We start from the raw sequence: 144,179 nt of genomic DNA on the forward strand, positions 1-144,179 counted from the left end.
ATGTATGTATGTATGTATGTATGTATGTATGTATGTATGTATGTATGTATGTATGTATGTATGTATGTATGTAGTATGTATGTATGTATGTATGTATATGTATGTATGTATGTATGTATGTATGTATGTATGTATGTAGTATGTATGTATGTATGTATGTATGTATGTATGTATGTATGTATGTTATGTATGTATGTATGTATGTATGTATGTATGTATGATGTATGTATGTTATGTATGTATGTATGTATGTATGTATGTATGTATGTATGTATGTATATGTATGTATGTATGTATGTATGTATGTATGTGTGTGTGTATGTATGTATATGTATGTATGTATGTATGTATGTATGTATGTATGTATGTATGTATGTATGTATGTATGTCTCTCAATAAATTTTATCTTTGAAACTAATTATTCTTTTCCTCCCTTTTTTATTTCGCAGAGCCCCTTTCAGGTGTAAATATTGCAGTGCTGGTCAGTGTGATTGTTGTAATTATTGTCATATTTATGGTTTTTGCTCTCGTAACCTACTATCGGAAAGAGCAGAGAAGAGGCGCTTATGAAGGTAAATATTAGTGTCAGTAAAAAGAAAAACCACAGGTACAAACTAGAGAACGAGCGAGTATTGCATCAGCTACATTTCATTAGGTATTTGTATTAGGACTGCGATAACACTGCATCAATCTATTGACCTGCTTATCAATGAATTAATTTACCATCACTTTTTAAATCGCACGATTCCTATATAAACCGTGATATATAGCTTTTATGATAGTTTATCGTGTTTTGTTTATTGTTTATTTATTTAATACTTTATGATTGTTCTTTTTCTTTTCTTGCATAACGGAAGTTGAATGGCGTAAGTTAAAAGTAATGTACATGGTGTTGTATTTTAATATTTTTATTTGGTAACATTTGGGAATAGTTTCATTGCTTGTCATACAAGGTGTTAACTACTTTTTTTCTGGTTTCCACTTGGAAACATTCACGGTGATATATCTCAGACAGAGTTATAGGAGATTTCAACCAGAGTCCACATTAGATCAACATTATAACTGCATTACTTCTAACAATTTCGTTTCTTTAAAATTATTATTTCGGAACAAAATCGAAAGGTTTTACAGAATCTTGCGCTCACTTCTTGATGTGTACGTGCAATACCTGGACAAAGAAAGGCCATAATTCGAAATAACTTGACTTAGATTTTTTTATAATGAAATTGATAAAATATCAGCACTCCTTTTTCTGTACATTAACATTAACATTAAAATTTCTACGAATGCAATTTTTATTGTGTATAAATCACAGTCATCCGAGTTCAGTTAATATATTTATCTAAATTCATTCATTAAAGTATTCCTGTCTTTGATGTGCAAATAATTGTATGGGTTAAAATGTTAACAGTGAAAATCAAAGCGAGGCAGCCATCTCAGTTGTTAGATTGGACAAACGCCATATTTCAATTTCATCGACACGCATCAAATGACATGATAGGTTTTGTAAGGTACAAAATCTACGACATTTATGATGAAAATAGTGATGATTGTTAATGTTCGTTTTGCATAATATTCATTCTTTTCGTCCATCATGGTCCTTTCAAAATATGCAAATGAAGCACAGATGTAGGGACAGTTGCATGTGTTATATAAGCGGATAGGTAGACGTCTGATCACGAGGTAAAAATAACACTCTCAAAACACTTGACTGAGTTAAGTGTTCATCTTACTGTGTCAGCTTCTTCGATTTCGTGTATGATAGAATTAGACAAGCAAACCATATAAATAACCTAAGACGTTATTATTAAAATCAATGTTCCGTTTTAATTGGTGCACTTGAGGGCGCTGTTTCCCGAGTAACACCCGCTGCATTTCGACTCCTGAAAAACGGTGATTTTTGCGATTTTACCGACAAACTTTCGTCATTTCGTAGCTGACACGTGAAGGTTAAGGATATTGCAAACACCTAGTGGACAAAGTATACACTATGGCATCGTCAATAAGTGGTGAGAAAACAGGAAAACGTCCACGACACACGTTAGGTAAAACCGACAACGTGGAGGCTGGAAACAATGAGATGATGACAATATTACGTAAGTTGGAAGCTGGTCAGAAAGGTCTGGAGGGAAAAGTAGATAAACTCCGAAATGAAATTATGAAATCGGTTAATACTCAAATAGATAAGTTGAGAGAGGAGTTTGTGTTAGATATTGCAAGAATAGATTAAAAATTGACGGGTCTGGAAGCAATGGTAACGAGACAACAAGAGCTGAGGAACAACGGAGGTGCGGCCGAGGTAAACCCGCTGAATAACAATGACCTCTGCATTATTGCATCGAATATTCCGGAAGAAACGGATGAAAATTTAATGCACGTAGTTGATGATATATTGAGTAAGTTGAGTGATCTACCACAGGTTCAAGTTGTAAAAGTAGCCCGTCTGCGTTCCCGACGCCCAGGCTCCCCTGGGCTTGTTAAATTTGCTATGGAAACGCTTGAACAGAAAATTGAGATTCTGAGGCGTAAGCAGGAATTAAAGAAAATTGCCAAGTATCAAAAAGTGTTCCTGCGGGCAAGCAAGTCACATACAGAGCGTTTATTGGAACTAAATTCGCGTACCCTACTCAATGAACTGCCAAACGGTTCGGACTTTCGTATAACTGGCTGTGGTCGCATTGTCAAAAACAGCGTGATTGGACAGCTTAAGGAGATCGTCGACAAATAACGGAAAACGAAGATAATGATGACTAGGTAGAACACCGAGCCCAACGAAACACTGATCCTTAGCTTAAAATAGCACATTTGAATGTTTGTGGCTGGACCGAAGCCAATAACGATTTGAGAACAGAAATCGTGAAAGCACATAAAGCCGATATTATCAGTGTTAATTAAACCCATCTTTCAGCAAACGCTTCTATTTCTGTTGATGGTTACCAATGGTTTGGTAACAATAGACGGCAGTCTCATGTCAATGCTACTAGATCATTTGGTGGGGTTGGTATTTTGGTGAATAATAATCTTCATGAAGAATTTATAGTGTCTGTTGAGAGTTGTAATTATGATGGTATTCTTGGTCTAAAATTTGTTAATAGATTCACTGACTTTGCTTTCGTTGTTTTTACTTGCTATCTTCCACCCGAAAATTCCCCTTGGGAAGAGATTCGTCTAACTTTTCTGGATTCTTATTGAGTGAATTGTATATTTTAGATGATGTTGACACGATAATCATCTGTGGTGATTTAAACGCGCGTATTGGCGCGTTACCAGATACAATAGCTGGTGTTGATGATGGCATTCCATCTCGACAGGTGATTGATACACTATGTTAATCAACATGGTCGTTCTTTTGCGGAATTTTTGATCGATGCTAGAATGTACATTATGAATGGGCGTTATGATAATGAATGTAATGACTTTACATCTGTTTCAACACGTGGAAAAGCCGTTGTTGACTACTTTGCCATTCCATACGAGTCAACTAGTTCTTGTAAGAATTTTACCGTGCAGAGAATGTCAACTTTTATTGAACAACATAATCTGTTACAGTATTTAAATGACAGATCCAGAATTCCGGATCATTCACTGCTCACTTTTGAGCTATTGGCTAGACCAACCACAGACTTAAATGCAACAGTGTCAAATAACACAATGGATGGTACTTCAGATAAATCAGCTGTACAAAGGAAATATCGACTAGACTGTATCCCGCAGAATTTTATGCAGTCAGAGACAACGAGACGTGCCCTTCTGTTACTGATTGAACGTATTGAGAGTAATATTGAAACACAAATTAACCTGGACTTGGTTTACTCATCGCTATGTGACTGCATAATTACTTGCATGAATGAGTCTATCCCGTATTTCGATTGTACTAAAGAAAACTCGAAAACGTCATAAGTCTCACAAACCTTACTGGAATGAAGAGTTAAAAGTATTGTGGAAAAATATGCGAGACAAAGAAAAGGATTTTCTTAAATGTAAGAAGCATGAGGTTGGGAATGCACAGTATTCTTACCTTAGAACACAATTTAAGATTGCCCGAAATACATTTGATAAACGGTTGCGATCTCATGAACGTAAATTTAAACTTGGTCTTCAAATGGAAATTGAGGAAATTTGTACTGCGAATCCTACACGCTTTTGGGAGTATGTTGAGCGTTTGGGACCCAGTAAAACTGTTAAGAATTCTATACTAATGGAAGTTTATAATGATGACCATAATGTTATTACTGACTCGAATTTTGTATTAGGTTCTTGGAAGAGAGATTTTTCTGCTTTATATTCACAAACCAGTGACGCTAGGGATCAGTTTGATGAGCATTTTTATAGTGATGTGAAACATCATAAGTCTGTGTTAGAGAATAATTTATCTGATCCGTTATATGAACAAAATCAACATTTGAATAAAAATTTCCCTTTTTTTGAAGTTAAATGTGCCGTATTGAAAGGTAAAAATAGAAAAGCAAGTGGTATTGATAAATTCCATATGAAATGCGTAAAAATGGCAATATTATTGAAGTTTTAGTTCATCTTTTTCAAATGTGTTTTGATTCTGGAAGGATTACCAGTAGTTGGCGTAAAATTTTTATTTCTCCTATTCCTAAGTGTCGAACCAATCATATGAGAGTTACACTCAATTATAGAGGAATACGTTTGTTTTCTGTCATTTTGAAAGTATATAGTTCAATTCTAAATAAAAGACTTACTGTATTTTAGATAATAATAATATTTTAGTTGACGAGCAGAATGGTTTTCTTAAAAACAGGTCTTGTCAAGATCATATTTTTGTTCTTACATCCATTATTAGAAATAGAATGAACAACAGTCTTCCTACTTTTGTAACTTTTATTGATTTACAGAAAGCATTTGATTTTGTAGACAGAAATATCCTTTTGTATAAACTTTCACTTAATAACATTGATGGGAAAATGTACAATTCAATAGCATCATTATATTCAATACGTCAGCTTGTGTCAAAGTTAATGACAATTATACTGACTGGTTCAATACATTGCATGGTGTAAGGCAGGGTGATAATCTTTCACCAACTTTATTTTCTATATTTATCAATGACTTGGTTGTAGATTTAAAAGAGTTAAATTGTGGCATTCAAATAGGCGATGATAATGTATCAGCTCTGTTACATGCATGCTGTAATTTCGCACAACGAAGAGAACATGCAAAAGATGTTAGCCTACATTACTTCATGGTGTAGAAAATGGCGTCTTTTGATAAATAAAAGTAAATCACATGTTGTTCATTTCAGACGTAGAGGTAAAGAGAGAAGTAACTTCACGTTTCGATTAGCAGGTGCTGAATTAGAGTATGTTACAAATGTAAATATCTTGGGGTTGTGTAGAAGAATCTTTACATTTCAAATATATGTCTGAGATGCTTGCAGAATCTGCAAGCAGAGCTCTTGGTAAAATTTGTTCAAAGTTTAAACTTTAAAAATATGGGTTTTTGTACATTCACAAAATTGTATGACAACTGTGTAGTACCTATTATGGACTATTGTTCTGCTATCTGGGGATTTGCATCTCATGTAAAGTGTGACAATATCAAATAGAGCTCTTCGATTTTTTCTAGGAGTTCATAAATTTGCTCCCACTTCAGCCATTGAAGGTGATACTTGTTGGATTTCATCAAAAACTAGACACTGGACCAACATGGTCAGATACTGGAATAGACTGGTGAATATGGATCATAACCGATTGTGTAAACGAATATTCTTGTGGGACAACTCTTTATGTATTAATAATTTTAGTTATGAATTGCATGAAATTTTTGACTATTTAGATATAGATGTTTTGGAAAATGGAGGTTGTTGTGATCTGGTAAAAGTTAAAGAAAAGTTGAAGCAGACAGAGTAATTCACTGGTCTGACAAAGTAAACAACCAACCCAAACTACGTACCTATAAGATTTTTAAAAGGGCCTATCAAAGGGAAAACTATTTATTATATAATTTAGAGAGAAGTACCCGCTCACTTTATGCTCAGTTTAGATTTGGGATATTACCACTTCGTGTGGAAACTGGTAGATATAGAGGAGAAATTGTACAAGATAGAAAATGTATTTATTGTAACGATAACGCCCTTGAGGATGAAATGCATTTTTTTATTACATTGTTCTTTGTACAATGATTACCGGACAACTTTATTTGATGCTGTTTATAATATTTGTAGAAACTTTGAAGATTACTCAGATGTTCAGAAATTCGATTTTTAATTAATAACGCCAGTGGGCGTACAATCAAATTCATTTGTAAAGCTTACAAAAGACGACAATCGCTAACATATATAACGCGTTAATTTTCAGCCGTTGATCTTGGTTTTCAAATGACTTACCTGATTTGTACTGTGAAAATGTAATTTTTTGTATTTAGATTTTCTAGGAACAGCTTTCCTCACATGTATTTAACTTTATTTTAAAGTGACTAATAAGCCCGTTGTGGCTTGGTGTTTATCACTAGTCACTATAATAAATTACTACTACTACTTAACTCATGGATATGTCACGTTAATAATCTAAATATCTGTCAACTATAGTTAATTTTTCGTGTTACTTTTCGTGGTCATTTATTTCTTTTTTGCTTTGTTTAAAGCCAATCAGGGACGCAGAGGTAAGAATGCCCTTTTTATTTCTGTGTTGTATTTAAACTAATGTTTTTGTCTCAAATTTATGTTGATGTATTTATCTGATTGTATCTATGTGCCGTTCGTTTTCATGGCGTATCTATTTAGATGTCTTGCCATTTCTTAATGAGTAAAGTAATCAAACCCAAAAAATCTGTATAGATTTACTTATTTCAGTCAGTTTTTGACGATGCTTTTAATTTTTTTTAATTTAATAATAGCTTTTTACAGTAACACAAACGAAGTAGAAATGGATAGGAGAGCGACTGATGGCAACGTTAATGAAGAAACCCGATGGTGCAACAAAATTAGTTCCATTCTCTGATTATCAAGCGTATTCCTATTCAAACACGTATTTTTAATCAACGACACCAAGCTTTTATATTTTTTAAGGCTCCGTTCCCTCTCTCTCAGTATAGGTAAAGTATAGGCGTCCAGGATGTATGTTGAGCGACCGTTGAGAGATGTAGCTATATACTAAAATTAAACAAAAATACAAAGACACTACAATTCATTATTGTGTAACATTTGTCCTTTCTATCAGAATCTGAGGGATTGGCGACTTTCACGGGAAAGACCAGCAATCATGAGGCGAGAATTTTAAAAGTTGTTCAATATATACATTTTAAACATATAATTTGTTTCCCATATAAACATGCAGTTTGCTGGTAAATAGTCGTTCGAACGAAACTTGAAGGACACTGTATAAATCTACGTACATTATTTATTAGAACGTTTCATGATAAGAATCCTATACGAGACGCTGTCGAATCACGCATACAGACATTGCTGACTCCCAGTTGTATATTTTGTAAAAGAGGGCAGGTTTCTACCTAAACAATGAGAGTAGAAATAGTCGTGGCACTTAAACATGTTAAATTTTGAATATGACTGCCTTGATGTAATTTTAAAAGACGATTCAAGCAAAGTTCGGTCGTATGATACATTACGTCATCATCGTTATCATCATCGAACTAGGCTCCAGTATTCATTGAACGTTATTTTTCAGGATATTAACGGGCTTGGTCGGGCAATAATTGGATGGATGTCACCTTCACAGGACAGGAGTCAACACCAAACGGCGAAACTGATCATTCAACTGTCAATGTCGATGTTAATTGAAAAATGTTAATTTCAGCTGCATTTTTTACATATAATACAGACGTTTCGAGCTATTTTTCAAAACCTTTTCTTTGCTACTTAAAAGGGTTTTGAACAGAGTTTCTACTCGACACATACCATTTTATAGCGTAATGGAATGCTATTATCGCCAAATGAAGATGAACACGGATTTGGATTGACGTAACTGAAACATTCCATGTTTCACACAAGGCTTTGGATTTGCAATATCTATATTTTCGATTTAAAAATAATTTAGGAGAAAGTAGAAAAGGATAGAACACGGAAAAATCGGAAGATTTGAGAATCTAATTTGAATGAAATAGCTATACTTGTACAAGTCGACCCTGTACAAAAGACAATCGGAAATTTTCCTTGTCCATGGAGAAATTTTATTTGTCTGTTATAAATTGATTATTGCATTTGTTCCAATAGCCATGGAAGGAAATCACTTGATACCAAATATTTAAATTCACAGCAGATCCGTTTGAAAGTGTTTCTCATTCACGTCACCATCTTTGAAATACATTAATTGAAGTATGCTCTGCAGCGAAATAAGTTCTTTATGCTTCCATCGTTTCAGTTACAGTTTATATGAATGCAAATTGCAGTTAGTAATATTTTATTGCTCTGCTATTGATTTACACAACGATAAAGCTTTTTGATATTTCTCAAAAATATGTTTGCCTACATGTGAAACAGATGCAACAACTATGTTGGTTTATAAAAAAGAGAATACAACTAAAGTTGTATGAAGGTCAGATGAGGCTTTATTAAGTCGATAATTGTGTAGACGTTTCTTTACGTAAAGCAAGTAACCCAGGATCAATAGCAGTACCGCCTTTACAGAGAGTATGAATTCGGAGGCCTACATTCAGTCAATTCAACCACAACGTGTTAAGTACAGCACTTATACTGTTCACTTTAATTTTAATAATTGTAACCTCAGTGACTCTCGTACTCAGTGTGCCGTGAATGGAAACACCCAAATGCATAAATCATTGCAGTAGCTGCTTTTTGATAGTTATCGTGTGATTTAAACCCTTCGCAAATATGAATAATCGAAATACATTTTTTAAAATAAGATGTCATGTATGTGTGTGTATGCAGAGAGAGAGAGACAGACAGACAGACGACAGACAAACAAACGACAGCAGGCAGAGAACGCTGTAGTAGAAGGAGGCAAGTTATTGATGTGTTTTTGTTTTTCCTTTTGTAATAAACAGCGCAAGAATCCCACCAGAAAGTATTAGTACCCCATCAAAGGGAAATATTGGGATTTTGAACTAAATGATATCTTTATAAAAGCTTACATGAAACAAGGTTTATAAAGTCTACGCCATAAAGGTGGTCAGAGTTCAGTTTCTATGTCAGTAATGGTCTACCTTTCAGATGTGTGTGTGTGTGACACTTAACGTCTGATGTGTTATCAATTTGATATGTCCATTTTCGTATTCTCGGTACCAGTTATTTTTAAACTATCACATAACAATAATCACACTCGCGTATCCATCTGTCGACACATCCCAGAAAAAAAGACGTTTCTCAGATAAATCAACTCTCGGTCGAGGTAATATTGTGGAAGTGAAAAGGAATTTATGCTACGACGGCAGACAAAATTGTCGTCCATTTTACTGGGTGATACACAACAGCCCCAGCCATTTTGTCTTTAATTGTCACTATCAAGCAATGTGGACAAAACGCTTTATCTTACATGCGGCTTTCCTCATCAAGACCATTTTTTTTAGAGTTTGCTAACATTTTAAAACCAATGAATATTTGAAACATTTGAGGATAAAATGTATAAATCACGGTATTAGTCTTACTATGCGAGATAATATCACAAAATCGCAAACAGTTTCAAAGGTTGGTAAAATAGATTACGCCAACTTATTTACTTACAGTAACCTCTGAAACCTAGCAACGGACTGAGTATTGCATCTCAGTTTAATCAAGTGCAGGCTAATGTTGAGGACAATACATCATTTTGCTTATGCTAACACTTTAGAAACAGCCTACAATTGAGTATGACACCTTACAGGTTTTCACGAATCGGACATGTCATGTGTACTGGCCCTGAATTTATATTTTGTAATTGATTCATTTTCCCACCATGATATCGATCAACGGGTAATTCACTCCTGCCCTGCACACTATGATAATGCACTCTTCATGGCATGTATCATGTGTCAAACTGCAGCCACGCCCGTCGATGCAAACACAATATGTGTAAATTATTGGTCGTTTCACATAAAAACATATCCAACCAACGACCTGTATAGCATAATATTTGAAATATTCCCCCTCGAAAAACCGAGTGGTTGTATTAAAATTCTTGGTTCCCTAACATATTACGATAATCTATGTGTTAATATCAGTCAAAGGTTAGGTAGAAAGACTGTGACAAATCAAGGCATAGTGGTTTATGTTGAATATTAAGCTACACAAGACAGGAAGTAGACAAAATGAAGCACAAGAACATAAACGTTTCATTTTCTGTTGTGCACATTGGGAATATTTAAACGTAATCAAGACGGTTTGGGTTAAAATTTGAATACTAACGTAGGGGAGACTTTGCATTAATCTCGGAAAATGTTTATCGTAATATACGTACGTAACGGTTTTATCTTGAACTTGCTTAGCGATAGGAACTTGACTCAGGCTTCTAATTTTCGATCATATATTGTTTTTGTCGGCTTGAAGACAAACTCCACGAAGTCATCTTCAAATCTAACTTATCATGGGATGATGATGGTGGAAGGGGAAAAAGTCACTGACCTTTTTCTTCTTTCTCGCATGGCGAGTGATCGGGTATACAAAAGTGAGCTAGTCCGGCTAGTAGCAAAGCAGGAATATACAAGCCTATGATATAACACAAAACTCGTACCACACAAAGGTTTGCTAGCTTGTGGCAATTAGAACTTACAGGTCATGTGAGGTTGGTACGTGTTATTGACATTATGGGTAATTTGGGTGGTGCTTATGAACACAATTCAAATTAGTCACTCGAATCTAGATCTGTTTTCCATTATACACCCACTGACCGCTCTCTATCAGGGAGGTGTATTGAACCAGGAAGTCACTTTTAAAAGAAAACACTATAAAACCATATTATACTTGAAAAGCATCGAGTTACTATTACATAAGCAAGCGCGATGTGATGTCTGTATATCGGGAAAGCTACACATTATCAATGTTGACAAATTTATGTTGTTAAGAAACGCTCAAGTAGGTTTCCACATTTCGCAACCAAAAACAAATATTAAAGCTCCGCAAGCTGTATCTTTTGGCTATTTTTCAGATTTTTTTGTGGTTTCCCTACATTTTCTGCATAGAATCCGTAAAGTGAAATTTAATGCCAAGTATTTAGCATATAAACACAACATATATGAGTATAATCTCCATTGTTATTGTTAAAGATTGTATTCATGTCCGGACTAGAATTCATTTGTAAACAATAAACAATGATCATTACACACATACAATCTGTGTTGACAAAAAGAAATACTCGAAATTTCAGCATGACAAAATGGATTATGATCAGAACACGCTAATTGATATACAAAAGCACAATACGGAAAAACTTGCCACATGTTACATTTTAGGTCCCTTTAATATCAAATACATCCTTATCCCCGAATGTCGGGAAAGAAGTGATTCCATCATCACAACAAATGGCGAAAGCCAAAACCATTTCACTGTTAGGGAGAACGTTAACATTCACCATATTAAACGTTAACATTCACCATATTTTTCGAATAGATAATTAGGTAGAATGACGTGATGTCTCTGAAATGTATCAATTTTCCATTGACATCAAATCTCTTCCGGATCCTATTGTTTTCAACCCTAGAAAGAACATTTCTTTACGATTTAGTAGCACCTTTTTTGATGCTTAATAACAATATTATTGATAGATAAAACTTGTTTTCCGAATTTTCTGCTATTTAAAAAACATAATCTGTTTAATGAACAATTACAGTAATGATTACACTGGTAATATTTAGGGTAGTGTGCGCCTAAAGAGTGAAAGACTTTGGGGAGACCGTCGATTTGTTTCGTGTTACACACATTTCTCGGTGGTTTTAAGGTCTTTTTTTTGCAGAGATGTAAAAATTGCAATTATAAAATCATCTCACATAGACGTAGGTCAGCTAGACCAAATGACAAGCTGCACGTTGTTAGAATAAAACGCATAAAATATATCATTATATCTCCAAGTGACATATTCTCATGATTATTTATCATAAGGTATGGCATGTTCTGTTAATATTAGTTTGGTTCGCGGCAATGGTTTATAATCCTGAATTGAATTATGCCTAGCCACATGATGCTACATTTAAAGTCTTTTAAAACTTTCTGGTAAATGTAGATGTGTGTTTTTTGTTGTCCATAATGTGGACTGCTTTCAATCTGCTAAATGTTTTTAAAGTGATTAGGTATATCATTGACATTCAAACAAGGCTTTTCAATTGATAAATACACATGAAAAAGAACTCCATGAATTTGATGCCATTTAAGGTAGGATGGCGATAGATGGTATCATTATAAACGGAATGTTAATTTAGCGGGATGTATGCACTGCCCTCAGCTTTAAAATGTGCGTTTCGATGTTATTTTCTATCCGGTCGGCGAACCATGACTCCATCATAATTGTTGCTCGACCTCGCCTACGCTGACCGTCTGACAAGCGTATTAGATTATTGCTGTGGCGTGAAAAAATGGATGGTATATTTTTTCGAGGACATTTCAGCGTATCAGTGTTTCTTTGCACAATCGCCAAAACATCATAAGAGTTATGCAAACGAAAATAGGGCAGGTTCAGCTCGTTTTAGTCGTTTGGAGAGGCCGGGCATGATATATGTGATTTTACTTCATTGCAAATGTAATGTGGCAGATCTATAAGAGACAGAAACAGTCCACAATCGGTATTTCAACTCTGCGAAAGATTAAAACTTTAAACTAAATCTTAATGCTTTCTGTAAATATGTCAAGGTGTCAAATATATCTTCCTTGATTTAAAATGCCTTGTTTAATCATTTAATATATAGAACACTCATACAGCGGTATCTAGCGTATACCATGCACAGCCTTGTACATAATACTGCATTAGTAAACAAAGAAAAACAACAAAGAAGCACTGATTCGCGAAAGCCAATTAAACTTATTTAATATGACCGTATTTGTTGGTCATCATTACGCCCTTTTAACATTACGTTTCGTCTTCCAACACGGGTAGTCGACTATGTAAATTTGACGGCGCCAACACTTTTCTGTAATAGCTGTGTAATTTGATAAAAAGTACCACTTAAATAGTGTTAAATTCAAAGAAGAGCATAGAGAAATAAATTGAACGCTTAAGCTATTACAGCACGTGATTTTGAAGGCATTGATATTTTCATTAAGAAAATTTTGCCTTTCGTAGCGTGAATATTTTCATGAAGGAATATTGTGTTGTGACGACACCGTGACCAAGTCTCGGGGTAATATATTAAAATTATCAATAAAATGGAACTGCGGCAAAATGCAAAAACGACAAAAACAAAGCTAAAGCTACAAATCAGCAACATGCACATTAAGTAACTGGTAATCAATACAATTAATGTTCTCAATAAACGAAGGGCTATAGACTTACTAAAAACACCACCAGAGGACTGTTTTAATTTGTTGAATTGTTACAACATGCATATATCTCTAAAATTAAGTAACTATTGGTAAACGAAGTAATATTGAAATAAGTGAAAATGCTCATTTACATTTTGCGCTGAATTAAGCAGGCTGAATGTATGCAAAGTTGACTCATTGGGCTTGATACAATTAAAATGTTTTATCACAAGTCAAAAATTGCAACTTAATAGCAGCATACTATTAAACTAAAAACAAACAAATGAAAACATACTTGGCAGTAAGGCAAGTCACATCTCATTTTCTTATTTTTTATTATCGTTTGTATGAATACAAAATATGGAATAATCAAATTTATATTAATTGCACATTACCTATGGGTTTTTATTATTTAATTTCATCTATTTTAATGAAAAATGCTACCCATACAATGAATAAAATTGTCTATTTTAATTTCAATATACTCGGTTCCATCAATATTTAAACAGAACTAGTGTACCATATACGATAAGCGGCGGCGATAAAATAATAAGAATATGGTGTCAATTTATGAATTTTTTGAAGATTTGGGAATAAGTTCAGCCTCATAAGCATTATTATTCTTTAGGCAATACCTGGGAAGTACCAGGGTGAAGGTTTGAATTTCATTGACGAAATGGTCAGAAATAATTTGTCAAATTAATGTTGCTCATTTGGTAATTGTGAGAGTCACATTTCGTGCCATTATTAAAAAGAACCTTTCGGCGAAATTCAATAATAATATGACTATTTTTTCCCGGTCTGAGATCGATGCAAAACTACATAACCATTTGCATGCATATTATGATTTGATGAATTGCATTTGAAAACCAACTGTACGGACCTGTAACCAAAAATCAAAACAGATTTTGACATAAATAGATAACATAGGAATAAAGTATATCAAATTTGTAGGTATTACCAGTTTCCTAAAAATATTGACAGCCATTCTACCAAAGGTAAAACAGGGTCATTTTCTTGCCATCATATACGTATAAATTTTTCTATATAAAGCACAATCACAAGGGTTGAATGTTGATTGTACTGAAATAATCTCGGTTGAAATCTCCATGGATTCTGCAGCGTAAAGTGTGGCTTTTTGTTATCACAATACACGTATTGTGTAAGCTTTTCACAGAAGACTTGTTTATCATAAGACTTCTTAAAAACAAAATGATTGCATCTTACCTCCTATAGGGCTACGTTAGGTTTTCTTGTGATAGACCGTTGTTCTCCTGAATTTTGGGTAGTTTAATTTGCTCTCCATTGACCTCTCTGCTGGAAAATATGAGTTGAACTACACAGTAAGGCCTCAATTTGGGAAAAAGTCGTGTCGATGAAAGGTGATCGAAATCCTTACACGTAAAATATTCCATTATTTTACAGTTTTTATATATTCTACATGCAGACAAAACTAGTAACTTCATATCAAATCAAATTGGATATGCCACAAGTGGTTTATACTAACCGAAAGTATATTCCTCTAGATCTGTCCCAATGTAATCATCTCTTTAAAACAGTTCTAAATTGCAATATACTAAAGTTTGAAAACGTTTTACTTTACATTTGAATAAGGAACACATAGAGCTATGCTACAAAATTGCAATTTCACATGAACTATTTTGACATGGCTTACCCCGCATTTGCATCATCTGAAAAAAATAACCAAAACAGGAAGAATGATCTCATTCCAGAAAATAAATTTACAAGAGATGCCGATTCTTCACATGTTAATATATTCACTTCGAACAAATTCAAAAAAATCAAAGTTTCTCATTAGTGACAAATTTCATCGCACAAATATTATCATATCACTAGGCTGATAAGGGCATGCAATATGTAGATATAACCCCCCGCATTCCGAACGAGAGTGTGGCCACGTCTCGAACAAGAATTCCTCATGTAGAAGCGTAACTCCGAGCCGTAAGCGAGGGGGATAAGGCCGTTGCTTGTGAAATTATGGGTCCACGACGAAGCCACACGAGTGAAGAATACGGAGTGGACTATATATTGATCACATGCATAGACAAAGTTTTCGGCGAATAAATGTTTCAGGCGTAATATTTCACACTAACGCTAGGATAAAATGATATGGACTATTTGAAAAGATTCATAGTGTGTGTTATTTTGGTCATGGTAGCTGACAATCCATGCTCAGCTGTTCATGGCAGTGTCGAGGTTAACGTCAAGCATTGCTCTTACAGATAACATTATTGATCGCTCGATTTTTTCTGAAAGAATGAAGCGGCAATACGAATACTAGTGAATTTTTTACGCAAGGTATTTATTTGGTATGTACTATAACCACCACTATGAGAGAATATTCATTCATCAAAATAACACATGGCTGGACATGCAAGTAGGACGCAGACACAGACTACGCTGTTAGGTAACGTTGTAACCAAGAACGGGTTTATTTTTTTGTCAATATTGAATTCAAAGATCATCGAAAGAACTCTGCTTTCAGATTGTAAACTTTATATGAAATTTCAAATTAGAAAGTTAACACGACTAAGTTTTTACAAAATTATCAATTGTATTTTTAATATTTTACTTATAAAAAGAGCATATACTGAAGAACGGTGTTGCGGAACGAATTCAAAAATCGGTACGAGTGTCTCGATAGCGAGAGTACGGGAGCTCAAAAAGGTGCAATGCAGGAGATGTGATGCGAAGTATGCATGGGCAATGTGAAAGCTTAACCTTCAAATGTGCTGAAAAATCATGTGAACTATCGTCGCTATTGAATAATAAAACGGCATTGCTTTTGATACGCTCAATTCCGAAGAAGTATCGTCGCTGCTGTTAGAAACAACGAATGTTCGTCGCTGAGCTTGACTCGCTGACTGCTATTGCATGACCCGGAAGGGTTGATCGTGATGATCAACTTGCAACCTGTAAATGCTCGTTCAGAAACATTTCAAAGTTGTTACGTTGCAGCGGTCCACGCTCCTCTGTATTATTGTTTGTGGACATGGAGGGAGGCTATTTTGACGTTCAGGTGGTTCGACACAGTATGCCGGCAAAAAAAGCAGAGTCACGTTATGGCATTCTGAGAAATTGAACGATTCATTGCCCATAGATGCAAAAAATACAAAATTCATACAAATTGTAGTATCCGTGGCTTCATTGATGTTGGATACCAAGTTTGACGAAAAGTCGTAATGATAACAGGATCCATATATCAGATAATGCTCTTTGTTCAAACAATCTTAACTTGCAATAGCATTTCCAAGTATCCATATGCCAATTTGAAAAGGGTTATTTGATCACAATCATTGTATTATTGCATATCGATCAGCAAGATTTCTCATTTTATTAGTTGCCACGTTTTTAACGCCTCTATTAATAACATTGAAAGCACGATGTTTGCTATTTTTTAACTCTTAATTGCTCGTTTTTTTAAGTACAGAAAAACAAGATTTGAACTAAATGTGCTCACGTGGTTTACAACAGGTTCATTATATAATATAGTATGCTTGGTTAATATGCAACACAAACTAAATTCTAATCAGTTCTTGCAAGTAGCATATGTTACCTGTATATCAAATCTGACTTGAATCTGTTGAGCCTTTTGAGTTATCGTGCAAACAGGCCGACAGACGCACACACTAACACACAAACACACACACAAGGAGAGACAGACAGATATCGCTACGACATTAGGTAAAAACGAAGTTCTTCGTCAGACATCACAGGCATCGCAAAAAGTAATCGATCAACCCACCTGGCTTGTATTTTTTCTTGTTTTTTCGACTTCTGCAGTAATAGATAACTCTAATAACTATAATAACGATGGCAATAATAACAATAGAGGTGACGGCTATGGCGATAATTATTGAATTTGAACCTGTGATACATTGAAACAACCAAGGGGATAGTTTAGGAAAGAAAACGTACATATGCACAGTCGATAACTGAATAATACAGAAACTTTTGGATATACTATACAAGTTCCAGCTTTGACACATAAGACATACTGTTTTTAACAACATAATGAAATGCATTTGATTTGGCAGTCCCTATTCTTGTTCCTTCATTATAAATAAAACAAATATATACTCTTCATACGCGCAATGGAAACTATGACAATCCTTATAGCTCTTTAAGTTGTTGACGAGAGCAGAGAATGGAATAAAACTCTTTGTCAATAGTATGGCTGTTGAAAGTTGCACGTCCTTAATTCAGAATTTGGCGTAATATTTATCATAGCTTGCAAGCCCCTAGCTAAATCGTGGAATATGTACGGTAAAGCTTAATTCCGAATCTGTAAAAGGCCAGGGAAGTTATAATTACTTGCTATTGTAATTATACTTATTTAAGATACCATGCACGTAAATGTTACAATCAAATCAGAGCACAACAGTGGTCAGTCATAGAAAAGTTTAACCTACTTCCCGAATCATGCGGGTTTTAACGTATTTCCATCGTGTTCGTTCATCATCAGGTTCTATCCTGTTCGTCGCATTACATGTGTATCTCCCATAATACGACTTATCAACAACGGTGACAGTCAGAGTGCTGGTGAACATGTTCTCGCCCTTCGTTGTTTCCTCCGTGATATTCTTGTTTTCTTCGTACCCTAGGATGAGGGAGTCATTGTCGTCGAACCAAGATACTGAGGGTGTTGGAAATCCATGTACCTTGCAAGGCATAGGCACAGTGTCACCTATGTTTGCCTCGAATGTAGTCTCCTTGGAGACTATTGTAGGTGAGACTGGAAGGGAAAAATACTTTAAATCCTTACGGAGGAGCAAATATAAATAAACTTCTATGTTAGTCGTAAACACCTGTTGAGAACCATGCTCTTGTACTAATTGATTTCTTTGGTTTACCAATACTACAAGTTACAGGAGTCAGTTTCCTTACTTGACGAGAAAAAAAGCAACATGATCTCTACGTGACATCAGTATACATATGATTCACAGAAGCGCTCAAAAAAACTCCTGTAACGACTACGAATTCTAAATGCAATAAAATGAAAATAGATATATATATATTCATATCAAGTCATGGATATATGAAATAGCAGAAAGACGTCAGAATCCAACTTAGAGGAGGTGTATTAATCAATATTGTGTCGGAAACGCCAGGCAGACAGCCTCTTTCGGTACCGGTGTGCAAACAAACCCGAGCAGAGCCTCTCACACTATCTCTCCTCTACCGTCCGGCGGTAGAAGTGCACCCGAAGGCAAGCGCTTCCAGAAAAATTTCAACCACTGTCTGTTCACTGAGGTAAACGCACTTAGATTTTGCGATCAGTGGCCCTTGAATTGGCTATACAGTAGTTAGAAGGCAAGGAAGTCAAACAAAATCACAGAGCACCCAGATGGCCGTCCCAAGAACATGTAGAGGTAACGGTAAGACTCTTTCGAAAGCACGTTTTCTCCTGGCTAATCACGTGACCAAGAATGCACTTTTGACATCACCCTGCAAAAGTCATGGCTGAAAGTTCCGCATCTAGAACCTTTGAAGATAGGCACGTCATTCACAAGCACCATAGAAACACCATTACGTGAGTAAGCCATAGAAAAGTTGTAACCAATGGGAGGGTACATTATTTTGGATTTTTCTAACGCAAAGTTATCCATTAAGTCGTCTTATCATGAAATTATCTGCAGTTTCGGTTAACTATATCAGTCAATTTACTGATTATCAGATAGGAACCTTCATAAGACATGTGAAGCTAGGCAAGTAACCCGTTCGCAGCCTTCTTTATTCTCTTAACCATACGAAGTTCCATGCATCAAACCCATGCTTTACCGCAAACAATCATATCGCACCTTCTATCGACGAGCCGTAGTCTGTTGGCGTGATCTGGCATTTTCATTCATCTTAAATCAGCTTTCACTCCAATTCGGTACATAATCAGATCCTACACACCAGTCGCTCTCCTTTCCCTTAGAGTAAACATACGTTTGCAAGGGTGCAGGCTTCTTGTCCCTCTGTCATTTAGTATAGGCAAACAAGTCACTCGCCCTACACATGAGTCGCCACTTCAGCAGACATGTCAAACAGGAATCCTTCAACCTTGTTTTTCACACAGTAGCGGCCTGTAACCCACTATGTCATCCATATAAAGTCGTCATGGAGAGGTCAGTTAGTACTAACTCTACAAATCAACAGCAACACCTAACCGCCACCTGAATGTTACACATCTGTGATTCCAATGACCTGTACATAATGTCATCATGAACACGTAAAATTCTAATACATATAAACCAATATGCATAAACTCAACGTAATGCAGGCGAACGAAACTAAAGACTGTTATGTCCTGTCTTTACCCGACTCGACATTGCCTCTTCCATTTGGGTTCAATGTTTTATGCACAAACCTTTACAGTCAGGATGTAGGGGTGACAACATACCAACTGTCATTGCAGACAGAAATAATCATACAGGAAGAGCGATCGGGAGAAGTTCATATATGTCACAATGAGTGCAGGTGTGATTTGCGTTTGTTCAAAAAATAATGGAAATGAAAGCATTCAAAGCTTTATATAAGGCCACCATATCAATTTTACTTACACTGCACGATGATATTTTGCTTTTCTTCAGAAAAGTCTTCACTCCCGTCGTAAAAGCGCGTGGTCGCCCTGCATCTGTACACGCCGCTATGTGACCTGTTTATCCCTCTGATGTCATACTGGAGTTCGCTACCTTCTTCTTCAGCCAAGACTTCGTCAGTGTCACGAATCAAGCTAATTTTGTCAGCGTCAGGGTTACCGTCGGTTGCAAGGCAGTGTATACGAATGTCTTGACCCTCGTTAACTTGCGCTGACGGTGATACAACCATATCGATAGTCGATAGATCTGTAAATCGACAAAATGAAAGAAAATGTTTTCATGTCTTGTCGCTTGAGTTCGTTTGCCTTTAAATTTTTGAAAGTACACGTAGGCTTAGAGAATTTCGATGACTGCAAAACGCTATTGTATTGCTAATTTTGATGTTAAGAATTATTCCATTATAGTTCTAAGATTACATATTTATCGCGGGAAGATTAGTTTACTACATTAAATGCTAAACGCTTATAGCGTCAGATATCATGCCATACAAGCAAAATCGATAAAAGTCACTTTATAGCCCTAGGACTAATCACACAAACTGCAAGTTGTTTCAGTTCTGTTACTACTTTATGCAGGAAAATGTCAGATTTCAGGAGAAGATATTAGTAAGGTTTAATTTTTAATGCGTGAAAAATGGGAGGATGCCTCTTTCTCAGTATTACCTTGGAATGGTTGGGAAAATATGACTGCCAAATGAGAATAGTCTTTTATAAGTATTAATATACATTCTGAGATTTAGTGATTTTGTTGTTGCTTTAATGGCGATGAAGTAAATCAAAAGCTCATTTACTAGGTTGATGAAGATGACGAGTCTTTCGGATTGCTGGCTTCTTTGAACTCGCTGTATACAGTTCTCAAAGGATGTGATGAAAAGAATACGATGGATTAAATAGCGTTAAAGAAACAAAAGAAGTGACGAGTGAAACAGCCATGCTCATATGGTATGTTAATTTAACAACGAAATACGCATATTTTAATACTCAAAACACTATTACATTACAACTTCCCCGATGCTAACTTGACACCTATTAACGCCTGTTAATCAGATGCGAAAAGCGCCACCTGTATGCATTTCGCGGCGAAGTGTAAATGAAGTTAGTTTGCTCACAGTATTAGTTAATGAGGGGATTATTGACGATGAATTTTCTGGCCAGCATTATGGCAATGCGGACCTTGATATGCTCACCCTCAAGTCCTCAACACGATACGGACTATGGCTGACCCTTACCTCCATGGGTTGACCCATGGAGCTAGAAAAGGACGTCTCTTGCTTGGAGGAGGGACTGTCACGCGTTGATAAATCGATACCGGTTTTGGCCGTGCAATGCAGAGTAGATTGGCACCTGATATGCGTACCTAGACGTGTATAAATCATTATTGGTTTATACAGCGGTACAACGTATCGGTGTAAGCATGGAGCCAGATCCGTTTCTAGCTCCATGGTGTAAGACTACGACTTTATTTTTGACTGACTGCACCAGCGATGATCCGCATCAAACAGTACTACAGAAGAAAATTTACACCGCAAATTTCCATGGACTTTTTTCCATTTTTTTGAAATCACATTATACCTGCACTTATCGTGAAGGCTCACTTCTCAGCCGTAAAACATTAGTTAAAGCTAGGTTTTCATATCAGTGACGTGTGCATGTGCGCAATTTTACTGTTGCTAAAGAGTGTCGATCGACCTTCTGTGAATGCTAAAACACGTCTCCGAGAATAGACCCTCGAGGGTCTATGTCTGAGCATAGCATCAATAACTTGCAATGTAGTAAGTAACATCCCCGGAAGATTTTATTTTCTGACATTTTGATCTGCTTGTTGACAAGCAATGAAGCTAACGAGCGTCCTACTGTTCACCATATCCTTGCCCCGAAAACGACTACGAGGCAGATTATTTCAATTTTTCAAATTTCCATGGGAGAGAGTGGATGTAATCAGATAATTTTCTGGAACTACCAGGCTATGATCACCTAATCCAATCATTACCCGTTTTCCGAACGATCTCTTGATATTAATTTAGTGTGTCATGATCAAACTTTCACTTTATTACAATGCTGAACTTCTTTCGAGAAACTTAGAAATAAAGATCGATTATTTTTACCATGTGTACACGCCAACGAGATGCTATTGTTTAGCAGGAGCGGAGATTAAACCCAGTGGGTCATGGATGCCTTCTGATCTGAATAAAACGTTGGGTATCTTTAGAGCGGCAGTGTTTCACCATGAAGGCGCGACTTTGCACAATTTTTAAATATCGGATATTTACTATCTAGTATCGAAGTTTGACGATTTCGGGACAAGTATCGATACTAGACGATACTAGAATGAACTGCGGTTGTTCCATGGGAAGCCGCGTCTGTGAAATCGACGATATTTAGGATACCCGATATTTTTTTCGGCGATTTGGGGACTCTAATATCGATACTGGAAGATACTAGAATTACTTGCCCTGTGCCTCGGCACGCCGGATCTGTGAAATCTCCGATATTTACCCGATATTTATCGGCGATTTGGGGACTCTAATATCGATACTAGACGATACTAGAATGACTTGCCCTGTGCCTCGGCACGCTGGATCTGTGAAATCTCCGATATTTACCCGATATTTTTCGGCGATTTTGGGACTCTAATATCGATACTAGACGATACTAGAATGACTTGCCCTGTGCCTCGGCACACCGGATCTGTGAAATCTCCGATATTTACCCGATATTTCTCGGCGATTTGGGGACTCTAACATCGATACCAGACGATACTAGAATGACTTGCCTCGTGCCTCGGCACGCCGGATCTGTGAAATCTCCGATATTTACCCAATATTTATCGGCGATTTGGGGACTCTAATATCGATACTAGACGATACTAGAATGACTTGCCCTGTGCCTCGGCACGCCGGATCTGTGAAATCTCCGATATTTATCCGATATTTTTCGGCGATTTGGGGACTCTAATATCGATACTAGACGATACTAGAATGACTTGCCCTGTGCCTCGGCACACCGGATCTGTGAAATCTCCGATATTTACCCGATATTTCTCTGCGATTTGGGGACTCTAACATCGATACCAGACGATACTAGAATGACTTGCCTCGTGCCTCGGCACGCCGGATCTGTGAAATCTCTGATATGTACCCGATATTTATCGGCGATTTGGTGACTCTAATATCGATACTAGACGATACTAGAACTACTTGCCTTGTGTCTCAGCACGCCGGATCTGTGAAATCTCCGATATTTACACGATATTTATCGGCGATTTCGGGACTCTAATATCGATACTAGACGATACTAGATTCAGTCAAATCGCGCGTAAATATCCGATATATATCGGAGATTTCACCACCTCACAGTTCTGGCCAAACCCGACATCCAAGGACTGACTCTAGCTTCGATACTAGACGATACTAGATTCAGTCAAATCGCAAGTAAATATCCGATATATATCGGAGATTTCACCACCTTACAGTTCTGGTCAAACCCGACTTCCAAGGACTGACTCTAGCTTCGATACTAGACGATACTAGATTCAGTAAAATGGCGCGTAAATATCCGATATATATCGGAGATTTCACCGCCTCACAGTTCTGGCCAAACCCGACTTCAAGGACTGACTCTAGCTTCGATACTAGACGATCAAGATTCAGTAAAATGGCGCGTAAATATCCGATATATATCGGAGATTTCAGCCCTTTATAGATCTGGCTAAGCCAATCTAATTTCGATATTGTATAGTCTAGTAGCCGTAAATATCGGATATCATATAAAAGTGAAATGTCGCCTTGTCCTCTGTTTCACACAAACGAGATCGTCTTTGTCCGACAACGGAAGTTGACCGGGCAATTCATTTCGCAATCCAGTTTCTTCCAGTGATTGTCATTCGAAGTGTTTTTTTCACAAAGGAACAAGCTATAAAACTTCTCGACCAGTATTTTCCATTAGCATAAATAAAAAAACAGACAGACAAATAGCTAGATAGATAGATCATGTGGTAGATAGATAGATTCTCTTTGTGACAGCGACTGTGTATGAGGATAAGACAGAGAAGATACATGTAGATGGACAAACAGACGAAGAGAAACAGGGAGCAAGGAAGCAATCATTGTTCGCCGTGTTCTGTGCAGTGAAATTTAAAATCGACGGAGGCTACGCTACACAAACAGGACTAAAATACAACATTTATGTGGAAATGGAAATTAAATTTCATGGTCACTGTTTTGGCCATTAAATGATAAGATTTTAAAGTGATATATATATATCCCTTTATAAAAAAAATCAGCGATGGCCACAAAACTGTTTCAGCTGAGTCATTTTGAAGGCATGTCTGCAGTAACATAGAATGGGATTACGATATTGGCGTTGGTTGCCTTTCAACGACAACTCGCGGTGAGAGATATCCTTGTTTTCGTGAAAATTGTCTTCCTTCAGTGACTGTCACTCTCACTGTATTTTTATCTTAGGGGACTTTTCAAACATAATGTGTACCACCGGTAAATTGCAGTTTGTAAGCTCTGTTCAAAAAGGAACGCAGTCCTCGCTTCTAGCGTTTATGGGCTTATGCTGGCATAATTATGTTTATCTAATTTGAATAGAAAAGGCTAACAACGTAAAAGCGAGTTTGCTAAAAAGCATGCAATCACTACCACAGAATAATTTCGACACCTTTTCATGCTCCATGAATCCATCATGAATGTCCATCAATGTTGTTTCAACAAATTTTGCAATGTTTTGATGCATTATTTGACAAAACATGATCTAACCTTTCGCCAAGGGCATTTGGCGAGAGATAAGCAGCATGGACCACGTGATCCACTGCCGTCCGCAGATAGGATTCAAAATTATGGTGAAGTCACCGTGGTTTAATGACCAGCTCGTAAATACCGTAGTCATGAGCGTTCATCTTACACTTTACACCCTTTGATGCAGCAAATACTGAGTCCGAATCACCAAAAATTCAAGTAAATCAAAGTCCGAACCGAAAACCTTTATCTACGACTGAAACTTAACATCATTCCGTTCGAGGCCCGCGGCATAAAAAAATCGGCGTCATCAAGGGACTCTCAATTTTGTATTTTTATATTTTTTGATTCGGATGTAGCTTTACCTACACTTGGCTATTTAAAAATTGAATTCGTTCTCCACTGCTTGATGTAAATGTTCTGCTGGGAGTGTTTGAAGACTGTGAGACAATCACAATTATCGCCTGTGTTGTTTGCTGAATTAGCAACCTCAAGAATGGTACAAATTTTCATTACGATTTTCTTCTGACGGAAGTCCTTGTCTGATTCAAAACGTTTGATAAAACGATTGTGACTGGCGAGGCTACATCAGGATGCAATGCACTCGAGTCGAATACATAGACAATGTCTCTGTTTTTCTTGTGAGGTGGGATGAGGTAAGGTATACAACTGCTGCTATGTCGTCATAAGTACGGACCGAAAGAAAGTAGGAGTTATACTTGTAAATATGAACTTTAGTAGCAGTCAAGTCTACAAGCTATAGAAGTCGAGCGAAGTCTGCACGCCGCGGTCATTCCACTCGCTTTTGTGGAGTGACCGTGCTTACGCCGTTCGACCATTTTCAGCTTTTGTGCTAGATGTTGGTACAATGAAGCGTCTTTTCAGTCTTTTGTACCGATGTCGCATCGCAATTGCCATGTGGTGTCAGAATTCGAAAATACCACAAAACCATAGTCCCTTGTAGAGGGACTGTGACGAAAATAATATTCAATCAAACTTTACAGGATAAATAGTCGCGGTTTCCACACACCTTGCATGCAAATGCTGTTCGATGTCGTTTGATTGTGGTATTATCGATGTGTACGTGATTCACATCTTCCGACCGGCTTAGCATATTAACTAACCCCGAAATTTCGGGGTTGCATACATGGCGAGCTGGCATCGGCGAAGTTGTAATGGGTTGTGTTATAAGTTTACTCAACACTCGTTACGTATGTCATCATGTTATTTCGTTGGGTCTTTGATAGTAGAGCAGGGAATGCAATAAACGCTTGTTTTATTTTTTTATATAAACACAAAGTGCGTGGGAAACAGAATGTGCCCGAAATGCGTGACCTTACATTGCACCTCTAGTTTGATCACGGCGTGACCTTTGCCCTCTATACGATCGTAAAATTGATTGATGGCTGTGCATATATAATCGCCAGCATGGTCACGATGAGTTGCCTTAATGGTGTAGTTCTGTTGGTCGGACAGGCCTGCACCGTCTTTCGTCCAGTTGTATGTGTGAGCTTCAGGGTTGGCGTCGACATCGCAATTTAACGTGATGTAATCGCCTTCCTTGCATAACACCTCGTCGCCTTCAACGTCAGGTGAATCTAAACGGTAATTGAAGGGGGAAAAGCTCGTAAGCAACAAGAAATACGGACGTGAAATGATCCATCAGCTACGCAGGTATAGTTGAAATGTAATGAGTGTCACACAATAAAGAAACCGAAAAAATGCATCTGCTTACAGAGAAGAGACTACAAGCAGAAAGTACAGTAAACTTTCTATCGGATTCGAACTCACACCGTTTTGCTTTCAGTCACCTAGCGATCGCCAGTCTAAATCACCCAGCCAAATCGTCACCCTGGTCATAAAAGAGTGGTTAATTATCTGTGCTCATACAATTCTTCTGATTGCGACCCCTCCACACGCTGTAGGGTTCTATAAGTACTCACGCTCGTACACTCACGATGAAATATCGCATACAAGTTTTATCAGAGCGAAACACAGCCTGGAGGTCTTTTATGATGTTAAACGGTTCGAACGTGAGACCAGATCCGACCTCTGTTCAAAAATAAAGGACGATAAAAAACCAATTGCAACCAAAGTAATTGTGCATAGCTTATAGCATCATATCATATCATATCATATCATATCATATCATATCATATCATATTTAGAGGTTAGAAGTCGAGTAACCGATTTATCATATATCCATACCAAAATTATACAAATGATAATGAAAACCTTAAATTTTGAGGCACACTTTGTTTTGCCATGCAAATAAACATGGGACAATTTGTGAGAACTGGTTCCCTTAATAAACTATACGCATAAGCAAACAGCACGGGCGACAAATCATCCATATCTCATGAACATCGTAAGAAAAGATGCACGGACACAAAAATAGTCGCATGGGGAAGAACTATTTTATGTTGCAATGTGTTATTACAATCGTTTACTGGTTTAAATCTCTCCGTATTTCGATCTCGCTCCGTCGTCCGAGCGGAGAGAGGCGGCCATTTGGCTTTGTTACACTGAAAGTTGCCATGTTCTAACAATGGGAAACCCGAGGCAATGTTGACACTCCTGAAATTGGGCTACGGCCTTTAGGTTCATGGCATAGTTTGTCGTGAAGACAATAGACCGTATATTGCGACAAGGGAAGAGCATTGACAAAAAATGACTTGATGAAACAATTCTAGAAGTGGCTATGCTGTAAATGATTACCATACCATCGTCACGAACTCGAACTCATAAGATATATTATTAATGTTTGATTCAACATGACACAGTATTTGGAATTTCCGATAGTGATGGAATCCGACTAATTCTCGAAAATTCCCTGCTTATCACGATTACCATAACTGTACATCTTTTTCATCCTTTGTCATTTTTTGTATCTGTTACTCATTTCGAAATTAATAACGGAAGATTCAACTCACATTGGACAAAAAGTCGTGTTGTCCCCTGCCCGGAACCCGTTGTTCCATCGTGGAATCTGGTCGTTGCCGTACAAACATATTCTCCGTAGTCGGCACGACTGACATCTTCGATACTGAACGTCATTTCATCGGACACCCGGGCTTCGTCTTTACTCCACGAGTACGTACTTGGGTCAGGGTTGGCGTCAACCACACATACAAGGGTGGCGGTATCTCCTTCTTTACGCGTTAATTCGCTATCCTCAATTTCCGGGAAATCTTGTCATTTGAAAATGTTCAATAAAACCATACTATAATTAACTATCAAAGAACATAGACTACAAATAAAAAAAAAGTTTTTTTAAGAAGTTTCCGACGGAACAAGCACATTTACAGGAGGCATATTACAGACATTTTACATTACAAATGAGCTGAATTACCATAAATTACCCAAAGCACCCTAAATACAAATCTGTAACAGGATGTTTATATTAGAAAGATGTATAAGGAATTCTGAAGATCACGATATTGTGTTTTCATTTTCTGCTCATTTCATTAACAACTTTGTAAATATACCATTTTTGCCAAAGACTCGACTAATTTGCAACTTTCTGACGCAATTGTGTCTGAATGTTAACATTTCATCGTTAAGATGTCAAGTCAAGGCTAAGACAGATCGCATTGCAAACAAAGGCGCCCGCGCCTATGAAAGTAGAGTTTCTTCAGGTATCAAGGGGTGAACTGACAAGAAGATACAAAAGAAACGAAATGTTCATTAATCGGCTAAGAGGCCAGCCTTACATTGTATGTCTAGGTGCGTTACGCCACTATCGTGTCCCCGTGTTCCATCGTAGAAGGTGTTCGTTGCGTTGCAGATTTGGCTCCCGTGTAAAGACCTCCCGACGTTAGAGAGTTCGACCACCCCCGTGTTATACTCAGTACCGTCGACTAGAGTCCAGGTCAAACTGACGTCCGCGGGGTTTGCATCGATGACGTCACATGTTAGTATTATGCGTTCTTTTTCAATGAGTATTAGTGAATGCTGTACTTCAACGGAAGGTGCGTCTGGAAGGCAAAACAATATTATCAAGCTATTGACAGATAAATTAAAATTGTGAAGCATAAATAGAAGAGAGAATACTAGTTGCATAGATTAATATTTCATGCTCCTGTGCCTCTTCATGATTTTATAGCAAAATTCAGCGTCCTGTATAAACGATACTTGCGCTTCAACCTTGAAAGACGAAAGATTTTTAAAAATTGTAAAAGAGTATTGAAACCATATCCTTTAAAATCATGATAAATAATGAGTAACTATTCAAATTTTTTACTACTGAAAAAAAGTTCCGAGATTTAATATTATCCACTTCTGAATTAAATATCGCCGCCGTGCTTATGTCAACTATACGGGCAGAACCATTATTTTCCATCTCCACAAAAATAAACCGGTGAAAACTTAAGTTACTTCATACGCTATAAATTGAGTCCCCGGACGTTAAGGACCAATGTTATAAAGGTTGATAGTCCAAATATTTTTCCCAAAGGCATATTTTATATTACATGGACAAAAAGACAAAAGTCCTTGTCAGTGACGATAACTGTATGCAATAAAGGGACAAGAAAAAATATAAGCAATATAACTTGTGCCCTTTAAAATATAACTCACATTGTACGTCTACAAATACAGACGTCTTTCTCAGGTCATCTGATCCATCCCAGAATTCCGTGCTTGCTTCGCATGTGTAGTTACCGGTGTCATTTCGCTTTGCTTGTGAGATTTTCAGCTGGTCAGATTCATGCACTTCCATCCCTGGAGTCACCCAAATGATTGTAGCGGTAGGATTTGCATTGACTGAGCAATTTGCAAGATATGTGTGTCCTTCTATTACCTTTCCGTTGCTTTCGTCTTCGATTAAGACATCAGACATATCTGAAAGGACATGTGAGAAACACGATTTTAGTCAGCCTTTTTTTCTCTGGTTTTAAAAAATTGACTTATTTATTTACGTACTTATTGATGTAGTATTTATTTGCTTTTTCATTGCTGTTGCTAATCTGTTTGTTTGTTAACGTGTATGTTCTATAGCCCAGAGAACGCGGGAAGCAAAACTCAAGAATTCACTTTCACAGTTCTACCAGTCAATCTATATCTTTGTTACTGTCAGTTTGTCAACATATGTATGTATATTTGTAGGTCTAGGTCAGTAAGTAGGTAGCTAGGTGTAATTGTGCTATGTAAAATTCTATATCTTACACTGTACATCAAGGAATACTTCGGACTCCCTCTGGTCGACACTGCCATCCCAGTAGGTAACGTTGGCTTTGCAAGTGTAGTGACCACGGTCATATCTCTCTGCCTCACGAATTATTAACTGTCCACCGTGTTGTGTTTGGCCGCCAGCTGTCCACCAGGAGATCGCGGCTGTAGGTTGGCATCGGCTGAACAGTTTGCATAAAATGGATATCCCTCTATAACGTTTCCAGTTCCATTCATGTAAACGACGATATCACTTAAATCTGTGTAATAGGAGAGGAAAACATACAGATGGTGGATTAAAAAAAAAAAAAGATAGCTCTATATATTTTCAAAATAACCCGACGTTAGTGACAATAATCATCACAACGCACCATATCATCATCACCAACAACAACATCATCACCGTTATCGCCATTATCATCACTATCATCTATTATACTATATCGCCATCTTCATCAATCATTTTTAATAGGATCCTGTACTAGATTAATAAGGCAAACAGTCAAAACTTCTCTGTAATATTCCTTTGGTTCGATGCCTTGCTTAATACGGTCAAGTCAACATTTACAAACTTTAAAATATTTAATATGGATTATACATTTGCTACATTAACGAAAAATTATAGTACAATAATTCATGTTGCCAAATTTCTGTACAGTAGTCTTTACTAGATAAGACTGAATTACCTTTAGCCTCACTGCTTTTCTCTCCATTGCCATTTTCTGCTGTGTTTTTTTTTTATTAATGTTATTTATATCGCATAACCATTTTCGATTCGTCCGAATATTATTGTGAGTTAAACAAAGTTTTACATAATATTTTCGCTGACTTTGACCAGAGGAGAAAGGAATAATAAATTTGAATTGACTTGTGATTTTGAAAACGATCAAACGAAATTTGGATCAATAAATGAAATAGGTGAGATTGTGTTAATTTATCTTGATCATTTTGTGAAAAAATAAAATAAGATGGCTGCACGTGTATGATAATCTGTAGGTATGACGTCCGTTTCCAAGCTTCTCGGATGTACCTTGCGTCATGATTAGTCATTTTTTTTATTATCGGAGATTCAAAATAGCCAACTAAATATTTGAAGGTCTTGTGTCATCAATTGCGTTACAATCTACACTGTACTGCTTATGCACACAGGGTAATGGAAACAAAGTGCGTGCATCCTTAGGCATGTGTGTTTCTGCCCTCGACGTTGGTCATGTTTTGCCTGTCTTGCCTCGGCGTTCGATTATCTGCGCTTTGCAAGTTAGCGAACATAAACAGCTTTACTCACATTGCACGTCCATGTGCACGGTGGACACCTGGCTAGCGACAGACCCATCCCAGAAGGTCACGTTTGCCCTACATTTGTAATCGCCACCGTCGCTTCGGTCGGTGTTTTCAAACCAAAGTTCCGGGTCAAATAGCGTGTCTCCGTCTGGCATCATCCAGGAAATGATAGCTGTAGGGTTGGTGTCTGCTGAACAGTTTGCGTAGTAGGGATGACCTTGAATTACCTTGCCACTGCTTTCGTCGTAAATTTCAGCTGCAGATAAGTCTTATTGGGAATAAAAGCAAAAGATGTGATTGGTCAATTATCAAAGTGCTACCTGCTTTTCACATTTATGGCAAATAGAATGGTTGTAACCCGACCTACTCTAACAAAAAACCCGCCGACCGATATTAAAGTCCTAATGAGACTTTATATAAAGGAAATACACTGTATTACCTCGTTCTAACGGCATAGTTTCTCTTGCGTGAGGAAATGTTTTTCGAGTTCAAAATAATATTTCTCTTGAGCACGAGAATATATCTCGTGTTCAAGACGTATTTTATATTATATACAAAATGTTCCCGACGGGCTGTCATGCATTTGTTTTGCATTTTCAAAAAAAGGAGTAATTTTCTTTAAACATTACCATATGTTATTGGTCTCAGTCGACCAAAAGAAAAAATAAAATTAAGTTTTCGGCTAATCTATCACAATGTTCGGAGACGTGTTAACGAAAACACACATTTTATTGCCTTATATATGCGTGTTAGGCATTTTTGAATCAAGGAGGAGATAATTTTTGAGGAGCATGTTTGGCTTTTACGAATCAACTTGAAGAGTACGGAGGTCATCGAAATTGATGTCCCATCATTAGCATAAAATCGAGACCTGCAACTTTTCACGAGTGGCCGAAGGTATCGGGATTTTTACCCGGTTCTCCGCCATTTAGTATCATTGACACTTATCTTCCGTCGGGGAACTACCATGCGAGAGGACGTCTGGATACAAAAACAGCATAGAGACTCGAAATCTTCAAAGACAACACCTTTTAATTCATATATAGGGATGTTACATATTGCTAGACAGTCCCTACTCTCTTGATGTTGTCTTATCTCGTGTCTATATGCTCTCCTCTACCTTCTTGGCTTGTGTTCGTAAAGACACTTTCTAGATACAATGTAATCTGTACAATCGTTATTTACATACAAATGAAATGCAAAATCGTCACATCATCCACTGTACATGTTGATATCATGCACGATCAGACCATCTTACACCGTCACGTCAATTTCATTTCAATTTTATCGCCTTTTCATGGTATTATTTAGTGAATTCTAGATTTATCGGCCACTCGCGAAATTTATGCTACTGGGACATCAAGGTGGTCGATCTACGTAACCGTTTTCAGGTACGAAATTGGAAACACACTTATTCATATGGCCTGACTTAAACATATATAATTTTTCTCCTGTTGAGGATTGATTTCGCATTCGCGATATATAATGCAACAGAAATATTCTACTTTAGCGACGATAAACTAAAAGGACGATATAGTAAGTGTGCACCGTCGGTTTTCTTGGCCTAATAATGGCTGGATTATAAACTCACATTGCACATTTAGATGCATCGTTGAATTCCTACTGTCTCCGGTATCGTCCCAGTACACAGTGTCAGCGATGCATGCGTAGTCACCACTGTGGCTTCGATCACTCCGTTCGAGGACTAACTCTTCGTGCGGGCGTCTCTCTCCGTTGGGCGAAAGCCACGAGATAGAGGCGGCGGGGTTGGCATTGCTCGAGCAGTTCGCCCAATACCGATGACCTTCGACAACATTGCCACCGCTGTGGTCGGAAATTTCAGCGTCTGAGATATCTATTATAGACGAAAATCGACTAATTAGGTGCACTCTCAAATTACGAGAGAATGGTAAACAATTTACCGCTTACTTCATGCTTTGATTTTAACTTCTTTGCACCAACGGTCGGCCATTTTACTCTGAATCACATGTCTGATGTGTTAAAACAAAAATTGCAGCAACGTTAATTAATACTTGTTTGATATTTTTATTTGCTTTTTCGATGCTAGTTTTGCTTTTTATAGCAATTGCAAGAGTTTTCCTACTCTTAAAATTGTTGAAACGTCAACTGGTAACATTGTAAAAACAGAGTCAATAATCGCAAGCACTGTTTACAATTAAATTCTAGTCTGGACCAGAATGTATTTGTTAACAATACCAATGCCGTCTTCAGATGTACAGGATGAATTTACAATCTCAAAACTGTTTACCCCAACATGCTTAACAAAGGAGAAAAACAAATTTTAGGTAAGTGAACGACAGAGAGTGCATGATAAATCATCGACATTTCGTGCCAGAATCGAAGGAAAAGCCAAAATAAGGACTATAGCAAAAATGAATAGATTACTTACACTGTACGTCTACAAGTAATGTAGACTGCCTGTAGTCACTCGTACCATCCCAGTAGGTGATATTAGCTCCACAAATGTAGTCACCGCTATCAGAGCGTTCCACAGACGCAAACTCCAGGAGCCCGTTTTCGATAATTTCTCCCGTTGGTGTCGACCAAGTGATATCGGAGACAGGGTTACTATCGGCAGAGCAATTCGCAGTATATTGATAACCTTGAATGACCTTGCCATAGCTATCCTCATCGATTTCCACGTCTTTTATATCTGGATATGCAAAAACGTGCTCGGTCCAAATTTACTCCAACAACACAATACAGCACCACCATTTACAGATTTCGAGCCATTCGAAATCTCAAGTTTTAACTCAGTTAGATTTACGACTCACTTGGCCTCATTTTGACGACTGCCGAAAAAAAACTAAGCTTTTCTAGTAAGTATCGTATCGTCTTTAAAAATCAAAAACTGAACAAGAGATTTCAAATTGCCGGCTGCGGCGAGTGTCATTGTGAGTTTCATATATCCTTTAATTGTTCTCCAATATAATCTCTGTCCCTGTCTCTCTGTCTCTCTGTCTCTGTCTGTGTCTGTCTGTCTGTCTGTCTCTCTCTCTCTCTCTCTCTCTCTCACTACAAGACGGCATTTTATAATCTTTTTGAATGAGTACTCACACTGCACATCTAGCAGAAGAGTGGAGTTCCTGTGGTCGACCGTTCCGTCCCAGTACGTTGTGTTTGCTGAACAAACGTACTCGCCGCTGTCCGCTCGGACTGCCTGATCAATGTTCAACTCTTCACCGGGCATCTTGTCACCTCTAGGCGTCAACCAGGTGAACATTGCCTTCGGGTTTGCCTCCGACGAACAATTTACATAGTACCTATGACCTTCAATGACCTTGCCATTACTTTTATCGTAAATAAGGACATCAGATATATCTGTTGAGGGACAATCAGCAAAGCCATGCATTAAAGAAAATATTCATGAATGGTTTTATTGTGGGCGGGCAGATTTTTGTCCTGCACCAGTAAACAATTCATGAAAATGATAACTATGAAGTAACAAATAGATTCGCAACAGTTATGGTTCCATTCTTGTCTTGATATGCTGCTCGGTTGGCAAAAGTTGTGATAGACAGAAGGTTGAGAGGCGATGAGAAGAGGACAAGGCAAGAAGGGTAAGGAGTAAGGGATTGGGAGACAAGAACATACGTGAGGAAAGAGTAGATGTTTTAAGTCGCAGCCAAAGATTTCTTGCGAATACCTTTCGATCCCAGTTTAAATTTTCACTTATAGTTTTCAGTGCACTAAATAGAAAATGCATGTCAAGAAACACCTTTTATCATAGTTTATCGAAATTTACTGGTTGGTTGGTTGTCCTTGAAAGTAAGTGTTACAAGCATGATGTCACTGAAACTTTCCATTCAGCTGATACGGTTTATAACCCGCTATTTATACTAGTAGGCGACACGATATGGTCTTGATAACCTTATGTAACAGCAAATTGACCCTATAGCAAACAAACGGCCGTCTGTACCAAGTATCCATATCTCACTTCAAATCCTTTATAAATATTTGGCACGCCTACTTCTAACAGGTCGCATTTAACGACATGAAACAAAGTGTCAGCGATGCATGCATAGTGTCACTTCGATCACTCCGTTCGATGACTAAATCTTCGTGATGGCGTTTCTCTCCGTTGGGGGAAAGCCACGAGACGGATGCAGCGGGGTTGGCATTGCTCGAGCAATTCGCCCGATACTTATGACCTTCGACGACCTTGCCACCACTGTGGTCGTAAATGTCGACGTGTGATATATCTATTGACGAAAATCGCTTCATCAGGTGAAATTTCCGAAGTTTACGAGTGAGAGGTAAAACAATTTACCGCCTTCCCCATGCTTTGATTTTTATTACCTTGCAGGAACGGTCCACAATTTTACATTTTATCACATGTCAAATGTAGTAAAACGAAAATATCTGTAACTCTTTTAGATATTTTTATGACTCATTCCAACGCTATTTTTGCATTGTATCGCAATTGCAAGACTTTTTAGACTCCAAACAACATGCTGAAACGCCACCCAGTTACACTGTCAACACAGCGTCCATAATGGTAAATACTGTTTACAATTAAATTCTTGTCTGGACCAAAATTTATTTGTCAATAATAACAATGCCGTCTTCACATATACAGGATGAGTTTACAATCTCAAAACTGTTTACCCAAACATGCTAAATAAAGTAGAAAAACAAGTTTTCGTGACGTGAACAAAAGACAGTGTGTGATAAATCATCACAAAGTCATGCCTGACAGTTATGAATCGACGGAAAAGCCAAAATAAGGACTATAGCAAAAATGAATACATAGATGACTTACATTGTACGTCTAAGTGTAATGTAGAATGCCTGTAGTCACTGGTACCATCCCAATAGGTGATATTAGCTCCACAGATGTAGTGACCGCTATCAGAGCGTTGCGCAGGCGAAAACTCCAGGAGCCCGTTTTCGATAATTTCTCCCGTTGGTGTCGACCACGTGAAAACGGAGACAGGGTTACTATCGGCTGAGCAATTCGCAGTATATGGATAACCTTGAATGACCTTGCCATCGCTATCATCATTAATTTCCACGTCTGATATATCTGGATATGCAAAAACGTGCTTGGTCTAAATTTATTCCAACAACACAATACAGCACCACCATTGACAGATTTCGAGCCATTCGAAATCTCAAGTGTTTGCTCAGTTAGATTTACAACTCACTTGGACTCATTTTGACGACTGCAGAGAAAACTAAGCTTTTCTAATAAGTATCGTATATTCTGTAAAAACCCAAAACTGAACAAGTGATTTCAGAATTGCGGTTGCGGTGAGTGTCATTGTGAGTGACATACACCCGTAATTTGTTCTCCAACTCTCTCTCTCTCTCTCTCTGTCTCTCTCTGTCTCTCTGTCTCTCTCTGTATCTCTCTCTGTCTCTCTCTCTCACACACACACACACACACACACACACACACACACACAAAAAAAAGCTGCGTTTCCTAAATTTATTGCATTAGTACTCACACTGCACATCTAGCAGAAGAGTAGAGTTTCTGTGGTCGACCGTTCCGTCCCAGTACGTTGTGTTGGCTGAACACACGTACTCGCCGCTGTCCGCTCGGACTGCCTGATCGATGTTCAACTCTTCACCGGGCATCTTGTCACCACCAGGCGTCAACCAGGTGAACACTGCCTTCGGGTTTGCCTCCGAAGAACAATTTCCATAATACATATGACCTTCAATGACCTTGCCATTACTTTTATCGTAAATTAGAACATCAGATATATCTGTAGTACAAAATAATAAATGCCAGAGAAGATCAGCAAAGCCATTCATGAAAGAAATATTCATTAAACCAAACTTTCCAACAGCTCACATTTAACAACCTGAATGTAATTAAAGGTCAACACGAAGTATAGAAAGGAAAACACTCCTGCCATTCTTACATTGTACATCAATGATAACGGTTTTCTCATCGGATTCTTCCGTCCCGTCCCAGAATGTGACGGTCGCCATACATCTGTATTCACCGCTGTCAATCCGTGATACCTGTTTGATCAGCAACTCCCGGCCATGTGTATGTCTTCCGTCCGGGGTCAACCAAGAGATCTCGGCAAAAGGGTTTGAATCAGCCGAACAATTAGCATAATAGGTTTTACTTTCGACTACTTGCCCATCATTGTCGTTAAATATAGAAATTTCATGAAGATCTGAAAGAAGATAGCAAATAGTAAAAACAAGCTAGAGAGACCTAGATCAACATCGTATGATAGTTTATAACATGAACGTATTACATACATGTATACATGCATACATACATGCATACATACATACATGCATGCATGCATGCATGCATGCATGCATGCATACATACATACATACATACATACATACATACATACATACATACATACATACATACATACATACATACATACATACATACATACATACATACATACATACATACATACATACATACATACATACATACATACATACATACATACATACATACATACATACATACATACATACATACATACATACATACATACATACATACATACATACATACATACATACATACATACATACATACATACATACATACATACATACATACATACATACATACATACATACATACATACATACCTACATACATACATACATACATACATACATACATGTTTCACATACAACAGAAAATAAGTCACTCACATTGTACATCTACGAACACATCGGATTCACTCCGGTCACTGCTCCCGTCCCAGTATGTCGTGCTCGCAATACAAACATAACTACCGCCGTCTTTTCGCTCAGCTTGTCCGATCACGAGCTCGTCGCCATCGATGGATCCACCTGTCGGCGTCCGCCATGCTATTACGGCGGCCGGGTTTGCGTCTGACGAACAATTTGCATAGAATCCCAGACCTTCAATGACCTTACCTTCGTTTTCCTCGTATATATGGACATCAGATATATCTAGTTTTTAATAAAACACATAAAGTTAAGGGCTTGTGTAACAACTCATTTTCTGAGACGATACATAATTTGGACTGCGTGCAGTATGTTTTCTGTTGTGAGTTGGTGGCCAGTTGACGCCGTTCAAGTTTGTTTCAAAAACGTCATTACTCAACAATCCTCTGGTGTGCTTCTGTAACTGAAGATCTTACGAACAAAACGACGCCCTGCCAGCAACACGCTAAAATACAAGTGTATTTTTATGTATACAAGAGCATGAACTAGAATCGGGAACCCTCCTTATTATTTGGTTTCCTCGATGACACATAGATACTGGTGGTGATTTTGCGCTCCCTCTCATGTGGACATTATTTACTGTTTTCAATTTTTTCACGCGAATTGTAAAATATATGATGGTGAAGATGATGATGACAACGACGATGACGATGATGAAGATGATAAAGACGATGATGATGATTGACTCTATTGCTTTTGTAAATTACTTACATTGTACATCTAAATAGAATGATGACTCCGACTGTCCTTCGGTTCCATCCCAGAATGCCGTTTTCGCTATGCAAGTGTAATTGCCATCGTCAGTTTTATCAGCATCATCAATCTCTACGTACTCACTCTGGATCGTCTCTCCGTCAGGTTTCCGCCACGAGATCTCGGCAGCGGGGTTCGCATCACTTGAGCAATTTGCATAATACGCCTGACCTTTTATGACCCTACCACCGCTTTCATAGTTGATAACCGCATCTGATATATCTGAGGTAGCATATAGATAGATCGTTAAATATAGGTCAAGAAAGCAAGCAGAAAGACACAAATATAGTTGTTTGAATGACAACATACTATCATAAACAATGAATCGCAACATACCATGTAGCATCTCAACCCAGTTTTATGAACAAGTGTTAGTGAATACTTACACTGAACGTCTACGAAAATTGTTGAATTTCCACTTCCGACCGAGCCGTCCCACAAAGTGTTGTTTGCGAGACAGGTGTATACGCCACCATCGTCTTGACGAGTGTTATCGATAACGATGGAGGTATCAACGCTGACGACAAGTCCATGCGGGTCCTGCCATACTGTGTCGGGGTCAGGGTTCGCATCGGCAGTACACTCTGCACTGAAATGCTCTCCCTCTAGCACTTTGCCTCCGCTTGCTTGTTCAATGTAAACATTTGGCGAATCTGACGAAGGAAATCGAGACAATGACGCTATGAAAATTCCTCACCAGTGTATGCCAGGTTGATTATGAATGTTTAAGAACAAGCAACATTATGCATACTTTACACGGCTTTCCATTTCAAATGTCCATCTTTTTTCAATGTTAAGTGTCGATATCAGTTATCATTGACTCCAAACGATTGTATGTATGTATGTATGTATGTATGTATGTATGTATGTGTATGTATGTATGTATGTATGTATGTATGTATGTATGTATGTATGTATGTGTATGTATGTATGTATGTATGTATGTATGTATGTATGTATGTATGTATGTATGTATGTATGTATGTATGTATGTATGTATGTATGTATGTATGTATGTATGTATGTATGTATGTATGTATGTATGTATGTATGTATGTATGTATGTATGTATGTATGTACGTACGTACGTACGTACGTACGCACTCATGCATGTATGTATGCATGCATGCATAGTATACCAGGTATATTAAAACAGTCAAATGATTAACTTGCGTCAAGATCGATGTTTAGTGGACACGCTTACGAACTCTACTTACATTGCACGTCCAAGAGAATAGTTAGGCTGCTTTCTCCGACAGTACCGTTCCAGAACGTAACGCTGCCGACACAGGTGTAGTTACCGCTCTCAGTACGACTAGTCTTGTTGATTTTCAAAACATCACCAAAGACGACATCCTGAAAGGTGGTTACCCATGACATCTGAGCGACAGGGTTGGCTTCGACTGAACAGTTGGCATAGAACGGCCTTCCCTCGATGACCATGCCGTCATTTTCAGAGAAAACGACAACATCAGATATATCTACAAGTCAAGATTATAGACTTACTGTTAACTGATAATGGTGACACATCAATTGTTCGGGGTAAAGGAGAAAACAAGCAAACAAAGGAAAAGAGAAAAGGTAACTGTTTCTTTTAATTTTTTGACCAACTATAATTTCAAATGATATACTTCATTTTAACGTTACTCCGCCCACAACAGCATAATAATAAAGCACGCTCATGTCGTTTTATTTCACTACACAATTTTTTGAAAATAGCACAATATGCCAGCATGTTACTAATACCATGATCAAATAACATGTACTTACATTGTACGTCGATGAAAATTGTTGCGTTATCGGTAGCTGTCGACCCATCCCAGAGTGTAGTGCTGGCTTGACAGGTGTATGTACCTGAATTATTGACGCGTATGGCGTCGAAGGTCAGGTGAGGAGAGGAGGCGACAACATTGTCGTCGTGGTCTAACCAGACGACTTCGGAATCTGGGTTCGATTCAACCTGGCATACGGCGTCGTATCGGTCACCCTCGATTGACTTACCGTCACTTTGGTCGAAGATTGTTACTTCGGGTTGATCTGTAGGACAATGTTAAATATTTTATAGAAGCTTCGATCGCACTACCTGCGACACGGCTGTCTCCTTGAACGAGCAATTTAAATAATTTAGTAGAAATTAAGATGCAGGCATAGTTACCCAAATACTTTTCACTTTCATCGTGTCCGAAGTTCAATTGGCGAGGTTTTAAGGAAGACAGCGCCCAAATGTTATTTGTTTTTGGACACTGACACTTTTAAAATAAAAATTTCCTTTATTGTGTTGACACTTTGTGACGCCGATATTAAAATCAAGTTTTCGTTATCTTGTGTTTGTATGAAAGTAAATGTAATATTTCCCCTTTGGAGAATACGACACAGGGATATAGATGCTATTTCGAATAGCCAGCGTGCAGCAAGCTTGGTGAGCTGAGACCGACTAATTCGAATAAAAACGTGCTGCAGAGTACACGCGGGTGACCGGGGCGGTGCCCTTTACACATATGGCCGCCAGCGTGCTGCATCCAGCACACGCACAGCTGATGATATCGATTGATATGATGTGTTTTCTCCTAACCTTTAATTGGATTCTTCTTGATTTATATTCATTTTTAAGTAAATTTCGTAGTTGAACAAGTTAACTGCTTGAAAATCTTTCCCAAAATAAAAATTATTGCATACTGAAGCAGGGCCGTGACGTACAATGACGCAATGCCAAGAATAAAAGGATTGCAATGGCAGCGACAATGCCGTCAGTAAGTTAAAGGTTGTCGTCATGTGCCTGTATGTATGTATGTATGTATGTATGTATGTATGTATGTATGTATGTATGTATGTATGTATGTATGTATGTATGTATGTATGTATGTATGTATGTATGTATGTATGTATGTATGTATGTATGTATGTATGTATGTATGTATGTATGTATGTATGTATGTATGTATGTAGTATGTATGTATGTATGTATGTATGTATGTATGTATGTATGTATGTATGTATGTATGTATGTATGTATGTATGTATGTATGTATGTATGTATGTATGTATGTATGTATGTATGTATGTATGTATGTTGTATGTATGTATGTATGTATGTATGTATGTATGTATGTATGTATGTATGTATGTATGTATGTATGTATGTATGTATGTATGTATGTATGTATGTATGTATGTATGTATGTATGTATGTATGTATGTATGTATGTATGTATGTATGTATGTATGTATGTATGTATGTATGTATGTATGTATGTATGTATGTATGTATGTATGTATGTATGTATGTATGTATGTATGTATGTATGTATGTATGTATGTATGTATGTATGTATGTAAGTATGTATGTATGTATGTACGTACTACTCGGTATATTAAAATAGTGAAATGATTAACTTTGGGTCAAGCTTGATGTTCTTTGGTTACATGTCCTTACATTGAACGTCTAAAAGAATCGTTGAGGTACTTTCTCTAATGGTACCGTTCCAGAACGTAACGCTGCCAACACAGGTGTAGTTACCGCTATCAGTACGACTGGTCATGTTGATATGCAAAACATCACCAAAGACGACATCCTTGAAAGGCGTTACCCATGAAATCTCAGCGACAGGGTTGGCTTCGACTGAACAGTTCGCATGGAACGGCCTTCCCTCGATTGCCATACCGTCATTTTCAGAGACAACGACCGCAGCAGTTATATCTTCAAATAAAGATATAGACTTTATGTTAACTGCTAACGATTGTATCTCAATTTTCGAGGTAAAGCAAGAAAAAATCAACCAACAGAGAATAAAGATAAAAAGGGTAACAGCTTCTACTAATTTTTGACAATCGAATGTTTAAAATTATATACCTTAATTTAAAGTTCCTTTGTTCCTACCGCAGCATTTAATAAACTATACTGATATGTCGTTTGATTTTAATACAGAACATTATTAAAAACATTTCAATGTAACAACATGTTACTAATTAACAACATGTTACTAAAACCGTGATTAAATAACATGTACTTACATTGTACGTCGATGAAAATTGTTGCGTTATCGGTAGCTGTCGTCCCATCCCAGAGTGTATTGCTGGCTTGACAGGTGTATTTGCCTGAATTCTCGACGAGTATGGTCTCGAAGGTCAGGTGAGGAGAGGAGGCGACAACATTGTCGTCGTGGTCTAACCAGACGACATCGGAATCTGGGTTCGATTCAACCTGGCATACGGCGTTGTATCGGTTACCCTCGATTGACTTTCCGTTACTTTGGTCGAATATTGTCACTTTAGGCTGATCTGTAGGACAGTGTTAATTTTTATAGAAGGTTCCAACACACTCTTTGCAATGTGGCTATCTCTTGGAACAATTCAATTCACAAATGTCACAGAATGCATGCATGTATGTATGTATGTATGTATGTATGTATGTATGTATGTATGTATGTATGTATGTATGTATGTATGTATGTATGTATGTATGTATGTATGTATGTATGTATGTATGTATGTATGTATGTATGTATGTATGTATGTATGTATGTATGTATGTATGTATGTATGTATGTATGTATGTATGTATGTATGTATGTATGTATGTATGTATGTATGTATGTATGTATGTATGTATGTATGTATGTATGTATGTATGTATGTATGTATGTATGTATGTATGTATGTATGTATGTATGTATGTATGTATGTATGTATGTATGTATGTATGTATGTATGTATGTATGTATGTATGTATGTATTATGTATGTATGTATGTATGTATGTATGTATGTATGTATGTATGTATGTATGCATGCATGCATGCATGCATGCATGCATGTATGTATGTATGTATGTATGTATGTATGTATGTATGTATGTATGTATGAACGCATGTTTGTGTTTATAAACGTATGCATGTACGCAAAGTATGTAGGTATATTAAAATAGTCAAATGATTAACTTCGTCGTAAGATCGATGTTCTGTGGCCACGCGTATGGACTCTACTTACATTGCACGTCTAGGAGAATCTTTAAGCTGCTTTCTTCGACAGTACCGTTCCAGAACGTAACGCTGCCGACACAGGTGTAGTTACCGCTCTCAGTACGACTGGTCATGTTGATATGCAAAATATCACCGAAGACGACATCCTGAAAAGGGGTTACCCATGACATCTGAGCGACAGGGTTGGCTTCGACTGAACAGTTCGCAAAGAACGGCCTTCCCTCGATGACCATGCCGTCATTTTCAGAGAAAACGACCGCATCAGTTATATCTTCAAATCGAGATTTAGACAAAATGTTAACTGAGATCGGTGGTATCTCAATTATCGAGGTAAAAGAAGAAAAAAACCCAGTCAACAGATAGTATACTAATTTGTTTAATCGAAAGTTTAAAATTATATTATGTACATTATTTGAAAGTTACATAAGCACATAATAAACTATGCTGATAATATAGACCATTATTCAAAACATTGCAATGTATCAACATGTAACTAATCCCATGATCAAATAACATGTACTTACATTGTACGTCGATGAAAATTGTTGCGTTATCGGTAGCTGTCGTCCCATCCCAGAGTGTATTGCTGGCTTGACAGGTGTATTTGCCTGAATTATTGACGTGTATGGTCTCGAAGGTCAGGTGAGGAGAGGAGGCGACAACATTGTCGTCGGGGCCTATCCAGATGATGTCGGAATCTGGGTTCGATTCAGCCTGGCATATGGCGTCGTATCGGTCACCCTCGATTGACTTTCCGTTACTTTGGTCAAAGATTGTTACTTCAGGTTGATCTGTTGGTCAGTGTTTAATTTATTTAGAAAGCTTCGATTGTACCATTTGCGATGCGGCCGTCTCTTGGAACAAGGAGATTATACAATTTCATGGAAATTAAGTCATAGACATTGTTACCAATATAGTTATCGATTCCATCGAGTTCGAAAGTCCAGTTGGCAAGGTATTAAGGGAGACAACGCTTATATGGTATCGAGTTTTGGACACTGACATTTTTATAGAATTTTTCCGTTTTAATGATTATTATAAAATTTTTGACTCCTAACAAAAAATAAAGGTTCAATATGTCGTCTTTGTTTGAAATTAAAAATCATATTTTCCCGTGGGAGTATACTACACAGGGGTATAGAGGCTATCTGAATAGCGAGAGTACACCAAGCTCGCTCAGCTGAGAACGAGTATATCGACTACTTGGCGCTGCAGCGCACATGGGGCTTGCCGGGGCGGTGACCCTTTGCACGAGACGGTTGTCACTTGCGGCTTGCAGCTCGAGCCCAGTATCTACGTATATTAAAACAAAAAACAACATGTCGAGTTCGATGTCGATGGCAACGCATAAGATCTCTACTTACATTGCACGTCCAAAAGAATAGTTAAGCTGCTTTCTCCGACAGAACCGTTCCAGAACGTTACGCTGCCAACACAGGTGTAGTTACCGCTCTCAGTACGACTAGTCTGGTTGATATGCAAAACATCACCAAAGACGATATCCTGGAAAGGCGTTACCCATGACATCTGAGCGACAGGGTTGGCTTTGACTGAACAGTTCGCAAGGAACGGCCTTCCCTCGATGACAATACCGTCATTTTCAGAGAAAACGACCGCGTCGGATATATCTTAAAATCAAGATATAGACTATATGTTAAATGACTGCGATTGTATCTCTATTTTTTGGGGTAAAGGAAGAAAAACAAGCAACAGATAGTATAGATAAAAAGTGTAACAACTTCTACTAATTTTTGACAATCGAAAGTTTAAAATAAATTACATACTTGATTTTTTAAGTGCCTTCCGTTCCCACACCAACGCATAATAAACCATGCTGATATGTCATTGGATTTTAATACAGACCATTATTGAAAATATTGCAATGTAACAACCCGTAACTAATACCATGATAAATAACATGTACTTACATTGTACGTCGATGAAAATTGTTGCGTTATCGGTAGCTGTCGACCCATCCCAGAGTGTATTGCTGGCTTGACAGGTGTATGTGCCTGAATTATTGACGTGTATGGTCTCGAAGGTCAGGTGAGGAGAGGAGGCGACAACATTGTCGTCGTGGTCTAACCAGACGACGTTGGAATCTGGGTTCGATTCAACCTGGCATACGGCGTCGTATCGGTCACCCTCGATTGACTTGCCGTCACTTTGGTCGAAGATTGTTACTTCTGGTTGATCTGTAAGACAATATTAAATTTTTAGTGAAGCTTCGACCACAGTATTTGCTATATGGCGATTTATGGGAACAACAAATGAATGAATTTCGTGGAAATTATGATAATAGATATAGTTACCAAAAAAGCTATCAATTTCATCATTTTGGAAAGACCAGTTGGCAAGACATTGAGGGAGACAGTGCCTTTTTTTCGACACTGACAATTTTATAAATTTTTCCGTGATTATGATTGTGTAGAAACTTTTTTGACGTCTAAGATAAAACTAAAATTTTCAATATCTTGTCTTTTGGGATAGTACAAATAATATTTTTCCGCTGGAGTATATTACGCAAGGGTAAAGAGTCTATTTTGATTAGTAAACATACATAAAATTGGAGGCGACGTTGGCTGCTTAATCAAAACGATGCTGTTGAGTTTTGCTATTGATTACGAGAGAAAACAGTAAAAATTCCATGATGAATCAAAATCAAAATCAAAATCAAAATCATTTTTTGAGTCTATAACAAAGATTTATACCGGAAATTCTTTTTGTTAGCTTTGTTTGTATTTTCAATATTTAGAATCTCACTGAGAAATCAGTGCATTTTCCATTTATTGTCACTTTAGGAATATAAAACAAATCTGTCTTCCAGAAATATGTCAATGGAAAAATGAAGTGAATTCTACCTAGCGGCTAAAATCAGTTGACAACAAGTAATAATGAGTAGTTCTACATTATTTTTTTTAGGATTAGAGCTAAACACTGTATATTCACAAACAAAACAAAAGCACTTGAAATTCCAATGTTACAAGCAACGGGTCTTTAATATGTTCTTGTTGAACTACCTACATTGGACATCGAGGTAGAAACCTGACTGCGTTACTTCGACGGTCCCGTCCCAGTAGGTTACATTTGCTGTGCAAGTGAAGTTGCCGCTGTCTGCCCTCTCAGCATCGTCTTTTGCCAATTCTACAACGAACGTGACGTCACCATCGGGAGTGGTCCATGAGATAACGGCGGTTGGGTTTGTGTCGGCGGTGCAGTTTGCGTAGTATATGTGACCCTCAATGACCTTACCGTCACTCTCATCGTGTATGACAACATCAGATATATCTAAACAATTTGATATTAAACCGAATTATCGAAAATTGACCATTCTTTCAGAAATTCTATTCAAAGTGATATACTTTAATAAGTGATAAGTAGACAATTATATTCAAAATAAAATTTAAACATTTGAACTTGCTATATTCTGCATAAATTATATTATGAAATAATATTTTATCTCCTGTTATCGTTTAAAAATAACAATTTACCTTGTTTAACTTTATCTGAATTTTGCATCCATCATATGACATGAATGAAGTCATCGCTGTAGAAACAACATGGCTTTGTAGTCAATACTATAATTTCACAAATTACAGATTTTAATTAAGTTTTACTGAGAACGGTTCTGAAAATACATTTTGTTGACGTCTGCAATTTTACACGTTTGGAGCAATCATGTGCAGCGTCATTTCTGCGAATTTGTTTACTTACACTGGACGTCGAGCACGAATGAGTCATTGGACGTCTTTGTTATATGATCCCAGAACACCACATTGCCTGTGCACACGTACAGACCGGCGTCGGATAGTTTTGCGTCGTCAAACATCAGCGTGGACCCGTTCACCAGAGTCTTGCCGTCAGCATCGAGCCATGCGATGTCGGCCATCGGGTTCGCCTCTACTGAGCAGTTCGCCGTGTACGTATCGCCCTTTTTCACTTTACCGTCACTATCTTCTTGAATAGTTATCTCATAGAAATCTGGTGTATATAATAATAAAAACAACAAAAATTAACACAAAAATATAAGAACACATGAGAACGTGAGCGCATATTACAACGCAAAATAAGATAATTTCAAGCGCGTTTTCGTTATTCCATGTGGTTAGCCCGTATGAAAACGTAGACATGCAGCCAGGTCGCAAGGTACAGTTTGTAGGTCATATAGTTCATTCGCCTCTTTTGGCAAGCCTTCTCTTTTTCACCAGCATTTACATGGCTCTCACTTTAGTGGATAAATGATGTCAATCGGTATGAACATAGCAATGGAATGTGTCTTAAGCATCAGAAACGCAAAATTGTGCAGAAGTAACTTTATCTGAACGATGAAAATGTGCAAATCTGTTACAAGGGGTTACTTATTGCAATGAAAAGAAAGTCTTTGCCGATAATTCATCGCCTGTAAAGAGTTATGACTATTTCAGATATTTCAACCAGTATGGATCTGTGAAAAACGTTCCTAATACTTACACTGAACGTCGACGGTGATAGAGCTTTCACCCTTTCCGACTCGTCCATTAAAAAAGGTATTTGTGGCCGTACAGGTATAGTTGCCGGCTTCGCTTTTGTCAACCTTGTCAAACATCAGCCACTCGTCAGCACCGACTCTGTTCATCTCATCATCGAACCATTGGATATCGTCGTTATGGTCAGGGTTGGCGTCGAGGACCAAGCACTCGACGGCGAACGAGTCTCCCTCGATCGCCTCCCCGCCGTGACTGGCGTCTCCGGTGACAGTGAGATCCATTATTGGTGAGACTAAACGGCACAAATTAGAAGACATTGACATCGAATGAGTAAAACAAAAGAAAATCAGACGAAAATAATGTTAAAAGAATGGAAATGCATGCATTAGTGAGCATCGCAGCTTTCTCTATCCTTGATCTGATGAGAACTTACATGTAAACGTACAGTTTTCTTATGTCCGCAACTGATTCAAACAAACGTTCATTACAATTATTCCTATATTATTCCTATCTATCTATTATCTATCTATCTATCTATCTATCTATCTATCTATCTATCTATCTATCTATCTATCTATCTATCTATCTATCTATCTATCTATCTATCTATCTACTATCTTATCTATCTATCTATCTATCTATCTATCTATATATATATATATATATATATATACATATATATATTATATATGCGAGTGTATGTGTGTGTGCAAAAATAACATAAATTACTTCAACTACAGAGTAATAATATCTTTGGTTGAGTTTCATGAACCTGCGGTTTGCGTAGTATGAGTGACCCTCAATAACCTTACCGTCACTCTCATCGTGTATGACAACATCAGATATATCTAAACAATGCGATATTAAACCGAATTATCGAAAATTAACAATTATTTCAGAAATTATTTTCAAGGTTATTTACTTTTATAACCGATGACGAGGCTAATATATTCAAAATGAAAATTTATGTTAGGTTCAGATTATAAATATACAATTGTGCCTCCTGCAGTCGAGTGAAATTAACAATTTACTATGTTTAACTTTATTTGGAGAAGTCTGAAATGTGATTTCTGCTCCAATCATATGACATTAATGAAGTCATCGCAGCGGAAACAACATGGCTTTGCAGTCAATACTATAATTTCATAAATTACAGATATTAATTAAATTTTAGAGAACAGTTCACAAAATACATTTTGTTGACGTTTGCTCTTTTACACGTTTTGAACTTTCATGCGCATCATGATTTTTGCGAATATTTTGACTTACACTGGACGTCGAGCAGGAACGAGTCATTGGACGTCTTCGTTGTATGATCCCAGAACACCACATCGCCTGTGCACACGTACAGACCGGCGTCGGACAGTTTTGCGTCGTCAAACATCAGCGGGGACCCGTTCACTACAGTCTTGCCGTCAGCATCGAGCCATGCGATGTCGGCCACTGGGTTTGCCTCCGCGGAGCAGTTCGCCGTGTACGTATCGCCCTTTATCACTTTACCGACGCTGTCTTCTTGAATAGTTACATCATAAAAATCTTGTGCATGTAATTAAAAAAAACAACAACAAAAATTAAAAATATTGGAACACAAGCGAATGTGTGGTCACATAACAATGCTAAGTAAGGTTTATTTCAAGCACGTTTTAGTTATTTCATCTGGTTAGTCCGTATGCAGATGTAGACATGTAGCCAGGGTTGCAAGGTACAGTTTGTAGGTCATAAAGTTTTTTTCGCCCCTTTACGATGGCCTTCTAGTTTTCACCAGCATTTACGTGGCTCTGACTTTTGCGGATAAATGATTTCAATCGGTATAAACATGGCAATGAAATTTTTCTTCGGCGTCGGAAATGCAAAATTGTACAGAAGTCACTTTAACTGTAAAGATGTAACTCAGCCAGTCTTTATTTTAAAATGATAGATCTCATGCCGAAAAGAGCCCAGTGACAGGGCTTACTTATTGCAGTAAAAAGGGAGTCTTTGCCGATAATTCATCGTCTGCTAAGAGTTAAGATTATTTCAAAAATTTCAACGAGTATGGATCTGTGAGGAACGTTCGCAATACTCACACTGAACGTCGATGGTGATAGAGCTTTCCCCCTTTCCGACTCGACCATTGAAAAAGGTATTTGTAGCTGTGCAGGTATAGCTGCCGGCTCTGCTCTTGTTGACCCCGTCAAATATCAACCACTCGTCAGCACCGACTCTGTTCATGTCATCATCAAACCATTGGATATCGTCGTTGTGGTCAGGGTTGGCGTCGAGGACCAAACACTCGACGGCGAACGAGTCTCCCTCGATCACCTTCCCGCCGTGACTGGCGTCTCCGGTGACATTGTGGCCCATTACCGGCGAGACTGAGCGGCATACGTGAAAAGACAGTGGCATCGAATGCGTGATAAAAAAATTCAGACGAAATTAATGGTAAAATAATAGAAATATAAGCATTTGTGAGCATCGCAGCTTTATATATCCTGTATCTAATGAGAACTCATGTCGAAAGAAACGCGTCAACTTACAGTTTTCTTATGTCCACAACTGATTCAAACAAAACGATTATTGCAATTTTTCCGTATGAATATGCATTAACCTAACACTTACACTGGAAGTTTAGTTCAAATGACGCGTTTTCCATTCTGAACGACCCATTCCAGAATGTGACGTTCGCATAACACGTGTACATTCCCTTGTCACCGTGTTTGACGTCTCGCAGTGTTAGCAAATGCCCATGACCAACCTCCATTTCGTCCGGACCAACCCATATGAACACTGGATCTGGGTTTGCATCAGCCGTACAGGTTGCTTGGATCGTGTCACCCTCCACAAAAGTAACGTTGTCGTCGTATTGCACGCTGACGTCAGACAGGTCTGTTTGGGTGTGTAAGGTATTTAGTAGAATAAAGATCAGGATAGGGTGAGAACTTTGGCAGCTTGGCATATAAATTTACTTTGTATTAGAAAAAAGCCCATTTTCCTTTATACTGTTTTATTGTTACACACACAACTACACACACACAAAACAAACAAACAACCGTTCGTACCTTATGAATCAATGCGCTATTTTGCTGCGTCCCCTCTGACACTCTCGAGAAACAAACTCTAATTTAAAGGTTAGCTATTGATTTTTCCCCGTCATTAAAACGTTTTATGCTGATTATAGCGATCACTTGACATATTTTGAATACATATCTTATCGTAACTTGACTGTTGATATGACTACAGCATTTTCACTGCTTGTCTTTAAAAGTGCAGAGAAAACGAGTGCGATGGTTGTCACACGAATAATGTTGACCGTCCACTTTGTACGTGCGGAACGTAAAGAAGCCGGTTCTACAACAATAGCGCAAACAAGAACGCCTTCTAACGGAGGAGAGTAAGATTACATTGTAAAAGGAGGAAGCGACATTTTAGAAGTTGCCTAGCCCTATAGATAAATCGAAGGCGTTTTTGTGTTTATCTATTGAAATGAGATTAAAGGTTATATTCTAAAGGGGCGATGGAGCATTTTGGGGTAAAAGTTAGGGATAACGCCTTGGAAACTTTTTGGGAATGGTTAAAGAGAAGTCCAAACTTATACTTCATTGCTTTATATTTTGTCATCCTAACCCTATCCATGTCTTCTTCAGCCATTCTGACACCTGTATCGAAGGAAGAGATCAGTGTAGGCCTACACAGAGAGAACGTGTTATTCACTATGCTTATATGTTTTCATAATAAAAATACCCCGCCCTGACTCAAACCCTACACCTTCGGTATGTGACGCACGACCTTTAACCTGTTGTCTACGAGAACAAGTTCCACGAAGTGAGTGCAACGCTGAATATAAATGTTAGGATTGTTATGCTACGCAGGGACTGACTGGTTTATAATGTTAACCCGTGATGATTTTAAATTATTTTGCGTATTTTATATTCAATTTTTGGATTTGCACTCATTGTTTTTTAAATTATTGTCTTTATTTTTTGCATGGTCATGTTTGTTTTGCAGGTTTATCACTGTTAAATAACTCAGATTTTCTGTTGTTTTTGCTCAGTTACTTAAGAACTGTGGCTGTTGAGGATGTTATAATTTTATTGTTATACTTCATGCTCGATATTTACAGTTGAATTTTGCCATGTTTTTCGCTTCTTTTCTACACAAAGGGTATGTGTTGACTTTTGTCATAATGCAGTTTATATACAAATTGTTCATCACTCAACATGTATGAAATGCATTACTTTATTGCTATTGTGGATGAAAATATGAACATCAATCACTAAAGATGACCCAAACATGATATTAAAAAGTTCCAACTATTGTCCATGTACACAGTACAGCAATGCACAAAATCGGCTGTCCATGTCCTGTGTAGGTAACATTGTTCCGGTGATGAGTCGGAATTATTGCCGTGATGATATGAATTAACTAACCCTGACTCCAAAATACATGTAGTGGTCTTAATTAATTTTCTTGATTTTGTGCAGAGTGAGCTTGCACTGCGGGAGCCAGGCAAAGGGCTTAACTGCACTAAACTCAGCTTGAAGTTTGCTCGCATGCACTCCTTTCGTTCCGTCTATTCAGTCACCTGGCCCCAACTGTAAATCTAAGCAGTCGAAAATTGTGAAAGTGATTCTGAAAAAGGGTGATATATGTTTTATTTCATCATTATTAATTGGCGATTTATGCAATTGCTATACATCTGTGTTTTGAGTGTGTGGGGGGGGGATTTTGACATCATCACTTATCGGCTAAATCACTTTTAAATAGTTGCAAAACATTCAAGTGATAATAATTTTGAGTGTAAGCTTCCATTATCATTTGCTAGGTTCTAAAATGAGGCAGTCAAAAGGGAACTTAACAAAATTAAATTCTTCTTTGTTTGTTTGTTTTTTCGATTTATGTTTCTTACCTTTAATCAATAAGTGCGTCGATAGTTCAGTATATCAACATCAACAAATTAATTTATTTACTTGAAAACATCAACAGTCGCCTTGATGAATTGATCAAATGTCAGTTGTTGTTTATTGTGCGTGCCTGTGTTTTCCGCGCAGTGTCAGATACCTCACACAACATGATACCACATAACCGTGCTGCTTACCCATTAACATTCTTACAATGTATCCATGATCAAATACATTTCATACGTCCTTGGCGGCATTCAAGCAAGGTTTCGAGAGGACTATAATTAACAAGACCCCCGTCTCTGTTATAAGTGTGTGAACCATAAGATTAAGCAATCGTAAAAATACCGGTCGGACCTCCATAAAGTTCATGCAATAAGGAAGGGATAAATTTAGTAGACAAGCATACTTGACTTGAGTTACACTAATATAGTTGGCATGTACGTTACTCATTTAATTAAACAAACTATTGATAGTCTGGTACATGATGATATTTTTCATGTGTAAGAACTTCGTTTTTGCTGTGAACCAATTTTTTTTAAAAAACACGAAACATGCACACGGTCACCAGACACTCAAAGTGTGCAATAAATCATCCAATGCGGACAAACAGTTGTAACCTTTGGTCAGGTTTACATAAAATTTGTTTTACAAAATCTTGACCTGAATCAGGCAACTTTTTTCCCTACAGCATAATAAATTACGAATACTTAGGTAAGAAAGCATAGCTTAGTGTGTGCAATTTGCAGTGTTGTTGCTGACAAAGTTATTCTAGCCCCTAGTTAGTATTCAGTTGCCAACAATAATAACATTTAATCCAATGCATTTATAGCGTCTGTATTAACAAATGATTAATATGGTATTTTTATTGTTAAGGAAGTTTAAAGGGAAATGCTTTTTACTTCGAGAATCAAAACACAAGATAATGAAATAAAAAAATGTAGTTAATCTTACGTAAAATTAATATAGATTATAACATTAAATTTACAGTAGCCGTAACTTGTGATTATTTTATTCTCAATGTTTTTGTTTTGAACGTTAATTGCAAGTTCTTATTCTACTCCCCAAAGCATGCTAAAACACCTATCTGATTTTCAACAAAGCTTCTAGACAATCCATATAACATCCACTAGTAATGTTGATATAAATAATCTTGTCTACAAAAGCAAGGCAGTCAACACATGTTCGTGTTGTATTGACAGGTTAAATAATGTTTACCACAACATGCTTTAGAATGAAGAGCAATATACTGTAATAATATCAAAAACAAAAATAATTAAACAAATTATCACAAAACAGACATGAGGTTCACTCACACTGCACAGTTATAGTAAACACTGTCGAACCATTCCCCTGGCTTCCGTCATAGAACGAGACACTGCTCATGCACGTATAGGCGTCATCTGTCTGGTTTCTGTGCACGGTGTTGAACTCCAGCCGTTCGCCTGCTCCGACCACGCCGCCGTCGGTATCAAACCACCTGATGTTCTCGGCCTCTGGATTTGAGTCGACGACCGCACACTCCGCGAGGAATGAATCGCCTTCGATAACTTGACCGCTCTGACTGCCGTCCCCCGTGACAACGACGCCCATTTCAGGGGTATCTGCATATAATGTTTATTGAGAAACCAAATATAGCTGACACATGTATTACATTTTTGTAGGCAATGACTTTATCCATTTGAGGTAAAGTTAGACCACCACTATCATTCTACAAACGCTCATCGGAAAATGTTATCTGTACTCCAAAACAACAGTTGATGTTTAACATTTGCGTACATCAACTTTGGAATGCATTGCTGAAAAGTGCAGTGTTTTGCATTTGCCATCCACTTTTGAAAATCAATGACCTGTTTTGGTGTTTTTTCTCGAAAATTTATGACCAGCTATGGCTATACCGCACGTTGACTCTAAATAACAATAAAAGCCTGGATATGGATTACCTTCTCAAAACGCGTTCTTATGTTTAAAGGACCTTATCATTTAAAGACGCGAAAGGTTCAATTTCTAACGGGAAAAAGAAGATGTTATATGAAGACTTTCATTTTCGAGTTCAGTTTTATATCACCGCGCTTTGCAGATAGGTATGCGGCGGTTGCCAAACACGTTGTGCAAAACAAAATATCCACCACTTATTACGGTTCCTGAACTTCTACTACGCACATGCTATACATAGTGTGATTGATGACTGAAGGGAGGTTCAAAGTTATCTAAAAATCGAAAAGACTGCACAACAATGTGATGATCTCAAATCTAAAGAGAAGGATCGTACTTTACGCTAAATGCAATCGATTACATATCATTCAATTGCAGTAACTTTAGCTCTCAAGATATGCACATTTTCTTCCGTTCCGTATCGAAATTATAACCTTGCATGACGTTGTGATCACCCTGCAGCCATTTCTTGCAAATATAATTTTCAGTGACATTACTATCATTCATGTGATATCTACAATAAAATACTTACATTGTACATTCATTACAATGGTGTCTTCACAGGCAAATGGTTCGGTAAGCGTGATATATTCCAGCCCACATACCATAGTGGAATTATTCTGTGTCCGATCAAATGAGGTCACCCAAGAATACGTTGTGGAATTTCCCCCTCTAGAGACAATTTCACCGTCCATCCGCCACCTCAACTCCCCCGGTGGCACTGCCTTGTGGACGGAGCAGTTGAAAGTTGTACTGTCCCCGGCCTTGACTGTGTCTCCCGGATACACATCACATGTTGGATGCCTATCTGTACATAGAGAGAGAGAGAGAGTGAATGCAACTCAACACTTGTAAATTGGTTAGCGAATATGCCGTATGTCTGTTGCTCTGTCTTTCTGTCTCTGTCTCTGTCTCTCTGTCTCTCTGTCTCTCTCTGTCTCTCTGTCTCTCTGTCTCTGTCTCTGTCTCTCGTTTCTGTCCCCCAACGTTTTAGTGACGTTGAAACTGTAAAACTCGAAATTCTACATCTATAAAATAGTCAGAGGATATAATAAAACCAAAGAATATCTGTCTCTGTCTGTCCGTCTGTTTGTCTGCCAGTTTTCTGTCTTTGTCATTCTCTTTCTAGATCTCTGTCTCTCTCATATATTGTATACAAAGTTGAAACTGTGTTCCCGATGACAAAATGTATATAACTGTGACAGAAGCTAACAGATACAATGCATCTTAGATTAATAACAAAAAAATCACAGAGTTCAAAGTGCACATATGTTTGTTTAAGGTAGCCTTTCGTAATTACAGGGGGGTGGCCGGGAGAATTCCGTGCGCACCTGTACTGTAAAATGTAACCCTCCCCCTGTCTTCTTGTCTTAAATGTGACCCTCCCCCTTGTCCTACATTCTATAACTTGATCTTCCCCAATCACAGCAGTATTTTCCCCAAGAACAGTTATAACTGAACCAGTACCAGCTAATTTATATAACAATTTGTTTTTATGTAAGTTACGGACAGTAATTACAGGGGGTGGCGTTTTGGGAGAGAAGGTTGCAATTTATCAAGCGGACAATTTCTAAGGGTCATGCATTTGCGGGAGGGTCACAATATTTTTAGCTAAGATGAGGCGGCAAGATGTGGCTGATATAGTGCTTCACCCGGAAGTATCAAGTCATAATACATTGGAGTCTATCATACAAACAATTGACAATTTCTCCCTCAAAACAAGCTTTATCTGTACATTTATATATGTTTGATAATATATGTAAAAGTACTTTGCTTGAGGTTGGAAGTTAAACGTACATTTGAGTACAAGATATTGGATTTTTGGATTTCATTGAAAGTGTTGATTTACTATACATGATAGTCTATGAGGAAACTATGAATAATTTTCTTCAAATACAAAACTAGGTAAATCTGTGTATTGATATATGCTTGATTATTAATATCAAATGTATTTGATCGGACTAGGATGGTTGCAAGTGGATATGTTTGCAAGAAATGGGATTTTTGAATTTACCGAAATGCAGATTCACTACAAAGGGTAGCCTATAAGGGGACTATGAATATTTTTTTCAAATAAAAAAAAAACTCGGTAAAACTGTATCTATGTAATCTTTATTATTCATATTAATGTACTTGCTTAGACTACGCTTGTTGCAAATGGAGTTGAGCGCAAGATTGGATTTTGTACTTTCATCGATGATATCAGCAATATGCAGCCAAAAACGATACTAAGTAAAGTTTAATGTAGCAATCACGAGTAGCCGTCTGTCATTACTAGTAGTGGGAGCAGATTTAGATGAACTGCAAAGAAGCTATCCCAGGGTATGATGACGTTGTCGTTAGTTAAGTTCTCGGTACAATAGACATCAGATCAGGTCTAATAATCGTTATCATTCAATGTAACTAAGAAATTTACCAGGTCCAAGGAACATATTGAAAATGACAAAGGCAATGGGGTTATCTTAAACCACGAAATATTGGTGATACCAGGTGTCCGGAATGGGTAAGCGTACCCTGCCAGCTAGCCGCATCCGTCAAGATTGGCCCAAAGCGAAAAATCCATTGTTATTTGGTGAATTCACCAAATTACTTTTTTGAGTCAAAATTAGGTATGCTGTCACTCATCATTTGAGTAACAGACAGGTCATTTTTTGATACAACATCTCCGTTTCTACCGTAGAACTTCTTAAATGATTTCACTAATCTACTTTCTGAGAATCCTTGCCTCACTAACTTTTGAGCTAATAGGCAGTGTCTAACTCGAAAGTCTTCATATGAATTGCATGATATGAAATGAAACATATGAAATGATATTTTCCTTCTCCAAACATTAGGCTCAAAGATGCCATACATTATGTGCAGTGCTGGTAGTTAATTCAATTATCCATAAACTCACTGAAAATCAAGACTGACATTCTGCCTGATAATATACACAATTGTCATATGTTGTCCAGAAAAATCTCGCCCTATTAAACCAGGCCTGATTTTAGCAGAATGAAACGTTCTATAGAGACATCAAAAGTATCTGAAATTTGACGAGAAGGCACCCTTTACTACGCTGAAATGCGTCCCTGTTGCAACATCCTAACTGACTTAAAAAGTTTGAATACAAATTTGGCAAGGCATAATTTTATCATAACATAATGTATTTGGCGGAAGTTAACCTACCCATCAGAATAAGCTCGGCGGTTGAATTCAAGTTTTCAATTTCAGCTTCGCACATGTATTCACCCTCGTGTGTCACATCTGTATTCACAATCCTCAAGCTGTATGCACCCGTTCCGAATTCACCCACAAGGTGGTGTCCATCCCGAAAAACTTTACTGTTAGTAGATATTTCATATTCCTCCGGTTTTAGCTTCCGCCAGCTTAAACTTTCAGAAAGCCGGTCAAAGTCATTGAATGTACAGTTGAGCTGCACTTCGTTGCCAAGGATTCCTATAGTATCCATCGGCTTCTCAGAAAAAGTTATCGACCCTAGCAGTGGTGATTGTAATGAAACACATTGTTTAATTCACTCTTTTGACGATGTATATATATATATAAATAAATACATGAATATATATATATATTATATATATATATTATATATATATATATATATATATATTATATATATATATATATATATATATATATATATATATATATATATATCCCCCGGTAAAAACAGTTTACATTTCCGGTATAAATTTGTTTCTTAAAGTCAGCAAAGTTTCGCTACACTCGTCGGGGGGTTTTTATTTTATGCAACTTACCGACGAGTGTAGCCGGCCTTTGCTGACTATGAAATATATATAGTTCATTTTTGTAATAAGCGTATATGGAATACAAAAGCAACACATTTAAAGAGGGCATAGTATACATACATAAGCAATGTGCAAATCTAAAGGCGATCTATTTTCCATATTACCATAAAAGATTTCCATTAATAGAACTTGAAACCATGCAAGATAGTTCCAAAATTTTAATATCATTTTGCAAAGGTGTTGTACTCTCAAACATGTATGTACGTCTTCCTATATATGATTGTTTTTATGGAAGTTGAGTTCTCTACCACATTGTCGGATGATCTCCCCTAATTTGTATTAGAAACTTTGATCGATGTCGCCGAATGTTGACTGGTAAAGAAAATTGAACCTTGTTTCATGCAATAGTGTCAGGAAATAATATTTGGAGTAAAGTTCGTTACAACTTGGAAAGAACAAATATATCGTGTCACAGTGACGACAGGGTGACAAAAAGAGAATAATAATTTACATACCTGATATTGATATTTGTACCATGAATATGACATTTACAAAGATCCACATTCTGGGATATTCTCTGCATATACAGCAAATAAAAGGAGAAGGAACAATGATGACGATTGTCTTAGCGACCTACACAGGACATTGGGTCTTTTTCTAGTTGACCAATCAAGTCGACGCTAGCGTCCTTCTCGAAATATCTTTCGAATCAAGTTGCATTTATAATTGGTAAACAGCCAAGTGACTCAATATTTACGACTGTCTCGCTCCTACAACGGGAGGAGCTCTCAAAGGACAAAATACTACAACAAACAGTTGGGTTCATGGTGCTCTTCTTGGCCGAATAAAGTAGAATTGAGCAAGCGTGTAAGAGCACAATAGGTATTATAAGAGTAATTATATGGTTAGTAAACTATACATACCTACAGTGCTCATAGCAGTAAACTTTAAACGCTGGCTTCACTTGCATACAGCGAAACGTAATCACAATGTTGCATACATAGGTAAAGTTAATGTTGCCGTTGAAGACCAACTGCTACCCCAGGTGGTATCACGTGAGAGTGACTGCCCAATGAAAAAGCAATTTGATCACACCACCGTCAAACGTTACAACAGTAAAACTGCCCTGCAAATCGCGTTACTTACGTTTTATTGCACGAGAGTATGTTCGATTACAGGCGACTATGTAGTAGATGTATAGCCAAGAAGTGATGACGTCAAAATCGCCCGCCGTACGCAAAACACAGACTTATTGTGTTTGCGATAAACACTAACTAATAACGTTAAAATATAATTTCCACTTTCTTTCAAGCACTTTAACAATTTCCGAATACTTATTTTTTTGTGCCGGGTGAAGCACAGTTGGGACCAGGAATGTGGGTAAACTGACGAAATAGTCGGAACGGAGAAGCGTAGTGTATTCTTTAGAACGGAATTTGGGTTGTGTCACAATTTTAGCAACCAAAAGATCCCGTAGTTACAGCAATAAATCAGTCTCCATGACAGATCTAGGCTATAACTGAGGTGTTTGTGATGTCTCCTGCACTTGGCAAAGTGGCAATAACATACAAGACATGTTGTCAATTTTGCATAGCTTTTGACATATGAATTTGACAGGAAAATATTAGACTTGGTTCAAGTGGGTGAATTTAAAAAAAAAAAAAACTTTTGTAGTAGTTTCTCTTGTGTCGCTCCTATTTAATATAAACCTATTTGGAATTTAGTAGCCCAGGATTCAGGCCAGGTTTTCCTTGCGAGTCATTGAACACGTTACCTTTAAATCTGCGTAGTAGTGAGTTAGTTTCTGCTTGATTCACCGACTTGGACTTCTTGCACATACTGGCGGCGAGATGGACTGTGTACACATTGACGTAAAGCAAATACAAAATGATTGACAAGCCCTCCCCGGTTATTCTGGCCGCTAGAACGCATCAGCTTCACATCGAGGACTACACTCTTAGAAATATGGCATAAAGTTCGCACATCGACCGCGTTTTTAAACTGATCGATTGACCATCGCAAATCATACGAGATTACAAGAGAAAAGTTATAGTCAGGGAAATTACGTGTTCGTTTGCACACTAACTGGCAGCGCTAATCACCGACGTACGAAGTCTACCCACATTGTTCTGATTTTCATCGCTTCGGACACATATGCAAATGGCCTAGGCTAAACTGTTCTTATTGAAATTTCCTCTACATAATCAAGGAGCAAGCCCAGGAGTTGAGAGAAAGAGGACTAAACAGAACAGACTAAAAGTTGTGTAGGCTACATCTGCGACCAAAAAGTTGATATGACTTGCCTAGTGAAAGGCTGGTTCGATTATTTTTTGGTGATAAACAGAAGCAGTGATGATTTTGGAGGGAGTGATTGCACTCAACATTTCTTCAATAACGCCATGTGAATTTTATGCACGTCTCTTTGGGGATCGAGAGGTAACTCCTCCCAACATGCAAAATACGATGATGTCATCTTATGAATTATAATAGGTAGAAACAAACGTAATCTCACCAATAATTTATAGCAATGCAGATCGTGCAAGAAAGACAAGTTTTTGATTCGGAGAGAAACTCCCCTGTTTAGCGTTCACCCCACTCATTACGTTCACCACACTCACGCGTCCCACAGGACAACATATACACAAATCATCACCTTCACTCAACTCAAATATCTTGGTCTGGAACTTTCTGTTTCTGGCTGAAATTTTTACGTTTAACGTTTCACAGGACGGACTAATGCACGTTTTTAAAGCCTCGGAGATTACCGTAAGGTCTTAATTGACAAGGGATTAAGCTAAGAGGCAGCGTTACAACATTGTCGCCTGCACTTGGACACATCCGCTAACCCAGTTGACAGCTACGGTCCACTTCCTACTTCAAGATCATCGTGTGTGCGTAGCGATCAGGTACAGAAAGGTGGATTGTGCTGTTTTCTCAAAGGGGTGGCTGCCACAAAAAATGGCACGTTATAAACATTAGCGACACAATGACGCCAGACTTGTAAAAGTTTTGACGGTCCGATTTCAGGTTGGTGCAGAACACAAAAAGCAGCATATGTCAACTTTTACAATATACAGCATAAGTAACCGCAGGGCGTGTAGTTATTTTTCAATAAAAAGTGATAGACGATAATTGTAAAGTTTGCTTTCCTGAGATCACCCATGAGTTTTGTTTATTGCAATGATCCTCTGGGCAGACAGTAGTTTTGATCAAAATCCAAAGGCTACCTTTTGAAGCATAATACGAGTCAGGCAGGTCGTGTCGGCGAGCCGTGTATTTGCAGTTGCTTTTGCCACATACCGAATGTTTTATTTGAGAATCTTTTGCGCGTTTGAGAAAAGCACCCGGAGCAGTGGTTCCGTAATGTTCAACATCTTTGCGAGAGGCCGTCCCGTATACATAAATAGTACGTTCCACGGTCCTCGTGATAGCACAGAGTAACATAGAGACAGAGTGGCAACGCTTGCATGCCGTGTGTTCCATGGTCGCGTCGGTAGACTATTGGCTTTTCATATTAAAATGCGATTCAAAGGTGTTAAACTTTTTGGAGGCTTTGTTTGTGGTTGATAATTACACGAGATTATGCGAAACATACGACGAGATGGTATCGTACTGCCAGTCGCGTAGCAACCATAGTTACTTTGTGAGCTCTCAGACCAGAAAACACGGCTTCACGCCAATCAAAACATAACACGCCAGCAGTTTCATAAACATGTCCTTTCTTGACGCACGTGTAAAAGACGGTATGACTGACCGTAAACCATTGAGTAAAACCAGACAGTATCGATAAAAGACTTTCAAATTTGGTTCAAACACACTCATTATATATTCAAAAAATATGAGAGGAATTTTTAAAACGGTTAAAACCCACTTTCCTGAAGCTCAAAACACTCCCGTTTTTGCCAGCACATCAATTCCGATCAGCAGCACACGACAACAACAACACAAACTTTGTCGCACATACTTTCGCTTAACAATTGGTGAAAATCCGAAAATTACCGAAGGGTGCATGGTCGGCACTCTTCGGAAAAGAGAGCCAAGAGCTTCGTGAGGCAAGGCAAACATGGATTGCTTACGTAACCACTTCACGCCTTAAAAATAGCCGTTGCCACTCTGTTAGCGAATACCTGAATACCGCGACATACCTGTACATGTTCAGCATCCAAGGCAGAGACGAAAACAACATCATGAGAGAAAGAAAACGAAATTGGGTCCTGAGAAGTTCATAACAACCACACCAATGCCACCAACGGTAAAAGGCAGCCTGCAATTGTCGGACACAGGATCAGACTACAACGAAGACTAAACGCCGGTGCTCGGTGATTCGTCGTCCGAGGAGAGCATTTTGAAACGATACCGATGACGAACAATTTCTTGCGACGATAGCTGCTCAGACCATGACGTTCTTGTCTTTATTTTCAAATTTTCTCACATTAACTCCTCTGATTTTCTTGCTGCTGACTGCCAATTGGTTTATGTAAACGAAAATGACTCCAAAAATGGTCTTCCCCGAATAAATAATTAAAGAGCGACGGCAGACTGTTGTTTGAGAAACGCTCATAGTTGAGTGTGGTCATTGAATAACAGCATGGAAGTCTTTTTTTTACCCTCATGATCACAGACACTGCCAATCTATACCTACATACAAATGCAGGTATTTTCTTGTGTTTCGATCAATATTCTATTCGCCATGTAACTCATTATCAGGATCGCTTGATGCTATCCTCCTGCGGATAGCGGCTATGAACCCTTTCCGAGATCGAATGCTGACATAAAATTACATGGTTTACGCTGTTATAGACAGCATCGAGTGGTAGCAGTCCTGACAGATAGGTCGGACAGTTAATACTCTATTAAAATCTTAGAGCGAAGCCATAAACATACATGTATCGTGCAAGTTTGTTCAGTCATTGGCCACCGTGTACATTGTGCTCTGAAATGGAACATCGTTCAATACTTTTTATCCTTATTTCAACGTTTGAAACCATTTTCATTGAGTAAATATACTGTTTAGTTTGAATAGTGGATTTCACTGTCTTTGTTGTTGTTCTCTGTTGAGTTAATTATTTCTGGTAATTCAAAAAGAAAATAAACAAACAAATTTATAATTACTATTTCGTCTCTTTTGTAAGTTCGGTATTTGCCACATTGCAACATGCTAATAAAGAGTTTAACTTTAGAACGCTTGAACTGAATTTCACCAGATTTTCGCGCATGTTTGTCAAAAAGGTTGTCTCTGAAATCGTGTCTGTGTTTTTTATTTGTGACCTGATGATCTTTAGAGGCAAGTAATTGCTGCTTAATTAAACGGCATTGTGAGACTAATCAGTTGATATTGTTTGATTCAACACTGTTTAAAATATACGGCCTTTTCCAAAAATCTTAGACAACGGTTTTGTAGCAGTATAAAGTGCAATTACTCGTTGACACGTGGTGAATAGCCCCTTTCCGCTATGACTTAATTATTTTACGTCAGTTTACTCAGTTTCTTAAACACTGTCACGAAAATATCCGTAAAAAATCCTCGTCCATTAATTTTCTTGATCAAACAATAAATTTAGCCCCGGTAAAATACAAAAATTGACTGAAAATTAACAGTTGAAAAAAATCGCAAAGGTTGAAAAGCCACATAAAGAAATTATAATCGAAATAGTTTGCGACACACTGTGTTTCTATACAGACAATTGGCAGATGCAGTTCAAAGAGAGCGTATTCCAAATAATACACCATTAGCTTAGTTAGTTATTTCGATGTATTTGTACACGAATAACCTGTTATTTATATTTTTCTCTTTCATGGACGGAACGGTCTCTACTTTTGGGAACGATACATAATGTGAATGTGATACGAACTACACAAACCACACGCTACTGTAGCACGTTAACCACCGTTCAATTTGCTAAATAGCCCACACTGTAAGAAGGGAGGTACGTTGACTAAATGCAAAGATAGGTTGTCCATTGAATTGAATCGGGACAACCATAAATTTAAAGCCTGAATTACCGTGTGTAAGTACAATGCACCCGGTCAACGTACCGGTTCTCCCAGTAGCCTGACCGGATCATAGATCAATATGGTAGGCGTGTGTATTGTTAACAAACAACACACAACCCGGAGGGTAGAGGGGCCGGGTTTTGGGTTATAATGCATTGCCGTAAATTAGCTCCAGGCTTCGGAAGTTCCACATTTCATTTGCATACCTACGAGTTCGAGCATACGATGGCATAGAACGGCTTAAGAGTACATCAATGAAATGTTTCCTCCAGTCCGTGTTATCCGAAACTTTCGCAATACACACCAAGTTTCAACTGCAAAACAACAAGGTTTATTCGGTCAATTTGAGCATTGATGTGACAGCATTGCATGGGCAAATCACTCACAAGGTTGGAAACTGGAAAAGACTAAAGCTTAGATTTCAAAAATAAATTCACCACGCAAAACGAAGTAAATATCATAGTAAATGTAAAAACTACGATCGCAAGGAAAACCGAAGCGAAAATCATAACGAAAATTATTTTAGTTTCGAAAGTCAACTTCAAGATGACAATGGAAATTAAAACAACACTGTAAATAAAAACCAAATGAAAAATGAAAACGAAAGATGAATTAAAAGTAAAAACAAAACGACAATGAATTTTCATTATGAAATAGAAACGAATATCATAACGCAAATTAAAAATAAATCAAAACGAAAATGATTAAAAACAAAAATGTAAAATTGAAATCAAACTCCGTAACGAAATTGAAAATTTAAATAAAAGTCACAACATAATTCAAAATGAAAAATAGTGCAGAGAGTAAAACCAAATGAAACCCAGATTAAAATCTCAATCAAAATAATTGTAAATACAATTCATGGCAAAAATCAAAATCAATATACAATCGAACATAAAAATCAGAACAGAAATCCACACTAACATAACAACCTTACAAATAAATGAATTTAGGTTCTAAAACAAAAATCTAAACGGAAAAGAACCTGAAGTCAGAATCGCAATAATAATTGAACTTATTTTCAAAATGACAAATAAATTTACAATAGAAATGCAAGTTAGATGGTTTAAATGTAAGGTAAATGTAAACTAAAAGTCAAAATCATCATTGAAATTGGAGTGAATTAAACATAAAGTCACAAAACATTAAAACAGGGACACGGTAATCAATGTGAATTTGATTTTAAAGTCAACAAAATCAAACGCAAAAGAAAGTTAAAATCTAAGTAAGCAAGAGTAAATTTAGTTTTTGAAACAATAGTAAAAGTGAAATCAGAACATAGATCATAATGAAAACAAGAGCAAGGATCAAAATAAAAATCAAAAACGGAAATGACAGTCACTTTACTTGGTAAACTAAAATCAAAATGCAGATTGGAATAAAACTTAAAATGAGAATGACTTTACCCTCACAATCAGTGCAAAATCAAAGTGAAATAGAAAACGGAGATGAATTTCATTTTGCAAATGTATATTGCAAATCAAAATCAAACTGAAAATAAAGCGATCTTCATTTTAACTTCCAGAAAAAAATCAAAAATTGAAATTTACCCCCGAGTAAAAAATAAAATTGGAACATAGATCGAAATAGAAAATTGAGCAAAGATCAAAATGAAAGTGAAAAATGGGATCTGACTATGATTTCCCAACTGAAAATCAAAATGCAAATCGGAACGAAAATTAACGCAAAATCAAAGCGAAAATAGAAACAAAAATGAATGTCATTTTGCAATTGTACATAACAAATCAAAATCAAACATATGTATATATGTTGATTTTTGATATATGTTCGATTAACTTTATGTATGTATGTATGTTACTCAGCTTGACAGAAGCACTAATTTTTTTCTTTTTTTGCTTGCAAGGAGTCAGGTATACAAAAGAGAGCTAGTCCGGCTAGTAGCAAAGACGGAATATAGGAGCTATGGTATCATCCAAACCGGTACCACACAAAGGTTGCTAGCTTACTGCAATTGGAACTTACTGGTCATGTAAGGTTGGTGAAACTGACATGATGGGTAGTTTTGATTCATGCGTATCATACATAATTAGAATTACTCAGTCCAATCGAAATATTTTTCAGTTTACGCCCTTTACCTCTCACTATCAGGGAGGTGCATTGAACCAGGAAGTAACTTAGGAGAATTCGAAGAAAACACTAAAATACCATATTATACTTGAAAAAACATCGAGTTACTCTTACATAAGCAAGCGATGTAATGTCTGTATATAGGGAAAGCTACACATTATCAATGCTGACAAATCTACGCTGTTAAGCAAACGCTGTGAGTTTGTTCAAAATGTCGCCACCAAACAAATATTGTTTATCAACACATCCCTATCCCGGAATGTTGGGAAAGGAAGTGTGATGCCATCATAAACACAAAATGGCGAAGGCCAAAATCATTGCTTTGTGAGGGACTCGGAGAACTGTAACATTCGCCATATTTCAAATAAATAATTAGGTAGAATGGCGTGATGTCTTTGAGATGTATCTATTTACCATTTATCTAATCACTCCGGAATCCTACGTGTTTTTCTAATTCAGGAAAGAACAGTCATTTACGTTTTAATAAGACTCTTCATGATACTGAATAATCAATAATATTGCTGGATAAAAATTGTCTACCAAATTGTCCGCTTTTTAAACATCAACAGTAATAATAAAACCGCGCATCTGTTGATGAACGATTACAGTAATGATCACACTGGCAATATTTAGAGTAGTGTTCGCCTCAAGAGGAAAAGACGTCGGGGGGGAACCAGTCGAATTTTATCGACGTATGCACATTTCTAAGTAGTTTAAAGATCTTTCTGCAGAGTTTAAACCATTGCAATATTAAATCATCTCATATGGACGAAGACCAGCTATACCAGATGACAAGCTGCACTTTGTTAGCATACAAGCGCATCAAATATCTCATTATCTCATCAAGTGAGTTAATCTTATGATTATTTATCATAAGATGTAGCGCGTTCGGAGAATATTGATTGGTGTACGGCAATGCATCAAATCCAATAATCAATACATGGCCATGTGATGTACATGCAATGCCATTTACAACTTTCCGATTTATATGAATGTGTGTTTTTTGTAGTTCAAATGTGCATTACTTACAATTCTCAACATACTTTCAAGGTGATCAAAAATTTGTTATCATCCAACAAGGCTTTGATTAACATACACATGAAAGACAAACTGCAATGAATTCGATGCTAAATGGCATGAAGTTTGAAATTAGAGGAAAGGCATGCGATAGATATGACGTACTGAACAATTATGGTATACAAATTTAGTGAGATTATGCACTGCCCTCAGCGTCAAAGTGTACGTTTCGTTGCAGTTTTTTATTCGATCGACAAAGCATAACCCCATCATAAGTGTTGCCTGACCTCATCCACGTTGACCGTCTGGCAAGAGTTTAGATTATCGCTGTAGCGTGAAAAAGTGCATGGTATATATTTTAAAGGACATTTCAGCGTATCAGTTTTCTCTTCACAACAGCCGCGACATTATTAAGGGCAACTTGTACAAAACAAAACGGACATGTTTAGAATTGCCTCTTGTTAGTCGTTGTTGAGGCTGGACATGATATATGTGATTTTATTTGATTGCAGAATTTAATGTGGCAGATCTGCAAAGAGACTGAAAAAGTCACATCGGCATTTAAACTCTGTGAAAATATTAGGTCCTTAAACTAAATCTTAATGCTTTCTATAAACCTCTCTTGAGCATTGATTTTAATAATTTAATATGTAAGACAATCATGGAGCTGTGTATAGCGTATACAATGCACAGGCCCCCTCGCCAATACATAAATTAGTAAACAAATAAAAACAAAAAGAAGCTATCATTCGCGAAAGCTAATTAGGCATTTTTAGTATGGCCGTGTAGGTGGGTTATTACGCCCTTTAACATTGCTTTTTTATCTCTTACCACGGGTGGTATATTATGTAAATTTGACGGCGTCAAAAGTTTTCAAGAGCAGTTTTATCCTGCAATGTATGTCTAATTTAATTAAAAAGGTACGACTTGAACATTATTAACTATAAAAAAATACACTGGACAAAATATGCGCTTAGCATATTTACGTATATTGACGTATATGGAACACAATATTAATTGCATACGCAACGTATATCTTTGTATATGGAACATTCCAATACGTTGATATGCGTAGCGTATATCTATGCAAATCATGAGTATACGTAATGCAGATCTTTGCACACCAAGTGTACACTGTATTTTTGCATTTTATTAGTATACGTACGTGTATACTAACGTATTTGACACATGTACAGAATCAGTATATGTGTATATATTGTTGTATATCAAGCATTTACCAAGTGAGAGTAAAAAGAAATAAATGAGACACTTTTGCAGCTTTTACAAAGATATTATGAAAGCATTCGGTTTTTTCATTAAGAAATATATTGCGTTTAATGACGTTAAATAAGAAGGAATACTGCATTTGAAAAAAACACTTCTCTGGGTAATATATCAAATAATGAGCAATATAATGGAACTTTGGTAAAATGAAAAAAAAACAACAACAACAAAACAAACAAACAAACAAACAAACAAACAAAAATCAAAATCCTGCAACATGTAAGTAGCTTCGTATTCGTACCAACACTTTTCGAAATGAACAAAGTGCAACTGACTATCTAGAAAAACTCAAAAACAGGATTGTTTCCGTTATTAAACCCTAACGAAACTGTATAGACCTCTTAAATCAAGCAATTATCGGTAAGGAAGTATTAAAATAAGTGAAAACAGTATTTTATTTTACACTTTGTGCTGAATTACGCGGACTTGGCAACATTGTGTGCTGTAAATTTAATGACGTCAGTATTCTCTATGGCGCCTAAGGCACCACATTATTGATTATCAGAGAGTTAGAGTAATTATTTTATAGCCCTTGTGCTTGTTTGTTTGTTTCAGGTCAACAGACGCAGTTTTATCCTGGCCTGTAAATTATGAGTTTGTTATACTCTACCGCGGTGAACGTATGCTTCCGAGAGAATGCTTAGTGCATCAACAGTGGAAGCAATAGTTTTGATACATTGAAGCATTTTCATAGGAGTCGAATTAATGGCAGCATATTAATTAAACTACAAGAAAAAATAGAAAACAAACTGGGCGCTTGAGCAGGTAATATACATCACATTTTCTGCATGTTTTTGTTATTGTTTTTATAAATACAAAATTTTGAATTTTAATTTGCATATTTGCACATTATTTAATATTCCTTTATTATTTAAACCCTATATTAGATTTATGACTACTGTCCCTACAAGGAATATAACTCTCCGTTTTAATTTAACATATCCGGTTACATTAAATTTTATATTTCACCAGGAGAAACACTACACTTCCTGTACGATAAATGACGATAAAATAAGATTACTTGCTCATATTTTAGCAAGAAGGGTGTCAACGAAGCATCTACGTAGACCTATTTTGATCAAATGCAATTCATGACGACATGAGAGCAAGTTAAGCGTCATATGCATTATTATTTAGGTAACACCTTTGAACATACTGGGGGCGAAGGTTTGGATTTAAAAACAACATGGCTAGAAATTAAATGCCATTTTTGCGTGTATGCACACATTGTGATTCAAGAGAAATATTGCTAGTTTGTCCTTGTTTGAGATCGATGAAAAACAACTTAAGCATTTTGCACCAACATTATGATATGATCCTATGCATTTGAAATTTATTTAAAAGCAAAATTTGACATGACATCAATAAAAGCAAAGACAATTGTAGGAATGTCCAGTTTACCTTATTTATATGAAGTGACATTCATTCTATCTAAGTTAAACAGCGCCACTTTCTATGCAAAGCACAATAAACCGTAAGACTTAGTATTTAATATTGCTTGTCTTTGAATATTGTAAACGCATTTTTAGGGGTATGTCATGTATAGTTGTTGACGTAAACCAATGTATAAAAGCAGAATATTTAAGATATGTAAAGTTTTCTACATCACATTACTGCTTTGCAAGGAATTGAAAGGTGACGAAACTTGTGCAAAACAGCCACTTCTCTTTGAAAATATTACCAGAATGTGTAACCGACTGTTCTGTGTATTAATATATCTTTTGCTCACATTGGTGTTACGAGTTATCCGGACAGTAAACTTGCCACTTACCAACCAAATTCACTGATGATGTTGAGAATTTGTTCGATAATTGCCAAGGCACTAGTGTAATTTATCTAAAACTTCATATCTGAACTGGCTGCATGAGCGCTTCATGGGGTACAATTTTAAAACGAAGTAACTGATATGTATCATAGTGCCATAAACTAATTGTTTGTGGCAGAGGTTGGTCGACATGACGGCATTCCTCAGTAAAACCAGATAATACAACTATTACCTGGTCATGAGGGCTATAGCGCCCGTTTGTTACCCCGAAGGACCGTGCGTTACCAGAAACACATCGTTATTTCCGAGGCCGTGGGCCGAGGGGTACAGCCATGATTCTGGTGGCACACGGCTACGAGGGGTAATAAACAGACGATATCGATATAGCCCGAAATAAAGACCGGGTTATAAGTGTTTTATAACACACCACGCGATCATGTTGTATTACACAATGTTAGGCCCTATAATTGTTAATGCGTTTTGACAGTTTGCACCGCAACAATTCATTATGACAAGTTTACTAGGCCATATTTCCACAGCGGTCACAGTAGTACATGGTACCACTTTCTTCAAAAAAATATTCTAAGCATACCTAGCAACATTCTTGGTTGCACTTGAATCTTTTTCATGGATGAGCTCTTAAAGTTCCTACGCTGTTGGAATGGGAAATCTATCTGCTTAAGAGAGAGGCTTGTCACTCATCCGGTATATCCGGGCGCACATCACGTTGTTAACCAACATTTTGTGGATTTTTTGGCAGTCACTGCATACGCTGGAGCTCAGCTGCGTGTCAGTGTCAGTGTTTACACTTTTCCACCAGGGGAGTTACTGCATCCAGGTACGATATCAAGTTTTAGGTGAATTACACAAGTGCCTTAGTAAGTACCGATCAGAGTCTCAATATCATCGATGAACGTAATGGGTAATTCGCGAGTTTACTGTGCGGATAGCAATCACAGAATCACGTACGTAAAGATTGTTCTGTTCTATACAACTATTAATTATAAATGATTATAAACATTCGACCATGCTCACTGAGCCATAAACGACTACATTCAGTTCGACAATTTCAAGAAGACTATAGCTAAGTTACAATTTCATTAAAACATATTTTACTATAATGTATGTCTTCTCAAAATTACAGCATTACTTATTTTATTATGAATTCGTTGAATAATAACTTCGATATACATCTAAAAAACCTAAAACTAATGCGATGAAAACTTTCTGATCAAAAGACTGACAGGCAATAGTGTAACTGGGCAAATTCAAAACTGATGATTTTGCAATCAAAAGAAAACATCACACGGGTTTGAAATCAATTATGTGATTCAACAAAGCATCTGAGGAGGATAACCAATCGAACAACAAATAATGAGATCAGATACCACATGGTATTACAAGTACAAAAGAGACCTTTAAAGTCAACCGACAAATACATAGTCCAGCCGCTTCTCAGCACTTTACACAATCCATCTGCACTCACACTACATTATTGTATTCAATGACAACTAAGTTCTATAGCCACTGCCAGGGTACCAAACCAAAAGCGTGATCGCGGAAGCTGTTTGTATTATTTTTCTTATGGATTCGGCAATGCGGGCATTATCGATGCGTACTCACTCTTCTCTGTCTCATGAGGCTTGTCCAGTCTCTGCTGCTCAGGCCAACCTGTCCCAGAGAAATCCAAATCCCCATACGATACATCTTCGTCAGGGGTCAAACATCTCCTTAACAAGTAAACAGACAAACACAGTCGTACTTTTGTTTGGCGTTACGAAATAGACGAGAAACGCGTTTGACATTACGTCATAAGAAATTAATATTTCGTAATGATGTATATGTGGAATATATACATGGTCTGCTCGGCATTTGTGATATTCTATTTTAGGAAAGCATTCATCGTAAATTGGGTGAAAAAAGTTTATGCATAAACTTCGAGCATACAATAATTACTTATTATCTAAGTACATTTCATTTTGTTTTTGTTTAATTTAGATAATTTCTGCACTGCCGTTATTTGGTAATGCGGCTATAGATTCATTGTCTGAATATACTTCAGCAGCAATAATCATTATCATCATCATCATCATCATCATCATCATCATCCATTATCATCGTCGTCGTCGTCGTCGTCGTGTCGTCGTCATCATCATCATCATCATCATCATCATCATCATCATGTTTGTTATCGCGGATAACTCACTTCATAACTAGTAATATACGTGTGTGGCGCCGCATAATATGCACTAAGATTCTCATAAAGGCCTACCGCTTTCTCGTCTCCTTGGTTACCATCGTGACTCACGAAAGACGGGTTTCTATTGGATGACCAATTTATTCCTTGGGTCATAAATATATTTGACATCTCTATGGATTCTGCGATGTAAACGATGTGGATATTTGTTATCACATTAACTCTTTTTATGTAAGCTTTCGACAGCAGCTTGTTGCACTCTATTGAAATATTATTTTAAGGCTTCCTAAAAAAAGAAATAATTGCATCTTACCAGTATACCCGTTAGGTTCAGAGTCTAGTGAGCTACCATCTGGTTCCTCTCTGCTGGGAAATATCAGGTTGAACACAACGATTACGCAACTATTTTGGGAAAACGACTTGTCTATTGTAGGTGATCGAAATCAATACTTGTTTAATATTCCACTGCTATATTGTTTTATCTATTCCTACATGCAAATTAAACTAGTAACTTGATGTCGAATAACACTGCATGAGTCAGAAGTGGTTTATACTAACTGAAAGATTATTTCTCTGTTTCCATGCAATCATCTTAACACAGTACTAAGTGCTGCAATGCAATACAGCTTGAAAACGGTTTTTTTTACATTCGAATAAAGAACAAGTAAGGCGGTATTGCATTTTCACTATGAAATATGTTGGCATGGCTTACCCTGCATTTGTTTTCTCTGAAAAAGATAAAACAGGAAAAACTGATCTCATCAACAACATGAATTTACAAGATGTTCCGTTTCTTGACATGCAAATATACCCAATTACAATAAAAACAACAAAAGTCAAGACAATCATAGTCTCTCTTTAGTGACAAAATCTCATTGCACGATATATTATCATATAACTAAAAAGGGCACACATACTTACTCTCTCTCTCTCTCTCTCTCTCTCTCTCTCTCTCTCTCCTCTCTCTCTCTCTCTCTCTCTCTCTCTCTATATATATATATATATATATATATATATAAGAATCTAGGAACTTGTAGTTGTCACTCTACAGGCTGTTTCATGCGCTAAGCAATCATCAGGAGTGAGGATATGGCGGGAATGGATTGTTTATATGTATTGCAGGTGGGTATGCATATTCAAATAAGCGGATGCGGCCAATGGCAGGTCATTATTAATGAGGAGGAATAGGCTGCGGTGTCTGCATTTTGAGAGGAATTCTGATCGATTGTTGAGGGTTGATTTGCTGTCTGAATAAATTATATGAAGTTTTTCTGTTATGCAAAGGTTGCATCGTTTGGTTTTATTTGAATAGGGGGGAGCTCTGTCGATAACTACCATTTGATATTGTTGTTTCTGTTGTTGTCTTTGAGTTTCCATATGAATTTTGAGAGTTCTGTGCTATTCTGTGCTTGGATGTTTGAATGTATACTTGTGATACGTGTATCTTTGTTTGAAGGTTGAGTCCGTGAGTCCGATGTAGTGTTTCTGATTGTTGTTTGTGGTGACAGTGGCTTTGTATATTACTGAAGAGGTGAGGCAGTTTCCTGAAAGTGGACAATCGTCTTTTTTGCGGCAGTTGCACCACTTCTCTTGCTCCCTGTCTTTATGTAGTATTTGGTTGTTGTGGGCTTGATTATGATGCCCATATTTCTGGAGCAACTGTAGCTTACTTTTACGTTGCTTTTGTTGAAGAGCTGATGTAGACGGTGGCCTTCTGAAAAGTGGGTCTTAATCAAGTTCAGGAATGTTCTGCTGATGTTGGTTTTCACTACCTTGTTGAACGGGGGGTTGTACCAAATGATTCGTCCGCTTTTTTGTCTTTTGTTTTCGTTGCTTGGTGACGGGGGCTCGTACTTCATTTTGTATGTGTGTCCACTTTGTTTCAGCGCTTTTTCGAAGTCGGGGGCTGCTTTCTTGAATGTTGCTTCACAATCTGAGATGCTTGATATTCTGCTGTTGACTGAGGTGAGTATTTGTTCAAGGATTGGCGGGGGGTGGTTAGATCGCCTGTCGACGTAGAGAAGCTGGTTGCTTGGTTTGCTGTAAGGCTGGTAAGAGGCATTTTCCAGGTTGAATGTTACGTCAAGACGTAAAATTGACGTAACATTCAACCATTCAAACCGCTACACGGAGAATCAAAGGAGTCGAAAATATAGGGAATGTATTTTATCACATACATAGGCCAACTTTTCAGTGAATAAACATTTCAGGTATATCTCATGCTAACCCTGGGAAAGATCGACAATGAATATTTGAAAATAATTCATGCGCTCGGGCTGTGCAATCATTGCTGTGTCCTGGCTGACATGACCACGTCTCCCTCTTTATGGCAGTAATGAGTGTGTTGAATTGACCCTTCATGACCATTACTAGATTTTCTGAAGATCGCCCTCTATCTTTCTGAAGGCCCTCTGACACAAGGGTCAAGAAACTTCTTGGTAAAACAATTAAAAGGTTAAATATTAAATTACACCATGCAGACACGTTTTCCTCCACTGTCTTAAAGCAAGTAGACATGCCACGTGGATCTCACTAACACTCCAGCCAAAAGTAGGACTGTAGGCGCAACGATGTAAGTTGATTTCCTTTTATGACTTTCCAATTATTTAGAGGACCATTTTGAATGCAGTGCTTAGATATTTTAGTAGAATTTAGTTCTTTTATTCCGTTTACTTTGAACTTGATTTACCTCGACTCTTCGATGTAGACAATGAATGACCTTGTATTTTAATCTCTTTATTTACCCAGTTTTCACTGCTTCTTGAATAAACCTATTCTAAACTAAAGCAACTGAGGGTGGTTATTTCTTGGAGTGGTTGGCACTTAGCGGATACAAAAGTAACTGGACTCCGCCACAGTGAAAAATCGTCGCAAGTGAAAAATCGTTGGAAGTGAAAACCAGTGAACCATTGGACAAGACACTGGCTCGAGTGCACAGCGGACACTGGCATATAGGCTATGCAAGGTAGGCCAACTGTATACACATATACAGCCAACTACAACTGACTCAAAGAAACTATAATGGAAGAAAATAAAGTCGAAGGAGCTGAACAACCAGCTCACACAGAATCTCAAAATGAAGATCAAGAAGATATTTCTAAGGCAGAAAATACCATAGAACAAACAAAGGAAGGGGCGGTTCCCAGTGGGACTGCTGAAGGTGGATCTGCTGCCCGAACCGAAGGGCGCCCTCTACAGGACAGTAGTAAAAACGAAAGAGGACTGCTCTATGCTATCTTGAACACAGAAAAGGCCCTGTCAAGCATTTGGAACCAAACAAGGGGAGTTCTCATTGACCTCAGGGGGATGCAGGACCCAACAGAAAGCAAAATTGATACAGCAGAGACACTCTCCAAGGAATACGAACAAACTTGGAACAAACTTCAGAGACTTTATCAACAAGACAAGACTCCAGAAGGTAAGGAGCATGCAGAATTAACGGAAATAAGCTTCAATAGGAACATTGAACAAGCAAATGAATACATTAACAATGCAAAGACAAGGAGAGCTGAAAACAGCGTCCTCATCTTCAAATCACCATCCGAACGAGGATCTACACAAGGCAGCTTACGTAGTTCACACAGAACCAGATCATCAACATCATCCAGAACAAACGCATTAAAGGCACAAGCAAGGCACGCTCTGCAGCAAGAGAGGCAGCGTATATGAAGACAATTGCTCACCATCAAGCAAAACTTAAAGTTATCGAAGCTGAAATGAAAGCAGAAAAGGCAAGGATATATGCAGAAACCCTCCAAAAAGTAGCCGAAGAAAGTTCATTACCAGTACAGACACTTAAAACACCAGACCAGTCATCAAACGACCATGTATCACGTTACATTGCAATGAAAAGAGAAATGGAGCAAGATCCATTACCTGCACTGAACTTTACCGAGTTCGTACCCAAAGCACAAAACAAAGGCTTAGAATCATCCCCTTTACTGACACAACCAAAACACAGAAAACACAAACAGAATCAGGTGAGACAGTCACACCCACTTCAAATCGACAGCATCTACAACAAGCCAGAACAACAATAACATGCAACCTCTGACGGAGATAGCCCAAATGATGGCCCGTCAACGTTTACCACTACAACAACCAATAACATTTGGAGGCGACCAAACCATGTACATGTCATGGAAAAGATCATTCGAGGCCACTGTAACAACGGCCTGCATACAGACATCTGAGAAACTGGATTTCCTGCATAAATACACGCAGGGAGATCCACAGAAAATCGTCGAAGACCATCTACAACGATATGTAGACGACCCAGACGAGTCATATAGAGAGGCTTGGATAGAACTAGAAGACAGATTCGGCAACCCTGCAGTCATCACGCAGTAATCCTGGAAAGACTGAAGTCCTTCCCGAAAGTTAAACCAGACGAAAGCAAAAAGCTACTCGAACTATCAGACTTATGTTCTAACACAGAGGCACACATGAGAAAACTTCCTGACCTGTCGTCCCTCAATACACCACAGGGACTCAAGCCCGTCATGGAGAAGTTACCAAGATTCGTCCTCAACAAGTGGATAGATAACATGGCATTATACAAACGACGCCACAAAAACATTTCCTCCATTCAAGTTCTTCAAAGACTTCCTGAAAGACACAGCGAAAGCAGCATGCGATCCTGATATTCCAAGACCAGATGACACACACCCTGGAACAAGTAAGTCAAAATCCAGCCAACATACGAAGACCAGAGCGCGTGTACACGCAACGAAATCATCAAATGAAGAAAAACAATGTCTCTTTCACGAGGCTACAGGACATGACCTGAAAGATTGCAAAGCATTTGCAAAGCAACCAGTTGCTGACAGAATTGAACTGTGTAAGAAGAAAGGCTTGTGCTTTAAATGCACTGAGAAACATCTCGCCAAGGACTGCACATCGACCATCGAATGCGCTATATGCAAGAGCAAGAAACACATAACCTGCCTCCACGCTACACCCGGTGACAGGTCTAAGCAGAAAACAACCGAAGCTCAACCAGAAGATAAAGAAAAGGAAACCCAAGAAGCTACAACAAAATGCACCAGACTCACGAAATGCCCAGCCGGACGTTCGTGTGGGAAGATAGTCCTCGCAAAGGTGTACACACAAGACCGACCAGCAGACTACATAGAAACTTACGTAGTCCTAGACGACCAGTCCAACGCCTGTATGGGTGACAGCCACCTCTTCGACGCACTGAAGATACACGGCCCAGACCTTGAATATGAACTGTCAACATGCAGTGGCAAAGGAGAACTAAGAAAGGGACGACGTAGCAACCGCGTCATCGTAGAATCACGTGACGGAAAGAAAAAATTCTCTCTTCCCGTCCTGCTAGAAAACGACAACATACCGAGCGACAAGAACGAAATACCCACACCAGACATTTGCAAGGCCTTCAAACATCTGAAGCCCATCATCGATTACATTCCAGAACCAAAAAAGACGTTGGAATTCATCTCCTCATCGGCAGAAACTGCCCAGAACCACTGAAAGTCAGAGAAACAAGGAACGGACCTGTTAACTCGCCTTGGGCTCAACGCACCGACCTAGGGTGGACAATTTCAGGTGAACTGTGCCTAGAGACAGCAAGAGGTGTAATCCGCACTTCAGTACACCGTACTACAGCAACCCTCAACAGCTACGATGAATCGGCCCTCGAATGTAATCATCACATCCACATCAAAAGACATAATAAGCCCGAAACCCGTCAACTTCGGCACTACCGTCTTCAAGCGGACACCTTACGACGAACAAAAGGCACCCTCCATTGAAGACAAGCAACGAGAAGTCCATGTAAATGAGGAAGGAAATCTAGAACTTCCTCTCCCCTTCAGGCAAGACCCAAAGAAATTACCGAAACAACCGACAATCAGCTCTGAACCGATTCTACAGTCTACAGAATCAGCTTCAGCGTAAACCACAAATGATGGAAGAATACTTTCAGTTTATGAAGAAAATAATGGACCGTGACCACGCAAGTCCCGTTCCAGAAAATGAAATAGATGCCGACAACGCATGGTACCTACCACACTTCGGTGTCTACCATCCCAAGAAACAGCAGATCAGAGTAGTATTCGACTCCAGTGCAAAGTACAACGGAGTCTCCTTGAACGACGCATTGCTTCAGGGACCTGACCAAATGAACAGCCTCCTCGGTATCCTGCTACGATTCCGACGCGAGCAGACAGCAGTAATGGGCGACGTAGAACAAATGTTTCACAGCTTCCATGTCAACAAAGAACACAGAGACTATCTGCGCTTCTTTTGGTTCAAAGACAATGACCCCACGAAACCAGTAATTCAGTACAGAATGAACGTACACCTGTTCGGCAATGTCTCCTCACCAGCCATTGCTACCTTCGGACTGAGAAAGATCGCTGAAGACGGCATATCTACATACGGAGAAGACGTGAAAGAGTTCATAGACAAGAACTTTTACGTCGACGACGGACTAACCTCAGCACCATATGCACAGAAAGCTATTAGTCTCATCAATAGAACAAGAGACTTACTAGCGACCAGAAACGTTAACTTCCACAAGATCGTTTCAATGATGAAGAAGTCATGACAGCACTTCCAAACGAAGTACGAGCCAAAGATCTACAGAGTTTGGATTTCAACCAAGACACCTTACCAACACAGAAATCATTAGGGGTCAAGTGGTCTCTAGAGGGGACGCATTCACATTCGAAGTAGACTTGAAGGAGAAGCCATTCTCACGGCGGGGAGTACTGGCGATCGTCAACTCAATATACGATCCACTCGGTATACTCGCACCAGTTTCCATAGAAGGAAAACTAATACTACGAGGCCTCATGACAGAAACTAAAGGACGCAACTCATAAAACCTTGGATGGATGAAACACTACCAGAGAATACTTGCCCAGATGGACCCGCTGGTGCAACAACCTCAACTACATCACAAAGATACAGCTACAGCGATGCTACACTCCACCCACCTTCGGACCCATAAAGAAAACAGAGTGTCACATTTTCTCTGACGCCAGCAATGAAGCCATAGGTGCTGTAGCGTACATGCGGTTAATTAACCATGAAGACAACGTCAACGTATCATTCATACTTGGCAAAGCAAAGGTAAACCCGACTCATGCAGTCTCCATACCTCGCCTAGAACTGTGTGCGGCTGTCCTAGCGACAGAACTCGCACAGAAGATCACATCAGAAATCGGCCTGAACATCGACAATGTCATATATCACACGGACAGCGAAATCGTCCTTGGATATATAAACAACAGCTCGAAACGTTTCCACGTATACGTAGCAAACAGAGTAGAAAAGATACACCACATCTTATCACCACACCAATGGCAACATGTGTCTACACACGAAAATCCAGCTGACATCGCATCACGCAGCGTACACCAGCCCAAAAACTCAACTCAACTATCTGGCTATCAGGACCAGCATTCCTGTGGCAGCGAGACGAGCAAGACAACCATGAAGAAACAGAACACAAATACACAGTAAGTGACAAAGACCCTGAGGTCCGCAAACAACTTGCTGTCCTCAACACATCAACGAAGGAAGTAGAACAAGACGACTTAGGTGCTCACCGATTTCAACGATTCTCATCATGGAGATCCTTGAAGAGAAGTATTGCCAACTTAATAGGCAAAATTCGACAAAGAAAATCACCAGAAAAGACAGACAAAAAGGAGAAAGAGAAGTCTCCAGAAGAATTGAGAATTGAGATGATGGCACAAGCAGAAACCATCATCCTACGCTCAATACAGAAAAGTGTGTTTCATAAAGAATATGAGATACTATCTGCAGCAAAGTCAGCAGGCACTGACAACAACAGACTACAGAAACGGAATCCCATCAGCCGGATGAACCCATTCATCGATGAAAAAGGACTCATCCGCGTTGGAGGAAGACTTCGCCAATCGGACCTCGACCTCTGCGGCCGACACCCCATCATCCTCCCACAGGACGACCACATTTCACGACTTATCATCGATCATGTACATCGACAAGTACAACATCAAGGCAGACAACTAACCCTGTCAAACGTCAGAGCTAATGGCTATTGGATCATGGGTGTACATGACATGGTAAGAAGCATACTACACAAATGTGCGATATGTAGAAGACTGAGAGCAAAACCACTCACTCAACTCATGGCCAACCTACCGTTGGACAGAACAGAGAAAACCCCACCATTCACCAATGTCGGAATGGACGTATTCGGCCCCTGGGCTATAGCTTCCCGCAAAACCAGAGCCGGTACGTCTGAAGCAAAGAGATGGGCAGTTATCTTTGTCTGTCTCTACACTACAGCAGTACACATAGAAGTAATAGACTCCATGGACACTTCATCCTTCATCAACGCCCTACGTCGCTTCATAGCTATACGTGGCAACATCAAGAAACTCAGATGTGACCAGGGCACCAACTTCATCGGTGCAAAGAACGAACTTCAGGCAGCAGCCAAAGAGCTGGATCAAGACCGCATCAAGAAATTCCTTACAACGAGAGACTGCGAGTGGATTTTCAACCCACCTCACGCATCACACTTCGGCGGTATATGGGAACGACAAATTGGTACCATCAGACGCGTTCTTGACTCCATGCACTATCAACTAGGCAAGCAACAATACACACATGACTTGCTGACAACTCTCATGGCAGAAGCCAGCGCCATCGTCAACTCCAGACCTATAACGACTGTATCATCAGATGCAAACGATCCTCAAGCTCTCACCCCAAACATGCTACTCACAATGAAGACTCAACCACCGACCCCACCACCAGGCTCATTTGTCCAACAAGACATCTACAGTAGAAAACGTTGGCGACGCGTACAGTATCTAGCTGATCAATTCTGGGTACGATGGAGAAAAGAATATCTACAAAGCCGTCAGCCACGACCAAAATGGAACAAATCTACAATCAACGTCAAAGAAGGAGACGTGGTTCTTTTGAGAGAGAAAGAATACGCAAGAAACAGCTGGCCCCTCGCTCGCATAGTGAAGGTCTACCCTAGCGATGACAACAAGTACGCAAAGTAGATGTGATGATCTACAAAGATGGCGAACATCGAACCTACCTCAGACCTATTAGCGAATTAGTTTGATTAAAAGTACAAATTGAACTCTGTGATTGAATTCAATGAACACTATATACGGACTCTCTTAGTATGGACCCTTTTGTATATACTCTTAGCTTTTAGAATTTATTTAGCATTTATTCTATTTGAAATTTATTATTAGTAAAAATTCAGCTTACCGCGCATTTTTAGACGGGGAGTGTGTTGAATTGACCCTTCATGACCCTTACTAGATTTTCTGAAGATCGCCCTCTATCTTTCTGAAGGCCCTCTAACACAAGGGTCAAGAAACTTCTTGGTAAAACAATTAAAAGGTTAAAATTTAAATTACACCATGCAGACACGTTTTTCCTCCACTGTCTTAAAGCAAGTAGACATGCCACGTGGATCTCACTAAGACTCCAGCCAAAAGTAGGACTGTAGGCGCAACGATGTAAGTTGATTTCCTTTTATGACTTTCCAATTATTTAGAGGACCATTTGAATGCAGTGCTTAGATATTTTAGTAGAATTTAGTTCTTTTATTCCGTTTACTTTGAACTTGATTTACCTCGACTCTTCGATGTAGGCAATGAATGACCTTGTATTTTAATCTCTTTATTTACCCAGTTTTCACCGCTTCTTGAATAAACCTATCCTAAACTAAAGCAACTGAGGGTGGTTATTTCTTGGAGTGGTTGACACTTAGCGGATACAAAAGTAACTGGACTCCGCCACAATGAGGTTAACTTAGGCTCGCTTTCCAGACCTCGTAAGACTTGGTTCAAGTCGGTGAATTTAAAAACAATATTATTTGTAATAGTTTCTCTCGAGTCTGTCCTATTTCATACAAACCTATTTGGAATATGGTAGCCTATGCCAGGGAGTTTCTCTTGAGTTTGTCCTATTTCAAACACACCTAATTCGAATTTGGCAGCCAGGGCCAGGTTTTCCTGGCGATTTAACGCATTACCTTTTTAGTCTGTGCAGTAGTGAGTTAGTTTCTGCCAAATGCCAGGCGAAACTCTTCTTCATATCGTGCACTCCACTCATCGCGTTAACCCCAACTCACGCGTTTCTCATGAAAACAGAACATAAATCATCGCGTTCACCCACTCAAACATCACAAATCACAGATTTGAACAAAGACTAAGATCTCGTTTGCTTCGCTCGCTGACGCAATTTTAACCGTCAAAGTAAAGTGCGCCACTGGAGTAGGGACAGACATGTCGTGGAGCGAAGCAACCGATCTGCTTTGCGACTCTATGCTTAGTCAAATTACCCAACGCTTGTGGCGCACTTATTATTATGATAATTAGAGCGAAGCCACCGAGGTCTGGACGTCGAGACTTTGATTAACTACTAGCACGTTGAAGCTGCTCTTATGGATAATATCATCTGTCTATTGGATTTTTCTGAACGAATCAAGCGCAAGTACGAATAAAAAGTGATTTTAAGGCAATGTATTTAATTGTTACGGACTATAACACCTATAGGATGACGCGTCAGATTAAGCTGTAAGCTGTAACAATAAAATTCATGGTTCAGTATTGAAAATATGAATTTCAATATTGAAAATAAATAGCAACACCTGACGAGTTGCTATTTATATTTCAATATTTGAAGAACATCAAAAGAACTCTGATTTCAAATTGCAAACTTTGTACGATATTTCTACTTATAAACATAACGTTTTACAAAATTATCAGTTGCAGTTTAAATATTTCGCGAATAAAAGGGGCTTGTTAAGATGAAAAACGGTATTTGCTTCGAGTTCAAAAAAAAATTCGTACGAGGGTCTCGATTCGCGGAGGACGAAAGTTCAAACAAGGTACAAATCAGGAGATATGACGCAAAGTATGCTTCCACGGCACAAAGAACTAAACCTTCACATAAACTAAAACATCCTGTGAATTATAGTCGCTATCGAAGAATAAAACGGCATTTCTCCTGATATGTCTCAAGTCAGGAGACGTTTCATCTCTGATGTTAGAAATGACGAACAATCGTCTTTTGCTAGCCCCGGCAGTATTGATCGTGATGATGAACTTGCAAGCTGTAAATTTTGTTTCAAAAAATATCCCTGCTGCTGCTGCGGTCATGGTACTCTATACTGTTGTTTGTGGACATTGGCAGAGGCTATTTGACGATCGAGTAGATGACACAATATGTTGACAATGGAGCAGAGTCACGTAAATGTCAATGGTGAAGAGAGCGGAAAATGCATCGCAATCTGACGCAAAAAGCCCACACCAATTCACTAAAATTCTAGTATTGGCGAAAATTAACATTAATGGCCCCGTTTTTATCTTGTGTGTCTTGGAAATGTGAAAATCAGTGCTGATCAGTTGATTTTGTTTGTTTGGAGCGAAAGTCCCGTATCCATCACACATGGAATATGGATTTATTGTAGTCGTATACCAGTAGTGTCACGTCATACTATATGCAGAACTAGCTTGGTCAATTTATGTGATAACGCACTTGTTCAAACCATCTTGCATTTCGACCAACCAATATCTTAATTTGAAAAGATTTATTTGATCCAGATCACTGTATCATTTTGCAATTGACAACTAGAGCAAGATGATTTCTAATTTGTTATTTGCCACATTTTAAAACTCTAATCTTAATGGCCTTGAAACATCAATATCTGTTATTTCAAGCTCCAACGGCCCCTTTTATTCAAATACGAGGAAAAATGTAATTCTTCGTCAGACATCGCAAGCATTAATAAGTAATCGATTGACCCACCTCCCTTCATGCCTTTACGTCTGCACCAGTTGACAACTCCAACAACTAATGAAATAATAGCAACGGTGACTGCGAACGTGATGGTAATAGTCATAGCACCTGTGAAAGATTGAAATCGCCAAGATAGTTCAAGAAAGAAATTATCCGACGTACACAATTCACTCGTGATAAGTGAAGAATATAATTAGACAATTCAAGGTATGCTATTGCCAGCTTGACACATACGATATCCAGTATTAAACAACAACAAAACAACATAATAATAAGATACAAGTGGTTCAGCAGTCCCCATTCTTCCTTATTCAGCATCTACCCTATACACGCTCACAGAAACTATGGCAATCACTAGAGCTCTTTCTCGAAATGTGCAGAGAATAAAAGAAACGTACTTTATTAGTAAGATCGTTGAGCGGTGCACTTCTTTAACGTAGAGACTATTTGCGTCATATTGATCATAGCTTTTGAGCGCTAACCTCGACATTGAATATTTGTTAACAGTTACAAAGGTTGATTTCAAACTTGACAAGTTAAGGGGAGCTATCTACCTGCTATTTATGATTATTGAAGATATCGCGCATACAATATAACAATGAACACATTGCATAGATTTTTCACATAAAAAAATAATTAACTACCAGAACCAAGTCGTATAACTATCCCAAATGATAGTTCACCATCAGGTTCAATGTTGTTCGTTGCTTTACATGTGTATGTCCCGTAGTACGACTCATCAGCGACGGTGACAGTAAGAGTACTGGTTACCATAATCTCGCCATCAGTCGCTTCGTTCGTTATATCCATGTTTTCTTCGTCCCCTAGGATGAGGGAGCCATTTTGGGCGAACCAAGATACTGAAGATATTGGAAAGCCATCTACCTTGCAAGACATAGGCACAGTTTCACCTATGCTTGCCTCAAATTCAGTTTCCTGGGAGATAATTTTGGGTGAGACTGCAAGGCAAAAGGAACTTGTTTAATGATTCTTAGAAATGAGTAAATATACATAAATAAACTTACGTTCAAGTTGTAGATATTTGTTAAAGACCTAGCTATTGTACTAAATGATTTCTTAGGGTTACCCTATTATTTAGTTACCGAAGTCAGGGTCCTTATGTTACGAGAATAAACAACAGTACATCATGTATAGGTGACATCAATATGCATATAATTCACCGTTGACCTCACAAACTCATATAATGAGTTAAACGGCAATAGAATAAGAATGGAAGGATATTCATACAACTCATGATTATAAAAAATAGCAGAAGGCTTTAAGAAAGATGTCAGATTAAAACTTGGACGAGGAGGAATATTAATGAATATTGTGCCGGAAACCCACGCGGTCAGCTTTTTTCGGTAGCATACAGTCAAAACCGAATAGGACCTCTCATACAGGCATTCGTTTCTTCCCATGGCGGTAAGAAAGGTATTATTAACTTTCAAGGTTACAAATCAAGGAATATGTTGGTAGATTATTGTGCTGTGACAAAAGCTGTGGCTAAACATTAAATTACACGTACTACCATCTCCCAACCTCGGCATTCGAAGTCCCTTGAGAATAGGAGTAACTAAAATTATCGGAAAGACAGAAGAATAAGGAAATATCCTACCTTAAACCAATTTGCAATATATGCAAGGTCCGACTGCCTGTCAACAACATAAATCATTGCAGTAAAGTAGCTAAAAACTGTTGCCATGTACAAAATGCATACCTACATCTGATGTTGTTATTTGTCTAGCCCAACCAGCTCAAATAACTCTCAGATGGCATATTACCTATACTGAACAACTTGCAACTGACTTAAAACTGAAAGCACTATAACACCGAAAACAATCAGTAACTTGCATTTACCTTACCGTTGACCAACTGTATTAGTGTGAGACTGCATACTAAAATGCTTGCACAAAAGAGTAACTTGGACTGTGAAGACCCTCACTTCAGAACAAGCACAAAAGCATACTCTATACATATTGAGCAGTCTGTAGCTATTAAATTGTGCGCAGAACACCGAAAAAAACACTAGCGAAACTTTATTATGTTTCTAACATAAGAAATCTTGAAAAAAAAATAAAAAAATCTTTGAAAAGTTTGATGTCAATTGCATACAAAACTTCCTCTATTTTAAACATTGAATGTTCATTTACGGGTATTCCGATTAAACTTTTTGAGGATGTTCGACCCACTAAATTTTTACCAACAATTTTCGTGTTTTTTTCTACTAGTAAGACTCATATGTGAGGATTGGATCACGACAGAAATTTTGCAGCCAGAAGGATTTGAATCACATCCACTTTATTCCGTTCGAATGACAGAAAATATGATCTCCCGTAAACGTTGCCCAACCTTATATATTTACTTTCAGTTCCTCTCTTGAAATGCTGCATTTTTTTTATTTACATTTGAACCTCATCGAATAATAAATGACCCCTCAAAATATGCATAAGAATTCAAATTATCACTTGTAAGGCCTTCAAAAAAAAAACAATTATAGCTGTTGCAAACTTAAAAGTAATGACCACGCCTTGGTTATACTTTGTATAATTATTATGATTTCAAGTCCCACGATTTTATTAATTTTTATTGGTTTTTAGATGTATATTCATTGCTTCGCTTCGGTAAAGTTTGTGTACAATATATGATAGTGTGTACGAGCATGAGTGCTTCACGAACTCTAGAGTGTGTTGAGAGGGCGCAGTCAGAATGGTAACAACTTCGCGCGGTTATTGAACCAATCCTTTTGAGATTGAGGATTTTGCCGAGCGGTTTTGTCTACGGCTTCTCTGCTAGGTGATTTTGGTACGTTGTGATTTCAAACTCGGTTGAAACCATCGTATTACATAGGTTTTGTCAGATATTGCACATTATGTATCAAATGAAAATATGGTGTCACCTGCCTATTTAAAATGCTACATCGCTTGATATGTGAAATGTGAAATATCACAATTTGATGAGAAATGAGTCCTTTTTAAATATTTTGTTTGGAATTTTGAATACTTTGTAAATATATCAACATTCAAACATTTAAAACTTGCAACAAGAAGATAATTTAAGGATCATTCAATCATCACTAACAACGTCGTCCGCTTTCATGCTAGAAACTCTGACAATAAGTTGTATGAAGATAGGTTTCCATCAACACCACGGTGTAATTTTTAAAGTGAGCACGATCCTGTACAGCTGACGCGCGCGTCGTGGAGTTCGCTTTTTATTGTTTGTAGCTATGATGGCGTAGCAAGTGACTCAATCACCCTTAATTCGTATCTAAAGTGCATTTTTTTGTATACGTGAAAGGTAGGCCCTTTCCTGTGTGGTCTAGAGTACCAAGTCTTCAATGTGGTTTTCTGACCTAAATCTCCAGATTCACTAAGACAATCACCGTCACTAACCGGGTTAACTAAATACGTAGCTTACTCCATTTCTGTACTTCTACCTAATCTTTAGCTACCCAAGTTAGTATAATCAGCTCCTATGTAATTCTCACTATTCCTCACTTCGGTATCAAAACATTTAGAGGTGATGCGCCCATCATGAACTTTGACAGTCGAAAGTTCCTATCAAGAGGTTTACCATCTTCACCTGTGATCAACTGGTAATAGTGTCACCTGATCTAACCTTTTGTAATACACAATCTTCTGTTCAGCTTGTGAGCTTCTCTGCATGCGGTAAACTATATTAGTCAATCTACTGGATATCAGGTTTGCACCCTTGTAAGACAACGGCAGTTTTGGTAAGTACTCATTTCGCCTCTTTCATCCCTTTACAATACAAAGCTTGCCACACCAAACCCATGCTTTGCCGCAAAAAAGATCTTATAGCACTGTCCCGCAAATCCAAAACATAATAACAAGTTTCCTTTGATCTGTTAGGTAGCTCAAAGGTGACAGCTGCATCAATTGAGTATATCAAATCCCTACCAAGCATCAATATTAACATGCCTGGTGTTTCCCAAGTGGAATGATGGTCGCTGCTACGGTACGCAAATGTTGCAAGGCTCCAGCTTTTTATTTTAATCCGAATGGGTTGATTTTCACGTGGATCCATAAATGTTCGAATGTAACAAACAATTGAATGTTAATCGTATCACGAGGCCATCTGACTATTGGTGTCCAGGAAATGCGTGAGTCTGACCCAGCAGCCTATACAGCCCTATAAAAACATTAGACGCAAAATTAGGTTCTATCAAGGTTGCTGACACACCAGTAGCATTCACAAGCGACTCAAGAAATTATCAAGCAGAACCTTTGCAACAGTAATAGCTTCATAACTAGGATCACCATATTATGCCTCCATCCATTCCGAGAAATAACTTTCTACCACAAGAATTTTCCTTTTTCCTGTAGTTGATTCAGCAAACAGACCAGCACATCAATTGCTATATTCCTTTTCTTCAGAGTACGGCATACGTTTGCAAGGGTCCAGGCTTCTTGACCCTCTGTCTTTTATTATAGACAAACAAGTCACTAGCCCCACATGAGCACGCACATTAACAGACTGCCAAACTAGAGATACCTCAACCTTATTTTACTCAGAATACTAGCTATACCACTATGTCCTCCAAATAACGAATCAAAGAGAGTCCGGGACAGCAGGACCAACTCTAAAAAAACCTGGGGGTGACAAAAATACCAACTGTCAGCGCAGACTACAATAATCGTACCACTAGAGCGATCGGGGCTAGGGCTAACTAGCTTATTGTAGTATTGGCACAAAGAGTTTAGGCGTGATTTGTGATTTGATGTTATTGCGATTTGGCATAAAGTATTTTACATAAGGCAAACAAAGTGTGGCAATTGTACTTACATTGCACAGTAATATTTTGCTTTTCTTCAGAAAAGTCTTCACTCCCGTCGTAAAAGCGCGTGGTCGCCCGGCATCTGTACACACCGCTCTGTGACCTGTTTATCCCTCTGATGTCATACTGGAGTTCGCTACCTTCTTCTTCAGCCAAGACTTCGTCAGTGTCACGAATCAAGCTCATTAGGTGAGGGTTAGGGTTACCGTCGGTTGCAAGGCAATGAATATGGACATCGTGACCCTCATTCACTTGCGTGGACGGTGATACAACCATATCGATGGTCGATAGGTCTATGAATCGAAAAGGAAATAGAAAAAAATTGTATCATATTCAAATTTTGATGACTTTAAAAATGATATTGTAATTCTCATTTGGATGTAAAGATTCATTCCATAATAGTTCAACCATTATATATTTTATCGCATCATATAAAGCATATATAACGCTACATTGTCATGACATACGAGAAATTTGACAAATGTCCCCGGCTGATTCCACAAACTGCAAGTTATTTCATTTGTGTTACCAACAAATGCAAGAAATGTCACATTTCAAGGAAAAATGGTCATTACTATATCAAATCGAGCCCGATTTTCATGCGACTTGCATCGATCGAATCGTACTTACATCAGCTTTCAATACGAGACGCATCGGCGTTGAGAATCCTGTACGAGCAACCTGTCACATCAGTCACTGATGCATCGCATACAACTTATTTAAGTGATTGTTATGGCCTCCCGCTTTACAGTTTCAAGGAAAATAAAACACTAATCATCCGGATGCAAACAATTCATACCCTTCACTTTCTTTGTACATGAGCTAGTGCTCGTGAAATTATGAGGAATTTAGCTTTTCCTAGTTTGGTTACCTTGTTGTCAACTTTCTTCGGTTGTATAATAATGTACACTATCGACACAATATTTTTGAGTGAACTGTTAGATTACCACCCCCTTCTCTTTTTCACTTGACCAAAACAATGAGAGAGCTATAAGATCACTGCCCTGTTTTTGCAGGTCGCGAAATGCTCAAGGAAAAATCGGTTTACTAAGACCCCAAACTTTTTTATTTTGTCAACCCACTCAACAAATTTTGTATTTTAGCAACCCCTATCTTGATTTTTCCCCTCAAAAATTACTTCACATTTTCAACAAGCACGGCTGGTTATTTTTTCTCGGTATCCTTTTATTTCTCTTATTTTTTTCTGGCATTCATAAAGCCACTAAAATTTTGGACCAAAGTGAATGGTTGTAACCTCCGTTTTTTTTCTCTCTCCGGTGTTATTTTTGTCTGGATCTTCCTAGCTATGCAGATGATAATCAATCCAGGTGTCAAGGGTATACGGTACCTTCTTTATGTATGTGAAGTTTATGGTAGAAAAAATGGCATAATTTATAATTGCCAAAAAACGGAATGTATGATTTTTAATGGAAGAAAGATTATCGTTTCCCGTACACCTTGCGTAATGCTCAACGGTAGCAGGGAAAAATGTGTTACTCAGCACACTTACTTGGGGCATGTTATTACTGGTGATAAGACTGATGATGTTGATATTGAACGAAAAAGACGTATACGTACTTTCTGTGTTAGAGCCAATATGCTATTGAGAAAATGTAAACACTGTTCTATTGATGTTCTGCTTGCTGTAGAAATATTTATTGCTGCCATTTGTGGTTTAACTACAAATCAAAGGTTTGAACAAACTAAAAGTTATGTATAACAATTTTTGAGCAGGCTTCAAGGTGTATCTCTTGGTAGCAGTGGCTTCAAATATGTTTGAGTCTAACAATATTATGTCTCTCGGGGAAGTTATCCGACAAAGTATTTACAACTTTAATTGCGGAATAGATAGATCTACAAACGCATTGATTTCTGTAATATTTAATTCAGAATGGAATTGCCACAGTAAGATTTTCCGTTTCTGGAGGAAGCAGTTGTACACAATTTAAGTCTTTCTTTCGCAAGTGTTTCTCATTATCTATGTTTCTTCTCTCTTGTGTTTTCTTTTTTTTTATCATTTCATTAAATTTCCCTTTTGTCGGTGTAATGCTGATATGGATACATTGTCTGAAATAAACTTTAATAACAATAATAATTATTAATATAAGTATAATATAGAAATAATAACACGAATAATAATAGGTTCAATTTCCATGAAAATTTCACCATAAGGATTTTTGGGTCGAAAAGACCAAATATGATATCGATTTCAATGCCCCATGCTTCCATAATAACCATTTTAGGGGTTGAAAATTTCAGTTTTTCTAATATCCCATGAAAAGTTACTTTGATTGATATGAAAATTATCTGGTGGGGCGTTCGGGATAGAGAACACAAAAACCAGACTTATTTAATGTTTCGAGATGCCATGGTAACCATTTTGAGATTGAAAATGTTACTTTTTCCCTAATTCCTATGAAAGAACTATTGCTTGATGTAAACATTTGATAATAAGGGTTTTTCTGGTAAGCACAACAAAAAATCACACTCATTTCAATGTGAGATGTTTCCATGGCAATCATACAGGAGTAAAAAATACCAGTTTTTCAAAGATTCCACCTAAAATCCAGTAATCAACAGAATGTGTTATATCGAAGGGGTATTTATGGTTAGAAAGACCAAATATTCAGTGTAAAGATCCAGTAATCAACAGAAATATTATACAAAAAGGGATATTTAGGGGTAGACAGACAAAATATGATATCCATTTCTACTGCCCTGTGTTTCCATAGTAACCAATTTGCATTTTTAAAATTTCATTTTTTTTCCAAATTCCATTTAAAGTAATCCCAGTTACTATGCAAATGTTTTCCTAAGTGTATTTATCACAGCATGAACTCCATGTTCATCTTTGTTTTATGGTAACCACGGGTTTTTTGTAACCACGGTTTTTTTGGTAACCACGGGTTTTTTTTTTTTAAAAAACATAGACCCTTGAGAGGATCTATGTTAAAACATAATTTACTGTTTTTTATTTTATTTTATGGATTTCTAAGTAACAACTTTTTACGTGTGTTCTATAATAATAATAATAACTGTAATTTATTTGCCTTCATTCTAGAAAGAATAATAAAGATAATGTATTTTAGGGCCATTCTGGTCAAAATTGTTTTCCATTAATTTTAGTGTGTTGAATTAATTTGTTATAGACCAGAAATAATTTTGCAAGCATTTTTAATTGTGTTTCATCCAGTCATCCCAAATAAGTGTTATGTAGTAGAGTACAGACTAATTATGCATTCCTCGAATTAAGTTTAGGCCTTCAAATTAATTTTATGTGCTAAAATAAGGTCTACTAGTATCCGAACCCAATTCCCCTTATCACCCAATGTACCATTATTTATCACAAGCAGGAACAGTAGCGCACACTTTTTTTTGTTTTATTTAAAACATAACTCACTGGTATTTATTTTATTTTATGGATTTATAATTAACGACGTGTTAATGTTCATTTTATTAGGATTCATTTGATTTCTTTGCCTCATTCCAGGAATAATAATGAAGACAAATTATTTCTGATTGTTTAACTAAAGTAAAACCAGATATGAACTGAACATGCTCACGTGTTTTTACAACAGGTTCATTTAAAGAAGTGTGCTACACAGAACAATGAGATATATGTAATCACTATGTGTAGCAGGTTTTTTTCAACTTCGCACAGTACTCTCAGAGTTTAATCACTAATTACAAAACTTTATTTAATATGCAAATGATCTGTTTATTAGCATGACACTGCTCAATGCTTTATGTGACAATTAGATATCCATCAGATCAACATTTGTAGCTCGTTTTATTTAATTTAATGCTGTAATTTTAGAGTAATGTCACTAACTACAAAGTTCATTAAATATGCAAATAAACCCTAAATTAACTTGACACTGTTCAATGATTCATAGCACAATTAAATATTTATCAAATCAATATCTGTAGCACGTTTCACACAAAATTTTGGTGCCGAAATTTCAAAGATATATACCCAATTACAAAGTTTATTAAATATGCAAATTAACCCTTAATTAACTTTACACTACTAAATGCTTTACAAAACAGTTAGATATCTGTTGTATCAGTATGTGCAGCAGATTCATCACATTTGATGCAGTTATTTGGGAGTAATATGACTAATTATAAGACTTCATGAAATATGCAAATGAGCCAATTATTAACTTGACATTGCTCAATGCTTCTCAGTACAATTGGATATTTATCAGATCAACATCTGTAGCAAGTTTCATCAAATTTAATGCTGTAATTTTGGAGTAATATCACTAATTAAACAGTTCAGTAAATATGCAAATGAACCCTTAATTAACTTCACATAACTAAATGCTCTACACAACAATTAGATATCTGTCGCATCAGTATCTGCAGCAGATTTCATCACATTTGGTGCAGTTATTTTGGAGTTATATCACTAATTACAAAACTTCATAAAATATGCAAATGACCTATTTGTTAACTTGACACTGCCAAATGCTTCTCAGTACAATTAGATATTTATCAAAACAATATCTGTACCCAATTTTAACTTACTTGGGTGCCGTAATTTCAGAGTTATATACCTAATTACAAAGTTCATTAAATATGCAAATCAACCCTTAATTAATTTCACACTACTAAATGCTTTACAGACAGTTAGATATCAGTCGGATCAGTATCTGCCGCAGATTTCATTACATTTGGTGAAGTTATATCGGAGTTATATGACTAATTACAAACCTTCATAAAATATTCAAATGAGCTATTTATTAACTTGACACTGCCTAATGCTTCTAAGTATAATTAGATATATATCAGATCAATATTTATTGCAAGTATCATCAAGTTTGGTGCAGGAATTTCAGAGTTATCTCACTAATAACAAAAGTTCATTAAATATGCAAATGAGAAGACAATTGACATGACACTCACAGTATCATCATAATGTTCTGAGACTGTCATCTGTGAAAAGTTTCATGAAATTTTGTGCAGTATTTCTTGATATATGTCTACACTGTCATTACAGTCTCCATAGGGAAACCATTGTACGGAAAAAAACGATATTGCATAACTTCATTAATATGCAAGCCACACAAATCAAATTTGATCAGTTCTTGCAAGTAGCGTATGGTACTTGTGTATTAAATCTGATTAGAATCCGTTCAGGCGTTTTTGAGTTATCGTGTAAACAGACAGACAGACAGACAGACAGACACACACACACACACACACACACACACACACACACACACACACACACGGATAGACAGACAGACATCGCTATGACATTAGCCCACATGTTTACACACGTGAGCTAATTATGGTCATGTAATGGTACATTAGTTTTTGTGTGACCTGGCGTGATCCAATAAACTCTATGATTTGCTAGATCTCCCCTTTCTATGGTAGCAATGGCTAAATTTGAATATGGTCCCTGTACACCTTAAAACATTTTTAGCTCACGTGTGTAAACACGTGGGCTATTGTCATAGCGATGTCTGTCTGTCTGTCCGTGTGTGTGTGTGTGTGTTAGTGTGTGTGTGTGTGTGTGTGTCTGTCTGTCTGTCTGTCTGTCTGTTTACACGATAACTCAAAAACGCCTGAACGGATTCAAGTCAGATTTGGTACACAGGTACCATATGCTACTTGCAAGAACTGATTAGATTTTGGTTAGTGTGGTTTGCATATTAATGAAGTTATGCAATATCATTTTTTTCCATACAATGGTTTCCTATTCTTGTCGACATATATCAAGAAATACTGCACAAAATTTCATGAAACTTTTCACAGATGACAATCTCAGAACATTATGATGATACTGTGAGAGTCATGTCAATTATCTGCTCATTTGCATATTAAATGAACTTTTGTTATTAATGAGATAACTCTGAAATTCATGCACCAAACTTAATGATACTTGCAACAAATATTGATGTGATATATATCTAATTACACTTTGAAGTATTAGGTAATGTCAAGTTTATAAATAGCTAATTTGCATATTTTATGAAGTTTGTAATTAATAATATAACTCCGATATAACTTCACCAAATGTGATGAAATCTGCTGCAGATACTGATCCGACTGTTATCTAAGGTAGTGTAAAGCATTTAGTAGCGTTAAATTAATTAAGGGTTCATTTACATATTTAATGAACTTTGTAATTAGGTATATAACTCTGAAATTACGGCACCCAAGTCAGTGAAATTGGGTACAGATATTGTTTTGATAAATATCTAATTGTTCTGGGAAGCATTTGGCAGTGTCAAGGTAACAAATAGGTCATTTGCATATTTTATGAAGTTTAGTAATTAGTGATATAACTCCAAAATAACTGCACAAAATGTGATGAAATCTGCTGCAGATACTGATCCGACAGATAACTTATTGTTGTGTAGAGCATTTAGTTGTGTGAAGTTAATTAAGGGTTCATTTGCATATTTAATGAACTTTGTAATTAGTGATACTACTCCAAAATTAAAGCATTAAATTTGATGAAACTTGCTACAGATGTTGATCTGATAAATATCCAATTGTACTGAGAAGCATTGAGCAGTGTCAAGTTAATAATTAGCTCATTTGCATAATCCATGAAGTCTTATAATTAGTCATAGAACTCCGAATAACTGCATCAAATGTGATGAAACTGCTGCACATACTGATACGACAGATATCTAACTGTGTTGTAAAACATTTAGTAGTATAAAGTTAATTAAGGATTCATTTGCATATTTAATAAACTTTGTAATTAGGTATTTAACTCTGAAATTTCGGCACTAAAATTTTGTGAAACGTGCTACAGATATTGATTTGATAAATATATAATTGTGCTATGAATCTTTGAACAGTGTCAAGTTAATGTAGGGTTTATTTGCATATTTAATGAACTTTGTAATAAGTGACATCACTCTAAAATTACAGCATTAAATAAATAAAACGTGCTACAAATGTTGATCTGATGGATATCCAATTGTCACATAAAGCATTGAGCAGTGTCAAGTTAATTGACAGCTCATTCGCATATTAAATAAAGTTTTGTAATTAGTGATTAAACTCTGAGAGTACTGTGCGAAGTTTAAAAAAAATCTGCTACATATAGTGATAACATATATCTCATTGTTCTGTGAAGCGTACTACTGTTAATGAACCTGTTGTAAAACACGTGAGCATATTCAGTTCATATCTGGGTTTTTTTTTTTTAATCCAGCAGGCCAAGACAAGAGGGAAATATTACAAGTTAAATGTTTCATGTTTAACACTGCCCAGGGTTCAAAATAACTTATTTTCTCTGGAAGTTCACTTGGGCTACCATTTTCTGAAATTGGTAGCCCAGTGCTGGTAGTCCATTCATATTTTAGATCAGGGGTATCTTTTTTCGTTAACCAGACAAGAGAGGGCTATTTTACAAGATTCTGCTTATGAAGTGAATTTTCTAGTCTTTTGATGCCAGGAAACAGGCATAATGGACGACAGTGAAAGGTTTTGACCTATGAACACGTTTCACTCTCAGAGTTGTACGCAAATTTTAAATGTCGCCATGACAACATGAAAACAATATGGCCTTTTCATCAGGACTAAGACATACTGTAGCAGGGCTAAAATAGACCATGGCCCTTCTTTAGGGAGAAGGCATAATTTCCGTGTCATTGTGATTGATTGTGATTGTGTTTTCGGTCGCGCACAGAATTGAAACATCTAAGTCGTTACTGTGACCAACTCTTTTGGGTTGGAAGCAGTGGCCGACTGGTTTTGTGTGAGGCCTAGCAGCTAGGCGATGTTGCCGTGAGTGTGTCGGGGTTCGAATCCTGTTTGGGTTATAGTATAATTTATACATTATTATCAAAAGCAACGAGAATGCGTTTTTATTGGCCATCGTTTCCTGTGCCTGTCATTAAAGTACGTCAGTTCAGATATTGAAACTTTGTTGCAAAGTTCCACTGCACGGTCGGTCGTCTCCAGAACAAAGTCCTACTATGGCAAATTTCTATGCCCAGCTGGGTTTGACTGCATTTATCTAGCTCGTCCCAAAGTGAAGGACACATCTTCCAACCTGTCAGCTTGGTGAAAAACGCATTTATTGATTCGCCAAAGGTCTGTGGATTTGTTTATTTTTGCACAAGTGCTACATGGACATAGGAAAAAGTTATTGAATAATCACTATTTCAGTGAATCCGACATGATGGGAGTTCTCAAATCAAAAACTGTTGCCGTGCTCGAATACAAATGTCTTCTCATTAAATTACGTCATTGTTGTACAAGAGTTAGCATTCCAAAGTCTGTCACCCTAATTTTTCAAAGTTTGGAGAAGGCCGGCATTTCCATTTGAACGATTGAACGACGTGAAACGCAAAATTCCATCGCATACAATCCGGCAATCTGTACAGTATAAATACTGTATACGCTCCAGGTACGTATATAAGCTTATACTCCACAAAATGGCCACAGGCGGCGTGAACTTTCTGAAAGGATTTCCTAAACGTCCTACTTGTTACCTTAGAGACTCACATGTGATGTCCTGAAAGGTATTCTCTGCAGTAATTCCAGTTTCTGTCAACATGCAAAGCTCAACGACATGATTATAGCACGAGACGTAGTGTACAGACGACACATTCACGCGCAAGTAGACTCAATTGCGCATGCTCATATATGGCAGACTACACAGGCAAACAAGTGCGCATGCGTAAAGTTATATTTGCAGGACAGATTTCGCGGAAAAACTCATGCTTTTGCTTTATTTCCATCCCAAAACTTCCTCGATTGCTTACAGTAAATGCACATGAACAAAATAAAACCCAACAACCTCAGCACAGGGAGAGGGTTTATGGTTCTCGCCACAACTACAAATGCCTACAAATGCCACATACAAATGCCACGTTTAACATTCCACTGTCATAGACTCTCCACAGTCGCTGTACCTTGTTTGTGAGCGCCCACGACTGCCACAATGGGCCTGCAATCAAAGGCTAGGCTGTGCAGCTCAGCAGCTGTGAGCACGCGCTGCCAGACACAACGACTGTTGTTTTTTGCAAGTATATAAATATTCATATAAGGGTAGTGATGTCAAAAGAAACACCTATCTAACTGGTCGGAGAGAATATACGTCGACAATTAGAGGGACCCCTATTGACAAAATTAAAATAAACAACACTTTTTTTCCAGAATTGTGACAGCTTCAATGAATTGTTATTAGATTTCTATATAATACTTATAGCCCCTAAACTTGTAATAATGATAATAATAATAATAACAAGGCAGTATTGCTACAGGCAATGAGTACTTGGGCCATGATATAGTAATTTTGAGGACAATATATACTAGTATTCAAATATGGTCTCAAATTTCCTCCTGTCAAATAGGTATTTGATTAACTGGTTATTAACGATGCGACTCAGGTTCAAAGGTCAATTTTAGCAATTTTTTTTATTTCAAATTTCGAACCACTGACACGTGGTCTTTCTTTTGGGGAAAGGTGTTGGGTCACATCGTACCGGGAAATTCCTTAAATATTACTAAAATGACAAACTATCAGCTACACCGCGTGCCATTATTCCCCTTTTGTCTTAACGGTCGCGGATTACCGACCACGATATCTTTGATAAACACAGAGAGATTATGTATAGGCTTTGCGGTGTAGTGCGCATGCGCTAGCTTCAACGTTAGGCCCAGCGTTTTGAACTCCGCATGTATCGGTACGGCAAACACGTCGAGCAGACCAAAGCCGGCGCTCGCGCTCTGTACCGTCGAAAAAGCAAGCAAGGTCCACAAAAGCGGACCTGAAAAAGACGGCAACGTGCGCAAAGGTCGATTTAAATGTAAAACAGTCCGACTTTGGCTCATACTCCCTGCAATAACGATCAAGAATGCAGTGAAGAGTCAGATGGGCCGAGGACGCAGACGATAACGGAGACGTGCTCAGTTCAACAACTATGAAAGTATTTGACACGCTGCTTTTCGAACATATTAGGCTATGCTGATTACATACCCGAGTCCAAAAATTAGCCTGAGCGAGATGAAACTTCTGTTAGTTGCGATAATTTTATCACTCTTGCTGTACATGCTTGGTATTAGTATCGTGTTCTTTTATATTTTTAAACTCGAGTTTTCTATCGTGCAGTCTTTTCGTGTCTGCTGAGAAACCTTGAACAACACCGTACCCGACATCACGCGACATTTATGTCAAGGAGTTTCCCAAGCCAGTGCAGGAGTTCATACACACATAATGTAGATTCACAAGAGCAAGTTCACCGATCTGCTAATTTTTCGAAACGAAATGCAAATATTTTTTTATTTCATGCCTTTTCTTTCTTTAAATATAACCCAAAATTTAAATTACGTCAAACGTGAATTGCGAGGGTTCACAAATGATTCTTGTGTGCGTGTGTCTAAACTTATCAACTACCTGCAGACTCCACAGCTGCTAGCTGGACCTCAACACTGAACGTAAAACAAACCCGGCTCAACTTCTAGAAGTGCTGAAACTAGCAATTTTTGATATATGAGGGCAGTCATCGAAAGTTTGACTAAAAGTAAAAATCTCCGAAATAATTATGTGTGCGCTGGTATTGCGCAAGTCGAGTGACTCCACTGTAGACTAGTCGATACTCTGTCTCTCGGAACACGCTGTCGATGACAGCCTGCACTGTTCTTCGCTACGGCGTGATTATTATTAGTTTGAGAAAATCGGTACAAGAACACATATAAACAAGTCATCGTTGATGACACAGTTCCCGCTTGTCCATTTTGTTATAACCTTTGGTGTCTAGGTAGCTGTGGTCTAGGTAGCTGTAGAATGACATTGATGCAACGGTGCATCAGGCCTGTGACTTGCATAATAAAGTAATCTGAGGAACGTTCAATAAATGACTCATCTCTGCCGGTAATGACCACTGAAGGAACTTTTGATTACATCACACATAACGATGCCCTCACTGCCTCTAGTGTCATGACGGCACATACTATACACATGGTTTGGTGGAATTTTCGAAATGCTATGGGATCGGGTATGTTGTTGTAATCAGCCATCAGCCATTCGAATCATATAATGAAACAAATTAATGTGCACAAGAATGCAGCCATAGTATTTTATCTTCGTATCATGTTTGAACAAAATCAGTCCATCGAGGGACAGTGACCTATGTTTATGTTTCAAAGACATAAAAAAATCACACCAAAATTGAAATCAAATGGCTGTCTATTGACCATATGGATCATAGCACAAAATTAGTAGACATGCATATGTATGCCATAGTACTTTATCTTTGTACCAAGTCTCAACAACATTGGTTAAGGAATATTTGCATATGATTAAACCTCAAAGACATGAAAAAATCCAAAAATGACCATCGGGCAGCGATATTGGAAAAAAATGACAATCTGGCAGCCATATTGGAACATGTCACGAAGTAAATTGACATGTACGGTATGCCATAGTGCTTGATCTTTTTGCCAAGTTTGGACAAAATGGGTGTAATGACCTTTGAATTACGCTTCAAAGACATGCAAAATTCAAACAAAATGGCAGTTCTGCAGCCATATTGGATCCTATCGCAAGGTTAATTGATACATACATATGCATGCCATTGAACGTGCTTTGCCTTTGTGCCAAGTTTGAACAAAATCGGTTCAAGGATGTTTGAGTTACGGTTCAAAGACATGAAAAAAACGCAAAAAAATGGCCGCCTGTCAGCCATATTGGATCATTTCACGAAATAAATTGGTGTTCATATGGAGGGCATACTGTTTTGCTTTTGTGCCAAATTTGAACAAAATCGGTTCAAGGGTGTCTGAGTTTTGGTCTAAAGACATGAAAAATCACAACAAAATGGCTGCCTCACGCCCATATTGGATTGTATCGCAATATAATTTAACATGCATCTGTAGGTCATAGTGCTATGCCTTTGTGCCAAGTTTGAACAGAATCGGTTTGAGGATGTTTGAGTTATGGTTCAAAGACACGAAAAATCGCAAACAAAATGGCCGCCTCGCGGCCATATTGGATCGTGTCGCAAACTAATTTGACATGCACATGTAGGCCATAGTGTTATGCCTTTGTGCTAAGTTTGAACAGAATCTGTTCAAGGATGTCTGAGTTATGGTCCAAAGACATGAAAAATCGCAACAAAATGGCCGCCTCGCGCCCATATTGAATCATATCGCACAATTATTCGACAAGGATATGAAAGCCATTATTGTTATGCCTTTGTGCTAAGTTTGAACAGAATCTGTTCAAGGATGTCTGAGTTATGGTCCAAAGACATGAAAAATCGCAACAAAATGGCCGCCTCGCGCCCATATTGAATCATATCGCACAATTATTTGACAAGGATATGAAAGCCATAGTGTTATGCCTTTGTGCCAAGTTTGAACAGAATCTGCTCAAGGATGTCTGAGTTATGGTCCAAAGACATGAAAAATCGCAACAAAATGGCCACCTCGCAGCCAAATTCGATCGTATCACAAAATAAATCGACGTGCATCTGTAGGTTATAGTGCTATGCCTTTGTGCCAAGTTTGAACAAAACTGGTTCAGCAGTGTCTGAGAAACTGTTGATGACGAACGGACGGACGGACGGACGGACGGACAGACAGGACCCAATCTATAAGTCCCCGCCGGACTTCGTCCGCGGGGACTAATAAAGTTTGAAAAATAACACGAGTCAATCTCTCCCGTCGTAACGAAGGGCGACAAGTTTGCAGTGCGGTGCAAAAGCTAAGAAAATACGACAGATATTTTATGTTGTCAAGAGTTACGTGTGTTTGTCTCATCTTGAGGTAGGAAAACTAGCAAGTGACGTTCCGTTCGCACAGTGTCGGCGCTAACATGAACTTGACAATCACTTTTCACAAAGAACATGCATAAACCTGCATAAATTGCCGATCGCGAGACAGGAAGTAGACAACTTGAGTCAAGAACAAGTGAATGCCCGACGCGATCGCGCGACGACAGCACATAAGTCTCGATCGGATAGACTTTTTTACGCAAGTTTCGACGTCTTCGTCTTGACTGTGAACTCTGGTAACCAGATTGTAACCGTTGAGACAACAGTATACAGTTAATATGCTAGTTAAACGTTCCGAAAATGGATTAAATCGCTAAGTACCCCTTTGGGTTTGTTGTGTAAATACCACCCGCTGCTGGCACAAGGCATTTGCCAGTTCAGTGTATAATTTCTTTCTATTTTCACACGATCTGCAATCCTAAACATATTCAAAATTCCCAAAACTGACTCTAAATATTTCAACTTAGTCCTGGTGTACGAAAATTCGCAGAAAATGGTGCGCGAGTCGGACTAATTGGTCACAATGTGTGACGCATAGGTCGTTTACACAAATCGTCGATTTTCTCAGTTCCGTTTTTGGCAGTGCGTACATTATTCAAATAAGTATAAGTCGGCGGCGCCTGGACAGATTAGCCTGATTTTTCACCTGTGGACAGTGAATGACTATATCTGAAAGACCGTGTCTCAGATTTCCGATAAAGGGCCTGGAAGTGAAGATATCATGACAAACGTGAACAAAGGCCGATAATTTATGCAAAAAACGTCAAGTTGACACTTTGAAGGTGCATTGTGCGAAAACAAAAGCGAATTTCAAAAATCCGGGACACGGTTTTTTGCCCAGTATACCCAGCCGTCGATTGCCGTAAACAGATCACCAAGGCCGATTGGAGATTTGTACTTACACTTTTTTGAGTAAAAAAACTAAAAAACACGTGTTTTTGAGTAAAACAGCCGTATGCGCACTGTTTTTAAAAAACTAACAAATTTTCTGAACTCTTCGGTGACCGAGCAGATAAAAAAAGTACCACATGTCGGGTGTGTGACCACGTCTTCTTTGTGAAAATGAGGATTGAAAATAAGTGACAATGAACCCGAGTCGCTACCTTAAACGAAGCAATGGCATGGCAATGGCAAAATATGTCTAGCAACTTTTGTTGAATTTGAAGCAGACGTTCTTCATTTATAGTGGAAATTGCTGAAACTCCCTAAATATTCAAATTACAGCAAATTTATTTTGTTCTCGATGGTAGATGTCTAATAAATATTAATATGTGTACAAATAACATAGTTTGTTTAACTATATTATGGTGGAGATTTCAGAATCCGATCGTGACCACCCCCTCACAAAGTCTAATAGAGCGTCCCTAAGTGAATTGTTCTGGCATTGGGAAGCAAACTCAACATTACAGGATTTTATTAGAGCCATTTAAAGGGCCTGGGAGGTAACGGCAAAATTTAACCAACCTCAAGTTACCATTTAATTTTCGCAGATATTCATTGCTATCTATAAATTTTGCTTATGGCAGAATAGGTGAAACAAAGAAAATATTTTTTTTTAATTCTGCCATTTTCTAAAGCTTGCCATACTATTTGAAAAAAAGGGTACAAAAAAAGTGGATTCCTGTTCCATCCTGAAGTAGGTTGCACCATGTTGTATTTGTAAAGATGGAAAGATTGCACATGCACCATTCTTGGTGTTTATCATAATTGTAGGGCAGTACTGTGGCCATATTTGGGAGGAGAACGGTTGCCTTACAGAAATCTATCCATGTAGTCCAACTCAATGGATAATTATACTTGAAGAAACATCGTAGATTCAGAACATTTCCATGAACTAACTTTAATATAATAATAGAAACAAACAATATATTTAAATGTTGTGCAAAATTTGCATCAACTTAATGAGTGTTTGATATAACCTACTAATCTATGAACTGCTAGACAAACTTTTGAACTTTTAATCAAGTGTCACACGTAGCACCAGAAATCGAAGCACAATCTGAAAACCTTTTTGAAAATAACACAACTTGCGTGTTTTTTCCTGAGGTAACATTAAAACACAACTGAATTGACTACATTATCAAACAACATGTGCACTTATTACACGTAACTCTCTTGACAATTGGGTTTGGAAAAATACAAGATGTATCCACTAAACGAGTGGTAACCTACACATGTATGAAACTATTGAACACATTTATCAAACATTCATTATTTATACAAGTTGAATAGTTGTTTGAATGGAGATTGTCCGTGAAACATGGTTAATTTTCCATTCTATATGAACAATGAGAGGAAGTGAAAAACACAACATAATTGGCTTTTAAGGTTATTTTTATGACAATTAGCAAAATGTCAGCACAACAGATTACACTGCATTTTTGCAATTGGTAGACTTGCTTTGTTAGACACTGCAGGATTATTGATTAATATACTGTCAGGAAATGGCTGAGTTAGCACTAATTTGGTGAATCAAGACGCAGATTCTGAAGTGATTGGATGCATGCATGCAAGCTGTTGTAAAAAGAGTCATTGACAATGACAAAGTCCCCACTTGTAATAGGAGTATTAGTCTTGATGGGGCAGGGAAATGTGGTCATTAAGAAGTATCACTGAAGTGTACATGTTGAGATCTATGGGCACATAGGTCTATGTTGTTGTTCCCAATTTGAAACATGACGCATGTCTAAGTTCTGGTTCTAATTCGGGAAAAAAGATCAGACCTCCAGCTGTACTGGCCAGCCAAGAAATACATATGTGCATAATAAATGACTTACAAGATGTGACATCTTAGGGTCTAATATCTTATCAAAATTGAAGGGTATAGAACTTGTTGTTACGGTGTTATGAATATATATGTATAATCAAGGTCAAAGGTCATCAACACTGGACAAAATGCTTGATATGCGCTTAGTACATTTACGTATATTGACGTATATGGAACACAATACTAATTGCATATGCAGTGCATATCTTTGTATATGGAACATTCCAATACGTTGATATGCGTTGGGTATTTCTATGAAGATCATGAGTATACGTAATGCAGATCTTTGCACACTAAGTGCACACTGTAGTTTTGCATTTTATTAGTATACGTACTGCATGCTTAATGTATTTGACACATGTACAGAATCAGTATATGTGTATATATTGTTGTATATCAAGCATTTTGCCCAGTGCAAGGTCACGTGACATTTTGGAAAAAAACATTGTATTGCTAATTAATCCCTATGCCAAGAATCAGACCTCTAGCTCTATTCGCTTGCCCAGAATTAGATATGTGCATAATTAATGAGGTAAAGCGTGTGTTGTCATAAGGTCACCCATCCTACTAAATATAAAGAACATAGCACTTGTGGTTACTTATTTGTTGGCATAAACGTATATTTAAGGTAAAAGGTCATCGAGGTCACATGACAATTTTGTCAAAAATTTCTACCCTATAGTTATCCCTATATACCAAAAATCGGACATCCAGCTCTATTGGCTTGCTCAAAATTAGATATGCGCATAATTAATGAGGTACAATATGTGGCGTCATAAGGTGTCCCATCATACCAAATATGAAGGGTGTAGCACTTGTGGTTACTGAGTTGTGGACAAATATGTATATTTGAGGTCAAAGGTAATTGAGGTCACGTGACGTTTTGTCAAAATAATTGTATTACTAAGTTATTCTTATATACCAAAAATCACACCTTTAGCTCTATTGGCTCGCTCGAAGTAAGATATGCGCATAATTAATGAGGTACAATATGTGGTGTCATAAGATGTCCAATCATACCAAATATGAAGGGTGTAGAACTTGTGGTTACTGAGTTGTGGACAAATATTTATATTTGAGGTCAAAGGTCATTGAGGTCACATGACGTTTTGTCAAAATAATTGTATTGTTAAGTTATCCCTTTATACAAAAAATCAGACCTCTAGCTCTATTGGCTCGCTCAAAATTAGATATGCACATAATTAATGAGGTACAATATGTGGTGTCATAAGGTGTCCAATCATACCAAATATGAAGGGTGTAGCACTTGTGGTTACTGAGTTGTGGACAAATATGTATATTTGAGGTCAAAGGTAATTGAGGTCACGTGACGTTTTTTTCAAACAAATTATATTAACTCATCCCTATATACCAAAAATCAGGCCTCTAACTCTATCGGCTCGCTTAAAATTAGATATGCGCATAATTAATGACGTACGATATGTGGCGTCACAAGGTGTCCAATCATACCAAATATAAAAGGTTTAGCACTTGTGGTTACTGAGTTATGGACAATAATGTATATTTGAGGTCAAAGGTCACCAGGTCACATGATATTTTGTAACAATGTCTGAGATATCTGCTCGAACCAATGGACTCACTGATGGACTCACGGACGGACATGACCCAATTTATAAGCCCCCTGGACTTTATCTGTGGGGACAAAAAACTGTGTCACTGCATCCTTTTGGCAACATGAATACGATGAGAAACTATTTTTTTTTCCTTGGCCTTATACATGGGAGTCTATGGAGGTGTAAACTAAAAACTCCTCTAACACGGCCAAATTTGATCGCAATGTAAAACAAATCGACGTGCAACTGTATGGGGTTGGGTACTATTCTTGTGCAAAATTTGAAAGAAATTGACCAGGGCGCGTCTGAGATATCTGCGTGAACCGACGGACGGACGCCATGGACATGAGCAAACCAATAAGTCCCCCCAGACTTCGTCCAAGGAGATTAAAAACAACGCAACAGTTATTACAGCTACACCGGCGGTAGGTTCATATCCAGAGCCCCGTACGGTCTGCCGCCGTCGCTTGAAAACAATCTCATAAACCCGGCCATATGGGCAGCTGTGTATGGGCAGCTGGATACTTGACTTCCCGGAGAAGGCGAGCTGTCACGTTCAAGCTCAGGATTATATTTCAGTAAATTTACCTTACGTAGATGAAATCTTGTCTATAGGCTGAAATTTCGCCGAAGTTTGACAAAATTACATCGATTTTTCAGGTTCATCTCCGACATTTTTGAGTTTTGAGTGCAGACAGAAATAAGTTTTGAGGCAACATGGCTGCGACCAAGCTGCTACCCCATGTTGACCCCAAGTGAAAATGTGTTCGCGATCAAATCTTCCTATATTTTTTTCAGAATTTTCGACAAAATCATTGCTTCTTACATCTTTTGTAAAATATAAAATACTTAAATAAAAATGCGATGTGCCAAGTCTCCAGATTTCTAAAATATTGTTCGTTGACTGGTCGACGGAATACTCATTTGGCAAACTTGTGACGCAGTTGAAATTCAATACTGACCGCCAAATAATCGAGACGAGATCATTCTAGACATCCTCCAAATTATCCAACCATTTGCATTGGAGTTCAGCTCGCTTTGAGTATGATGACATTCTTCTGCCTTCCTTTAGATCGACCCTAATTTCTCCCATTTAGGAAATAAATACACAAGCTGCCTCGACAAAACTTCGTGCACCATCCAAGACCAAACGCACTACAAATCTGTCTTGACGTCATCATCTCCTTACATGGTAATCGGCTTACCGTATTTTTTAGCAATTGAAAGGAGACACAGAATACGTCAGAGTATTCAGTTTCAAAACTATTACATTGTGTGATGTTGTCAAAAAAAGGTAATGTTACTGCAGTGGTATAAATTACAAAACACAAAAGTTCAAATCAGTTTATTTTGACTGGCTTTACCCAACATTTCATATTGTTTCTTATGCAAGATTTGACCACGTGCTTACTGGCGACCCCTTTACATGCAAATTTTGTGTCAAATGATGTGTTCCCCTGGAAAAACAAACGTACGATTTCTAAATGAAGGAGGCGAAATTTGCCCTCAAGACTCGAAACCATCCCTTTATGGGTGTACCTAGCTATTTTGAACGAGCTTCTCGAATCTGCAGCTCTATTTCGAAATTATGGTCTGGTTTTCTCAGCTCAAGGATAAGTGTTCTCCATCGCTGCGGGCATTACTATTCTCAACAGGGGGTACAGTTTCCAGTCGTAATGTTTTTCATTGTGTCCGGGATATAAAACCTTTCCTTTTCACACTTTCACTTTGATTAACACTAATATACATCTTGTCAGTGATTAAACATGTTTCAAGTTTAAATGTTGAATTCTGGTCTCGAGCCCTCCTGTTCGACCAAACTGAAATTACCCCTCACACTTTGGCTCGTCCAGTGGGTGCAGCAAGGGTCGTGCCATCGCCTAAGAAACGGAGGGTGCATTAATTGTTGCATTTCAATGCACATTTTGATTATATCAGAAGATTTTGTGGCAAAAACTCAGATAGAGAAGCATTAATATTCACATCTCACTTATTCAAGACTGGCTGAGAGCAGCACTTCCATTCAGTTAACATCATTACGCCATTTATTATGCCAAGAAAGATGAAGCCAGGACATTTTTATTTTAATTGCCCATGTTTGGGATAAATAAAGTTCTATTGAATTGAATTGAATTAATTGAATTGAATTGAATTTGCCCTCCCTGGTCTCAGCCAGAAATGGTTATACCTTACAGAGTTTTTTCCCACGGAATGAAAACAAATGTACTTGGGCTGAGGCCCAAGTACAATATTAATAATTAACACTTTCACTGCGTAATTAATTTTTATACGTGCTTTCCTGTGCGTAGTTTTCTATGGGTATGTGGCCTTATAAATATTAATTTACATGCATGTGCTATATCTTTGTAATTATTTGAGTATTCGGGGCATTTTTTTCAACGAGTATTGCAATATGACAGAGCATCATAAAAATGCACAAAAGGTCATGTGACATGCCTTGAAGATCACGTGATCATGGCGGCCATATTGGATTTTACAAAAAAAAATCAAAAAATGTTGCATTTTTTGTTATTTCAACATATAAATGTATTTTTCTCAGCTTAACACTTTAAAAATTACCACTTACGTTTTATCAACTCAAATTCAGTGGGAGGAACACATACGCTAAAACATATTCCACGTAAATGAGATTAATATGCATATTTATTACAAGTTCATCTTCGAACAACAGGCATCATCTGACATTCAAAAGAGAGCTATGTTCTATTTCAGCTTATATACTGGTAGCCAGTCCGATGTGTAATTGTCATTGATAGATTGATGTCGTACAACATCCACAGGATACCCCATCAACGTTTGTGATGTCAGTCACCGGTCCTTTGTCGCACTTTGTCGCATGCTCAGATTGCCTACCTTCCTGTCAGTGTCTTGCTTGCAATCTCTGTGTTTGCTCAACTGGTTTGGGAATTTGAAATTTGACTTTCGCCATCTCGTCGAGTTCAGTTTCAAGATCAGTGACAATTCCACTATTAGTGTCTAGAAAACATGCTCAAGGGCTTTGTCGGTGTTAAACTTTGCCCGCATCGCCATTTTTAAATACCCTCTGAGAGAAAAACAACAATCGATCACACGATCCTTACAAATCACGGCCGAGAAATAACCGAATATGGCGGCATTTGTTTACAAATTTGGCGCGCATGCTCATTTAGGTTTGACCTCTACCTCGTATACTACGCTAGGCTTGAGGAAATAGTCAACAAACATGATGTAGATCAAACAAAGCCAACGTATATCGAACGCATATAAACGCGTACGTTCTTGGCGCGTTTACGCGCCTCCCGCAGTCTGGCCGTTGGCGCAGAATGCGCCCTCCCGCGGTGAAAGTGTTAATATAAGTATTATTTAGAAATAATAATGAGAATAGTAATAGGTTCAATTTCCGTGAAAATTTCACCATAAGGGTATTTTGGGTCGAAAAGACCAACATGATATCAGTTTCACTGCCCCATGTTTCCATGGTAACCATTTTAGGGGTTGAAAATTTCAGTTTTGCTAATATCCCATGAAAAGTTACTTTGATTGATACATGAAAATTACCTAGTGGGGGAGTTCGGGTCAGAGAACACAAAAACCAGACTTATGTTGATGTTTCGAGTTGCCATGGTAGCTATTCTGGGATTGAAAATGTTACTCTTTCACTAATTCCTATTAAAGAACTATTGATTGATGTAAAAAATCATAATAAGGGTTTTTCTTGTTAGCACACCAAAACAATCACTCTCATTTTAATGTGAGATGTTTCCATGGTAACCATTCAGGAATAAGAATTACCAGTTTTTCAAAGATTCGACCTAAAATCCAGTAACCGACAGAATATGTTATAGCAAAGGGATATTTTGGTTAGAAAGACCAAATATCCAGTGTAAAAACCAGTAATCAACAAAAATATTATATCAAAGGGTTATTTTGGGTTAGAAAGACAAAACATAATATCAATTTTTACTGCCCTGTGTTTCCATAGTAACATTTTGCGTTTTAATATTTCAAAGTTTTCCAAATTCCATTAAAAGTAATCCCAGTTACTATGCAAATGCTCTCTTAAGTGTATTTATAACAGCATGAACTCCATGTTCATTTTTGTTTCATGTTGCCATGGTAACCATTTAGGTTTTTTATTTTAAACCATGCAAATTTTAGATCAGGGGTATATTTTTCGTTAACCAGACAAGGAAAGGCTATTTTACGAGATTCTGCCAATGAAGTGAATATTCTAGTCTTTTGATGTGTATATTTGCACACCTTTAATGCCCAAGGAAAGAGGTATAATGGACGACAGTGGACTCAAATGTTTTGTGACCTATTAACAACCCGTTTCACTCTCAGAGTTGTATGCAAATTTTAAAAGTTGCCATGACAACCTGGCAACAACATGGCCTTTTCAGCACTGAGACATACTGTAGCAGGGCTAAAAATTGGCCACGGCCCTTCTGCCGGAGGAGGCATAATTTCTGTGTCATTGTGATTGATACATTATTATCAAAATGCAACGAGAATGCGTTTTATTGGCCATCGTTTCCTGTGCCTGCCATTCAAGTACTCAGTTCAGATATTGAAACTTTGTTGCAAAGTTCCACCGCACGGCCGGTCGTCTTCGTAATTTCCAGAACAAAGTCACATTATGTGCCCAGCTGGGTTTGACTGCATTTATCTACCTCGTCCCAAAGTGAAGACAGATCTTTCAACCTTTCAGCTTGGTGAACAACGCATTTATTGATTCGCCAAAGGCCTTGGATTCGGTTATTTTTGCACAAGTGCTACATGGACATAGAAAAAAAGTTCGACTCACCTAACCCTCTCCATTGTTGAATACAACCACGGTCCATGATGAGAGTTTTTGAATCAAAACTGTAGCCGTGCTCGAATACAAAATAATGTATTCTCATTAAATTACGTCATTCTTCATATACAAGAGTCAGCATTCCAAACCTGTCACCTTTTTTTTCAAAGTTTTGAGAAGGGCGGTATTTCCATCTGAATGATTGAACGACGTGAAACGCAAAATTCCATCGCATATTATCCGGCAATATGTGCACTGTACAGTACAAATACTGTATACGCTGCAGCCAGTGCAGGTACGTATATACTCCACAAAATGGCCACAGACGGATTTTCTAAACGTCCTCCTTGGTACCTTAGAGACTTACATGTGATGTCCTGGAAAGTATTCTCTGCAGTAATTCCAGTTTCTGTCAACATGCACACATTTTATAGCTCAACGACATGATAGCACGAGACAGTTCTACTGTACTATACACATTCTCACGCTCGCAGGCTCAATTGCGCATGCTCATACTGGCAGACTACGTCAGCTGCGTTTTGCTTCCGGCGCGGCCGACTTGGCAACTTAGGTTGAGCAAACAAACAACGAACAGCCGAACGCACTCTCAGTGATGGCGGCCATCGTATTGTGTGCATACCGAGACGATCGCTCGCCGTGCGCGTGTTGTTCCTCGAATTCTGACCCATAATCATTTAAAAAATGCATTCAAATGTGATAGTGAAAGCTGTTCCCAATTAGTAAGGTGGCATACTCAGCATAGCTGGATGTTTATCGCTAGTTTACCTTTGACCTCGCCACATTTTCAGGAGAAGCTTCTTAGCACGGACAATTTGATAACATAAAGCATGGCGGTCTGTAAGTATTTTCATTAATGTGTTGTGTAATTTACGAGGTTCAGATTTTAAGTAAATCAATTTTAACAAGATTGAAACCGATTTAACCGTTCCACAGTGATTTAATCTGTACATTTCATGCCGTGATTTGTCATGGGTAATTTTTTATGCGTGTGGGTTTTTTATTTACGTCCATATGTGCTTTGCAGTTGAGCATAGTTTTTCGGACCATCACGCATGTCTCCCTTGTAACAGGTTTGTTTACACCCTGTTATATTTTCTGGCGCCTTTTTCAATCGTCTGTTGGCCAAGACTGTAAAAATGTCATTCGAATTTCATGCTCGTGTGCTAAAAAACCGGTGTCGTATTGTGCACGGAAAATAAATGGCACAAGTTATCCATGCTCCAATTTTATCGTGGAGTAAAGATTGTTTCAGAGTACAGTTTTAGTGAAGACATTCTGATGTTCACCCGTCCAATTTTTGTTGTCTCTGTAAGAGAGTCATTGCTTCATGGCAGCAGGCAGAAAGCAATAACAAAACCTATCGGCCAGGGACACACGTAGTGAAATGGTCCAGACACTGTAGAGTACGGATATGTGCGGTGTGTGATGCATTGTGTAAGGCAGGAAAGAAAAAGAAAGACAGTAAAAACAGGGGCAGACCAAGCAGTGACATTTCTGGTATCACTGGCAAGGAGACAGGAAAGACGGGGAAACTACAGAGTGAAACTCATGGCAGTACAAATCTAACAGCAGCTGTAAAACAGAGGGCAGGAAAAAAGATGAGAAGATTCATTCCCTTGCAGAGACAGAGGTTCAATGATCTCATTGAAGAAATGGAGTGTCCCATTTGCAAAGACATAATAGATGGATATATACAACTTTTGTGTGATGGACCACATGTGTTTTGTGCTGAATGTTTGTGTCAGTGGTTGCAAGTTTCTTCATCCTGTCCTGTGTGCCGTCTCTCTATTATGTGTGAATCTATTGTAAGTCCCCCCATTACCTTTGCAAACATGCTATCAAATGCCACAGTCACATGTGATTATGGGAATGTCGGTTGTAAGTCAGTTGTGCCACTGCAAGATCTGCAACACAGCACGGAACAGTGTGTTTACCTGTCCATTGCTGGAGACCACTGCTTCTCGTCAGTGAGCCCATTTCCCTTCAGAAGCCAACATACTCCAGTCCCCATTCCTGACACAATCAATACCGAGACACCAAATGATGAAACATCAAGGGATAGGCAGAACAATATATGTGCAGTGAAGGCTGCAGAAATTGTGTTGCAGAATGCATCAGCGGTGCATATGCTGCTACAGTATGAAGAAATGGCAACAACACTTGTCAAGAAAAAAATAGAAGCAAACAGAAGTTATGATAGTTTGATAAAGGTTAAAACCAAGGGCCAGGTGAGTTTTTTACCAGCATTACTCTTGCTGATCTATACCCACATATCAATATACAGTTAGATTTTGGAGTAAATTCTTCTGATAAAGCTATCATGGAATATGATAATTTGTAAATTTGTATTTGTAATAACATTTATTTGGTTTTGTAGAACATGTGTGACCTGGTAGTGGTTCAACAAATTAATTTCATCAAGTAATGAGCTAATCCAATTTCATGAATTTACCACCCACATATACTTTTGAAAGATGAATTTGGTTTTTCAATTTTTGGTGTGATTTTTTTCAGCCATTGTGTATAACATATACACCAAAGCCACGAAGAACAACCTCAGAAGCTAGCACTAGGACAAGACGTCAGAGGGTGTTGCAGTTAAGTCAGAGGAGAGACGATGCTGCAGCTGAGTGAGCGGAGGTGAGACACCAACAAAAGGACAAGAAGGAAAATCCTCCAGATCTTGGGACTCACTCCTGACATACCTCCAGGTGCTGGCCTTCATTTGGAAGTTGCTATGGGAACAACATGGGCTGCTAAGAGGAAATTACGGCGTTACTTCAAGGCATGGCATGTTAATATTGGAAGTGAGGTATGTTATGCAGGTCATTTTCCACCACACTCATCAAGGTCACTGTCCTTCTTGACCTCACAACCATGAATTTAATAATTAAAGTCATGTTTGGAATTTTCCGGAAATTTAATTAGTTGTGTAAGAGAAAGAAATTTAGAACAGTAATTAGCATGTCAATAAAAGTTCTAGATTGTTCTTATATGCTCTTATATAAGGACATGAGTATTAATGCTGGGACAGCAGGCTTGCAGTCAGACTTTGGGATTGTGTGCAAACTCTATTATGATCATGTAGAGGAAGACTGTGGATAAGCAATCTTGTTATCACATATTACTGAATAAAGTTTTACTGTTGTTTTTGCATCTTGTTCATATTTGTCTTCAGGTCTAGCAAACTTACCCGGCATGGTACAATACCTACCAGTGAAATTTGGATAAAGTTAGGTGGGGACGAGGTTCAGGGAACCCTGAGAATGGTTTACCAAGTTGCTAACATCAGCAATCCAAATGTAGCAGATAATACAGTGATTTGGAGAACATTTGCAGCACCTGATTCCTATTACAATTTAGAAATAGCTTTAGCTATTAACAAAGGTCAGGTAGACAAACTGGATGGCACAAAGTGGAAGTAAGTCTAAACATGCATAGTGTGTTTTACTAAACAATGAACAGGTTGTACCATATATCTATTTTGGTACAATATTTGGAACTTAAGATACATACATATTGGTTATCCAAGTTTAATACATGCATTATACTGCTGATCCAAAAATCTGAAAAACAATGTGCAAATCTGACCAAACTTATGCAGCATAAATATGATACCTACATTAAATAGTACAAAAGGCAAAGTTGTTTTCTTACATGTACAAAATGCATTGATGTGTAGAAACATGGGTATTGATTTAGAATGGTGTGGACAATTGTCTTACATTCCACTTTGATTTATTTCAGGGACAAGACACTATTAGCACGGATGATGGGAGATTATGGGTATCTGGCCAAGAGTTATGGATTGTCTGGACCAAATGGTATGAAATGTATACTTGCATGCTATGACTTATACGTAAGAAAAGTTGAGGCACTGACAGGACAGGCAATTTATTGTGTACACTTCAGTTTTACCTTTGATTTACATGTGTACGTCCTTGACCTATCAGTTTGCAATATGTGTGACTGTTAATAATCAGCATGCATTGTGTATGATATGCTGTAGGACACAATTATGATAATTTGTTGTAGTTTTTCGTTGACTTAAAACATTCACAGCTAACATTGATTAGTCAGATAAATTTAAAGGAAGGGGTACATAGTGGGTCAGATCTTGATAAATATTTGCAAGCTATTGACAAATGATTGTTTTCCTCTGTAGAAATTCTTGTGTTTATTTCTCAATTTAATTCTTACACATAGTAATAATATGTATACTGGCAATGCAAAATGTAGTAACCATGAATTTCTTTGAAATAAATATTTAAATTGATAAGTTTGCATATTACAGGTACATCCTCTCCAAGAGTTCACACATGCACATCAAATTGACTTCATGAACACCAGTCATGTCTATACCTACTAAGGTTTTTAAGTAATTATGTCAGTTTTTCTTCCTTGTCTTCCTCACATTGAAATATTTCAGGAAATATTGTTCGTATGCTGTGTGATCAGCAAGGAACAAGCACAGTTGCTGAAGGAGGAACAACTATTGTCATCAATGAAGAAGAGAACCCTTGATGATATCGGAAAATGTCACAGTGAATTTCTTTCAACTGGTGGAAACCTAAGGCATGCCATGCAGCACTACAATAGTGTCAGAAAGCCACTTTTCAATGTACCACTGCACAGAATATGTACTAATCAATTCAATCCACTATGTTGTTTGCTTCCATTGACCAACTAAACATATAGCTCTGTTCTGTTTCAATCAGTTCACTTTACCTTTCTCTGAACAGTTCAACAGACCACACTGTGACATATCTACATGTATGCATGCCACTATGTCCATAATGGTGTGCACAAATAGAAGTTATTAGTGAAGCTATATGCGAAAACAACTTGACAATGAAGCCAGCACATACATGTATGTCAGCATTTGTGATCAATCTAGTTGTTGTATATTTGTATGTAGTGTTTTCTTCATAGGTAGGTATAAAAGTTACAAGATATTGTCATACATTAAAAGTAAAAGATACATGTGCTAACCCTTATATTTTATAACAGGTTGCAGTCCTAGGGTTGCACATCAGTCCTGGTTTGTTTTAATAAAAGTTTTTCACCATGATGGAAGCTAGCTGTGCAGTACTGGATATCAAGATCATCACGACTCTGGAGAGAGATGATGACATTGATGAACCCGTGCTGAAGCCTGCTGGATTTGACACATATGTAGCCATGTTGAAACAATTCGAGACATTACAGTGTGAAGCGAAAGAACTCCAAGAATAGGCTAAGACCTTGGTTGATAGTGTTGAAAAGGCTCTCCTTGCTGATGATGATTGTGACAATGATGGTGATGATGACGACAACAGTGAAGATGATGGCAGACCGCCACTAATGACCTTGGGCAAAATTTAAAAAAGCCCAGGAGAAAGTGCAGGAACTCAGTGAAGAAGCTGACAAGAAGGTTAGTATTAATGAATAGAAGACCATACTACATTAACAAAATAAAAATACATGATTGTGTGATAATTTTGAAATCTTGTGAGACACAATTAATTTCAGTGGCAGTAAGTTGCTAGCCAAGTCAAACTTTTTATCAAACTGGAATAGTTGCCATGTTAAATAAACATGTAATATTTGTTTAGCATGGCGTTAAATTTCCTGTATAATTTGAGAACACCCACAGATAACCTGTCTGGCAACCTGAGATCTCAGAGGGTCTCCTTCATCTTTGAAAATGGCATATTAAAAGCAGAAGTAAGATCATGTGATCATTGTGATGATAAGCAATAACATTGTCAATCTCAAGTGCAAAATCATGTCTATGCTGCATTTTCAGAATTTTGGCTTGTGCACATTTGTAGTGCAGTCATTTCCAGACAACACAGTGTTTATCTTTGTTTTCTCTGATATCTGAAGCTACAGACGTAAAAGCGAAACTGCCAAACAATGTGTTTTGTAGTGTGCGGTATTGACCCAGCTCTGCAGTCATTTTGTGTTGGACGTCATTCTTACCACGGGCAGGCATTCATCGGAAATCATGTGAACAAGTGCTGTAAAGTATGTGTTTTACAACTGTACACTGTTTTGTTGCTAAAGTCATTAAAAGGTTCAGTATTCTGCTTGTCATCAAGCTTTCAGTGTCAGATTTATTGTGTGTTATATATATACTACAGAAGATGTATTTCGTCTACATTATTTTGACCTACTTTCAGTGAAACAACTCTGTTTGCTTCTTTGAAAGAAAGTTATCATATCCTTTTTTTTATTTTTTGTGTTTCAGGAAGAAAACATTCAAACGTTGTGCAAGAGCGTCATCAGGACCACAGCAAGAATATGCCCATAGCTGAATGAACAGGCTGCACACATTTGTAGTCTGTATAAGCCAATATTTTCAAAATTTTCAGCCTGCCATAATCTTTAGAGTACAAGAAATAGAATGTCAGATGAATATATAAGCATTCTCAGTTCAAACATCTTACATTTAATGGCATATTACAGACAACACTTTCCTAATGAAAGTGTACCCCCCAAAATGCATATGTTAGAAGATCATGTCACCCCTCAGATTGAAAACACAGGGTTTGGCTTTGTTTTCCTCACAGAACAGTGTAGAGAGTATCCATCATGAGATTAGGAAGGGAATGGACCGGTATAGTAAAGTACCCGGCCATAATGGTTTAAAGAAATTAGAACTTATGGTAAGGGAGCATCATGTGATGACCAATTCAAGTCATGTGAAAGTGCCAAAAACACAAAGGGGTTCATACAGAACCAAATAAGCAACGTGAAATAATGATGGCCATAGTGATAAAAGTAAAGATAAATCATGATAAAACAAGTCATCGTTGATGACACAGTCCCCACTTGTTAATGGGTGCTTTGATTACAGGTCCTCAGAGAGGATAGAGTCCTCTTCATTAGGTCTGTGATAAAAATACTTTTGAATAAATTCGCTTGATACATGTCTGAGTTATAGTTCAGGAGATGAAAAAATCGTAATAAAATGGCCACATGGTGGCCATATTGGATCGAATCACAAAACAAATCAATGTGCATATGTATGACATAGGTCAATGTCCTTGTACCAAGTTTGAATAAAATTGGTTGAGATATGCCTGAGTTATGGCTCTGTACATGAAAAAATCGTAACAAAATGGCCGCATGGCGGCCATATTGGATCGTATCACAAAAAGAATCGACGTGCATATCTATGACACTGGTCAATGTCCTTGTACCAACTTTGAATAAAATCAGTTGAAACATGCCTGAATTATGGCTCTGTACATGAAAAAATCGTATGATATGTATAGCTATGACATTGGTCAATGTCCTTGTACCAACTTTGAATGAAATTGGTTGAGATATGCCTGAGTTATGGCTCTGTACATGAAAAAATCGTAACAAATGGCCGCCTGGCGGCCATATTGGATCGTATCACAAAACAAATTGATGTGCATAGCTACAACATTGGTCAATGTCCTTGTACCAACTTTGAATAAAATCTGTAGAAACATGCCTGAGTTATGGTTCTGTACATGAAAAAATCGTAATAAAATGGCAGCCTGGCAGCCATATTGGATCGTATCACAAAACAAATTGATGTGCATATGTATGACATAGGTCAATGTCCTTGTACCAATTTTGAATGAAATTGGTTGAGATATGCCTGAGTTATGGCTCTGTACATGAAAAAATCGTAACAAAATGGCCGCACGGCGGCCATATTGGATCGTATCACAAAAAGAATCGACGTGCATATCTATGACACTGGTCAATGTCCTTGTACCAACTTTGAATAAAATCAGTTGAAACATGCCTGAATTATGGCTCTGTACATGAAAAAATCGTAATAAAATGGCCGCCTGGCAGCCATATTGGATCGTATCACAAAACAAATCGACGTGCATCTGTATGACATATGAAGTAATCCTTGTACCAAGTTTGAATGAAATCGTTTCAGGCATCTCTGAGATATCTGCGTGAACGGACGGACGGACGGACGCACACACACACGCACACACACACGGACGGAGGGACGGATGCATGCACGGACGCACGGAGATGACCAAACCTCTAAGTCCCCCCGGACGGTGTCTGTGGAGACTAAAAATATGTAAAGAACAAATTAATTAAGTCAATAACAAACCAATATGTAAATAAAAACATTGAAATCTGATTCTTTCTATGAATCATATTTTTACTAAATTGATGCTTGTATTTTTAGTCCCCAAGATACCGTCCGGGGGACTTATAGGTTTGGTCATGTCCGAGTGTGTGTCAGTGTGTGCGTTTGTCCGTCCATGCATCCGTGCGTTCACGCAGATATCTCAGAGATACATGGAGCGATTTCATTCAAACTTGGTACAAGGATTACTTGATATGTCATACATAGGCACGTTCAATATATATACATATGCATGATTCAATGTGGCCGCCATGCGGCCATTTTATTACATTTTTTATGTACAGAGCTATAACTCCGACATGTTTCAGCCGATTTTATTGAAAGTTAGTACAAGGACATTGACCTTCATCATACATATGCACATAAATTTGTTTCACAACATTATCCAATATGGCTGCCATGCCATTGACCTATGTCATACATATATGCATGTCAATTTGTTTCATGATCTGATCCAATATGGCCGCATGGCAGCCATTTTGTTACAATTTTCATGTCCTTAGCCATAACTCAGGCCCGTCTAAATGGATTTTATTCAAACTTTGTACAAGGACTTTGACCTATGTCATACATATGAACACGATATGGCTACAATGCCACCATTTTGTTACAATTTTCATGTACGGAGCAATTACTTAATCATATCTCAACCGATTTTATTCAAAGTTGTTACAAGGACATTGACTCATGTTAATACATATGTATGTCGATTTGTTTCACGATATGATCCAATATGACCACATGGCGGCCATTTTGTTATGTTTTTTTTTTCATGTCGAAAGCCATAACTCTGGCAAGTCTCAACCGATTTTATTCAAAGTTGGTACATGGATATTGACTTATGTCATACATATGTATATAGATTTTTAGACAGTAAGATTAAATATGGCTGCATGGCTGCCGTTTTGATACGATCTTTTCATGTACAGAGCCATAACTCAGACATCTTTCCACCAGTATCATTCAAAGTTGGTATAAGGACATTGACCTATGTCATACATATGCACATTGATTTGTTGAACGGCGTGTAGCAGTATCATGTCAATTACCTAAGTTTCATAATTACACTGATGTGTCGAGAAATACTGCATTAGATTTCATGAAACTTGGTACACATGTTAAGCTTACATTGCTTTAACAATGAAAAAGGCAATTATCAGTGTCATTTTAATTAATTTGTAATTGCCTATTTAATGAACTTTCCTAATTAGAGTTATATATCCACAAATACTGCGTCAAAATTTGATGAAACTCGGTACAGATGTTGATCTCATAGTTTGTAAATACTGCATCAAACTTAATGAAATATAGTACCGGTGATAATATATTACTGTTAGGATAGTATGCAAAAATGTTCGGCAACATCCTGTTGATTCATTACTAATTGACTCATTTAATGACATTTTGTAATTAGGATGGCGGCCTATATTGGTTTTATGTTTTCACCACCGTGGAACTCATTCTTGGCCATTTAGCATGGCCATTTAAAAATACTGTATCACAGTATTTTTATCATAGACCTAATTAATGAAGAGGACTCTATCCTCTCTGAGGACTTTTAATTAAAGTACCAACGAACAAGTGGGGACTGTGCCATCAACGACTTGTTCAATTTAAAATTGATGCTTGAAAAGTCATCTTTATGGTAAGTCCAGTATATGTAATGATGAATTAAATGTAAACTTACCATTTTAGGATGTTTTCACATGTTTAAATGAAAGTTTCTTCCGGTTTATCTTACATGAAATATCATTGGAAAAGTTAATTTTTAGCATGAAAATAAGAATGAAATACTTCTAATGCTTTCATTATGATTTAGTATATATACTAACAAGTACAGATGTAAATAACCTTGTTTTGCTTATCTATTTACAGAATACAACGACCCTGGAAGTTGCAGGTGTCTATTTGGTTTCAAGTATATCTCATTTTTTAATTTTGTCTGTATTTTCATATTGTATTTAAAATAAAGGCATTTGATCATTTCAATTTGTATTTTTCAGTTTCTGTGTACCTTTCCCTTTCGTTTCCTCTATGTTTTGTTTAGCTCTTCATTTGTCCCTTTTTTAAAATGCAACTTTGTGGGATAAGTTACTTTTGATATTCAGAGAGTTTGTAAAAGATGTTTGCCCGAAACTTTGTTATCGGTACATGTAATTTATTTGAGTCTTGTCACTTCAAGAAATAAAAAAAATGTTTTATTCTATATGCACGTGCCTGTTTTGATCATTTATGTTATGGTGTGAAGTAATTTTTAATAACATTACAGTTAATTTGCCATTGTGCTGTTAAAACAATCACCGTACAATACAAATAAGGCAATAATACATTGATTTCTGCCTATATGATGAAAAAGGTGCCTCTCTAATTTTTGCCGTTTGTGGCGCTGTTCTGTGGCTTCCGATTGAATGTGTATCCGTAAAGTTCGCACACAAGTTAAAAGTCTGGGCCTGCTGGGTATCGCTTTAAACTGCTTAGTGTCACTTTTCCGACAAGCATTTAATTAATCCTTGGCCTAATGATGTCCCTCTCTCCGTACAGTATTATGTATAATTCTGCGCTGCACGTACAACAATTAGAAGTCACCTCTTTGACAAAATTAAAATAAACAACACCTCTTTTTCAGAATTCCCGGAGCTTCGATGAACTAGTGTTATTACATTTCTATAAAATACTTATAGCCCCTAAACTGGTAATAATAATAATAATAATAACAAGGCAGTATTGCTGAAGGCAATGAGTACTTGGGCCGTGATAGAGTTATTTTGAGGACAATATATACTACTATTCAAATATGGTCTTTAATTTCCTCCTGTCAATTAGGCATTTGATTAACTGGTTATTAAACGAAGCAATGGCATGACAACGGCAAAATATGTCTAGCAACTTTTGTGGAGTTTGAGGCAGGGGTTCTTTATTTATAGTGGAAATTGCTTAAACTCCTTAAATATTCAAATTACAGCAAATTTCTTTTATTCTCGATGGTAGATGTCTAATATTTAGATGGGCATATTTAGATTTCTACCCTATAGTTATCCCCATATACCAAAAATCGGACATCCAGCTCTATTGGCTTGCTCAGAATTAGATATGCACATAATTAATGAGGTACAATATGTGGTGTCATAAGGTGTCCCATCATACCAAATATGAAGGGTGTAGTACTTGTGGTTACTGAGTTGTGGACATATATATATATATATATATATATATATATATATTTGAGGTCAAAGGTCATTGAGGTCACGTCACATTTTGTCAAAATAATTGTATTGCTAAATTATTCCTATATACCAAAAATCAAACCTCTAGCTCTATTGGCTCGCTCAAAATTAGATATGCGCATAATTAATGAGGTACAATATGTGGTGTCATAAGGTGTCTTATCATACCAAATATGAAGGATGTAGCACTTGTGGTTACTGAGTTGTGGACAAATATATATATTTGAGGTCAAAGGTCATTGAGGTCACGTCACATTTTGTCATAATAATTGTATTGCTAAGTTATTCCTATATACCAAAAATCAGACCTCTAGCTCTATTGGCTCGCTCAAAATAAGATATGCGCATAATTAATGAGGTACAATATATGGTGTCATAAGGTGTCCTTTCATACCAAATATGAAGGGTGTAGCACTTGTGGTTACTGAGTTGTGGACAAATATGTATATTTGAGGTCAAAGGTCGTTGAGGTCACGTGACGTTTTGTTAAATAAATTATATTGTTAACTTATCCCTATATACAAAAATCAGACCTCTAGCCTTATTGGCTCTCTCAAAATTAGATATGCACATAATTAATGAGGTACAATATGTGGCGTCATAAGGTGTCCCATCATACCAAATATGAAAGGTTTAGCACTTGTGGTTACTGAGTTATGGACAACAATGTATATTTGAGGTCAAAGGTCACCAACGTCACATGATATTTTGTCAAAATGTCTGAGATATCTGTGTGAACCGATGGACTCACTGATAGACTCATGGACGTATATGACCCAATCTATAAGCCCCCTGGACTTTATCCGTGGGGACAAAAAACTGTGTCACTGCATCCTTTAGGCAATATGAATACGAGAAACTAAATTTTTATTTTTCTTGGCCTTATATATGGGAGTCTATGGAGAACTGCCTTATACATGGGAGTCTATGGAGGTGTAAACTGAAACGTCCTCTAACACGGCCAAATTTGACCGCGATTGTGAAACAATCGACGTGCATCTGTATGGGGTTGGGTACTATTCTTGTGCAAAGTTTGAAAAAAATTGACCAGGGCATGTCTGAGATATCTGCGTGAACGGACGGACGGACGGACTGACATGACCAAACCTATAACTCCCCCAGGACTTCGTCCGTGGGTACTAAAACAACGCAACAGTTATTACAGCTACACCGGCGGTAGGTTCATATCCAGAGCCCCGTACGGTCTGCCGCCGTCGCTTGAAAACAATCTCATAAACCTGGCCATATGAGCAACTGCGTTTGGGCAGCTGGATACTTGACTTCCCGGAGAAGGCGAGCTGTCAAGTTCAAGCTCAGGATTATTTGTCGATCAAATTTCTGTAGATTTACCTTACCTTGATGAAATTTTGTCTATAGGCTGAAATTTCGCCGAAGTTTGACAAAATTGCATCGATTTTTCAGGTTCATATCCGACATTTTTGAGTTTTGAGTGCAGACAGAAATAAGTTTTGAGGCAACATGGCTGCAACCCCATGTTGACCCCTAGTCCTGCGTACGATGCTATGTGCTACAGCTAACACACAGCATCGTACGCAGGACTAGCGAGAGAGTTGCCGACATCAACGGTTATCTGCGAGAAGTGAATAAAGGACTGTCATTTTTGGAAGCGATCGAGTAGCTGAGGTAGGCTGGGATACGACTTGGGCCCAAGAACGCTGAATTTCGGCAGTAATTTGGCTTTTTACATCAAGTCCCAAAATGGATTTGAAGTCACCGACCCTACGTACGGGTCTTTGCAGGGCTGTGGTGAGCGGGGCGATTAGCTGTAGCAGAAACACAGCATCGTACGCAGGGCTAGTTGACCGCAAGTGAAAATGTGTTCGTGATCAAATCTTCCTATATTTTTTTTCAGAATTTTTCGACAAAATCGTTGCTTCTTAAATCTTTTGTGAAATATAAATACTAAAATAAAAATGCGATGTGCCATGTCTCCAGATTTCTAAAATATCGTTCGTTGACCGTTCGAGGAATACTCATTTCGCAAACTTGTGACGCAGTTGAAATTCAATACTGACCGCCAAATAATCTTAATGAGACGAGATCATTCTAGACATCCTCCAAATTATCCAACCATTCGCGTTAGAGTTCAGCTCGCTTAGAGTATCATAACATTCTTCGGTCTTCGTTTAGATCGACCCTAATCTCTCCCATTTAGGAAATAAATACACAAGCTACCTTGACAAAACTTCGTGCACCATCCAGGACCAAACGCACTGCAAATCTGTCTTGACGTCATCATCTCCTTACATGGTAATCGGCATACCGTATTTTTTAGCAAAGGAGACACAGAATACGTCGGAGTATTCAGTTTCAAAACGTATTACATTGTGTGATGTTGTCAAAAAAGGTAATGTTACTGCAGTGGTATAAATTACAAAACACAAAAGTTCAAATCAGTGTATTTTTGACAGGCTTTACCCAACATTTCATATTGTTTCTTATGCCAGATTTGACCACGTGCTTACTGGCGACCCCTTTACATGCAAATTTTGTGTCAAATGGTGTGTTCTCCCTGGAAAAACAAACGTACGATTTCTAAATGAAGGAGGCGAAATTTGCCCTCAAAACTCGAAACCACCCCTTTGTAGGGTGTACCTAGCTATTTTGAACGAGCTTCTCGAATCTGCAGCTCTATTTCGAAATGATGGTCTGCTTTTCTCAGCTCAAGGATAAGTGTTCTCCATCGCTGTGGGCATTACTATTCTCAACTGGGGGTACAGTTTCCAGTCGTAATGTTTTTCATTGTGTCCAGGATATAAAACCTTTCTTTTTCACACTAGTACTTTGATTAACACTAGTCCACATCTTGTCAGCGATTAAGGTGAAGTACTACGAATTACGTCAAATTAAGTTGTGGTGTCATTTTCTTGAAACTTTGCACAAATATTCTTGGAAGTTGTGCAAGTGCAAAAATGAAATAAAAATGGGGGTCACCACGCTTGTTTCCATGGAAACGGACGTTAAAATGGCGTCGTTAGAAATAAATAAAAATGATATAATTCACTTAAACTAAAGAAAGCAATTGTAAAACGCTTAGCGAATGAGTTAATTTTAATAAATACAAAGACTTAAAATCAATATCTATCGAATGTATAGTTTCATGATGTTTGTGAAGAAATTTTAACATAAGTATCGATTACAAAATGACGATATCGAAATTATATCACTACATAATTTTCGAACTTTCTTCCTGTCGCTTTGAATGGTGTCATTTTGACCAAACTTGGCGAATAAACTCCTGACATAATACCATTTAGTTTACACTTTTAATAAAAGGGTGTCACCACGCTACTTTTTACAATATCTCCAGGTGAATGGGTAATTTGCGCCATATAAATGGGAGAGAAAAGTTAATTTTTCGCTCATATTGAAAAAAATCAGCTTCCTAGGGGGTCAAAATATGACGAGGTTAGAGGTCACATGTATTTCTAAGACACTGGGTCAAAAAATTAGGTAAAAGCACAATTTCAACAATGACAGGTGATGTTAAATACATGCGCTACAAAATAACCCATTTGCGGCAGGCTGGAGTTAAATCTGCGCAGAAACGTTCTAAAGCGTGTGCGCGTCCGAATTCGGCGCCCTTTACCTTAAACATGTTTCAAGTTTAAATGTTAAATTCTGGTCCGAGCCCTCTTGTTCGACCAAACTGAAATTACCCCTCCTTTTTGGCTCGTCCAGTGGGTGTAGCAAGGGTCATGCCATCGCCTAGGAAAACGGAGGGTGCATTAATTGTTGCATTTCGATGCACATTTTGATTATATTCAGAAGATTTTGTGGCAAAAACTCAGATAGAGAAGCATTAATATTCAATCTCACTTATTCAAGACTGGCTGAGAGCAGCACTTCCATTCAGTTAACATCATTACGCCATTTATTATGCCAAGAAAGATGAAGCCAAGACATTTTGCCCTCCCTGGTCTCAGCCAGAAATGGTTATACCTTACAGAGTTTTTCCCATAAAATGAAAACAAATGTACTTGGGCTGAGGCCCAAGTACAATAATAATTAATATAAGTATTATATAGAAATAATAACGCGAATAATATAGGTTCAATTTCCGTGAAAATTTCACCATAAGGGTATTTTGGGTCGAAAAGACCAAATATGATATCGATTTCACGCCTCATGTTTCCATGGTAACGATTTTAGGGTTGGAAAATTTCAGTTTTTCTAATATCCAATGAAAGTTACTTTGATTGATTTGAAAATCATCTAGCGGGGGAAGTTCGGGTCAGAGTTCACAAAAACCAGACTTATTTAAATGTTTTGAGTTGCCATGGTAACTATTCTGGGATTGAAAATGTTACTTTTTCCCTAATTCCTATTAAAGAACTATTGATTGATGTAAAAAAAATTGATAATAAGGGTTTTTCTTGTTAGCACACCAAAAAAAGCACACTCATTTTAATGTGAGCTGTTTCCATGGTAACCATTCAGGAGTAAATATTATCCGATTTTTTAAAGATTCCACCTAAATCCAGTAACCAACAGAATATGTTATATCAAAGGGATATTTTGGGTTAGAAAGACCAAATATCCAGTGTAAAAATCCAGTAATCAACAGAAATATTATACCAAAGGGTTATTTTGGGTTAGAAAGACAAAACATGATATCGATTTTACTGCCCTGTGTTTCCATAGTAACATATTTGAGTTTTAAAATTTCAAAGTTTTTTTCAAATTCCATTAAAAGTAATCAAAGTTACTACGCAAATGCTCTCCTAAGTGTATTTATCACAGCATGAACTCCATGTTCATTTTGTTGCATGTTGCCATGGTAACCATTTAGGTAACCACAGTTATTTTATTAAAATCATGCATATTTAAGATCAGGTGTATCTTTTTTCTATAACCAGACAAGAAGCGGCTATTTTTTGAGATTCTGCCCATGAAGTGAATTTTCTAGTCTTTTGATGTGTATACTTGCACACCTGTAATACCCAAGGAAAAAGTATAATGGACGACAGTGGGACTCAAAAGTTTTGTGACCTATTAACAACCCGTTTCACTCTCAGAGTTGTATGCAAACTTTAAAAGTCGCCATGACAACCTGACAACAGCATGGCCTTTTCAGCACTGAGACATACTGTAGCAGGGCTAAAATTGGCCATGGCCCTTCTGCCGGGAGGAGGCATAATTTCTGTGTCATTGTGATTGATACAGTATTATCAAAATGCAACAAGAATGCGTTTTATAGGCCAGCGTTTCCTGTGCCTGTCATTCAAGTACGTCAGTTCAGATATTGAAACTTTGTTGCAAAGTTCCACCGCACGGCCGGTCATCTTCGTAATTTCCAGAACAAAGTCACATTATGTGCCCAGCTGGGTTTGACTGCATTTATCTAGCTCGTCCCAAATAGACGGACGGATCTTTCAACCTTTCAGCATGGTGAAAAACGCATTTATTGATTCGCCAAAGGCCTGTGGATTCGCTTATTTTTGCACAAGTGCTACATGGACATAGGAAAAAGTTCGACTCACCCTAGCCCTCTGGTTTGTTTAATTCAACCACGGTCCATGATGAGAGTTCTCAAATCAAAAACTGTAGCCGTGCTCGAATACAAATGTCTTCTCATTAAATTACGTCATTCTTGATATACAAGAGTTAGCATTCCAAATCTGTCACCCTGTTTTTTTCAAAGTTTGGAGAAGGGCGGCATTTCCATCTGAATGATTGAACAACGTGAAACGCAAAATTCCATCGCATATTATCCGGCAATATGTACACTGTACAGTAGAAATACTGTATACGCTCCAGGTACGTATAACTGTAAGCTTATACTCCACAAAATGGCCACAGGCGGCGTGAACTTTCTGAAAGGATTTCCTAAACGTCCTACTTGTTACCTTAGAGACTCACATGTGATGTCCTGAAAAGTATTCTCTGCAGTAATTCCAGTTTCTGTCAACATGCAAAGCTGAACGACATGATTATATCGCGAGACATAGTGTACAGACACACATTCACGCGCACGTTCACTCAATTGCGCATGCTAATATTGGCAGACTACACTGGCAAAAGAGTGCGCATGCGTAAAGTTATATTTGTAGCACAGATCTCGCGGAAACTCATGCCTTTGCTCTATTTCCATCCAAAACGTCCTTGATTGCTTACATTTAATGCACATGAACAAAATAAAACAACAAAGTCAGCATAGGGAGAGGGTTTATGGTTTTCGCCACAACTACAAATGCCACGCTAAAGATACGTTTACAAGGCCAATTACACTGGCATAGACTCTCCACAGTCGCTGTGCCTTGTTTTGTGCACGCCCACGACTGCCACGATGGGCCTGCATTTGAAGGCTACGCTGTGCAGCTCAGCAGCTGTGAGCATGCGCTGTCAGACACAGCGACTGTCAGTTTTTGCAAGTATATGAATATTCATAAGGGTAGTGATGTCAAAAGGAACACCTAACTGGGCGGAGAGAATATACGTACGACAATTAGAAGTCACCCCTATTGACAAAATTAAAATAAACAACACCTCTTTTTCAGAATTCCAACAGCTTCAATGAACTGTTATTAGATTTCTATATAATACTTATAGCCCCTAAACTTGTAATAATTAATATAAGTATTATATAGAAATAATAACGCGAATAATAATAGGTTCAATTTCCGTGAAAATTTCACCATAAGGGTATTTTGGGTCGAAAAGACCAAATATGATATCAGTTTCACTGCCCCATGTTTCCATGGTAACCATTTTAGGGGTTGAAAATTTCAGTTTTGCTAACATCCCATGAAAAGTTACTTTGATTGATATATGAAAATTACTAGTGGGGGAGTTCGGGTCAGAGAACACAAAAACCAGACTTATCTTAATGTTTCGAGTTGCCATGGTAACTATTCTGGGATTGAAAATGTTACTCTTTCACTAATTCCTATTAAAGAACTATTGATTGATGTAAAAAAATCATAATAAGGGTTTTTCTTGTTAGCACACCAAAACAATCACACTCATTTTAATGTGAGATGTTTCCATGGTAACCATTCAGGAATAAAAATTACCAGTTTTTCAAAGATTCCACCTAAATCCAGTAACCAACAGAATATGTTATAGCAAAGGGATATTTTGGGTTAGAAAGACCAAATATCCAGTGTAAAAATCCAGTAATCAACAGAAATATTATATCAAAGGGTTATTTTGGGTTAGAAAGACAAAACATGATATCGATTTTTACTGCCCTGTGTTTCCATAGTAACATATTGCGTTTAAATATTTCAAAGTTTTCCAAAGTCCATTAAAAGTAATCCCAATTACTATGCAAATGCTCTCCTAAGTGTATTTATCACAGCATGAACTCCATGTTCATTTTTGTTTCATGTTGCCATGGTAACCTACTATAGGTTTTTTTATTTAAAACCATGCATATTTTAGATCAGGGTATCTTTTTCGTTAACCAGACAAGAAAAGGCTATTTTACGACATTCTGACCATGAAGTGAATTTTCTAGTCTTTAGATGTGTAAACTTGCACACGTTTAATACCCAAGGAAACAGGTATAATGGACGACAGTGGGACTCAAAAGTTTTGTGACCTATTAACAACCCGTTTCACTCTCAGAGTTGTATGCAAATTTTAAAAGTCGCCATGACAACCTGGCAACAACATGGCCTTTTCAGCACTGAGACATACTGTAGCAGGGCTAAAAATTGGCCATGGCCCTTCTGCCGGGAGGAGGCATAATTTCTGTGTCATTGTGATTGATACATTATTATCAAAATGCAACGAGAATGCGTTTTATTGGCCATCGTTTCCTGTGCCTGTCATTCAAGTAGTCAGTTCAGATATTGAAACTTTGTTGCAAAGTTCCACCGCACGGCCGGTCGTCTTCGTAATTTCCAGAACAAAGTCACATTATGTGCCCAGCTGGGTTTGACTGCATTTATCTACCTCGTCCCAAAGTGACGGACGGATCTTTCAACCTTTCAGCTTGGTGAAAAACGCATTTATTGATTCGCCAAAGGCCTGTGGATTCGGTTATTTTTGCACAAGTGCTACATGGACATAGGAAAAAGTTCGACTCACCTAACCCTCTCGATTGTTGAATACAACCACGGTCCATGATGAGAGTTTTCGAATCAAAAACTGTAGCCGTGCTCGAATACAAATGTCTTCTCATTAAATTACGTCATTCTTGATATACAAGAGTTAGCATTCCAAACCTGTCACCTTTTTTTCAAAGTTTTGAGAAAGTGGGTATTTCCATCTGAATGATTGAACGACGTCAAACGCAAAATTCCATCGCATATTATCCGGCAATATGTGCACTGTACAGTAGAAATACTGTATACGCTGCAGCCAGTGCAGGTACGTTTAAACTCCACAAAATGGCCACAGACGGCGTGAACTTTCTGAAAGGATTTCCTAAACGTCCTCCTTGGTACCCTAGAGACTCACATGTGATGTCTTGGAAAGTATTCTCTGCAGTAATTCCAGTTTCTGTTAACATGCACACATTTTATAGCTCAACGACATGATAGCGCGAGACAGTTCTACGGTACTATAGACTTTCTCGCGCTCCCAGCTCAATTGCGCATGCTCATACTGGCAGACTACGTCACCTGTGTTTCAGTGCGGACGCAGATATGCGATTTTCCGTTGTTGCTAAGCATGCTTATGCCAAATTCCATCGTTGCCAAGGGGTCCTGGCGTGCGCTTCAGAGCAAGATCAGACTGACTGGGTGACGGTTCAGGTAGGTGGAGCTCTCCAATTTCGTTTAATTTCGCCAAATAAGTTTGAAATCGAATATTTTAAGTAATCTTATTTTAAGAATACTGGTCTCCGATCAAATTGACCGTTCATGCAGTAATCCTCCTCTAAATAATGTAAATATGCCCAAAAAAAATTGACATTGCTGACGATAGTGGATTGCATCGTTAGGAGAAAGTTGTTGGTATTATGTCCTGCTTTCTGATGTTAACATTTTCGTCTCACGGCCTTATCTTGAACAATTTTGGTAATTTCCGTAACAGTTTATGTATAGGAATAGATTTTGTGAATATCGCTTCTGGAGGAGGTCATTTGACAGTACGATAGCGTATGAAATGCAGACACCTGAAAACCGGAAGTACATTAACTTTCCAGGCGATATAATTAATGATAACTTCGTTCACAATATCATATTTAGTATCACGGTCGTTGAATCCAGTTATTTTGTTAGGGAAGCATTAAGTTGACAATCTTCTGTCGCTTACTTAATGTATTATCATGCAGAATAGCTATAACCGTCGCGGTATTTCAAAAACAATACCATGCAAGTTACCCTCGAGCCACAGTCACTTGCTGTTCGATATACGGTGATGGCCGCTTTGGTATGCATTAGAAACATAGGAAGTCGGGAAATGGAATAGCCGCTATACGCACGTACAGCCGAGTTCGGAGACGGATTTTCCTGTCAAAAAGCTATAGTTTACTCAATAACCAGCATCGATGGCTTCCAATACGTCTCTGAATCCATACCTGTTATAGTTTATCGTCAATAACGATCTTCTTGCATTTTGGGTACGATTCCGATTCTTCTCTTGATTTTTCTCTGAGTGTCTACAATGTGACGTAGTATTAAACATGAAAAAAACAAAGTCCCCTTCCTATGACCCGCGTCTTTAGCCATAGCAGTGACTATTTTTTAGCTTCACCTGTACACATTAGAGAAAATGATAGTCTAGAGGGCGATGCTGTATACTAATTAGGCTGAAGTTCATATCAAGTATAGGGAGTCTATTGGGAGTTCACATCGGATGTGCATTCAGTTTGTGAGATGAGATCCGATCAGAAACAAATGAGAGCATTTAAGTCGGACGATTCCACAGAACAGCTGATATGGAAGGATGTTTTGTGAAAATCCTGTTTTATATAACAATATCTGCTACTGATATCTGTTAATATATCATGCATGTCTATCCATTGAAGTGATAATTTTCAAAGAGTGTCATTCTTTATACAATTTACGCACTAAATTGTCCTAACAATTGACTGAGGACTTGATAAATAACATTGACAAATACTTTTAAAACATATGTATAATAAATGATAAATTTGCTGGTTTTTAATATGCATGTATAAGTGGTGTGAACTTATTCTTTCAGATCAACACTACATGGACTGAAACATTTAATTTCTTTTTGACATGTCATTACAAAAAAACGTTTTCGACACTTTTACATGAAAACTGTCTGTGTTGTAATGTTGTTGTTATCCTGTACTTTATCTTCTGTGTATAAGTTTTCTTTGTTTTTGACCCTTGTGAAAAGAGGCGTATACCTATCATGGCTATAGAGTTAAAATAAAGTTTATAGGGCCTATTGTTGTTGTATTGTTATAAGCTGTGATACTTGTAATTATTTTCCCTTTCTGGCTCAATATGCAAGTGTGCATTTCAGAAAAATCAGTGACAATCAGTAATAATTCATTTATGTTTTTTTAGTAAATTTATATTGGCCACTTAGCGATACAAGGCTTCAGTAAATCGCCTCATTTTTTATGCTTAATTTTCTGCACTTTTATAGGGAGATACTTTCTCCGGCGCAAAATTCCAGGATGAGAAACGGTAAATGGTAGCCGACTGGTTTTGTGTGAGGCCTAGCAGCTAGGCGATGTTGCTGTGAGTGTGTTGGGGTTCGAATCCCGTTTGGGTTATAGTAAAAGTGATATTTGAGAAACGCTACAATGAGTATCGTCGCTAGAGGGCAACCTTCACGCATGCGCTTTAGCTGTTATTTTAGGGATTTGCAAGGACTACATGTACTTGTCAGTGCTATTTTAAGTTAACATTTCCGTCTCACGGCCTTATCGCCAAAACTGAGGGCATAGCGTTTAAGTTGGATGTCTGTGTAAAAGGACAGTGACAAAATCGAACTTGGAGAAGAAACATGTAATGAGCATGACCGGAAAATTCAGGAGTGAATGAGTTGTATTTTCTGTCAAAACGCACGAGACAACATTTTGACTTCGCGATTGTTCAGCGATATAAACTAATAAGACACTAAATAATGTAAGATTTGGTAAATCTAACTATTTATCTTTCAATTCGCCTAGTTATAATTAACACAAGTTGAATTCTCGATGAACTATAGGCGATATTTCTTTACAATGTGTAGCGCTAGATTTAGTGATTTTTTTTGAAATTTTCGCGTTCCATACCACCCACGAAGGAAAATCGATTTTGCGCGTCTCGGGTATCTGCGTCCGTACTGTTTTGCTTCCGGCGCGGCCGACTTGGCAACTTAGGTTGAGCAAACAAATAACGAACAGCCGAACGCACCCTCAGTGATGGCGGCCATTGTATTGTGTGCATACCGAGACGATCGCTCGCCGTGCGCGTGTTGTTCCTCCAATTCTGACCCATAATCATTTAAAAAATGCATTCAAATGTGATAGTGAAAGCTGTTCTCAATTAATAAGGTGGCATACTCAGCATAGCTGGATGTTTATCGCTAGTTTACCTTTGACATCGCGACATTTGCAGGAGAAGTTTCTCAGCACGGAAAACTTGATACCATAAAGCATGGCGGTCTGTAAGTATTTTCATTAATGTGTTGTGTAATTTACGAGGTTCAGATTTTAAGTAAATCAATTTTAACAAGATTGAAACCGATTTAACCGTGTCCGCAGTGATTTAATCTGTACATTTCATGGCGTGATTTATCATGGGTTATTTTTTATGCTTGTGGGTTTTTTATTTACGTCCATATGTGCGTTGCAGTTGAGCATAGTTTTTCGGACCATCACGCATGTCTCCCTGGTAACGGGTTTGTTTACACACTGGCATATTTTCTGTTGCCTTTTTTCAATCGTCTGCTGGCCTAGACTGTGAAAATGTCATTCGAATTTCATGCTCGTGTGCTAAAAAACCGGTGTCGTATTTGTGCACGGAAAAATAAATGGCACAAGTTATCCATGCTCCAATTTTATCGTGGAGTTAAAGAATTGTTTCAGAGTACAGTTTTAGTGAAGACATTCTGATGTTCACCCGTCCAATTTTTGTTGTCTCTGTAAGAGATTCATTGCTTCATGGCAGCAGGCAGAAAGCAATAACAAAACCTATCGGCCAGGGACACACGTAGTGAAATGGTCCAGACACTGTAGAGTACGGAGATGTGCGGTGTGTGTTATGCATTGTGTGAGGCAGGAAAGAAAAAGAAAGACAGTACAAACAGGGGCAGACCAAGTCAATACCAAGGCAGTGACATTTCTGGTATCACTGGCAAGGAGACAGGAAAGACGGGGAAACTACAGAGTGAAACTCATGGCAGTACAAATCTAACAGCAGCTGTAAAACAGAGGGCAGGAAAAAGATGAGAAGATTCATTCCCTTGCAGAGACAGAGGTTCAATGATCTCATTGAAGAAATGGAGTGTCCCATTTGCAACGACATAATAGATGACCAATACAACTTTTGTGTGATGCACCACATGTGTTTTGTGCTGAATGTTTGTGTCGGTGGTTGCAAGTTTCTTCATCCTGTCCTGTGTGCCGTCTCTCTATTATGTGTGAATCTATTGTAAGTCCCCCCATTGCCTTTGCAAACATGCTATCAAATGCCACAGTCACATGTGATTATGGGAATGTCGGTTGTAAGTCAGTTGTGCCACTGCAAGATCTGCAACACAACACGGAACGGTGTGTTTACCAGTCCATTGCTGGAGACCACTGCTTCTCGTCAGTGAGCCCATTTCCCATCAGAAGCCACCATACTCCAGTCCCCATTCCTGACACAATCAATACCGAGACATCAAATGATGAAACATCAAGGGATAGGCAGAACAATATATGTGCAGTGAAGGCTGCAGAAATTGTGTTGCAGAATGTATCAGAGGTGCATATGCTGCTACAGTATGAAGAAATGGCAACAACACTTGTCAAGAAAAAAATAGAAGCAAACAGAAGTGATGATAGTTTGATAAAGGTTAAAACCAAGGGCCAGGTGAGTTTTTTACCAGCATTACTCTTGCTGATCTATACCCACATATCAATTATGCAGTTAGATTTTGGAGTAAATTCTTCTGATAAAGCTATCATGGAATATGATAATTTGTAAATTTGTATTTGTAATAACATTTATTTGGTTTTGTAGTACATGTGTGACCTGGTAGTGGTTCAACAAATTGATTTCATCAAGTAATGAGCTAGTCCAATTTCATGAATTTATCACCCACATATACTTTTGAAAGATAAATTTGGTTTTTCAATTTTTGGTGTGATTTTTTTCAGCCATTGTGTTTAACATATACACCAAAGCCACGAAAACAACCTCAGAAGCTAGCACTAGGACAAGACGTCAGAGAGTTTTGCAGTTAAGTCAGAGGAGAGACATTGTCAGGTGTGGTGATGCGATGCTGCAGCTGAGTGAGAGGAGGTGAGACACCAACAAAAGGACAAGAAGGAAAATCCTCCAGATCTTGGGACTCACTCCTGACTTACCTCCAGGTGCTTGCCTTCATTTGGAAGTTGCTATGGGAACAACATGGGCTGCCAAGAGGAAATTACGGTGTTACTTCAAGGCATGGCATGTGAATATTGGAAGTGAGGTATGTTATGCAGGTCATTTTCCCCCACACTCATCAAGGTCACTGTCCTTCTTGACCTCACAACCATGAATTTTAATAAGTCATGTTTGGAATTTTCTGGAAATTTAATTAGTTGTGTAAGAGAGAGAATTTTAGAACAGTAATTAGCATGTCAATAAAAGTTCTAGATTGTTCTTATATGCTCTTATATAAGGACATGAGTATTAATGCTGGGACAGCAGGCTTGCAGTCAGACTTTGGGATTGTGTGCAACTCTATTATGATCATGTAGAGAAAGACTGTGGATAAGTAATCTTGTTATCACATATTACTGAATATATGTGTTACTGTTGTTTTTGCATCTTGTTCATATTTGTCTTCAGGTTTAGCAAACTTACCCGGCATGGTACAATACCTACCAGTGAAATTTGGATAAAGTTAGGTGGGGACAAGGGTCAGGGAACCCTAAGAATGGTTGACCAAGTTGCTAACATCAGTAATCCAAATGTAGCAGATAATACAGTGATTTGGAGTACATTTGCAGCACCTGATTCCTATTACAATTATTATTAGAAATAGCTTTAGCTGTTAACAGAGGTCAGGTAGACAAACTGGATGGCACAAAGTGGAAGTAAGTCTAAACATGCATACTGTGTTTTACTAAACAATGAACAGATTGTACCATATATCTATTTTGGTACAATATTTGGAACTTAAGATACATACATATTGGTTATCCAAGTTTAATACATGCATTATACTGCTGATCTGAAAATCTGAAAAACAATGTGCAAATCTGACCAAACTTATGCAGCATAAATATGATACCTACATTAAATAGTACAAAAGGCAAAGTTGTTTTCTTGCATGTACAAAATGCATTGATGTGTAGAAACATGGGCATTGATTTAGAATGGTGTGGACAATTGTCTTACATTCCACTTTGATTTATTTCAGGGACAAGACACTATTAGCACGGATGATGGGAGATTATTAGTATCTGGCCAAGAGTTATGGATTGTTTGGACCAAATGGTATGAAATGTATACTTGCATGCTATGATTTATACGGAAGAAAAGTTGAGGCACTGACAGGACAGGCAGTTTATTGTGTACACTTCAGTTTTACCTATGATTTACATGTGTACATCCTTGACCTATCAGTTTGCAATATGTGCGACTGTTAATAATCAGCATGCATTGTATAGGATATGCTGTAGAACACAATTATGATAATTTGTTGTAGTTTTTCGTTGACTTAAGACATTGACAGCTAACATTGATTAGTCAGATAAATTTAACCCTTTCACCACCACGGTTTGTCCCAATCCTTGTTTTCTATGGTAAAGTTGGACCTGTATACAGGGAAGGGGGGGTGAAAGGGTTAAAGGAAGGGGTACACAGTGGGTCAGATATTGATAAATATTTGCAAGCTATTGACAAATGATTGTTTTTCTCTGTAGAAATTCTTGTGTTTATTTCTCAATTTAATTCTTACACATAGTATTAATATGTATACTGGCAATGCAAAATGTAGTAACCAGGAATTTCTTTGAAATAAATATTTAAATTGATAAGTTTGCATATTACAGGTACATCCTCTCCAAGAGTTCACACATGCACATCAAGTTGACTTCATGAACACCAGTCATGTCTATACCCACTAAGGTTTTTAAGTAATTATGTCAGTTTTTGTTCCTTGTCTTCCTCACATTGAAATATTTTAGGGAAATATTTTTGCGTATGCTGTGTCAGCAAGGAACAAGCACAGTTGCTGAAGGAGGAACAACCATTGTCATCAATGAAGAAGAGAACCCTTGATGATATCAGAAAATGTCACGTGAATTTCTTTCAACTGGTGGAAACCTAAGGCATGCCATGCAGCACTACAATAGTGTCAGAAAGCCACTTTTCAATGTACCACTGCACAGAGTATGTACTAGTCAATTCAATCCACTATGTTGTTTGCTTCCATTGACCAACTAAACGTATAGCTCTGTTCTGTTTCAATCAGTTCACTTTACCTTTCTCTGAACAGTTCAATAGACCACACTGTGACCTATCTACATGTATGCATGCCACTATGTCCATAATGGTGTGCACAAATAGAAGTTTATTAGTGAAGCTATATGCAAAAAACAACTTGACAATGAAGCCAGCACATATGTCAGCATTTGTGATCAATGTAGTTGTTGTATATTTGTATGTAGTGTTTTCTTCATAAATAGGTAGGTATGAAAGTTACAAGATATTGTCATACATTTAAAGTAAAAGATACATGTTTTAACCCTTATATTTTATCACAGGTTGCAGTCCCAGGGTTTGCACATCAGTCGTGGCTTGTTTTAAAAGTTTTTCACCATGATGGAAGCTAGCTGTGCAGTACTGGATATCAAGATCATCACGACTCTGGAGAGAGATGATGACATTGATGAACCCGTGCTGAAGCCTGCTGGATTTGACACATATGTAGCCATGTTGAAGCAAGTCGAGACATTACAGTGTGAAGCGAAGAACTCCAAGAAGAAGCTAAGACCTTGGCTGATAGTGTTGAAAAGGCTCTCCTTGCTGATGATGACTGTGACAATGATGATGATGATGACGACAACAGTGAAGATGATGGCAGACCGCCACTAATGACCTTGGCCAAAGTTAAAAAAGCCCAGGAGAAAGTGCAGGAACTCAGTGAAGAAGCTGACAGGAAGGTTAGTATTTATGAATAGAAGACCATACTACATTAACAAAATAAAAATACATGATTTTGTGATAATTTTGAAATCTTGTGAGACACAATTAATTTCAGTGGCAGTGAGTTGCTAGCCAAGTCAAACTTTTTATCAAACTGGAATAGTTGCCATGTTAAATAAACATGTAATGTTTGTTTAGCATGGTGTTAAATTTCCTGTATCATGTGAGAACACCCACAGAAAACCTGTCTAGCAACCTGAGATCTCAGAGGGTCTCCTTCATCTTTGAAAATGGCATATTGATACCAGAAGTAAGATCATTTTTGTGATGATAAGCAATAACATTGTAAATCTCAAGTGCACAGTCATGTCTATGCTGCATTTTCAGAATTTTGGCTTGTGCACATTTGTAGTGCAGTAATTTCCAGACAACGCAGTGTTTATCTTTGTTTTCTTAGATATCTGAAGCTACAGACGTAAAAGCGAAACTGCCAAAACAATGTGGTTTTGTTGTAGTCTGCGGTATTGACCAAGCTCTGCAGTCATTTGGTGTTGGACGTCATTCTTACCACGGGCAGGCATTCATCGGAAATCATGTGAACAAGTGCTGTAAAGTATGTGTTTTACAACTGTACACTGTTTTGTTGCTAAAGTCATTAAAGGTTCAGTATTCTGCTTGTCATGATTTTCAACCTTTCAGTGTCAGATTTATTGTGTTATATATATATACTACAGAAGATGTATTTCGTCTACATTATTTTGACCTACTTTCAGTGAAACAACTCTGTTTGCTTCTTTGAAAGAAAGCTCTCTTATCCTTTTTTTATTTTTTTGTGTTTCAGGAAGAAAACGTTCAAACGTTGTGCAAGAGCATCATCAGGACCACAGCAAGAATATGCCCACAGCTTAATGAACAGGCTGCACACATTTGTGGTCTGTATAAGCCAATATTTTCAAAATTTGCAGCCTGCCATAATCTTTAGAGTACAAGCAATAGAATGTCAGATGAATATATTAGCATTGTCAGTTCAAACATATCACATTTAATGGCATATTACAGAGAACACTTTCCTAATGAAAGTGTACCCCCCCCCCAAAAATGCATATGTTAGAAGATCATGTCATCCCTCAGATTGAAAACACAGGGTTTGGCTTTGGTTTCCTCACAGAACGGTGTAGAGAGTATCCATCATGAGATTAGGAAGGGAATGGACCGGTATAGTAAAGTACCTGGCCATAATGGTTTAAAGAAATTAGAACTTATGGTAAGGGAGGTATTGGTCATGTGATGACCAATTCAAGTCATGTGAAAGTGCCAAAAACACAAAGAGGTTCATACAGAACCAAATAAGCGACGTGCAATAATGATGGCCATAGTGATAACAGTAAAGATAAATCATGATAAAATAAACATGTAAAGAACAAATTAATTAAGTCAATAACAAACCAATATGTAAATAAAAACATTGAAATCTGGTTCTTTCTATGAATCATATTTTTACTAAAGTGATGCTTGTATTTTTAGTCCCCAAGATACCGTCCGGGGGGACTTATAGGTTTGGTCATGTCCGAGCGTGTGTCAGTGTGTGCGTTTGTCCGTCCATGCATCCGTCTGTTCACGCAGATATCTCAGAGATACATGGAGCGATTTCATTCAAACTTGGTACAAGGATTACTTGATATGTCATACATATGCACGTCCAATATATATACATATGCATGATCCAATGTGGCCGCCATGCGGCCATTTTATTACAATTTTTTTATGTACAGAGCCATAACTCCAACATGTTTCAACCGATTTTATTGAAAGTTGGTACAAGGACATTGACCTTCATCATACATATGCACATCAATTTGTTTCACAACATTATCCAATATGGCTGCCATGCGGCAATCTTATTACAATTTTGTCATGTACGGAGCCATAACTCAGGCATATCTCAACCGATTTTATTCAAAGTTGGTACAAGGACATTGACCTATGTCATACATATGCATGTCCATTTGTTTTAAGATATGATCCAATATGGCCGCATGGCAGCCATTTGTTACAATTTTTCATGTCCTTTGCCATATATCAGGCCCGTCTAAATGGATTTTATTCAAACTTTGTAGAAGGACATTAACCTATGTCATACATATGCACGTCAATTTGTTTCACAACATTATCCAATATGACTGCCAGGCGGCCATTTTATTACAATTTTGTCATGTACGGAGCCATAACTCAGGCATATCTCAACTGATTTTATTCAAAGTTGGTACAAGGACATTGACCTATGTCATACATATGCATGTCAATTTGTTTTAAGATATGATCCAATATGGCCGCATGGCAGCCATTTGTTAAAATTTTTTCATGTCCTTAGCCATAACTCAGGCCCGTCTAAATGGATTTTATTCAAACTTTGTACAAGGACTTTGACCTATGTCATACATATGAACAAGATATGGCTACCATGCCACCATTTTGTTACAATTTTTTCATGTACGGAGCAATTACTCAATCATATCTCAACCGATTTTATTCAAAGTTGTTACAAGGACATTGACTCATGTTATACATATGTATTCACGATATGATCCAATATAACCACATGGCGGCCATTTTGTTATGTTTTTTTTTTCATGTCGAAAGCCATAACTCTGGCAAGTCTCAACCGATTTTATTCAAAGTTGGTACATGGACATTGACTTATGTCATACATATGCATATAGATTTTTTAGACAGTAAGATTAAATATGGCTGCATGGCTGCCATTTTGTTACGATCTTTTCATGTACAGAGCCATAACTCAGACATCTTTCCACCAGTATCATTCAAAGTTGGTATAAGGACATTGACCTATGTCATACATATGCACATTGATTTGTTGAACGGCATGTAGCAGTATCATGTCAATTACCTAAGTTTCATAATTAGACTGATATGTCGAGAAATACTGCATCAGATTTCATGAAACTTGGTACACATGTTAAGCTTACATTGCTTTAACAATGAAAAAGGCATTTATCAGTGTCATTTTAATTAATTTGTAATTGCTTATTTAATGAACTTTCCTAATTAGAGTTATATATCCACAAATACTGCGTCAAAATTTGATGAAACTCGGTGCAGATGTTGATCTCATAGTTTGTAAATACTGCATCAAACTTTATGAAATACGGTACCGGTGATAATCTATTAGTGTTGGGACAGTATGCAAAAATGTTCGGCAACATCCTGTTGATTCATTACTAATTGACTCATTTAATGACATTTTGTAATTAGGATGGCGGCCTACATTGGTTTTATGTTTTCACCACCATGGAACTCATTCTTGGCCATTTAGCACCATCTGTATCACAGTATTTTTATCATAGACCTAATTAATGAAGAGGATTCTATCCTCTCTGAGGACTTTAAATTAAAGTACCAATGAACAAGTGGGGACTGTGCCATCAACGACTTGTTCAATTTAGAATTGATGCTTGAAAAGTCATCTTTATGGTAAGTCCAGTATATGTAATGATGAATTAAATGTAAACTTACCATTTTAGGATGTTTTCACATGTTCAAATGAAACTTCCTTCCACTGCATGAAAACGCAATAATTCAGATAAATTCACATTAATAAGTTGCCTGTATTATAGCATAATACACGTGAATTCACATGAATCAACATGAATACAGGCTTGCTGAATACAAGCAATGGATTCTTGACTGTATTCATCTGTATATGCACTATTCAGCTAAAATACAGGCAATAATCCATGTTAATACAGCAAGTATTATAGGGTTTTTATGCAGTGTTCAGTTTTATCTTACATGAAATATCATTGGAAAAGTTAAATTTTTAGCATGAAAATAAGAATGAAATACTTCTAAATGCTTTCATTATGATTTAGTATATATACTAACAAGTACAGATGTAAATAACCTTGTTTTGCTTATCTATTTACAGAATACAACGACCCTGGAAGTTGCAAGGTGTCCATTTGATTTCAAGTATTTCTCATTTTTTAAAATTGTCTGTATTTTTCAGATTGTATTTAAAATAAAGGTATTTGATCATTTCAATTTGTATTTTTTCAGTTTCTGTGTACCTTTCCTTTTCGTTTCCTATATTTTTTGTTTAGCTCTTTATTTGTCCCTTTTTTATAATGCAACATTGTGGGATAAGTTACTTTTGATATTCAGAGAGTTTGTAAAAGATGTTTGCCCGAAACTTTGTTATCGGTACATGTAATTTATTTGAGTCTTGTCACTTCAAGAAATAAAAAAAAAATGTTTTATTCTATATGCACGTGCCTGTTTTGATCATTTATGTTATGGTTTGAAGTAATTTTTAATAACATTACAGTTAATTTGCCATTGTGCTGTTAAAACAATCACCGTACAATACAAATAAGGCAATAATATATTGATGTCTGCCTGTGATGAAAAAGGTGCCTCTCTAATTTTTGCCGTTTGTGGCGCTGTTCTATGGCTTCCGTTGAATGTGTATCCATAAAGTTCGCACACAAGTTAAAAGTCTGGGCCTGCTGGGTATCGCTTTAAACTGCTTAGTGTCACTTTTCCGACAAGCATTTAATTACTCCTTGGCCTAATGATGTCCCTCTCTCCGTACAGTATTATGTATGATTCTGCGCTGCACGTACAACAATTAGAAGTCACCCCTTTTGACAAAATTAAAATAAACAACACCTCTTTTTCAGAATTCCCAGAGCTTCAATGAACTCGTGTTATTACATTTCTATATAATACTTATAGCCCCTAAACTTGTAATAATAATAATAATAATAATAATAATAATAATATAATAATATAATAATAATAATAATAATAATAATAATAACAACAACAATAAGCACACTATCGACGACATCTGCCGGGATTTTTTTAAGATTTGAAAGAGAACTGATTGTAAATCAGATCGAATGCGATAATGCTAAAAGCTAAGATTAGCTGTCACCGGTCGCCCAGCTTCAATTACACGGTCATAATTCCTTCCAAAATCCTCACAAACTTACAACAGGCACAATATTTCTTCCAATAAAACGTTTACTGATGATCGCATCTCGTTTCCGGTTTTAAATGTGATTAAAAGTTATACCAC

General features: G+C 37.7%; 5 protein-coding genes across 5 annotated transcripts; 3 read left to right on the plus strand and 2 right to left on the minus strand.

The window, feature by feature from the left end:
- Positions 1-17,787: 17,787 nt before the first annotated feature.
- Positions 17,788-55,490, minus strand: LOC139129057 (hemicentin-2-like). The gene is made up of 32 exons (XM_070694733.1): positions 55,415-55,490; positions 54,264-54,551; positions 50,669-50,935; positions 50,137-50,424; positions 49,340-49,606; positions 48,075-48,362; positions 47,319-47,585; positions 46,629-46,892; positions 45,533-45,799; positions 44,969-45,232; positions 44,129-44,395; positions 43,612-43,875; positions 42,638-42,904; positions 42,060-42,323; positions 40,397-40,663; positions 39,844-40,107; positions 39,013-39,279; positions 38,585-38,848; positions 37,835-38,098; positions 37,057-37,320; positions 36,634-36,897; positions 35,946-36,209; positions 34,241-34,504; positions 33,573-33,836; positions 32,754-33,017; positions 31,167-31,430; positions 29,998-30,141; positions 29,291-29,554; positions 27,646-27,903; positions 26,053-26,310; positions 19,933-20,217; positions 17,788-18,119 (listed from the first exon to the last, which is right to left on the minus strand). Exons 1-32 carry the CDS (start codon positions 55,488-55,490, stop codon positions 17,788-17,790), a joined length of 8,313 nt encoding a protein of 2,770 aa, XP_070550834.1.
- Positions 55,491-78,908: 23,418 nt separating this feature from the next.
- On the plus strand, positions 78,909-79,550 carry LOC139129067 (uncharacterized). The gene has a single exon (XM_070694744.1). The coding sequence runs from the start codon at positions 78,909-78,911 to the stop codon at positions 79,548-79,550; it is 642 nt and encodes a 213-aa protein (XP_070550845.1).
- On the plus strand, positions 79,547-82,014 carry LOC139129078 (uncharacterized). Its single transcript, XM_070694751.1, has 2 exons — positions 79,547-79,589; positions 80,402-82,014. The coding sequence occupies exons 1-2, from the start codon at positions 79,547-79,549 to the stop codon at positions 82,012-82,014; spliced, it is 1,656 nt and encodes a 551-aa protein (XP_070550852.1).
- A 3,394-nt stretch (positions 82,015-85,408) lies between these two features.
- On the minus strand, positions 85,409-89,849 carry LOC139129090 (limbic system-associated membrane protein-like). Its single transcript, XM_070694756.1, has 2 exons — positions 89,582-89,849; positions 85,409-85,731 (listed from the first exon to the last, which is right to left on the minus strand). Exons 1-2 carry the CDS (start codon positions 89,847-89,849, stop codon positions 85,409-85,411), a joined length of 591 nt encoding a protein of 196 aa, XP_070550857.1.
- A 48,860-nt stretch (positions 89,850-138,709) lies between these two features.
- LOC139129097 (uncharacterized) lies at positions 138,710-140,060 on the plus strand. The gene is made up of 3 exons (XM_070694763.1): positions 138,710-139,095; positions 139,536-139,691; positions 139,920-140,060. Exons 1-3 carry the CDS (start codon positions 139,027-139,029, stop codon positions 140,058-140,060), a joined length of 366 nt encoding a protein of 121 aa, XP_070550864.1. The 5' UTR covers positions 138,710-139,026.
- The last annotated feature ends 4,119 nt before the right edge of the window (positions 140,061-144,179 follow it).

The sequence above is a fragment of the Ptychodera flava genome, chromosome 3, assembly GCF_041260155.1.
Source record: "Ptychodera flava strain L36383 chromosome 3, AS_Pfla_20210202, whole genome shotgun sequence".
NCBI classification, from domain to species: domain Eukaryota; kingdom Metazoa; phylum Hemichordata; class Enteropneusta; family Ptychoderidae; genus Ptychodera; species Ptychodera flava.

Excerpts from the sequence above, each read along its gene's own strand:
- LOC139129057 (XM_070694733.1), bottom strand. The coding sequence starts at position 55,490 with ATGGTATGTGGGCTGGAATATATCACGCTTACCGAACCATTTGCCTGT. Across the intron at positions 26,311-27,645 it reads AACACGACTTTTTGTCCAAT|ATTCACCTGACGTTGAAGGC; the intron begins GTGAGTTGAATC and ends ATTACCGTTTAG. Across the intron at positions 18,120-19,932 it reads GCAAAATATCATCGTGCAGT|TCTCACCTACAATAGTCTCC; the intron begins GTAAGTAAAATT and ends TTTCCCTTCCAG.
- LOC139129067 (XM_070694744.1), top strand. The coding sequence starts at position 78,909 with ATGGAAGAATACTTTCAGTTTATGAAGAAAATAATGGACCGTGACCAC.
- LOC139129078 (XM_070694751.1), top strand. The coding sequence starts at position 79,547 with ATGACAGCACTTCCAAACGAAGTACGAGCCAAAGATCTACAGA. Across the intron at positions 79,590-80,401 it reads ACGAGCCAAAGATCTACAGA|GACCAGCATTCCTGTGGCAG; the intron begins GTTTGGATTTCA and ends TCTGGCTATCAG.
- LOC139129090 (XM_070694756.1), bottom strand. The coding sequence starts at position 89,849 with ATGGTTGTATCACCGTCCACGCAAGTGAATGAGGGTCACGATGTCCAT. Across the intron at positions 85,732-89,581 it reads GCAAAATATTACTGTGCAAT|TCTCACCCAAAATTATCTCC; the intron begins GTAAGTACAATT and ends TTTGCCTTGCAG.
- LOC139129097 (XM_070694763.1), top strand. The coding sequence starts at position 139,027 with ATGACCTTGGCCAAAGTTAAAAAAGCCCAGGAGAAAGTGCAGGAACTC. Across the intron at positions 139,096-139,535 it reads GTGAAGAAGCTGACAGGAAG|ATATCTGAAGCTACAGACGT; the intron begins GTTAGTATTTAT and ends TTGTTTTCTTAG. Across the intron at positions 139,692-139,919 it reads ATGTGAACAAGTGCTGTAAA|GAAGAAAACGTTCAAACGTT; the intron begins GTATGTGTTTTA and ends TTTGTGTTTCAG.